The 114,235-nt window shown below is 43.1% G+C and overlaps 4 protein-coding genes across 6 annotated transcripts; 1 reads left to right on the top strand and 3 right to left on the bottom strand.

Moving 5' to 3' along the window:
• Nucleotides 1-2,294: 2,294 nt before the first annotated feature.
• usp38 (ubiquitin specific peptidase 38) lies at nt 2,295-11,890 on the bottom strand. Its single transcript, XM_061086450.1, has 11 exons — nt 11,756-11,890; nt 8,562-9,252; nt 7,328-7,463; nt 7,001-7,130; nt 6,795-6,896; nt 6,238-6,396; nt 5,884-6,077; nt 5,704-5,797; nt 5,488-5,594; nt 4,012-5,353; nt 2,295-3,456 (listed from the first exon to the last, which is right to left on the bottom strand). The coding sequence occupies exons 2-11, from the start codon at nt 9,241-9,243 to the stop codon at nt 3,286-3,288; spliced, it is 3,117 nt and encodes a 1,038-aa protein (XP_060942433.1). The 5' UTR covers nt 9,244-9,252; nt 11,756-11,890; the 3' UTR covers nt 2,295-3,285.
• A 961-nt stretch (nt 11,891-12,851) lies between these two features.
• On the top strand, nt 12,852-21,987 carry smarca5 (SWI/SNF related, matrix associated, actin dependent regulator of chromatin, subfamily a, member 5). Of its 3 annotated transcripts, none has more exons than XM_061084257.1 (24): nt 12,852-13,099; nt 14,188-14,298; nt 14,401-14,567; nt 14,657-14,757; nt 15,248-15,348; nt 15,459-15,638; nt 15,986-16,141; nt 16,248-16,379; nt 16,510-16,578; nt 16,699-16,808; nt 16,916-17,142; nt 17,355-17,476; nt 17,605-17,757; nt 17,850-17,982; nt 18,849-18,997; nt 19,095-19,217; nt 19,317-19,424; nt 19,553-19,666; nt 19,755-19,877; nt 19,981-20,113; nt 20,243-20,361; nt 20,522-20,734; nt 20,827-20,937; nt 21,524-21,987. In XM_061084257.1, the coding sequence occupies exons 1-24, from the start codon at nt 13,028-13,030 to the stop codon at nt 21,587-21,589; spliced, it is 3,093 nt and encodes a 1,030-aa protein (XP_060940240.1). In that variant the 5' UTR covers nt 12,852-13,027; the 3' UTR covers nt 21,590-21,987. The 3 variants fall into 3 exon arrangements, with proteins under 3 accessions (XP_060940240.1, XP_060940233.1, XP_060940225.1); XM_061084250.1 differs by having other exon boundaries at nt 14,639-14,757; XM_061084242.1 differs by having other exon boundaries at nt 19,095-19,424.
• A 988-nt stretch (nt 21,988-22,975) lies between these two features.
• Nucleotides 22,976-53,738, bottom strand: frem3 (Fras1 related extracellular matrix 3). The gene is made up of 24 exons (XM_061093613.1): nt 48,710-53,738; nt 48,150-48,239; nt 36,501-36,647; nt 34,751-34,981; nt 34,525-34,650; nt 34,085-34,336; nt 30,649-30,798; nt 30,344-30,553; nt 29,647-29,844; nt 29,403-29,567; nt 29,059-29,241; nt 28,824-28,954; nt 27,419-27,577; nt 27,018-27,321; nt 26,801-26,932; nt 26,389-26,720; nt 25,621-25,813; nt 25,430-25,534; nt 24,953-25,080; nt 24,727-24,861; nt 24,146-24,272; nt 23,849-24,036; nt 23,611-23,757; nt 22,976-23,527 (listed from the first exon to the last, which is right to left on the bottom strand). Exons 1-24 carry the CDS (start codon nt 53,736-53,738, stop codon nt 22,976-22,978), a joined length of 9,414 nt encoding a protein of 3,137 aa, XP_060949596.1.
• Nucleotides 53,739-59,419: 5,681 nt separating this feature from the next.
• On the bottom strand, nt 59,420-100,559 carry si:dkey-27h10.2 (uncharacterized). Its single transcript, XM_061083494.1, has 16 exons — nt 100,464-100,559; nt 98,560-98,644; nt 97,691-97,752; nt 97,561-97,641; nt 75,444-75,535; nt 75,147-75,308; nt 73,883-74,013; nt 72,502-72,807; nt 72,267-72,341; nt 71,672-71,710; nt 71,477-71,556; nt 70,973-71,069; nt 70,766-70,861; nt 67,372-67,617; nt 66,616-66,712; nt 59,420-59,586 (listed from the first exon to the last, which is right to left on the bottom strand). The coding sequence occupies exons 1-15, from the start codon at nt 100,557-100,559 to the stop codon at nt 66,660-66,662; spliced, it is 1,701 nt and encodes a 566-aa protein (XP_060939477.1). The 3' UTR covers nt 59,420-59,586; nt 66,616-66,659.
• Nucleotides 100,560-114,235: the final 13,676 nt, after the last annotated feature.

Below are 114,235 nucleotides of genomic sequence, written 5' to 3'. Positions count from 1 at the left end.
CAACAAATCATGACATGGCTGAACTACAGAATCCACAATGACACATGTATTCTGGAGGAAACTCCCCCCACATAGCGTGTACAGTTTGAATGATGACACTGGACCAACTGACCTACACACAAGTGTATTTTATGAAATGTATCTTTGTTGTTGTTGTTGTTGTTGTTGTTTATCAATAATGATAAACCATTACAAACTGTTTTACAAGTCAAAAAAATAACAATTTAAGGCCAAAAATATAGGAAACAACCACAGAAGCAAACAATACAAACCAAAAGCCATTCAGGGATCACACAGCGGTGGAGCACAGATAAAAGAGTAATGATGTTACGGATGAGAAAAGCGTGACAGTAAAATAAAATAAAACATTAGGAAAACAACAAAACAGTCTGTTAAAATTGAATAAATAAATAAATATAAGCAATTTAAGGTGAATTCAGACCTCAAGTCCTGAGAAAGCACATGTATAAAATGTGTCTTTACAAAAGATTTAAAAGACAGATTTTACGAATACAGTGTGTTTTGGCCTATTTATCAACATGACCACATAACTACAAACACCATATTCCTAACATAACTTGTTGTATTATTATTATTATTATTATTAATGCGGTTTTCATTTGAACTGTATCCTAAGAGAAAACATCTGATTTACCAGTGCTGGTTTAATTGTCCAACACCACACTGGTTAGAGGAAAGGAAAAGGTTACACTTGAAATCCTGGCATCGATCTGGCTTCCAAAACCTGATCGATCTCCCAGGCTCAACAGAGCATCTATAACTGGTCTCATCCACTGAGACGTGTTTCTCCTGGACTCAGATTGGTATCCGAGGAATCTTATTGGAATGCTATTGTAATGGTAAACACTTCCCCCAAAGGATGTTCCCTGTTATTCTATGATTAATGACTTTTCCATTGCACAGGCCCACAGCCTCCCTCAACAGCATCGCTACTGATGAAGAAACAGGGAGCAATTAAAGGCTAAGGACGCAATACACCAATTCCACTTAATTATCTATTTAGCTCTAATCTGCAATGTTACAACTTCACATGCACACAAGATCCTGCCATGTTCTCGCTGCACCAGAGTTTTACATTGCTACCTCTGTGACACTGTGTGTTTGTGTGAAGCTGTTTCTTTGTTTCACGTTGTCTCCTCTTGTTGTGTTTCACTGGTGTAGAAATCTTTTCTATACGTGGGCCAAACAGCATTCTTGTGGTCAGCTGATGATATCTGAGTTTTAGTGCATTGCTCATTTGGGCCAGCACCAGATGAAAACATTTGTAAACATTACTGAATCCTAAAGTGACATAAAATTTAAAGAGACAATGTAATAAGTTATTCCCGGGAGGGAAGATTTTCAACAAAAATCTAATGGTTCAGTTGATTAATAATTGAGAGTCATTGATTTTTTTTTCAAATGCCCTTTGAAAGCTTTGGTGCTACTGCTGGGATTCTTTCTCCTGTAAAATTGTAATTGATTAAAAACAGCGTTGTTTCAAATAACTTGTTGTTGCCACAGTTGGACTTTAATTTGCCGATGACTGTAGCAGCAGCCAGCTGTGATTTCCCAGTTCCCCTTTCTGTCACTGCTTTGCCTATTCCATATATGCACTTGTGCAAAAATATTTTGCAATCAAAACCACAAATGGAAGGATAAGTATGCAAGTCATGATTCACTAAGCAGAAACATATATAAAAAAATACATATCTCTCAATTATACATGTATTTTCCATATTTATTTAACATATTCATCATTTCACCTTATAACACTATGTGCAATGATTTCATATTTATCATAGCACCTGAATATATTGTGATACATTCATATTAATTTACTTATCAGTCACTTATTGTGTAAACAGTTGTATTCTTAGATATTTATTTGGGTTATCTTTATACTTTTACAATAAAGTTTATTTTTACTGCGGAGCATGTAAAGTGGTTCAGATTAAGTGGGGACTCCAAGTGGTCAATAAAGTTTCTGCAGTAGAAATGCTGAAAATATGGAAAGTAGGTGATAGGGTAATGGTAAAGCTGGGCTTGACTACAGGAGCTTTACTGTTTGGTTCATTACCACAGGGATGAATTTCCGGAAACCACTTGCTGCCTTCCACGGCTCAGTTGAACATTTGTATACCGTCTTCCATTTTTTATTTTACCATTTGTCCTGCCATGTATTTAATATCACATCAATAGTTCAGTCCTCACCATCTACCCACTGATACAACTTTAAATAACTGGGAGGTTGCTTTTTTGTATAGAGACAAAGACAATACGACAAACACTGATTTGTTTTCCTTGTTTTTTGAGTTTTTTACTGGAAGGAAAGGTGAAGCCATTATGAATATTAACACAGTACAGCTGATGTTGTAAATTCAGATCACTTCTTCAAAAGTCTGCATTAAATATCAAAAGGCACATAAAAATCAGCATGAACACAAGTCTCCCTGAATGATCAAATCAGAGGAATTACATTACAATGTTGTCAGACAGTAACCTGTTGTAACAAGGACTTAATCCTCTGTAAATCCCACTAGCTGAAACATGGAAACAGCTTTAAATATTCTTACTGAAAATGCCTTAACTTGGAAAATTTTCCCAGTTTTCACTTTTCTTATATATTTTTTTATTTCATGAATATTCAGAAATGATAGTTAGGTTGTATTTACATTTATTGCATGGCATATCAAACCTATAAAACACAAACAAAAAACACACTGGAAAAAAAATATTTAAGTAAAACTCCACAGTATTTATAGCTCCCTGCAAATCAGAAAAGTAAACAAAGCTTATTCAGGAATCTGACCGATCAGAAAAACTATCTTACAATTGGATGTGTTTTTCTTTGTCATAAATACAAGCCAGAGAACAAGAGCATGTTCTCAATTTTCACATTCCTATCAATGTACTTCTATAGTTTAACTGTATATAGTGGCAAATTTCTATAAATTAAGGGAGAAAACACACTTCAATCAATGGGTGTTTTTCTACCAATTTTTGTATTTCATTTGAATGATCAATGGAAGACTACAATGATGAAATCACCAAAACCTAACCTGAATAAATACAAAATAAAATATTAAATGCTGACCATGGTACAGTGGTGTAAAAACTATTCAAGTCAAAACAAATCTATGATCAGAACCAGCACAGGTACTCAATGCTTGATTTAGTTTGTTCTTAGATCATTTTAGTGCTCTCTGTTCGAGGTTATGTGCACAAGAGTCCAGGGCTCCCCTAGTGTCAGTTCATGTGGGTCTCCTTATGCATTTATTTTGTTCAGAACACCAGTCTGCTTATGGTATTGAAACCCCCTCCTCCTCCTCCTCCTCCTCCACCAGATGGGCCGCAGCTCCCCGGTGGGTTATTGTCATCTGAACCGTTGGGCCTGAATGAACAGGACGATGAAGCGGCCTGCAGAGCCTGGGTCCGAGCAGTGAGCTCCTGTTCCTGTTGACATCATGAAGGAAAGAGACATTTTTACACATCTGCCTATTTCTTAACTGTTAAAATTATGCATACAAGCCAAATGTATCTATGCAGCTCTATGAGACGGACATTTACATTGTAACAGCACCCTCTAGAGGTCATTCACTTTGGTCACTTATGCAAGCGTGGTGGAATGTCAACCAAAAGTGGCACAGTTCAGTGACTCGTGAAATTACACTTCACATCTTACAACGGGACAGTTCAGAATTGGCTTCAAGTGCAGTAAAAAAAAAAAAAAGATATTAAGGGTCTAAGCTATCTGTAAGAGAACGTTCTGTTTGCTCTCAGCCATTTTCCACCTGAGAGAATCTTGTACAATGCTTGACTTCCATAATAACCACACACTTAGGAGGTTAGCAGTAATAATGTTTTAAGTCAAATGCATGACATGCGTTAAAAATAGGTCTGAATTTCCATTGGTAGTCCTAGCAGGTATGATTTATTGGCACTGATAGTTTAAACGTGAACCACAATGCTGAGGGAGCGGTATGGTTTCGTTTGTTCACCTTCACCTACCTGTAAATACAGCTTGTTGTCCTTGATAATAGCATCCAGAAGTTCTTTCTGCAGCGGAGGCTCAGCACTCAATCTCATTCCATTTGCTGCGAGTTCCCCATTTATGTTCTGCCCTTGTAGCTCCTGTTTTCTGTACATAAGCACATAAGCTGTGTCCTTGGGGAAGCGATTAGTAATGTTTTGCACTGATTGGAAGGAGGTGAATGTCACTCTGCTGTCATTGAACAGCAGCCAATCCTTCGCTTCCTGGACACTCGTAGGGACTGCTTCTCCTTGTTGGGTCGGAACTGAGAGAGCTGAGCAAGTGGAGAGGTCACACTCGGCCTGGCCGTTCCCCAAATTATCATGGAGGGCAAAGTGATTGGCTGGGTGCTGCGTTCCATCTGTTCCGCTGAGGTTACGGCCATAAGAGTAGTAGTGGCCACTCTCAGATGATATACCAGAATGCATCACCACTGAGCTGAGGACATAGGGCACAGACCAAACTGGCATTTCTCCCTCTCCATTTATCCGCTCTAGTCCATCTATCCTCTCCTTCTCCTCTTCCTCCTCCTCTCTTTGAGATGGTTTGAGTTTCTTTGCCAGATTCTCACTGCTCTCAGGAGAATCCACTTGCAGAGAAGAGGAGGTAGAAGAGGTACAGGGTAGTGTCATTGAAGGGGCATGTACTGGAAGTCTCATGAGCGATGGGATGGTGACGTTTTCCAGAATCTTCCTCCGGACGTGGCATTTAGCATCGTAAGAGAATCGCAGCAGAGTGAGGACCAAGTACTCGGGTGCTGACACCACTTTCAAGGTCTTCTCTGCCCGCTGGAGGGAGCTACACTTCTCACAGAAATAGGCATTGTCTTCATCTAGGGTCTCTGGGGCCAAAAAATAGTTCACCAGGTCCGGCACAGAGAGGGGAGGTCCATTTGTCACTGGCGTAAAATGGACATTGCTAGCCGGGGCTTTGCCTGGTTCAAGAATCTCACTGCCACCATTAACAGATCCCTGACAGAGAACCTTGGGCTCCTCCGGGGGCCCAAAAGGCTGAGGGCCGTCCAGAGAGGTGGCGGAGGGACAAAAGGCCAATGGGAGGTCACTGAAAGGCTCCTCTTTCTCGGAGATGCAGTTGCATTGTGTACAGCGAATGCCTGTGATCAGCTTCCCACCAAACATCCTCTCTATCAAAGTCTTCCCATCATTCTCAGGTTTGGTGTCTGCAGGAGTCGAAGGCAGCTCTTCGCCCTCCTCTGGAGAAGTCAGACCTGTTGGGTCTTTGCTGCTTGTGTCGACAGGGGAGGCAACCTTTGGCTTAGCTGATTCCAGGACCTGAATTGTTCTCTCCTCTTCATGTAACCTTGAGAGCAGGAGACAGGGACCAATCATTGTCAGGCCAATCTTTCTCAAAGAGTCATATAATTCGTTTTTATCTAAACTGATGCATACACTTCACACAGTCTAACTGGCATTGATTAGTCCAGGCTACAGTACCTGTCTAGAAGGAACCTGAGGTACTCAGAACAGTCCTGCTGAGAACCCATGTTGAACCAGGGAGGCCGAGACACTTCCAAGAAGTTTTTGGGAGCATATGCTGCCCTCTACAGGAAACACGCACACAAACACACAGAGAGTCTCATCATCAACCACCATTACAGTCCACAAGTAACAATATTTGGTGAAAATCTGTTACGCAGAGGCAACACTAACCTGTGTGTGCGCAAGGAAAGCAAAGAGCAACTGAAGCTTTTTCATCACTGTGTTGGAACCGTTCAGACGTAACGATAAAACGTGCCTCCTGAAACTGAGAAAAAAAATCATATTCAATCCTGTGTTACATAAAAAGGGTGTGTACATGTGCATGGTGTGTGTGTGTGTGTGTACACTCACTCTGTGGCCATGAAGAGGGTCTGGATGATGCTGTTCATGAAACAGGTGTTCCCCAGGTTGACCAGGCCTGTCTTGCCCGTCTCAGACTTCCCAGCTTGCCTCAGTAGACCAGACACAAATGAGTTGGACTGAGACGTCCAGGCACTTTGATTCAACACCAGCTTAATCTTCTCCTCGCCGGGTATTGGGAGATCCTGACGGAACAAATTTAAATAATTTATAAGACACAGAACACAAGGGGTACCCTGGAAATTCCCTGGTAGAAATTGTAGGTTTGGATTATTTAATCAATGAAGAACACAAATCAATACATTTAAGAAATATTGCTGCATGAGGTGTTCGGCACTCTTTTACCTTGATGGCCTCTAGTATGTGGTCATAGAGGTCTGGGAAGCCGGAGTACTGGTACATCATGCAGTGTATGAGCTCTGTGAACTGCACCAGGAAAGCTTTACTGGTGGGGAGACCATCTGTCCTTAAGGATTGGACTAGATGCACCACATGTGGAACAACCTAAGAAAGTGAGGGATGAAGGGGAGAGAAAAATAAGGACACTTTGGTGTTGAAAACCGTGGAAGCTACTACTTATATTAATCACACAAATCTGCAGTGCTGTCAGCCAGAGGGCAGCTGCACATAAGGAGCCCCACAGAGAGTTCAGTCTCATTTTCTGATTATTTTTACTATATTCATGTTTTTGGATTCTAAAAGGCCAACTCAAGGCATTGCTCGTCATTTTAGTGCATCACACTTCCTTAATGGTGGAGCAAAGCCAGGCCTGGGGTTCTGGGATAAATCTGTGCAGTTTTGAAGTAATTTAAACCAGGAGGAGGAAAAAAAATGAGAAAACCAATACAGTGGCCGGCCATTTGAGAGGGAAATGGGCTGTGAGGAGACAGGTGATCCCTTACCAAATGGAAGGCCTCAGGAGAGTGCTGGAAGCTCAGCAGCATATGAGAGAGAACGGCTAGCGCCCCCTGCCGCACTATAGGGTACCACAGACGACTGAATACCTGTGGATTAAGAATAAATCTTCTTGTCATTAAAAGATTTAAACAATCAATACACTTTGTCCTTCCTGAGGGCAACAATACATTAAAACAAGGACTTTACGAACCAGTTCAATCTTGAGCAGAGTGACATCAATAAGGATAGTGAACTTCTGAACTGCAGCGAGTCCTTTCAACAGAGCGATAATCCAAGTGTCAACGTGATGGGCCAGAGGCCAAGAGAGCCAGTCAATCATCCTAGACAGACAGAAAAAGAGGGTGTTGAGTGTAGATACTGAGCAAATTGGAGACATTAAATACATGTGTATATTTGCTATACTTGAGTGACAATGTGAAAGGAAATTTTGTGCTGCAACCTGAAACAAAAAAAACACTGCAAACCGCCAGCTGAAATAAGTGTGTTTTAATTTGTCAAAGTCAATGTGTGAGCTAACCTGCAGAGGGCTTTAGTCATGCTCGCGTCTTTGACATTCTGGTCTGTGGTGAGGCTCTTGATGAGCACCGTGATCATCTGGACAGGGATGTGCTGGACCAGGCTGGCGAGGGCGATGGCCGGCTCAAAGGAAGGGTCTGCGGGATTTAAGCCACAATCACAGTGAAACACAATCACACAACTGTACATTTTCTTTTTGATTCAGTGGACAGTAAGTGCCGTACAAACATGACCATTTTTGATTTGTACTATGCAGTACAACACCACCACAAACTAGGGCCTCAACTTAACTGTTGATTATTTAAGCTTCACAGTGTTTGTATTCACAGCAGGGCTGGTTATGTTGTATTTTAAGTAGTTATTGTTGCTTTATCCATCGTTTCTGTTGGGGCATCTTGATTTATTCCCTAACCCTGATCCAAGGTCTGTGCTGAGTATCTCACAATATAGATTGAGAATACATGTTTATTTCTTCTCACATACTAGAGCTGCACTTCAACGAAATATGATTATTGAGATACTTTAAATGTCTCCACTTTAAAAAACACTTTACAAATGCATCAATGTCACTGAGATGGAGCGAGAATGACCCTTTGACCCGCACAGGCTCTGCCCCCCTCCTGCTCACTGTCACATGCTGTCAGTGTGACTCTTTCATTGTAACTGAAGCCCGCTGTTTGTTTATCTCATGCTGCTTCACAGTTCAGTCACTCAACAACAACACTGCACAGTACACTCAGGCCACTATCACTAAAATGTACCATCAATAAAAGGGTTGCAGCTGTATTTCAGCTTTCAACTGAAATAGTCTGAACTTAACTACATCTTTGTAAAATTAAGCCTCAAGTCGCCACATTAAAATAACCCGGGTGTCAATAATACTAACTGAAAATTGTTGTATTTACATCCAACCTACACGCAAATTAATCAATGTCAGCTTTTGGCATGACCCCCCCAAAAAAATGAATGAAAAAAGATAACTGTCTGCAAGTGCTCAATCTTGCGTTTTTTTTGGTTCTAACACCATAATTTGTCTTGACATGGGTCAATGCTGCCAAATGCAAATTCTCTTTCTCCATTACTATCTGGCTCACATCAATGATGACAGTTTGAATAAAATCCAAATTTGTTCAAATAAATTCTTTGCGCTATTAAAAGTTGTAGAATGAAATAAGAGGCATGTTTCTGTTCCATTAAACTGAATCCCCATGTATTATAGACAGAATGAGTCTCACCTGTGGAGGAGATAATGGAAAAGACTTCCTGCAGTGAGGGAAGCAGTGTGGCGGGGTCAGCCTTCCAGATGTTCTGCAGCAGCGTGCTGACCTTAGTCACCTGACCCACATACTCTCTCAGCTCTCGCTCTTGGCTGGAGAAGCAGTGGAAGTAACTGATGGTCCTGACCAGCTGCTGGCAAAACAGAAGGCCTGACTTATCCCTCGGGATGCACTGCACAAAGTCCGACAGCATGGTGCTCAGGCGGGCACAAACAGTTGGCTCCGGACGCTCACACACCATCCGTAAGACCTCCACCTGGATCATGCTGAAGATCTCCAGCACCGACGGGCAGCTGATGAGCAGCCGCAGGCAGCAGTGGATGTGTTCTATTATGATTGGGTCTCTGTTGCTCAGCTGGCCATAGCCCTGCTGGAGAAGGCCGAGGACAAAGTCTTTACTGAAGAAACGCTCAAACTCTGGGCGGTGGTAACGCGCATAGGCTTCCAAAACCTGGGAGCCAATCTGCTTCTGAAAGGCATCTTCACCAAGCAAGATGAGGCGGGTGGTGAGAGTAAACAGCGCTCGACACTGCTCCTCGGTCACCTCTTTCTCTGCTGCTTCCACTACTTTCTTCACAATGGCCCTCTTCACTTGAACAGAGTGATCGGAGCTCACAAGGCCCTCCAAAATCTTGTCCATTATGACGGTCTGTAGAGGAGAATACAGGAAATCATTTGTTGACACTTTGTTATCACAGTCTGGCATCATACTTTACTGTCACTTTGGGGATATCACAAATTGTTTATGTAGTTAAAATCACAGTGACCACAAGAGAGAGTTTGGTCTCATTGGTGTTCCGAGCTCTTTCCACTCCAGCTGTCAGAGCGCATCAATTGTCTGCATTCACTGAGTGAACATTGTCAGCGTACAAACACAGAACATGTTTACTCAGCTGAATGGGCAGCGACATACACTATAGACTGAGCCTCATTAAGGCTTAGTAAACTAGCCTAACTACATTATATTGATTAGAATTCCTGCAGGGTTCATTAAGTATAATCTCAGATTTTAAAGGCGATTATATGATATCATTTACAATATGATGCTTGTTATAACTGTTATTCTGGTCAAAGTTTAAATGAATGAATTATCAGTCAAAGCTTGATATTAATTCTAAGAACTAGGGCTGCTAGCTGGTCCGAAAACGTGCGATCTCGGGACCTGATGCGGCCGCGGGGGGGGGCTAACAGGTACCAGGCGAAACGGCTCCGTGTTGCTTACGTTTTGTGCATCGCGGGAAGTGTAAACACGTCACTTCCTGCGTCCACTAATCACACATTACGGTCCAAGCCATTGGGTGTAGACCACACTGTGAAAATCTAATTAAAGTTAAAACGAGGCATACCTCACTTTGGCACTAGGTGGCGCTATCACTTTCACTACATACAAACTAAATTATCTGTTCAGGTCAAAACCCCTCTTGTTTCTCTTCCAATGGTATAATCTTCACCTTCTCGTCAAAGACATCACAGGAGTCTGTGAATATTAAAGGACTGAAGCAAACGGACATCAAACAGAATGTACTGTTAGGGAGATTGAAGAAAGTAAACTGAAGTTAAAGCAGTTCTGTGTGTCACTTTGACACATTGAAATTTCACGCCACGCCACTAGCGTTTTGACAAAAACTCATTGTTTCCATACGATTTCATCATCATTGTCTTGAGGCCCCTCTGACAATTTTTGACATGGCAATGGGAGATGGACAACGAGGAGTACATCGAAGAGTAAGACACGCAAAAAACAAGACATTGTCTGTTACCACCAACGGGCGCTGTGATTTTAAGTCCTGATTTCATGAGATGTCATCGGGACTCATACATGCATACATTTCCAGTTTAGAGTCAATTGGATCATGTATAACCGAGATTCAATTGCCTCGGGTTTTGATGGTGATTCATCAATATTTGACGACACGGTCACACCGTGTGATGAAAACTCACAATTTGAGTTGGTTTTAATCTCCATCTTGTTAGGATGATACTCACTGACTTTGAAGGTGATCTGTTGAAACCTCTAGGAAGAGTTTGTTAAAATACACAACGTGTAAAACTGCAACTTCCTGTTGCGTTTATCAATTTTCATTTTTTTTCGTTCGGTCATGATACGTGCGTGTACCGAATTTCGGGAAGATCGATTAAACCAGACTGAATTGCTGCGTTTTAGGGGGCTCAGTTGAGCCATTTGCCTTTAATGTACCTCAAATGGGGTAAGCCTATGTTCCCACAGCCCTATGTCCGCACAGACCTATGTTCCCAGATTTATTTTGAAAAATTAGTCCCGATGTTCCCACAGCCCTATGTTCGCACATTTCTAGGGATTTTTTTTTCACTGACAATTTTGAAAATTAGGCCCACATTTCAAGATTTTTCTGAAAATTAGGGTTAGGGTTATAAATGTGGGAACTGTAGGAACATAGGGCCTAATTTTGTAATGAATATTAGAAATGTGGGAACATTGGGCTGTGGGAACATAGGCACGCTCCCCCTCAAATTGCAAAGTAGTTTGTGTACAATAGCTGTGGGCCTATTTTTGGCTGATCCGGATATTTTTCTTTTTTTACTTCATTTTCTAAATCTAGTTACTGTATATAATTTGGCTTAAAATGATTGTTTGTTACCTCCATCATGGTTTCATCATGTGATTTCTGTGAAGGTGCTGCTACAAAACTACGATTTCCCTTCAGGATAATGAAAGCACTTTATCTTTACACTGTTTATCTGTCTATGCAGATCAACCAACAAATTCAACAAACTCAAAACGAGGCGAACGCAAATATAATGACGTTACACTTTTTCAACAATGTTTTAAACCGTTTTCTCCCGGTTGTTTTTGTCGTTGAGGAAAACATCGAGCCTGTGTGGAAACAGGCGGCTAGCATGCTAACGCTAGCTGTAACGTTAGCGTTAACGGACGCTTCTCAGGCAGTTTAGAAACATGGCTAGGATGTTACATGCAGCCACAAACATCTGACGCCAGCTCTCCTGCTTCCGCCATGACAGCTGCTGTTAAAATCACAGATCTATATGAAAAACAACAAAGCCGCCAGACAGGCCTTGACATTAGCTGGGTAACGTCAGGAGCCACTGACTTAGCACAAATGCCGCTAACGTGTAAATGAACGTGAGAAAGGGGGTTTATAACGCGCACTTACCAAAATAGAGCATGTCAACAGTGTCCAACCTGAATATCATCAACTGTCGCTCGAAGAAAAACGACTTTTAACAGATAAAAACGTCTTATTTTGGTTCCATTTGTTCGCTCAGCTGATCAACCGTCCGCTGACGTCATCCCGTGGACAGAGACGCTGGAAGGACCCCAGCTCGAGAAGCGATGTGCGTCGCGTACTGTGCCTGTTCCCGGGGTGGAATTGTTTAGCATCAACACCGGAAGTGTCATGTGCAGAGTCCTGATTGATAACAATATTTAAATGTAGTAAAGCCGTAGTTGAGATATTTGTGAACTTATATACACTACACAAAAGGGGTCCGCGGAGGTACTGCAGGGGGGTCGCGACATTTTTGGGTGATTAGAAAGATGTTCATTTTTTTTTCTTTTACATTATAACATTTTTATATATTTTTTTTACATTATTTGTAATCCCCCCCTGCTTAAGTCTTTAAATAGATATTAACATGAATCCACTATATTGTAGCGAACGGATACATGGCGGCAGAGGACTATATCTTTCTGTGTATTATTTGAATAGCTTAGTATTGAATTCATAACACTTTTTTTTTAATATATTTTACTTTCTTTAAAAACAAAGTGAACTGCGCGCTTCCTTTTAATTTAATTTAATTTAATTTAATTTAATTTAATTTAATCTTATTTAATTTAATTTAATTTAATTTAATTTAATTTAATTTAATTTAATTTAATTTAATTTAATTTAATTTATTTTATTTTATTTTATTTTATTTTGTTTTATATATAATTTGTTGTTGTTTTTTTATTTTTTATTTTACCTCCTGCGTTTTGTGTTTTTAAGCATTTATTTTTTTTCCCTTATAACAGATTTTTTATTTGTTTAATGCACATTTGTACGTTTTTTTTATCATTATCATGCATAAATATAGTTAACATTAACAACTCTGGAAGGAATGGCATCAAAAACATGGAAGAACTCTTTCACGGTTGATAGAAAAGTTTCCCACGGTCGTGAAGGCAGCATCCCATAGTATCGCGAGAGCGCGCACGCACCGGTTAACATTAGTGGGCTGAGAGCGCGCGGCTGCCCGACAGAAATCCTTGCTAGCGCGGCTGCGGCTCCTGAGACGCTCCGGAGTCTTTCATCAGAAACAACCGGATTCTCCTCGTTTACCGAGACTCAGTCCGGAGAATCTCCAGCGGCTTCCACACCGGACGACCCCGGGCAGCTGATCACGGACCGTAGACCCGGACCGAGGGGGAAACTCGATAGAAAATGTCCGAAACCGAAAACTGCGCGCTGCCGCGGGAAGAGCTCCCTGAAGTTGAAGAAGCCGGAGCCGCCGAGGTAAAGACGGTGAAACCCCGGAGAGTCCCCTCTCATCACCGGGGACATTTCTCACCACACCCCCGGCAGGAGTCTAAAGTTTGACCCTCCTCTGTCTGTTGGATTCGGCTTCGTGAAAAACTTTCCCTGTTGTCGACGTCAATGCGGGCTGTGTTAGCTAGTCAGTCGGTTAGCTAGCGCTGTTAGCATTAGCTCTCTCCGGTGCTGAAGCTAACGTCACAGCGGTGAGGCCGGGCTCACGCTGCTAGCTTAGCCCCGTTAGCTTCACGATGATGGTCGCGGCGTGTGTTTTTGTTTACCACCGGGCCAGAGTCACTCGAAGGTCGGATCGTAGTGACCGTGATGCTGCGGTTCTCTTTTGGGGAAGCATTAGAACCGATGAGACCCGCAGCTGCAGCAGCAGCAGCCCGGGGCTCAGCTCGGTCCCATCGGGGTCTTTGTTTTCAGATGCTGCCTCACAGCTTCCCGGTCTGTCACTGGACTTCCGCTGCTGTTGTTGTGAAGAGGATCAACAAACTAACAGCAACAGAAACAGCTCTCACCTGTACACGTCGATATCTTAGATAAGATCAATATAAATTATTCAACACAGCACATGTTAATAAATTAACTCTTTAAAAACAACTCCATGAGATTAGATTACTACTCCACAGCACGTGCTGTATTACTCTTTCATTAACATGTCTTATATATTTTGTTATTTAATCAATACATTATCTCTATTCCAATTTTGGTCTAGTGATTTTATTTTATTATGTAACTAGGTAATAGTCTCTTTCTTATCATTTTATACCTCGTACTTTTATTTTATTATTCTTTGTTATACCTTTTTAGATTTTTACTTTGAGATTTATAAAGGTATGTCTTATCTTATGAAGAGTTAAGATATTATCCTCTGTACAAATATAACACGTCTCACATCGTCAAACTAAACTAAAGGAAGTCAATGCTGTTAGTCTCTGAGTGACTAGTATTAATTAAGTGTATTGACTATTGACCATATTCCTTTCTGCTGTTGTGTGGGGGCGAACATAAATTTAAAGAATATCCAAATAATAAAACGGTCTTCTGGTGTTCTTCCTGCTCAGGAGAAGTCTGACTCTTCAGATGCTGGAAAAGAGTCCTCCTCAGATGCCGGTCCAGATGGAGCAGAGGCACCATCTTCCTCAGCTGTTGCTCCCGGTTACGAGGAGAAAGTGGTAAGGGGGCCGGGCCCTGTAGCTCACATCGCACTCCACAACTCCCTGTTCTTAGATAAATACGTTAAAGACAATTTTTCCCCTGTGTGTGTGTGTGTATAGCAAACGGACCGGACCAACAGATTTGAGTACCTGTTGAAGCAAACAGAGCTGTTTGCTCATTTCATCCAACCAGCTGCACAGAAGACCCCTACCTCTCCACTGAAGATGAAACCAGGACGTCCTCGCGTAAAGAAAGATGAAAAGCAAAGCCTGCTGACTGCTGGAGAGTGAGTATATAACCCCCTTACTGTAGAAGTTTCACTCCTAAATAAAGTTCGCTCTTTTATGATTGGAAAAGGTTATCTGTGATTGACAGCAATCGCCACCGGCGGACGGAGCAGGAGGAGGATGAGGAGCTTCTGAGCGAAAGCACCAAGACGACCAATGTCTGCGCTCGTTTTGACGATTCTCCCTCTTGTAAGCAATTACCTGTTTTTATCTGAGAATAAGAGGAAGGAACTTTGTGAAATAGTTGTGGGAAGTCTTTTATTTACCATCAGATGGTAACTGTATCTATTAGAAGTCTGAGAAGGAGCCTTGTGTTCGAAATATCACTATTGCATATAAATCCATTAATGGGAGCTTAATGTTCAATGGAGTTTTGTTAATCTAGCACTCATTCAAAATACCCTAACTGGATGTGCGTGCTGCTCCCATGTTTTGGGGAATTATGATCTGGAGTCTGATTGGAGTCTTAAATCCTGACTGACAAAGTTTACAGATAACCTGCTTTGAGAAATAATTGTCTGTGCACAACACTCGCATTAACACTCCGTTAAATGTAACATTTCCTACGTTTAAAATGCATAGTGGATTGTTGACATCTTAAAGATCTCGATATAAAACTGTCAGTTGGCCCACCCTAATGCAAAAGTGATCATTATTTGTGTTTTTGTCCCACATCTAGATGTCAAAGCTGGGAAAATGAGGGACTATCAGGTCCGTGGCTTGAACTGGCTCATCTCTTTGTATGAAAATGGCATCAATGGCATCCTCGCTGATGAAATGGTGAGTGGCTCTCTTGCGTTCAAAAGCATCACTTTTACATTATGTGTGTATATTCAGTTTTTCCATGTATTGTCCCGCCTGACACCCTCTCTCGCTCTGCCGTTTCTTAGGGTTTGGGTAAAACTCTACAGACTATCGCCCTGCTGGGTTACATGAAGCACTACAGAAACATCCCGGGTCCCCACATGGTGCTGGTGCCCAAGTCCACCTTGTACAACTGGATGAACGAGTTCAAACGATGGGTGCCTTCTCTTCGTGCAGTCTGCCTGATTGGAGACAGAGACCAGAGGGTAGGCTGCGTCTGAATGTTGTGATTATCTGGAAGGTGACATTCAACTGAAAATATGATTTTTAATTTTTTTTATATTTTGTTTTTCAGTCTGTAATGCTTCATATTAGATGGATTGCAGTCGGTCAAGCCACGTTGTAGCATAGTAGCTTCAGTTTGTACAGAATAACCATTTTCAGCATCTCAATTTTGGTGTCTGGTTTGGGGGTATTGTTACTATCATCGCTGATAATCCGAAAATTGTGCTCAAGATGGCCAAGGACGATATGCTGAATTAGCATTGTAAATTCTAGGTTACTGTCACAGGTCAAGAAAATAAAATGCTGAACACGTTGGCCTTGTTCTCAGAGTGCTTTGATCCGAGATGTGCTGCTGCCTGGAGAGTGGGATGTGTGCGTCACATCCTACGAGATGCTCATCATTGAAAAGACTGTGTTCAAGAAGTTCAACTGGAGGTACCTCGTGATCGACGAAGCCCACAGGATCAAGAATGAGAAATCAAAGGTCCGACAATAAAACGGATATTCACATGTTTCACAACCACTTTTCTTTTACATTTAATGTAGCAGGGTAGTCCAGTAAAGCTTAAGCTTTGTTTGTTTTCCCACAGCTATCAGAAATTGTACGAGAATTCAAGACCACCAATCGTTTACTGCTGACTGGAACACCTCTTCAAAACAACCTCCACGAGCTGTGGGCTCTGCTCAACTTCCTGCTGCCTGACGTCTTTAACTCGTCAGAGGTGAGAACTGATAAGAATCAAGGGGGAATTTACTGAAAACATAACCTCCTCACTTCAAGTCTGTTAAGTAGAACAGTGTTTTCCCCAGTGGAACTAAACTTTCAAATTTTAATTTCTCCTCCCCCTTAAGGACTTTGACTCCTGGTTCGACACAAACAACTGCTTGGGTGACACGAAGTTGGTTGAACGTCTTCACACTGTATGTATTGAATTTCCTCCATGACAACTTTTAGCTGAGCTGTTCTTTCAAATTCATTCTAAATATATAATTCTTGCGTGGATTGTAGCTTTTTAAAGCCACTGTTTTTCTTTTGTGTAGGTTCTACGTCCTTTCTTGCTCCGTCGTATTAAAGCGGACGTGGAGAAAAGTTTGCTCCCAAAAAAAGAGATCAAGATGTACGTGGGCCTGAGCAAGATGCAGCGAGAGTGGTAAGCAGTTGATCTTTACATGTTCAAAATGTAGCCCCAAGCACCCCTCCTCCTCCTCCATCTTTAACGTAGGTAATGTAATATGGACCTGTTTTGCAACACCTCAGGTACACAAAGATTCTGATGAAGGACATTGACATTCTGAACTCGATGGGTAAGACAGACAAGATGCGCCTGCTGAACGTTCTCATGCAGCTCAGGAAATGTTGCAACCACCCGTACCTGTTCGACGGAGCTGAGCCAGGTCCTCCGTACACAACTGACCTGCATCTGGCCGTGAACAGCGGGAAGATGGTGGTGCTGGAAAAGCTGCTACCCAAGATGAAGCAGCAGGGTATGTGGATCATCACTGGAATGTCCTCTTCTTTTTCAATCAGCATTTCATTAAAAAACTGTTCATATATTGTGAACAAAGATGTGCAGAATGTGCATAGCAGTCATAATATATCGAAGTGAATATTCTTGGCATAGTCAATATTAAAACATACCCAGAGGTAATTAAACTCTTCTGTACATTTAACTTACAACCATTATCCATTTTCCCAGGTTCCCGTGTGCTCATCTTCAGTCAGATGACCAGGGTGCTGGACATCTTGGAGGACTACTGCATGTGGAGGAACTATAACTACTGTCGCTTGGATGGTCAGACGCCGCATGAGGAAAGACAGGTAAGACCCTCACTTTCTCCAATTATGTTACAAGTCAGGGTCTACGAGATTAGATTTACATTAAGTGAGTGTGTGTATTGAGTGTAATATGAGACACTCAAGCTTCTAGTATCTTTGCTTATTTTCAGATCTCTATCAACGCATTCAATGAGCCCGGCAGCCCTAAGTTCATCTTCATGTTGAGCACCAGGGCCGGTGGGTTGGGCATCAACCTGGCAACAGCCGACGTCGTCATCCTATACGACTCGGACTGGAACCCTCAAGTCGACCTGCAGGCCATGGTTCGTACTTTGAAGTAGTTTAGGGATAGATAACGGAACACTGTTGGTTTCTGACACGGAATAACGTAATTAGTTTGATCTTCTCATTTCAGGACCGAGCTCACAGGATTGGTCAGCAGAAGCAGGTACGCGTCTTTCGTTTCATCACCGAAAACACAGTGGAGGAGAGGATCGTAGAGAGGGCCGAGATGAAACTGCGGCTGGACTCCATTGTCATCCAGCAAGGTAAATCCTCATCAGCTGAGCTATGATTTCAAGTGAACGTGGCCATAAAAGCAAGTTTTAACATCCTCATGTGCTATGAGAGAGAGAGCAGATTGAACCTGTCATACTTAAACAGATTTGATCGAAATTCTGAAATAATATTCAAGAATTAGCATTTATCAGTACAGAATTTTCTAGATCAGAGGTCTTCAACAGGGGGTCTGCGGAGGTACTGCAGGGGGGTCGCGAAATCTTTGGTTGATCAGACAATTTTTATTTTTTATTTTCAAACCAATCCTTTTTCAACAAATTTAAATGTCTTTAAATACACTAACATGCATCAAACATATTGTGAGGCTGATATGACCCTCTGCCTGACAACCTCCATCTGTCCAAGATTAGATAAATTGTGTGCCACCCATCAGGGTCCGACATCTCACTAATGTTGGAGTATGTGTGCCATCCACAGATAGCTTGAGGATTCACTGTCTCTTCTACATGTTTAAAATAAAATCATGAATATGTGAATTACTTTAATAGCTCAGTGTTGTATGCAAGATGTATGTTTATAAATGGCAGTGGCATGGCCCCCCTGTACCCTGCACATGTTTAAATTAAAAACATGAATATATGAACCTGTGTAATATTTTAATTGCTTAGTATTGAATGCACAATAACAGGGTAGCTATGTTTATATATGGCACTAGGCCAAGTGTAATATAAAACACAATTTTATACAATATATATAGTAGGGGATCCCTGCTCCATCTCTCCACCCGTTTGGGGGTCCTTGGCCTGAAAAACATTGAAGAAACCTGTTCTAGATTGTAAATAAAATAAGATGGGAGGTGGGAAGTGATCGTTTATGGGGTTTCTTTGTTTTACAGGAAGACTCGTGGATCCGAACGCAAACAAGCTGGGCAAGGATGAGATGCTGTCCATCATCCGTCACGGTGCCACACACGTGTTCGCTTCCAAAGATAGTGAGATCACAGATGATGACATTGATGAAATCCTCGAGAGAGGTGAAAGAAAGGTGAGCAAAAGAGTCAATCTCTTGATCAGCATTTCCTAATGAAAGCATTTCCTTGCATGAAATTTAAACAGAAAACTCTGATCTTGTCATATGCTAGACCATGGAGATGAAAGAGAAGATGTCGAATCTGGGTGAGAGTACCCTGAGAAACTTCACCATGGACACAGAGAACAGCAGCGTGTACAAATTTGAAGGAGAGGACTATAGAGAGAAGAAAAAGGTAAAGAAACCAACAACATCAGTAATCTGTCTTTTTACTCAATCCAGCGACAGAAACCCTCGAGACATTACCATATTTCCTTCATTTGTCTTCATTCAGGTCATTAACAACTGGATCGAGCCGCCCAAGCGAGAGAGGAAAGCCAATTACGCTGTGGATGCCTACTTTAGAGAAGCCCTGCGTGTCAGTGAACCCAAAGCACCCAAGGTATGGACTGATCATTGTCCCGAGGGAAAAAAATATAAGAAAGAATGTGTAATGTCAGCGTCCTTATGATGGATGGTTTGTGATCCGGTTTGTGAAGCAACATTTGTCTATTTGACTCGATTTCCCAGGCTCCTCGTCCTCCCAAGCAGCCAAATGTCCAGGACTTCCAGTTCTTCCCCCCTCGTCTCTTTGAGCTTCTTGAAAAGGAAATTCTCTTCTATAGGAAGACCATAGGCTACAAGGTACAAATACATATTCCAGACAAGACTGGGTTTGCTTTTAATGTCTTTAGAAATATCTCTAAGTCGTTCTGTGGCCTTGTCTTCTCAGGTTCCCCGTAACCCGGAAATGCAGAACTCTGCTACGGCGCAGAAGGAGGAGCAGGCTAAGATTGACGAGGCCGAGGCTCTCACAGAGGAGGAACTGGAGGAGAAGGAGAACCTGCTGCAACAGGTACTGAATCTTCTCAATCAATGGTCTTAATTTTTGACTGGTTTACTGCAAATCCAGAACCTTGTTTGTGTGCACACTGTGATTATTTGTACCGTCTCTGCAGGGATTTACTATTTGGAACAAACGTGACTTCAACCAGTTCATCAAAGCCAATGAGAAGTGGGGAAGAGATGATATCGAGAACATCGCCAGAGAAGTGGAGGGGAAAACCCCTGAAGAAGTCATGGAATATTCTGGTAAAACATCTAGCTGTCCTCTTCTGCCTGGAAAGCAAAACCAAATCTATGACTCTGGCTATGACTGTTTTACAGCAAAATTAGGCGGTAGATGCATGATTTTGATTTAATATTGTCTTGTTCCTCCAGCTGTTTTCTGGGAGCGCTGCAATGAGCTGCAGGACATCGAGAAGATCATGTCCCAGATCGAGAGAGGAGAGGCCAGGATTCAGAGAAGGATTAGCATCAAGAAAGCACTTGACTCAAAGGTAGCCAACTGTTCACTTGTGGTTTAAACAAATTACTTTGATCCGGTTAAAGTCTTCGACTCTAAATCTCTCTCTGATCCCGTAACTGTCTCTTAATCACATTATCCTCAGTTCCTGGTTAATTAATGGTCCCTCAACGTGTTCCCATCTCCTCGCTTAGATTGGTCGCTACAAGGCTCCCTTCCATCAGCTCCGTATTTCCTACGGCACCAACAAAGGCAAGAACTACACGGAGGAAGAGGACCGCTTCCTCATCTGTATGCTCCACAAGCTGGGCTTCGACAAGGAGAGCGTGTACGATGAGCTGCGCCAGTGCATCCGTAACTCGCCCCAGTTCCGCTTCGACTGGTTCCTCAAGTCCAGGACCGCCATGGTGAATTTTGGCTTCTTTTCACCATTCGTGCTGTATTTATATATTTATCTGCTTAATGATTAAAGTGGTGTTTTTGTGAATTTGTTGTACAGGAGCTTCAGAGACGATGCAACACCCTAATTACGCTGATAGAGAGAGAGAACATGGAGCTGGAGGAGAGGGAGAAGGCGGAGAAGAAGAAACGAGGACCAAAGGGTGCATCAGTAAGTCATGAATCCAAAGTCATTCAACAGAAGGGAAACAACTGGTTTGTCCTTGCTGCTAAAGTAGTTAAAATTCTAAACAATATTAATCTGGTGCTAGGTGATGTTTTGACAGCTGGGTCTTGGTACAATACCAAAGGGATTTTGTAAACATATTTTTAATACCTTGCTTTGAGTCAAATGTTTTCTTAACACACATGTACAAGAACTTTGCTGTTCAAAATAAAAAGAAGTTGATGTTTTAATTGGAAACAAACAAAAATAGAAACTCCAGTCCAGAAATAGAACAGGATTATGGCGGATGTTTACGATTTTTTTCTCTTTCCGCTCCTTCTGGTTAATTGAATGTGTAAAAGTATATTTTTTTGTAGAAGTATTTTTGGATTACACTGAAATTAGCTAGACAAACCAAATTCTGAAAGTCCTGTGTGTTTGATACATTAATCCACCATGATCTGCTTTATATGCCGACTGTCACTCTTTATAGTAACTCTCCTTACTTCCTCCAAACTTCTCACACCACTACTTTTGCTCGAAACTCAATTCCTGCCCATTTATCTTTCGTCCTCTTTGTCTCTTCTTCCAGGCTCAGAAACGGAAGTCAGAGGGAACCCCCGACGGTCGCGGACGCAGGAAGAAGCTCAAGTTGTGAAGCTGTTGACGAGCAGCAGTATCTGAATTTGAGAGCGCATCCAGCAGTACTGTTAGTTCTAGTGTCTGTGTTTGTTTAGCAGGTTCTGTGTTAAACACCCGACGGACTGATCTGGTCGTTTTTTAGGTTTTTAGGAAGTGCTCCTCTATAAGCCGGCCTCGTCGTCACTGGCCCTGAACACTGCAGCTGTGCTGGTTTAGTTATTGTTTCCTAGTCCTTTTTTTACTAGTACTTCATTGAAATAAATGTATTTATGCCTGTTGGTTGTACTACATTCCATTGCTTGAGACGATATGTACCTTCTTTTTTTTTTTTAAGAAAAACATTTGTTCTTTTATCTTCCTATGTGAAGTAGAAAATGTCTTTTGAAACATCACCAATAAACCACCCCCCTTTTTTAAAAATGTGTGTGCACTATATTAAATAAAACACAGATTCAAAAAAAGGACATTTATATTTGGCAGTTGAAGTGTACAAACATCCAAACACTATAAACTGACACAAAATTAAAAAGCCATAAAATTCAACTAACAATTGGCACATTCAAATATACTGTAGAGGAATATTCATAATGTTTGATACTGCACTTGTTTTTTCTCCGAACTTGACTGACAAACTAGAAATAAGTATAGTTCATGATTCTTCAAGTTTCACCAGGTTGTAATACATTTTAGTCCTGCTGTGAAATGTACACAGATTGTTTTTGCATCGACTTCAGCCACATTAACCTGAATTTTTTTTTATAAAATCTGCATTCTCAAGACAAGAGACGACATTTAAAAATCCCTTTCGGTGACACCATGGTGATATTGTTAAGTCAGCGGTGGGCTGGTATGCTGAAGGCTTCTGGAAGCACAACAGACAAAATAGCAATATTAACAATCATTTATCACATTATCATTCTTTAAGGTCAACTAACATTCAATCTGCTTTTGCTCTAGACAAAACAAATAAATGAAAACAGTGAATCACAGTAATAAAAAAAAAACTTGATAAACTAATTATTTTTAAAGGAGGAACATAGAAAATGTTTCACTTAATGGTTGCCTTTTACTTGGTAAATAATCGCATTCAGTAAATTAGGATTTTCATGCACTTTGCAACCGGTAAAGCTGGGGAATATTTTAAAGGCCTCTACATACATCCATGATTCAGAATAGGCAATAACCTATAATACATTACAGCGAGAACTAACCACCCTCAGAGATCAGTGAGAACACTGGTGCTTCCTCTGTGCGTGGGCCACACACACGTTCTGTGCCGTCCACCTGGTTGTTCTTGGCTCCTCAGTGCTACGAGAGTTGGGCATTGAAGGCACATTGGTGAGGGAGACTACAATAGTCTTTTATTTTTAAATAGCAGGCGGGTGCTTGAGGTGGTCCACATCTAGACCTCAGAGCTGTCTGAGCTGCTCCACATGCCTGCTGGGCCCTGGCTGTGACCCCCGTACGCAGAAGAGGTTGAGGTGGCGTACGGCGGGAACTGGCTGCTCTTTTCCCGCCTCTTGCGTCGCAGCAGCAGGATAACAACGGTGGCGATGAGGCAGATGAGCAGGACCAGGCCGATGAGCCCCACCAACATGGGCACGGTGGAGGTGTCGGCCGGCTCCCTACCAGAGCTCTCCAGCTGGGGGCGCTCCGGGAGACCGTCGCGGTTTGGGGACCAGGGCTGGCGCTGGCTGACCACCATGCGGTCCGCCCGGTCCAGAGAGATGTGCTGGATGTTGGTGCCGCGGTTGTTGTCGACACCGATGTCCTGGGCCACATCGGGGTTAGAGAGAGCCGGGGCGGCGCGGCGGTGGCGAGCGTGGGGCTGCACAGCCGAGGAAACGCTGTGATGGAGGTACTCCACACTGCGCTTGCCAATGTTGCGGTTGGCGTTTTCCTTGGAGCGGACGGTGTAGATAGTGTGGATGAACCATTCTCGACCGGCAGCCACCTGGGGAGAGAGATAGTTCAGCTTGATCCTTCTGTGTCTACGTGTTAATATGCAACTCATGAATATCGTAAGTATTCAAAGACCTGGAAAAGTGGAGATGACGACAGCGTGAATCCGTCTGACCCCGGCTGTTTGACCAAAGACAGAGCTCCAGCTGTGTCCTGGGCCAGTGTGGCCTTAAAAGCAACATCGCCAAACGCTGAAGCTTGAGTGTCTGGCTGGGCCTTGTCCTGCAGAGCAACACACACAGAAATCAGGAATGAGATTCAGCTCATTCAGCTTCAACAACACAACCCAAAGTCTAGTCCTTTCGGTTCTTACCAGAATCTTGAATCTGTAAAGCAGAGTTGAAGCGTCGGCCAGGCAGCCGTACTCCTTGTTGGTTGGGTTGTATTTGGGAACGTAGCCGTCTGCTCCTGTGCAGAGGAAAACCTTCTCGATGCTGCAGGAGAACGAGTCGCCCAGATTCTGGACCGGGTCCACCATCACACGGCCGTAGATCATGGAGCCTGAAGCAAAAGAACAGGTGGAATGGTAAGAGGGACTACAATATGGGATTCTCTCAGGGTCATGAGCTGTAATTTGACTTAAGGCCCCTGGGTGGCAGTGTTGTCGTACCGTCTGAGAAAGCAGCATCAGACCCCTCTCCGAAGCCCAGGGAGCCATCGGACAACCACAAGTCCTTCTTGGACAACAGGAACATCTGAGTGTTGAGGCTGAACTCTGCTGCAACCGGGTCGCTCACCTGGAACAAACGACATGGGTGATCATACCCAGACCAGATCAGTGTTTAGGAATAAACAGCAATAAGCAATGGGTTTAAAAACCTTGGTAGAGAGATGGGTTAGGGTTAGGGATTTTTCTTTTCACTTTCTTTAACTTTCTTAGCATTTCATAATGAGATGAGCCCTTTCCCATGTGCCCTTCTAGATGTATTTGTTCATTCTAAAAACCATTGGGAGCTAGATAATGTAACCATTGTTTTCTGAACTATATTCCAATTAGTTTTGAGGTATATTGATATTTCCGACTTGCCGACTAACCCGAGAAACAATAAAACCATATTCAACCTATTTGAAAGTCTAAATGATTGTTTAGTTGGCATTTTGCCGTGTCCTCATTAAAAATCTGTGCTGTCACTGATGTAAAATAAATATATAATGAGGGGGGGGGATTTATGTCAGGGTGTCCAGACGAACCTGCTGGAAGCGAATGTCCATGTCAAAGGTCAGCGGCTCTCTTGGGTGGCAGACAGGCGGGATGCTGAACTCTCCGTTGGGGGAGGCGATGCAGGGGGTCATCTTCACCGTGTAGGTTCCAGAGTAATCTCGCACCTACGTCACACGGGAACGATGTTAGCGCTTGGGGTTAAGTGTGTGAGGTCTGCTTTACAGTGGGATTTTTCTTTTCTCAGCGACGACTCACAGCAAAGTCTGAGACGAAGCTCCACTGCTGCATGGGCTGGTTGTAGGTGGGCTCGGTCCTGACGAGGCCGAGGGTGAACGTCAGCCCGGGGTGGTCGGCGCACATCACCATGGAGGACACGCTGGTCCCTGAAAACAAGCGTAAACACCGTCATAAGTCTTCAACGTTGTGTTAAAGTTGTGTTCATCTTTTATTGTATTTATAGAGTGACCCTTTTTGTATTGTTTGTGCCACTTGCTTCCTAACTGTAAACGCCTGCAGGGTGATTTTGACATTTGCTGAAATGACCTCTGGCACTTAAACACAGGAAGGACCCCCAATGTGGAACTCCAGGAATAGATGAAGAGGGGACGTGGGCCACAGGGTAATCCAATATGTGGCTGCTTGTATAGAATGACCCCACAGAATAGGTTTAGGGTGTGGTTGGGTGGGTATGTGTGTCTTGGTGTGTGTGTGTGCATGTCAGCAGCTCTCTACCTGGATGAGACATCACAAACTGTCCCCTGAAGCGAGCCTCAGTCTTGAAGTGGACAACCAGACGGCCCTCCTCATTTATCCGCATGCTGGTGGGGTACATGGCTCCTATGAGAACAGAGAGTAGAGTTTTACAAATGTCAGTTTCCTGTCCAACCAACCGGGAGCTGCATGGTTCCTGGGGGAGGCCGTACCTTGCAGCTCAGACTCAGGAGGGCTGCCGATGCCGTCCTGCCACAGAATAGCCGTATCGTACACGAAGGTGAGTTTGAGCTCGGACTGCAGGTCGAAATGCTGCCACCCCCCCACAGCCACGGGAGAGTGGAAGACGTAGGACACGAAGAGTGGGACACGCAAGGTGACGTAGGACTGGACGAGGTTCAGCACCTGAACAAGACGGAAGAAAAGAGACAATTTGGAGAAAGCTGTGTTTTTAACATAGACACATAGACATGGGCATTTTTCTTAACAAGTTTGGTTTAAATTAGTTATTTGATGCTATAAAAAGCAGGGTGAAACATCATGATTGACAGCTGAGACTGACTCACAATTGGTACAGTGTGTATTTGGGCAGGGCCGCGATACCTGCTCCAAATGACTTCAAAAGCACAAGATGGTGCCGCCCTTATCCGAGATATTTTAGCTTAATTTTGTACAGAAATCTTTATATACAGTCTATGGATTGTGTCCTCTGCTGTGTTTAATCAATCAATGTCTCAAACTTTATTTATACAGCACCTTTCAAACCAATCAAATGCAATTCTAAGTCAGATTTCAGATTTGGAGAATAATGAAGCAATTGGTAGTAGAAAAAACAACAATAGAATAAAGTCAAGATAATAAAATCCATATAAGAAACTACCAAAAATGTAGGTAATAACTTCAGTGTTCTATATGCATGGAAAAATTTACATGGATTTAATTTGACCTTTCAAGCTGTTTTTCCTCGGTGTATTACCTACCTGTCCATCTGTACCGATGGAGCCTCCGCAGTCATTCAGGAGCTCGGACATGTCGTAGTAGCTGGTGAACTCCCACAGGCAGGCCTCCAGGTTGAGGTTCCTGTAGAAGCGCAGAGAGTTGGCCGAACGCATGACGTTGCTGTACTGGTATGGTGAAGTCTCCCCGATGATCTCCGGGTTCTTTGTGGCGTCGGTGATGAAGCCGTGGCCCGTTTGGATCTCATTGAAGTCCAGGAGGTTGGAGCAGCGGTGGTTTCCCACCCGTGTGCCGTCCGGGCTCAGGGTGAGCTCGAAGTTGGACATAGGGCGCGTGGAGATCACCGGCAACATGCCTGTCGAGAGCAGGAAGCTTGTTGTTATTCGGATTTACTTCAGATTAATGACTAATAATGAGCGTATGTTGAAAGCTTACCATCCATGTGAGGCATGTTGACGGTCAGTTTGATGAGGTTGGGGAAGTCTGGGTCGTCTGGGCCGGTGTAACGGATCTTAGCAGAAAAAGGTTCGGCTCCGACAGTCCCCTGGATGCGAGGCTGACACATACCTGCCAAGAGTTAAAGTCAGCTAAAGCAATTATCTCCATATCAGCACAACACTCTTCACCCGAGTCTCCTCTGCGTTCCGCTCACCCTCCTCCTTGCTGATCACAGCTATGGGACTGGACAGCTCCAGGCCTGCGTCTCCGTTGGCGTTGAAGGCTCTCGCCGCACACTGGACCCTAGAGCCGGCTTGGAAGTAGATTGAATCCAAGGTGATGGACTTGGTGTTGGTGAAGAAAGTGTTGGTGTCCACCTCCCTCATGGGGCTGGTCACGCCATCGGACCCGGTGGGAGCGCTGACCAGCCAGCGGTACTGGGTGAGGGTGTCGTTGATGTTCTCCGAAGAGCAGATGGAGCCAGTTTTGTCAAAGTCGTTGTACTTAGGGTTGCAGGCCTGATAGAGAAGAACAGATGGTTAATGAACATATAGTCTTTTAACAACCATTCAAGTTCTGTATTTTCAGAAAGTGAAGCAGCAGCATCCCACTCACCGTCACACAGACAACAGGGTATCCGTTTTGTGGCTGGGGCTTGTCTTTGGTTTTCACGGTGTCATCGTACATGAGCAGGGAGACCACCTGGGGCACTGCAGGGAAGGTGACGTCTGCTACACTGTCCATCTCCTCAATGTAGACGATGGCTTTGTTCATCTGGAGAGGACAAGAAAGTTAGCAGTTTGTCAACTTTAGAAACTGGCTAAAGATGTTACAGTTTCGTTCTGATCCATGGACAAAGGAAGAGCTAAATAAATTATTATGCTGATACTGCGACTGTGTAGTCATTTTTTAGTTTGACTTTCCAGATCCAAAATCTCATTCTTTCTTGAGACACTACTTTGAACCCCTTTGAATATCACACAGATGTTACCAATAGCAACAACCGATAACCTGCTCTCCTCCTAGTCTGTGTGGGTCTTTCTCCAGAATACAGTTTCTCTCCAGATCTTTTCAAAGTCCTGATACTTGACAATGTGATGCTGATGAGCCAAAAGATAAAGTATTGGGTTATTCATGAAACTTATTCTAAAATATAACTTAACAAGTCATTTTACCAAAGGCTGGTCTTGATAGTCCCCCTCTAACAAATCACGACGTATTTTTCACAAAATTATGTAGTTTGTTTGATTACTCACACTACCATTTTCCTTAAGATTGGCAGCCAGTATATTAAAGCCATTACCTTTCAGTACATTGTGCATTTTACAGGCCATTAACATGCAATCCTAACTCTGAGCTATTCCACACAATTTGATGGCATTTCACACATACAGTGTACGTGGTGCTGCGGCTGCATGATCGTCTTACAGGGTCGTAACACATGGGTCATGGGTCTGATAAACTTTAAATTTAGATTCCTCCTGCACAAAGCCCTTATAGTCTGTGTGTTGATTGAGATATGACCCAAAATATCACCACGATTATCTACAAGTCTCTTCTGGTTCAGATTAAGATGAAAAATACTTGATTATGAGGACTGCTTTGGATGCAAATTAGCCATTTTTTTGTCATCTACCATAAAAGCTCAAGACAATTTAGCCAGAGACAAAGCTATTTCTGTCACGTGAACAGTACCTGCCTGATGTGGAGTACAGGGTTAGAATATCACGGTTCTGTTTATAGGTTCGTCTACTGTTTGGCTCGGCTGGGACATTCCCCTCAGCATCTCATTCCAAACCGGACAAGCTTTTTATATAACTCTGTGGTTCAGGCTTGCTGACAGCAATGCCAGCTGCTGCCTGGCTATTTAAACATGGGGCTGACATGACCGGGCGCACGCTCACGTGTGTAGATGTACAGCACTGTACATGTGCACACGCAGGATTTGAGGATTTACATCTGATTGTGTGTGTGGGTCTGATTGTGTGTGTGTCTGATTGTGTGTGTGCCATTGTCTCACCTGTACTTCAGCCACCATGTTGTCGTCAGGCTTCATTTGCACGATGAAGGCCTCTCTCATCTCTCTCTGACCGTCGTAGAGGATCTCGATCTCCACAAAGTGTTCCTTCTCACCCTCCTTGAACTCAACATCTTAGAAACCCAGACAAAGGAGTGAGGAACAAGCCAAACGATCAAATCTCCGACATAAAATTGCGACAGGAGGCCTTGAGTCGGCCACTAAACCGGGTTCTTACCCTCTGACAGCGGGTTGTAGTCCTCCCCAGAGGTCGCAGAGCCGTCTTTGGTGTGCACTCTCACTACTGAGACCTTGGATGTGTCTCCGATACGCAGGATAGGAATCTTCACTATCGCCATTTCTCCTTTGACCTGGGGTTCACGAATACTGTACTTGATCTCAGAGAAACGAATGATGGGCTCTGGACGAGGAAACAGAAGGAACTTGTGAGCAAAAAAACACCATCGATATCATGTTAATCACAAAACCTTTCACTGATATGAACTGAAAATATCAAGAAACAGAAAAACAACAAGAGTGGTGTGCTTGTTTCTGGGAATCTTAAATCTGTAAACCACTCACTGTCTTTCTCATCTGTGACTGTGACCAGCGCCTCCTTCTGCTCCCCGACAGAGGCTCCGTACGGAGACTTGCTCTTCGGAGATCCCAGGACCAGGCGGAACTCCTCGTCCTCCTCGTGGACGGAGTCATCCATCAGGCTGACCACACACGGCTTCTCTGTCTCACCTGGAGGACGATTGTCAACACAGTCAGTGAAGTGCTGCAATGGAACAGACTTGAAAGGTGGAGAGGAGGCGAGTCTCACCTGCTTGGAAGGTGATGATGGATGCATCGGTGTTGGGCCTCTCACTGTAGTCCATCATGACCTGAGCAGAGCCCTGGCGGGTGTAGCAGCGCACCGTGGACACGAGGCTGATGTCTCCACTGCGGTACACGATGGCTTTGACCTCACCGTCAGACTCATCCACCTTGTAGCTGCCCTCTTTAAACTGAGCCTTCGGCACTGTAAGGACAATAATCAGCTTCTTACAAGAGCATCTATAGTGATGGAATTTTGCACAAATGAGTTACTATATATTATATATTACTCTCTAAGTACACACAGCATTATTGTAGGCAGATATAAGGACATTTCAAAGTGTTTGATTGATCAGTTGTCAACAAATAAAACGGATTTTACTATTTGTAAAGACACTAGTTAATGAATGTATAAATATAGAAACTTTTTATAAATATTTCATAACAGATATTTAAATAATTATAGGTCAATATGTATATGTCTTGTAGTTTGTTATTTTTAAAGGTATAAGAGAAAACTCGAGACCAATGAATAATTACTTAATAAAAACAAATGTATAACACATTTATAACAATGTACTTGTGTGTACTATTAGCTATACGTGTGGTATACTGAGCATTTATTTACTGCTTAAATAATGCTGCTAAATAGTGGGATAAAATACACTATTACCAACTTGCGGATTTTTGTATTTGACACTTACAGTCAGTGACGCTGTCATTGATGGTGATGGTGGTCTTGCTTGGTTCTCCTAGCACAGCATTCATGGGCATCCGTAACACCAGGTCAAAGGTCTCGGGCCCCTCCAGCTCCGGCTGACCCAGATCGTCCAGGATAGTCACTCTGAACGTCTGCATCGTCACTCCGGGAGCGAAGTCCAGGTTACGACTAATGCCGACGTAGTCGAGTCCGGCTGTGGGACGGAGATAGAGAGGAAGGTCGTTGATTAACGAGGCAATATACACAACTGAGTGAGTGTTGTGTTTGTCAAAGTGCGGCTGACTTCACCTTCTGCAGAGACGGGTTCACTCTTTCTGGAGCGCACGGTGACAGTAGCCGTCTTGGACAGATCAGTCCCTGTCCTCCAAACCTTCACCTCCACGTAGCCTGAACTCTCGTCCACAATATACTCTGGTTCCCCAAAGTACAGCGAGGGCTCTGTGGGATATGAATAAAACATGAGACATAGATGGGCAGAGCTTCAAAAACTGTTTATCAACTTGCTACTTGGTTGGTTTCTCAGTAGATCAACCTATTTTGTGGCTTTGTGATCGGGCTCAGACTCACTGAGCCGAGCAACCTTCATCTCTGAGTCAGCACAGGAAGAGAGCTGTCATCCCTTCTATCCTGTCCTCCTTCACCCTTCCTCTCCCATCACCCCATCTCATCTGAGTCCAGACCGCTCCGTCTCAACTCAACGCCACAGGGCTGAATTGAACCTGAACATTAAGGTGTATGCTTGTGTGTGTGTGTGTGTGTGTGTGTGTGTGCACTCAGGATGATGCATGAGCCACAGGAAGTTCTACAGATAGAGCAGCAGATAAGCACTATGGAGAAAGAGGAGTGGGGGTTGGCAGAGACGGAGACAGAGGCAGGGGCAACCTTCCACTTTGCAAAGGGAGAGGGCAAGAATTCGGACCCCTGGAACTCACTGTCAATTCATCTCTCTTCACTAAGGAATAAAGTTTGTTTTCATCACACTCTTTCCAGCCAGTGGTCTTAAAGATCGAGCTGATAGAGCTGCAGATTTGGGCCCAGGCTGTAAACGGTGAGGGGGGGCAAAGGGCAAAAAAGAAAGAGACAGAGGAATCTGTAGGGTAATCTTTGGTTCCAAAGTTGTTATTTATTGCCTGCAAATTGTTGAATAATGCTTTATAGATCAGCTGCAAAACATCATTAAGTTAAAGATTATTGTGAGAAAAATACATATTTACTTAATATCTTACATTTTGGGAATGATGCAGAATTACATGTACATCTATAAGTATCCCCAATAGTGGGTGTTTGTAGTAATTTACCTTGATGAATCTCACAATGAGTTAGAAGAGAAAGGCGTCAGAATGTTTCAAAAGTTGGCATCCCTGAAGTTTGTCAACTTTAATGACTTTTAACTAATTGTCAAAGCATAAGGATAAATAATTCATAAACCACTAATAAAACGGTTAGTTGCAATACTGAAACCCAGTATAAATTATGTCTTAGTAGTAAATGATTTCTTAATAACTTGCTGGAGAAGGTGAAAACTCAACTTTGAAACCATTGAACCATTGAAATATTGTTAATTGCTATTGTAGCAATATAAGCTAATATTTGAAAACTTTAGATGGATATTGCCGTTTAACTGACTTTACTGTGTCCCTGTTATCGACTTTATCACTCCTTTGGTGTTGTTACGTTATATTTAATCTTTAGTACTCTCGGTATTAGTGCTTGAGAGGCAGTGGAGGATCTTTAGTGGATTTATTTAGAAGATGACTGACAGGGCGACAGACAACTGATGAGGGAAGGATTTCTGGCAAACGTTCAATGTCTTTCACCCTCCAAGACAGCTACTTAGTACCAGAGGGGTTGTGTGGGGGGGAAACTAGAGCCAACATGGCAACCTTAAAGATCAGCGGGAGGAAGAGGAGGACAAATACAGTAACAAAAGAGGCCCGATGTTGGCGAGACTCCAAACCCTAAGTTTACTCAGACAGGCAGATGGTTGTACACACACACACACACACACACACACACACACACACACACACACACACACACACACACACACACACACACACACACACATACACACACACACACACACACACACACACACACACACACACACACACACACACACACACACACACACACACAAACATACACACAGAACCCGATTTATGGCGGGGGTGTTACTTCAGGACCCACCAAGAAGTAGCATCACAATAGAGGTTTACACTGAGGATTCTTCTCTTGTCTCTTCACATGTCTGGGAATGCACGCTGATTATTTATACATAAAATGTCAATTGTGCTTCTGCTCCAAATTGCATGGGAGGGATGCTTGTTCTGCGGGAGGGCCTGTCATTACAAGAGGCAAGTGCGGGAAATTAGCTTCGGTGAAAAGTTGGAGGAAGTGTGAGGAAAACAAAATAAAACTGGCAAAAGAAAGAAAGACGAGAAGGACCTTAAGGATTGTCAGAATTTGAGGGGCTACAGTTTGTCAATATTGTTAAGACAAGAGGAAAAAAACACAGCATTCCTTCGCAGGTTGAAAATGGAAATGCAGGTAGTTGTATATCTTTAGCAGCCTTGTGGTGAATACCATCAAACAGAGGAAGAGCGCAAAAACATGCCAGTCATTTGGATTCCCTGCACAATAGTCCCTCTTTCTCCACCACCTGCCTTTTGGACCCGGCAGACAAAGGGATGCCCTGTGTTTCCCCCTGAGCTCCTCTGAATGCCAATTAGGACGGAGGTCGCTGCAGGAACACGGCGAGGTTCAAAGCCCTTTTATCTGTCAGACGTGCAGATGTGGCACAACGTTCGCAGAGGCCGCCGTTCTCCATCTCAATACCTGCCTATTGTCATCGTGTTTCTAACACTCAGCCACACAGACAGACTGACGCAGACAGAGTGTGGTGGATGAATGAGGCAGAGTGTGTAAACAGAGGAGTTATCGTCTGAGCCATTGGCAAAGTTAATGGAGCTGAAAATACAGTCAAGCCTTTGACATAAGTCCAGTGTCCAGGAGGGCTTTTGTTTTTTGGGAGCTGTGGTTACGGTGCTGATTCTATTAATAATGTGCAGATACCAAAATGACAATGTGAGCAAAGAGCGTAACAACAGCACATGACTCCATGTGTCCCAGACCTCATAATTCCATAAGTACCTGAATCCAAAACAAAGACCAACAACCGATATAACTTTAAAACTATATCTGCCACTCCGTCTGTCCATTTATCATCCTTCCATCCATCCATCTGTCTGCTGTAAATAACTATCTATCTATCTATCTATCTATCTATCTATCTATCTATCTATCTATCTATCTATCTATCTATCTATCTATCTATCTATCTATCTATCTATCTATCTATCTATCTATCTATCTATCTATCTATCTATCTATCTATCTATCTATCTATCTATCTATCTATCTATCTATCTATCTATCTATCTATCTATCTATCTATCTATCTATCTATCTATCTATCTATCTATCTATCTATCTATCTATCTATCTATCTATCTATCTATCTATCTATCTATCTATCTATCTATCTATCTATCTATCTATCTATCTATCTATCTATCTATCTATCTATCTATCTATCTATCTATCTATCTATCTATCTATCTATCTATCTATCTATCTATCTATCTATCTATCTATCTATCTATCTATCTATCTTTCTATCTATCTATCTATCTATCTATTTATCTATTGCGCCTCTACTCACCATCATCGCTGTCTGCCAAGATGGTGACCCTGGCGGATGGGAAGCTGGCGCCCACCTGGCCGCCCATGGGCATGCTCAGGCTGATGTTGAAGCTCTCCTCCTCCTCATACAGCGAGTCGTCGATGATGATGATGCGACAGGATTTCTCACGCTCGTCTTTGTCGAACCGCAGCACGCTGGTGTGGTCCTCGGGCCGCGTGATGTAATCGGAGTAGGACAAGACAGTGCTGGGCATGGTGCCGGTGGCCGTGGCTGAGGAAATATGGGAATAGAGATGATACTGGGTCATTAAACAGAAAGACATTGATAACAGTAGCTATCAAAAATGGAGAACATCATGAAGTCATTATCCTTAATGCAGGTTTTTACAATTTGATCTTAGAATATCTGGCATGTGATGTGATTTTGGGCCCTTATCTCTTCCTTCAGGTTCATCTCACCTTGCTGAGTGAAACAAACAACCATGAGTTCCTGGCTGGCGTCTCCCGAGCGTCTCACCGGTACCAGCAGCTCCCCAATATCCTCCTCAATCTTGTACTCTGCTTGAGGAATAAACACCGTCGACTCTGTTTTGGACGACAAACAGATAAAAAGTGTTAAGATCTACTCAAGGTCATTTTTTATAGTAAAAAGTCTTTTGAAACAACTCAAAGATCAGATTCTCACCATCTCCAGGATCCACAATCTCCACTGTGGCAATGTCTGGAAACTCCAGCACCGCCATGACCGGGTCGGACAGCTGTATCTCGAAGGTCTCCGAGATCTCGAACTCCTGGTCGGTGATGATCTTCACCCTCCAGGTCGCTGTGGTCTGACCAGGGTTGAACTGAACCTGTTTCTGAGCTTTACCACGGAAGTCCTTATCCTTCTTGGCGGTGCCATCCTTCGTGGCAATACCTGAGGGAGAGGGAGGAAGATAAGTTTGAGACGAAGAAGAAAAGAAGATTCAGGTTCTGACTTAAGTGGCTGTGGGATTTCTAAGAGCACTGTTCACACATTCATGTCCAAATAGTCAAATAATGGAAATAGTGATTTATTTCACTGGAAATTGCTCACCTTAATGTGAATTTGGAATTAACTCAATATTTAATTAAATTAGAAATCTGACAAAATAATAGCTTCAACTAACTTTATTAAGTTTTTAGTATAAAGTTGACCTCAATACTTAACTTAAGGAGACATAGCACACGTTGGAATTTTGTTATTTTTGAAAAAAATTGGGTCAACAGAACAAACTATCTTTCTTGTTCTCTTTGAGTGAAGTATGATTTACTAAAGTGAGTCTTAAGGATTATTCGTTGGGACTTGTTGACCTTATCAGGAAATCTCTATATGGTAGCAATTTAATTCAGTCTGCCTAATGTGTGAATGGGTGAATGTGTCAGGGAGGAAACCCAGTAACTGGATGTGAGTAAAACAAATGCTTCAAGTTGATTCTGCTGTTATCGTATTGAATTCTTAATATGTTGAACTAATGAATTATTATGAAATTTACGGAACAAAAGAAAATTAGTTGGCACAACTCTTCTGAAAAACGTTAGAGTTTGGGTTGTCTACAAAATTAGAAAAACTAGTGCAGTAAATTATCTTTTCTAATTGTATAGGTGAGAGGAACAGCTTATAGATTTTACCTGTTGTCTGAAACCACACATCACACTGACTATACCTGTATCTTCTAGAACAGAAGAGATTTAAAGTTTCAAATCTGTGTTTGTTTTGTCTCGCCTTATTTGTTCCTTTGCATCTTCAAAGACAGAAGCGAACATGGCGACAGACCGCGTGTGGTCATAAATCTGTTGCCTGCGAGTGTCAGCCACCAACATGGCGACATTTCCATGTGACCTTTCCTGGGAACGACATGTGTTCTCGATCACAGCTCAGTTGCACAGACGAGAGGAAACAAAGCTCCAGTTAAACAAGGAAACAAAAGATTTTTTAGTTTTCTTCTGTTTAACCATGGAGGTGAGGTGGGGACATCCTGCAGCCTTTAGGGAATCTGCACAGATTTATTAATTGAGTGGCTTGACACGGTCGTTTTACAGCAAGTGTGGCCTTTAAAATGACACATAAATTACACAATATAGTCGAAAGGAACAGTTTTAGGGGCAACAATTCTTTGTAAAACTGTCAGTTTAATAAGGGCATGTTGTAAAGTGCCATTATCCTTCGTATAAATTAAGCAGTGACACAAATGCTACAGAAATCCCAGCTGCCTTAGAAAATAAGGAAAAGTTATGATGAAAAAAGTTTTATATAATCATATTTCTGTAACTTCCCCTGAAATAATGACAGGTAATCCAAACATTAATTACAAATATAGTCATTTAATTCCATTTATTTCTAAAAATTCAAGTTAATAATGATAACGATGATTAAAAAAGTAGATTTATTCAGTTCTAAATGTCTCCACACTTACTGACGAAGGAGGTTTCCCCCAGGTATCCTCTGCGCTTCAGTGTCACCTCCAGGAATTTGGCGTCCTCGTCGACCAGGTAGTATTCCTGCTCCAGAGAGATCCAGGCCCAGTTGAGCCGGAAAGGCTGAGGCTTGAGTTTGTTTCCACCTGAAGAGAGAAAGGAAGCTTAATATCTGAGCATCTCATCTGAAAGACCTGCTCAGCTGCAGAAGGAAATCAACCTGTTCAGTTCTTATTAGGAGTCAGTGAGGCGTGTAAAGTGCAATCTGCTTCAGGATGAAAGCAATCAAAAGGGTGTTTTAATTCTGGAAGGGAAACATGATAACTTAATACCAGGGCTTCCCTAGAATTCCCTTCACAGGGATTCAAGAGGAGTTACTTTGCTTCCTGTTTCCTCTGATTCTCCACCGAACACCGAACTCTGTGCACCGTCGGCTTATGGAAAAAGTCCGTCAGAGTTTATTCTCCTTCATTAATGAGCGGCCCCTCTTGTGACTCAGCCTCATCTTGTCCACGCTCTGTTGCTATCCCACTCCAACACGGTAAAGTGTGAGCTGCTGTCTGCTCTGATAGTGACCTCAAAAGGCGACTGTAGAGACAGACTGGTTTTTGCCAGATTATTTCCCTCCTTCAAACTAATGTAACCACATAGCTTTTATTTCCCAAAACACTGGAATATGGTAATTTTATAAGGGGAGCTCCAACACTATCATCTTTTAAAAATAAACTTTTAGCTGCACCTTTCAATAGCCTGGTTAGCTTGTTTACATATATGCTATTTTACAAATATATTTTATGAATAAATATTGTATTTTTGTATTTTCAATCTATTTTATATTATTTATTATATTTTCCCCTTTTTTTTGGTTTTATGTATCTTATTATTTTGTTTAATCAAACTTAATCCTCACTTTTTAATTTGTGTGATTCTTTTAATCTGTGTCTAATGTTTATCTATGAAATTTGTCGGAAGGATGGGACAAAGAAAGAACCCAATACATTTTGGAATGGATCTTGACAAAGGTACTGATGTGATCGGTGCTGCTTAATGGAATTTAAGCAGATGGTTAGAAGGTATGCACTCTACTCAGGTGCCCTCTAGGTTGCAGGAACCCTTCATGTAGTCTCTCTTCAATATCTGTGAGAGAGGCCTCGCTTGTAAAACACACATCTGAACCAAACACTCCACATGAATCATCCGCAGCTCAGCATCACCCGTCACTGAACCACATCTTTCGTCCCAGTCCTGTCCTTAATCCACACTATCTCATGACTCCTGTAATCCCTCAGACTGTCAGCTCCGTTCTGGTCACTGACTCGATACTGACTGCTTCAGAGATATTTAAGATTATGGATTCTGCTGGATAACATATATATTTTTTGAACCACAGCGGTTTAAACGTCTTATCCTCCGGTGAGACCAGCCTGGTGACCTGTGACAGGGGAGATGTGAAATGGGTCAGGCTCAGAGGGTTCTTTGAATCAGGTTAGAGAGGGTAGTCTCTCTTTAGTCCTGCACGGCTGCTCACACTCACACCCCGTTGACCTAACTCTGTTCAAGACACTTGTCGGGAAGAGGGACCTTCCCCGGTTCAGAAACATGAGTTTAGCAATCACATGCTCCAGGCATTGGATCCTTATATTCAAAACTAATAATTTGCTACGTGCTGAGATGCAGATCATGTCACAGAAATTAAAAACCTGAATGGTGAACTTGGCATCATTTGTCAAAGGCACATGAAGAACAGCGTAGAGAGGAGCTTCTACCCGTCCACACAATACACCGGCATTGAGCTCAGTTTTGCCTCAGTGAGGAAGAATGAAGCTGCGCCCTTTATGCTACGTGAGTGGGGAGAATGAAAACACTGGGGGGTTGAGTGTGGGTATTCACGATGGGAAAGGGGCCACTTCTTCAGGCCCACATGTCAAAACTGAAGCCGAGCACAACATGGACGAACAACATGTCACCAAAAAGCAAAAGCACGATCAGGAGGATCTGATAAGGATGAGAGTTTTTATTTTGGGAAGCACCTGGAAAATGTGAGGATGGGGCAGAAAACAGGAAGACCCGGTTCCATTTCTTCTCACAAAAAGACAATTATGAGTTAAAATATTCAGAAATCATCTCTGTTATGACCCTGAGGTAGTATGAAATGTTCTATACCTCAATGTATGTGCTTTAATCTACTATGTCGTGGGTCTCTCTCTGCTATGGTGATTGTGTGTGATGTGCTGCAGGTGACTGAGTGGATGATTGACTGTGAGTGTGTATGTTTGTTTCCATGGAGCTGATTGGTTCCAGCCTCCAAACATGCAGGATAAGGCTCATGTGGTCTCTTCCCATGCCACTTCCAGCCAGACTGCCAGCTAGAATTATAACTTGTGAAATGTGTTCAGATCTGTTGCTTGATGTATCAGCCTGGGTTGGGGTGGTTTTAAATTAGGAGTTAGGTTAGTAACTTGTCTTTTAGTTCCTTTAATTTGTGTAGGTAAGTTAAGGTTGTTCGCCTTAAGGTTGTTTTTGTTTGTTGTCTTTAAATGAGCTGTAATACTTTGTTGCTGCTGGTTCTTGGGAGCTGAGAACAGGAGAGACTCATTCATCATGTTGCGACTGGGTTTTCGCCTCATTTCTGTGCATCTCCAGACAGACAGACAGACAGACATATGAATGTAAGAGGAGGAGACAGGGAGCAGCAGACTCCAGCGGGCACACCCACCCTCGACCATGCTCAGGTTTCCAACAGTCACGGCTAAAAATATGGGAAATGTATCATGTCTGCTTTTTGCTCGCCCCAAATTCCTCAAGTGTTGATACGGGACATGCAAGAATTGAGTTTGGAAAACGGGTGCCTGTCGTTTTGAAACTATAGAGTCGCTATTCTCTCTTCAATTAAGAAGGTTCTGACTGATGAGACTTGAACTGCACTCGAGGAGGAATCCAGTTCTCGTCTCTACATTTCAACCTGATGCACGAGCTCCGATAATGAGATTGTTTCTGTGCAGGAGAACGTGTGTCCTGGCGCTCGGCCATGTTCTGAGCTGATACGAGGAGAAGTTTAATCAGCAGAGATTACAGAGGATTATCAAAAGAACACGGGCGAGACAAAAAGCTTCCTCTGTTTAAGGTTTCTGCACTGAAGTAAAACAATGGAGCTTTTAAGAAATTAGACCTGAACAACACAAGTACTCCATCGTTCCTGAGGCACAAATTGAGCACTGTAACTATATAGCAAGAAATTTTCTTTTAATTGATAAGAAGGGAAGTAAAGAGTCACTTTCCTTCTTCCCAACAGTTGTTGGATTTTGAGATATGGTTCAAACAGACAAGTGGAGCATTGACTGATTGTAAAACAGAGCTGATGAAGTGTGTGTGTCACATTGAAAACTGATATGTGTGAACTGGAGGCACAGGTGTGATGGGACTTATGTGAAATGACATAAGGGGGTTTGTACGTCTTCCACCATGGCCGTCAAATGAAAACATGTTCGGGGACTTTTCAGTGGCTTGTGATTTAAGAAAGAAAGTCAAATTGTATCTATGTGTCATTTCAAAAAAACTTACATTTAAGTTTAAATTAAAAATCCACTAGTTCCAGAAGTTAATTTGTATTGCATCAAATTGCTCACATTCACAAATATCAATGCCCTACAAATGCCAGATTTTTTTCAACAAGATCCATGACTTAATCTTGCAATGTTAATGTTAAAAAATCCTGGATCCATCCCTTACTTCAGATAGACACCAAAATTGAAAACATTTGTCGTTGCCTTACATCCCATCCTCTTTCACCAGGTTTCCTCGAAATCTGTTCAGTAGTTTTTGTGTAATGCTGCTGAAAAACTGACATATAAACTAACCAACAAACAGACAATAGGGGTGAAAACACAAGGTAGTAACCACTGTAGTCAAAGGACTGAGGAGATGGGAATAAATGACATCGGCCATTTTCTTGGACCTGCTCAGTGGATTTAACACTGTGTGGACAACAGGTGCTTTTCTTTTTCTGTACAAGCATCACAGCAAATAACTTATGTCCATCATCTCTTGTCCTGATTCAATGTGCTGGTTTCAGAATTCACTCTCATCCCCTATAAAGTGATATAAAGTCACATCACACATAAGTATCGTCCAACACAACTATGGAGAAAGGACTGGGCTCGATGTCATCAAAGGAAAGCTCTTTCTTTGTCTTTGTCCGTCTGTCTCCGTCCCTGTCTGTGTCTCTGTCTCTCTCCCACCAGTCTCCCATAGAGTGACAGCTGTACACCCCCCACAGCCATCTCCAAGTTCCCCTTGCTCCCTGTGTCGGCTTTGTTCTCTCAGGGGTTGAACAACCGAGAGGGACAGCAGGCCACAGTGTGGGTGGGCCAGGTCTATACCACCATGGTATGCCCCCCACTCACCCCTAGCCCGCCTCTGCATTGTTCACGCCAGTGTAAGAGAGGAGGGAATCTCCCTTTCACCGACTCCTATTGAACACGGCGTCAGACACCGAGGCTGAGGTTGGCATGAGTCTCAACAAATCAGAAAATAAACAAGATGCCTGACTTCACAGAGGGAGATTCTCCAGAGAAACACTGACAACGTTTTGAACTTCAAGACCCCGGTCGAAGAAACATAGCCGCACACGTAGAAATCCATACATCTGCTCTAACGTGAAAATAAACATGATTAATGGTCTGATTTATTACAATATTTATGACACACATACTATATTGGACTGGTCATTAAATCCAATACACTGTCGCTGCCTGCCTCAGCTCACATTTCCAGTAGCTTTTCAAACTGACAATCATCGTGATTTTCTGCTTGGATGAAAAGTTTGATGGGCAGTACATATTTCTAAATGTCCCTGTTAGCAGCTATTTCATCAATTAGCCCCCTTGTGATTGATGGTAACAAATGAGGTGGGCGGGGAAGGAATATTAAGGAAGTAAGATTTTGTTTTGGAACATTAGTGAAACCAACAGATCCAAACCCCTACACACAAAGCAGTTTCCTACAAAGTGGCTCTTATTTGCTCTTTTGATTCAGAACTTCCTCAGTGTAAAAATGTGACACAACCTGGATGAAGGAGCATCGCGGCTCGGAATGACTCAGCTGTGCTTCACATAATTTCAAGTATCCTTCATCCTGCGTCATCAAACCAAACATCAACACAAGTATCCATGACATTACAGCCTCAGGTTCTGTGCAGCGGCGTCAGCGGACTGCAGAATCTTCATCAGCTCATATATTTACACAGCAGTGCTGCCTGCACCATATATAGATGCAGGGGGGGGGGCAGTGGGTCAGGAGATATCACTGGAAAGGGAGGTCGACATGAGGCTTTGACGTCCACCAACATGATGCAAGGAGGAGCAACCTTCTAAGAATACCTCCATCAAGTGACAAGCGTTGCCATTATTGCATTTCCTCATTAATCATCCTGTTGATATATAAATACAGGGGAGATTCCAGGTAGCTATGTTTGGTATTTGAATATGAGAGTATTTTCAAGTATGTTAAGTATTTATTAGACGTCAAAAGTCTATGTTTATTTTGAAAAAGTAAAAAAAGAAATAGTAAGAACTTGGCGCAGCGTCCTCTCTTCCTTTGGAGCAATTCATGTTATAAATTCTGGACGACCGGATGTATTAATAACTGTGAGTCCTCTTCCTGGACAGTGGCAACTTGCGCTGTCAATCAACACATTACAGAGGAGAGCGGCTGCTTCGGTTCAGGATAGTAAAGATCTCAGGAGGATGTTGCAAATCAGGATTTGACACGACCTCTTTGACCTTTGCTTTTGCATGGTGACACAGACATTTGCAACAGTAGAGCAATCTAATCAAAGTGTTTTACTGAGATTCATCGTCTTTCACCTCGATAATATGTACATGAATAAAGGAGAGAGGAAAGAAGATACGAAAAGAGAGGCTAGGGATATATACCAACAATGTCCATTCATGTACCATGCTATAGCCCAAACATGTCAAGTCATGTAGCCTGCTCAAGATTTATCTTCATGTACCGACCGCACTCCACCTGCTGTCTGCCATGCCCCATTAAAATCGACATCAACCTAACAGGCGAATAATTTTCTTTCCTTCCTTCCTTGATGCCGACTTGATGGATCCAGGATTCTCTTTCACTTTCTTTAACACTGGAAGATTGTGAGAGCTGTTTCTTTATTTTATTTTTGCATTTTTACATATTTTCCATTTTACAGCTATAGTTTTGGATTCACTCCCCCGTTAAACCCACAAATTACATCCTCATGGTCACTGAAGCCATTAGGATACATACCCTGGGATCCATGAGTGTCTTCACTATCACAAATGGTAATCCATTCAAAAGTGGTCAAAATATTACAGTCTACAGCAAACTGCTCGTTCGGCTAAAAGCAAAAGGATAAAAGCGAGAGTAAGAGTAACTCAATGAGAGCCTGGCTAGAGGCGGCAACAGCTTTGCCATATGAGAGCAGATAAGAATAACCTCTGTAGCCATACATCATAACTCCAAACCTCAGCTGCCTTTAAAACCACATAAATATAAAGAAAGAGGACATAACACAGAGAACGAGTGTTCATTGAAAAGGATCGGAGAGAAACCTGGGCGGATGGAAAAGAGAAGGAAATTGAGACAAGGTCAAAGAGATGAACACGGCATAGGAAAAGAATAGCGATACCCAAAGGGGTCTTAGAGCTGGGGCAGGAGGGGGGGGGGGGGGTGAGAACAGAGCGTGTGGTGTGGTGGAGGGCGTCCGAGAAGCCTCAGCTTCTCCAGGTCAGAGGGGACACAGCGAGTGTGGCACCAGGAGCCAGTAAATCTCCTGCTGACTGTTGACACGGGTGACATGCAAGATCCCACAGTTAGGAAGTGGGGGTGTAACATGGCTCTGTCAATCAACACACACTTGTACTGTGCAGCAGGAGACTCACACTGTACTGAAGAACATATTCACAGTTTCTCTTGCTGTTTTTAAATCATCGGTATCATCGCAGCCTGTTCTCCCAGAGCAGGTAGCTCCGCGGTGGAAGTCTGCGGGTTATCAGGCTATCTGAGAGTGGCTTGGGTTTCTGCAGAGCTCGGAGTGGGGTGACGGAAGACTTTGAAAGGGGATCCCCCCCCCGAGCCTTCCCTCTCACGTACACACCTGTCTGCCCGGGATACCACTGCACTTCCAGGCCCGGCTCTGTCTGTGGCCCTGGAGTCTGGAGTCTCCAAGGAAGTGCATTCCTCTCCCGGCTCTGTACGATCACATAACACTCAACCCACTGGGGTCTATGATCCCTCCGGAGCTGGGAGACTATATTGTTGCGATTGGGGGGGGGGAAAGCACAGAGGCTGATTCAACTTATTTGAATGCAGAGGCTCTGCTCGGTTTTATTCCTTATCTATTGATCACAAGAGTTTGATTCGTGTTGCAATGAAAACTAAGACTATCTTGCACTTGAGATTGGCAAGATTTCTGAAGACATATACATCTGACGTAGTGCACTGGTTTTGAGTCTTAGAGACCTACAGGTGTCCTAACACGTCTGAAAGTACGTTTGGGTTTCCTCTCTTAGCCTGTGGCTCACTGGCCCATGTCAGATGAACGAGGATTTATGTAAGCTGTGTACCCACTTGTAAAAGCAAATATATTGCCTGAGTATCCCATACTTTGAAGGGCCCTTGGGGGTTTCTGACCTGTTCACTTGCACACAGGTTAATGCTTTTGCCATAGAAATTCCCAGCAGACAGCGAGAATGACCCGAGTCAGTGGAACAACTGTTTGTGTTTGAGGTCACCGCCAGATCATTCCTGCACGGTAAAGTTTGTTATTCTAAGTATTTTACAAGAATACACAAGTACAGTACTTTAAATCATAAATAAGAGGCCAAAACTAAAAGAATATTGGATACATTAATTTCGATATAATTACTACTTTATTGGCCTTTTTTCATCATGGTTATCAAACCAAGAAAATAACAATGAACATAATTAAAATAACAATTCAGGATAGAATACTTCAAACTCCTTCACCTACTTCACCAGCTTTCCCACTTTCTAAAATAAGGGTCTCTTGGGTCATGAGGAGTCATATTTTCAGTATTAGCTTCTTAAGTAAATGAAAAATTCTGCTGCTTGTCTCACCTGCTTAGGAAGTAGCATTGTAAGTGCTAAAATCAGCATGTAGGATCGATTTATTCTGTTCAGATAGATGTTAATTGATAACATCTAAATCTGTAATTTGTAACTTTTAGCAGCTCACCGTATACATGGATGCATGCATTGCACACTGATTACCCGGGTAGATTGATTTAGTTATTCTTAAAATAAAAAATCAGCTGGTGAGTATCTGACGAGTCAGTTGTTGAAATTTCAACTGTGAATGATTTATGCGGCTCTGACACGTTTGTGCACAGAGGTGAGAGGCTGAGGCGACCTGCTGATGTGTTCTGACTCGATAGGAGCAGACTTTCTCCTCAAGAGTTTGGCATTCCACCGCTGACCAGCAGGTTCCTTCCACACCAAGACGTCCCACAGCTGAACGTCCACTCCTGACCTTTTTTACTGAGACACACGCTTGTTCCACACCTCAGCTGTTCCTGGCCACACACACACGCTGTTCCTACTTCACACATGGCTCCTCCAAGTCTCTGATTAAGATCTTTATGTCCTTTACATACATGCTGCCAACATTTGAGCCTGTAAGAATCCAAGCCAACATGTGCCATTAGGATATGTTAATCACTGTGTGTATGTGTGTGTGTGTGTGTGTGTGTGTGTGTGTGTGTGTGTGTGTGTGTATGTTATTCACCCACTAAAGAAGCATCAGTGCAATACAAGTTCCAGCAGGTACCTTTCAAAGACCCTCAAGCAGCTGCCCATAACACTCAAGCAATGTTTGACATGACGACTTATTTAGCTAAATTGTTTTACAACACTATGACTTGGAAACCCAGTGATTAAACTTAATTCCAGGTAAAAACAAATCGTTAACAACGGAGGTTAACAGCCCGTTACGTCATTGTGATTGGTTCTCATTGAGGAAGGATTCTCCCTGTTTTGGATATTTGCAGTTGAATTTCTGTTTCTGTCTTTCTGTCAGGAAGATTTACTCGGCCAATGAGGTGAGCTTTTCACCTGCGTTTGTCTGTCAGTTAGCTGGATTATGCAAAAACTACTGGATTGATTACTGCAGAACTACTTGGAAGGTTGGAGTATGGCTCAAGGAAGAACTCATGCAATTTTGGTGTGGATACGGATCAGGGGGCGGATCCAGGATTTTATCCGATCACTTTATTTATTACTGCAAGATATATAGATTGCTTTCCCACATTTCTATTGATTTCTCAGGGTGTAATTCATGGATCTTTACATCAGACATGTTTAGGGGACTGATATTTATGACTGTGTTCAATTTGGTGCAGATCCAAATAAAAATGTGGATCTAGAGAATTTAGGTGTGGTTTAATTAAAGGAACTGTTGGGTCTTGGTGGAGGTATGCGTTTAAAAAAAAAAAAAATACTAAGAGAGACCTGACCAAAGACTTAGCCACTATTTATTGTCATTCCAAACTTCAAAGTTGTGAATCATGTTTTCATTCTCTGGAGTCAAATTATAAAGCCCATGAAAAGCTTTGCTAACAGAGGCCAGTTTAAGTGGGAAGTCTTTGCTGCAAATCTCTCCTGACACAGAGTTTTCCTTCCGTCACAAACCGCTCACCTACTTTGATTTATCACCAGATAGGCTGACCATCCGAATGCTCTCCAGCTACATGCCCCTACACGTCCTGGATAATACCCCCCAGACCAACCCCTCCTCCGGCAGTCACCTCTTCAACACTTCACATCAGTGATTCACCGGTCGGCTCATCTCCTTTATCTCCTATTTGATCTCTTTACCAGATGTTTGTGTGAATACCGATGGATACGTGGTGTGCTGAGGGTTCACCCCCCATTATGTGCAATGACATGTGTGTACGCTATTAATTACATACATATACAGTGGTGTGAGGTCCTGTCTGTGCCCTCTACATGTGAACTGTGCTCATGCAGAAACATGGGTTTTGTTCCATGTCCCGGCCTGCACCACTGCACCTGGTTCAGCTGAGTTGGATGGAAGCTTAGACAAAGTGGGAAAGCAAACAAAAAAGCAGCGCTGAGCTAATTGAAGCCCTTGTTCCCTTCCTGTGGTTAAACCTCCACTTACAGACAGACGTGCCAACCACATTCGCTTCAGGCAGATTTATGGGCAACATTTCTTAATAAGGAACGATACACTGAAAAGAAATATCATTAACAACATTTGTGAAGAGTATAGATGCTAATAATGGCTATGTTGTCTAGTTCAAGCAAGGTTAGAGCTGCTGAGGCTTATTAGAATTATCACCTCCCTCAGTAACAGTCTGGGGAAAGAGTTAATTAGTAGGTGTTCAGTCGAGGCTAATATGAGGCTTCACTTTGCCGACAAAAAGACGGTAATTTGGCAAAAGGTCACGTAATCGTTGTCCAGCCTTCTCAATGGGACTGAACACGACCCTCAACGCAGCATAATTACAGACTAAACTTTCCCTCCTCCACCGGCTGCAGTTACAAATTTTGCATTTTGGAACTGACGCTGACATAGCAGAAGGCACCCGCTGCATTTTCTTGCTTTGCATTTGTTTTATTTGTAATACTGCTTGAGTGAATCCATGTAATAGGTGGTAAACAGTCTGAAGAGCTCATACATTGAACTGTAACCCATCACCGTGTCTGTACCACGCACGTCTGCTTTATTTAAGAGAATTCTAAAGATAAATGGAACGGCTAAGATTTTTACAACCACCAGATTCTCATGTAATACCAAAGATACAATTTTATAAGTGTTGCTCAAATGACATATGGCCATAAAGATACACTATCTTCTGTAAAATCTCAGAGTAACTGAAAACCAGAGAGTATCAATGGAGCATTCAAGTAAGCTGAGAAAGAGGGATGGATCTAATTCAAAATGTGGATCACCATGTTAGATGTTTTAAAACAGACTGAAAATCTGAATCTCTTCCTTAAAATGCCTTTTTAAAAATTGATACTTTAAGGATAAGGTTTGATTCACAAAATATTGTTCGTTTTTACTTTTTGCACAAGTACTGATATGTACGTAGCTAAACCAAAAGGTGTATTTAGTTTTTCTGAGACTGATTCCAAGAAGACATTTCTACTAAATATCCGATCATGCATTCCTCTACCAATTTCACAGTGTCACTTCAAACAGATGATGAAAGAGCTCATTTGAAAGCTCTGTGAAGCACCCTGAGGGAATGGCCCCTATTGTTCATTGACAATAAAGTTTGGAGAATGAGGTATAGTCCCACCTCTTTCACTTTTACCTACCAACACTCAGTGTTTGGCTTAAGTCTCCGTTGACCCCTGTCCTTTAAACCTGCTAGCCTTTCCAATGGGGCGAAAAGAGATGGCGGCTCTGTACTGGGTGTCAGTCATGGCCAACTGCCTTAAGTCTTTGTGATGCAAACACTCAGGAGGTTGACAGAGAGCAGGAAGTTTCAATTTTAAGAAGCCATTAAAATAGACGGAAAAAGTCCGGGGACAGCCTTGAGGCAAATGGATCCTATGTAATGGGCCCCGGTTTGGTGTCAGTGTTCACTAGTATGACATTTTTAAAGGGTTCCTACCGTTGTCTTCAACCGAGAAGTAGAAGATATCACTTGTGGCGTTGCTCTTATCCAGCAGCACGTAACAGATCTTCATGTCATTGATATCAGCTGTTGGCATGACAGAAAGAGAGAATATGGAGTGGCAGCTGGAAACATTATGGTGAGATAACTGTGACGACTAAGACACTTTAACAAGGTTTTAGTTACAACCCGCAGGCTGCAAAGTAATATATAGGCCACAGAGGACGTGTGATACAAAACATTCAGAATGAGGAAAGTCAAAAACATCTTTTACAGGAATATTATCTATAGTTAATATTATGATTAATAGTATCAATTATGCAATGATAATGAGAAATGTATCATATATATCAGTACATCAGTATTATATTGAATTATTATTGTATACACACATATGTATATATATACTAAAATGGTAAGATGCTCTGTAGATGTGAGGGGGAACTGCAATAATGAGCTAATAAATGAGAAAACCGTATATTAAACACAATTCAATCTAGGGTTAATCAAATGATGAAAACTCTGTTGAAAGATTTAATTGTTTTGTGTTGACTTACCTTGTGTGAAGGTCTTGATGCTGTCATTGCCCTGGGCAGTGTTCATGATGAAGCCGTGCAGAGGCGCCTCAGACACACTGTACTTCAGGACCCTGTTGGCGCTGTCGCGGTCCTCTGATCGAAGGGCCTTGCTGGTTATCACAAAGCCCACATGGCCAGTTTGCATGACCTTCAGTGAGGCCGCAGCCTTATTAACCACAATCTGGGGCACACCATTGTCCACTGTGTTGATGTAAATGGTCATCATCTGGGGTTTGCGTGTTTCGTACACGGTGTCAGGAAAGACGTAGAAATCTGTGTGTGTTCCGTCTGTGACCGTGAAGGAGAAGCTGTCTTCGTTGGTCTCAGTGCTGTCGTGCTTATAGCTGATCAGGTTCTCATTCAGGTCCTGCTTTGTAAAGGTTGTGATTGGTTGCGTTTTGTTGAAAAGCAGCTGCCCGTGCACTGGCAACTGGGTGACTATGAAGCGTAACTGGTTGTCGGGTGTGTCCCGATCCTCGGCCGTCAACTCAAATGGCGTGACGAGTTTGGTTTCTCCCTCCTCCACAACCAGCCTGTTTATAGTCAGGACAGGTTTCTTGTTATCTACATCAGTGATGGACACTCTGAAGGTTCGGAAGACAGGATTGTAACCGTCTGTTACCTCAAACTCAAAGCTGTCCATTTTCATCTCATCATCAGAGGTGTGGATGTAGTAGATCTTGTTGCCTGCAAGCTGCAGTTGGGTGAAGGTGGAAATGGGAACACCCGGTTGGTCGGTGCACTCTAAGTGGCCTCTGCTTGGCGCTCTTGTGATGCTAAAGCTGAGAAATTCATCAGGACTGTTGAGGTCAGTGGTGCTGAGAAGGTCAGTGGTGAGAGTGACTCTCCCCCCTTCCTTGAGAGTCACGCCTTTGTTGATTACATCTGGGAAGACCATGTCAATGCTTCCAATGTTGATGTAAAAGTAACGATCGATAAGGGGGTTGATTCCATCTGTGACGTCAAATTTCAACAGGTCTCTGATTCCCTCCTGGCCGGTGTGTACATATTGAATGAGCTGTTTGTCGAGTTCATTCTGTGTGAAATTCATCCCCAGTGTGATGTTACCTAAAACATCACCAAACTTGCTGATTCGTTGGAGGTAGCCTTGTCCAGGGCCGTACCGCACAATAAACATGAGGTCTTTGTCCTCAGAGTCGAGATCTGTGGCCTTTAAAACCCTGTTGCTGATGACTTTTGTCTCTCCGATCTCCACTTCAAGGCCGTCGTTTATAGCCATCCTGGGCGTCTCATCGTCAACAGGAATAACCATGATAAGAACTGTTTTTTCCACTGTGTGTGTCCCATCTGAGAGTCTGATTTTGAAGCTGTCCTCTTTGGTCTCAGAGTCATCATGTTCGTAGACAATGTTGGATGCCTCTTTGATTTGTTCCAAGTTGAATGTATCTACAGGGATGGTGCCAGTGCTGAGCTGCTGAACTATTGTACCATGTTGTGGGTTTTTGATGATCTCAAAGGACAGTTCATCACCAGGGATGTCAGCATCGGCCGCATTCAGAATTGGTGTATCAATTACGAGGCTCATGCCCTCCATTACCACAAACTCTCGAATGAAAATTTCAGGCTTCTCATCATTGGCTGGAATAATGACTATGGGGAAGAAATGGCGTTCAGAGAAATTAATACCATCTGAACAACGAAAGGTGAAACGATCTTCTACTGGTTCAACACCTTTGTGGATGCTTTGGACATAGTGGATATGACCTTGGGCGACATCTTTAATGCTGAATGCTGTGATAGCTGTCCCTGCTCTGGTTTTCTCTGAGCCTGCAGCTGGGGCGATGTTTTCCACGTAACCAGATGTTGGTTGGACGATGATGGTGCACAGGATATCGTCGTTGTCTGTGTCCATATCTTCAGCTTGGATGTGGTCCAGAGTGATGACATTTTTCTCTCCCTCAACAACAACAAACTGCTCTATGACACTAACAATAGGTGGAATGCTGTCAACAGGAAGGATGGTGACGTATACTGTCACACCTTGGACGTTGTTGCCGCCAACGACCCACTGATCGGACATATCAGATAGAGTGAGGTTGAAGGAGTCGTACTCTCTGACCGGACCGATTTCACCGGATGTGTGAGCATACACCACCACACCATTAATGATGTCCCCCTGGGTGAATCTCTCAGCTGGTGCACCGTTGACCAGGATTTCACCCAGCCTGGGAGGTTCCTCAACAATAAAAGTAAGCATGAAGTCATCTGTGTCTTCGTCACGGCCCTGAATCACGTTACTTGTAATTTCTGTTGCTCCATTCTCCAGCACATCGATGGAGGCACCGAGCAGGCCAGCTGGGAGCATAAGCGTGGGGGACTCGTCATCCACAGGCTCGATGGTGATCTTAATGATGATGGGTACCTCATGGAAACCATCACTTACATCCAGCTTGATAAGATCACTCACAGATTCTTCTCCCCCATGGATATAAGCTAGACGGCTATTTGCAATATCTGCAAGAACAAATGTTTCACCGTTTGACATGTCGATCCCAAAATACTGCAGCTGCCCGTACAGAGGAATCTGGGTCACGGTAAAAACGATATTTTCATCATCTGTATCTGTGTCGGTGGCATGCAGCTCCTTCCTAGTGATGAGGTATGTACTTCTTTCCATAACAGTAAACCCTGTGTTGGTGATAAGTGGTGGTTTGTTGTCAACAGGCTGCAAGAAAATGGTAAATAGTCCATCTACTATGTTACCTGCTGTGTCTTCCACAATGAATGTGAACTGAGCCACTTTTGGAGTGATGCCCAGCTCCTGGTCGGGAGGCCTGTAAGCTACTTTATGATGATTTACCTGGGCCTGTGTGAACTCTGTAATTAAAGTGTCAGGACTATCAGTCAGTACGATCTCGCCCAAGGGGGCCGGGTTGTTCTCATCTGTGTCAGTTGGGGGCTTGACGATAGTATACTTCAGGTCCCTGTCATCTGAATCCAAATCAGTGTAGCACAAGAATTTCTTATTGAAGTGTGTCAGCTCATACTCCTGAACTGTAATGTGAAGGGTGGTGCCTGGGAAAAGCTCTGGAGGGAGGTCATCAACGGGGTGGATTTTGATGGTGAACATGTGCTCTCCTGACTGATTAGGAGGGTCATTATCATCTTGGACCCTGAACACAAACTGATCGATCACAGTGGTGGTGCTGTGGGGTCCGATGTGACGATAGAACAGCTTTCCGTCAAGAATATCCTGCTGAAACCACTCAGTTACCACCTGCTCAAACATCTCATCTGTTTCACTGAACTTCCAGGTAGATGGATCAGATGGAGGCTCGACTTGTCTCAGCAGCAGCTCTCCGACAGTGGAGTAAGGAGCCTCCAAGACAAACTTAATGGTGGAGTCTTCGGAATCGATATCTGATGCGCTCAGAATGAACGGGGAGATCTGCATGACTTCATTCTTGAAAAGCACCACACCGGTGTTAGCATTGATAATCGGGGGCTCATCATCAGTGGGAGCGATAGTGATAGGGAACAAAAACTCCACTTCATTAGTGCCATCAGTCATTCTAAAAATAATGTTGTCGCTGTAGGTGTCGCTCCCGTCGTGCTGGTACACCACGATGCCGGCGTTTAGGTCGGCGGGTGTGAAGAATTTCCTGCGACTACCAAGCACGGTCAGCTCTCCGTGCTTTAAGCCATCAACAACAGTTATTTTCACATCTTCTAGGTTGTCCTCATCACTGATCTCTAAATTCTGGGAGCTGGAGAGCGCCCGGGACTGCCCTTCAAACAATAGCTGCCCTGTATTTTTGGTTGCTACAGGAGCCAGTGTATTCATAGGCTTCACCACAATCATAAAAGCAAATGTATCAGACACGGTACCATCAGTGTCAACAATTTCAAACTCAAGCTGGAAAATCCTTTCCACCTCCGAGTCCTCCGAGGGGGGCTTGTAGGCTATTTTAAGATCTTTGATGTCTCTCTGATAGAAGGAGGTGATAGGAAGGTTCTGGTCATCTGTGCTGATGATGTAACCCTGCTCAGGGCTCAGATATGAAGTAATATTGAAGATTAAATCATCAGGGTCAGATTCGACATCTTCAGCAGCCAGCATGTCGCTTGTAATAGCTGTCATCACAAACTGATCAACCTCCATCATCATCATGGCTACAAAGCTGGGTTTAGGAGCGCTGTTCTCTGCACCCTCTCTGATTCTAACCATCATTTGGAAATGTTCTTGCATTATAGTGTTGCCATCATTATCCTGCAGCTCCACCATCATTGGAATATAGTCTCTGTTTGGTGACTTTGTTTTAGCTGTGTGCTTGTAGCGAAGGCCCTGTTTCACAAACTCATCACAGTCAATCAATTGGCCGTTGTTGGGGTTATTCAAAAGAGTGCCATACCTGGGGAGACCTCCAGCGCCGACCAGAGCGGCCATCTTACACTGCGTGACACCGTCCTCAAAGGAAAACTCCAGACCCTTTTTGTCAATGGGGTTGCTGTCACCGTTGAACTTTTCGACATTAATAGGCATATTCCTGGTGAGGATCTCAAGCTGCTGGAAAACCACCTCCACTTCCAGCATGAACGGGATGATCACTGTGTCCGTCTGCGAGTCATAACGCAGCTGCAGCTTCACTCTGTCCTTGCTGGGGCTCCGAGATCCAAAATGCGTGTACTTCACCTCATCTGGTCCAAATGAGCAGGGGAACTTTTTGGGGGTCAGCATCCCAGGTTGCTGGGCCAGTGGGTCATTGTCCAAAACTGTGATGTGGCAGCGGTCGCCGGGCTGCACTTCTGTTACCAGGTCACTCACAGGGTCTAGATATACAGACCTCCCAAAAGGCACCCTGATCCCGTTGTTAGCGATGATGATGGTGTCTTCATTAGGTCCTGATCTGTGGCGATATAGGTGAGCAGGATCAAAAGGTTCAGCCTTTGCTGCGGCAAAATAGAAGCTAAAAGAAAATGTCACAAGCAGGCATCTCAAAAATGCCCACTTTTTACAAAGTTGGGAACTTTGCAGACAACCAGCCATGTCCACTGCTAGTTGCCTTCAATTTTTCCACAAGTCAGCAGCTTCTGTCTAATAATTTGGGCCTTGGAGTGTGTCCCCTCTGTCTCTCTCTCTCTCTGCTTCTGTGTGTGTGGCCACACAGAGACACAAGTGTGGTGAAGGCTGCAGGGCTGTGCAGGTAATAATGAAACAGTAGACAGTGACAGGCACAGACTCCTCCCTCTGTCAGCACAGGGAGGGGGCGTCCTGCCCCCATGGCTAATTTAAGAAAGATCATTGGATAAGACTGTGAAAGTGCTCCCCCCAGCCAGCACTCGCCCTGCTCCCCTTGTCTCAGGGAGAAAAAACTGTCAGTGATAAAAAAAATAGTCAGAGCAGAAACCAATATAACCTTATTCAGTTGAATCAGCTCAGTCAGAAACACTCTCTCTCTCCAAGGTAGAGCAAATTTGGCAAGTTTTATTAATGTGATATAGATTTGGTAATTATGTGGTCTTTTCATTTTATTTATAAAGTAATAGAAACTATTACAACTGATTATTTTTTAGCTTTTAAAAGGAAATTACTGTGCACATAATCATTTTACTGTAAGCTAACTGAGTGTGTTTTTGCTTTATTCCACCCATTGCATTTAAATTGAAGAAATCAAGTGAAGAAATGAGGTTCATCTTGATAAATTGTATTGGTTTAAAAGTCTCTTTGTCAGCTCTACACTCTTGTGAGTTCACACACTGATGCAATTGCATAATTTAGTCTCTTACAGCTCTCAGTCAAAAGGTGAAATGTAGAAATGTAATTACTAATGTCAAAAACGTCTTTTATTCATTGTTACAAAGATGGTCAAGAAAGAATGTAGATTAAATATATATATGTATATTTTACAACATTCTTACTTGGCTCTTACTAATACCTAAAATACCAGTCGTTACAATTCACAAAATATGCAAACTCTGTCAACAACAAAATGAGAGATACACAAGAACTGTGTGAAATGATCATCCAGTAGCTTTGGTTTTCAGTCCAGGGGTCAGAGTGGCTGTGAGGTGGCGTCAGAGGGACGCCCCGGCACCGGAGGGACCAGTGGTCCTGCAGTGAGGGACAATGACCTGGCATCAGCTGGCAGGACAGGTGTGTGGACACTGTTTGGTCCCTCACACACACACATAGAGAAAATACAACACAGCCAAAATACTGCTCAGGTGCTTAGTGTTGTCAAATTAAGGCTATTTAAGATGTGGCTGGTTTATCTACATGAGTTACTGCACAGCTGTGATTGAGTCATGGAGCTTCCGATGGGAACCCCACTTTTATTAATACTGGAAGTGAATGACTTAAGATTTTTGACGTGTAATGTTGTGAAACCATCTAACAACCCTATAAGTGTCGCTGGTGGAGGTGAAATGTCTATAAATAATACTCATGTTGTGGTTTCTCGGCGGCGAAACAGTCAAAGCACGGCACGGAGACGTCGGTCCGTCACACTGGCCGCGGTGAGAATGTGAGAATGTGTACTCAGAGTGGTGCACAAGGTCAAGTTAAGATAAAAATACCTAGTAGCCTTTTATGGATCATCTTTTGAGTCGGGCCTGACACTCGATGAAGTGATCTGTGTGCATTGCTCAAACATTTTTACACAGTTCCCCTCTCTCTCTTGCGGCGCTTGGAATTTATGACGTTTTAACATTTTACAATCAATTATGTGACGATGGAACATCCCTGATAAGGACTGATCTTTTACTCAGCTACATTTTTTAAATAGACAAATACATCTGTAGGTTTATCATGACAAGCACTCAGAAAAGACCAATAAATCTCTTTGATTCACGACAATGCAAGGTTTTAAATCTGTAATGACACCTTTAAGCTACTGATAAATTAAGCTTATGTTAAAGGGTAACTATGACTATTCAAGTTATCCTTGCTGAAAACGTTCCTCTCTTTACTGGACACGATAATTTGTTTCGGACAACACTGTGAACCGCTCGGTAACCTTCCCCTATAAGTGTGGGCCAAATAGCAGACATGCCATTTGCATCCAGGCATTCTGTATCACACTTTTCATTGCATCCTCTAAATAAATCTTGCCCTCCTCACTTGACCAGCCAAGAATAAAAAGGGGACACACCACCACCAGCAGCGCGGGGTGTCACTATAGAAACAAACACTGCACTCTTTTTATACTCTGTTATTCTTGGATTTCACTCACATTGCTCTCACGGTGCGTCCTGCAAAAATATCAAGATGCAAGGATTCACAAAAGATAAGTTCTGATATTGCTTCTTTGGTGATGAAACATGAGAAATGAAACGTCCTCCTCAGCAGTCAGACTGTAGAGGTTTGGCATTGAGCTGCCAGATGACATTCAAAAAGACATTAACTTGCCTTTGTCCAATTTAGAAATGGAAGACACAACATGCCTTTAGCGAGCGCCTAAGGTAAACCGAGAGAGACGCTGGGTGGAGGCCAGTGCTGCTGCCTGTGATCGACTCCTCATCCGGGGGGGGGGGCTGTCACGATGACAGCAGCCGCTAATGACCTCATGATAGATGGAAAACAAAGCCGGCCCAGATACCATCCCTGTATCCTCAGCAGGGAGGACGGAATTTGCTCTCTTTCCTCTCGGTGCAGTTGTTCCGTCCGTCAAGATGAAAGCGTGTTCAGATCTCCATCACTCTCCAACACTGTTAAGCTCTTCAGAAACTTGTTTTCTTTAAATAACACAGACAGGAAAGATCTGAAGCAAACACCTGTGCTTTCCTTTTCTTTTTAATCACACGTTTGTCATATTGTGTCATGTTTTCATCACGTCAGTGTTGTGTCATTTCAACCATGCTCCAGGGACTTAATGGGAATGTAGAGATTCTTATTCTTGATGGTGCAGCAACTTTGAAATGTAGGAGGAAGCCATTGTTCAAAGTCCATTATTAAAGCCACAACAGTTTTTTCAAGATCATGAAAGTACTTTATAATACTGTTATAATACAATAAGTGGCAATAAGTGATACCCCAATTCTGAAAACATCCTACAAACTGAACAAAAATTAAGATTTGGCTGTAGAGCCAAGAGAAGAAAATAGCATATAAAGATAGATTACAAACTAGAATGGCCTCAGTGTAACTCATTCCTCTGTCAAGGCCAAACAATTAAATAAAAGCCACACCAAATTACACAGATACATAGATATCAGTTCCCTAAATATGCCAAATTATTCCCTGGGAAAAATGAAACTGTCTCGAAATGTTAAAGAATGTGATATGAAAATTCCTGGATGTGCCCCTTTGTCCAGTTTTGCACCAAAAAAAAACATCTTGGGTCATTACCCTTCATTCCACCAAGTTCCGGGGAAATCTGTTGAGTCGTTATTTTTTGTAATCCTGTTGACAAAATGGAAAAATGCAAAGGGAATTTTCTGCTGTAATCGGGTTATTGGGTTGAGTTGGTGTCACAAACAGGTCAGGAAATCTGTCTTAATAAACTTAAATCATTACAACATTCCCAAGTGCAAGTCTGGTGATCATTCTTCTCATTCCGAGCACGTCCTTAACGTTATCACTCCAGAACATCTCAACCATTTACACAGCTGACAAATGTCTGTCCAGCTGTGCTGAGCACTTGTACGTGTGCAGACAATACAGATGGTCAAGAGTTAAAGAGTTGGCCACAGTGTTTTTATCATGGGTTTGTTGCACATTAATTATCTGTAGTTATTTGTAATTATATAAGATCAGCTCATTTTGTTTTATTTTAGGTTGCATTGTTAAATCTGGCTATAGGGACAACTATGAAAAACCTTGGGTCATAATTAGTTTGTATATTAATGAGCACTGCACCTATCAAATGAAGAAACAAATAAAGTTCAAAGCTGTCTTGCGATACAGATGTAAATCTGACTAAGATTACCTGATTAAATAAAGGTTGCGAAGAAAAAAAAATTAAAGGATCAACGGGTGAATGTGTGAAGTGGCTCAGGAAAGCAGCTCCGATAGATTCTTTGAAATCGAGCTTTGACATCAGAGAGGTCGCTCACCCCCCATAAACTCCTTGTCTCCTTAGAATAGCCAAAGAAGATTGGGCCTACATTTTCTTATGCACGCGCGCTACTCGCTAGCATCCTAATCATCCGGCCTGTTGTAAATATACACAGTGTATAAATAGAGGATCTTGAGACCTGAGACATTTGGATCCAGTTCCGGGGAGGAAGAGGTTTGTGTTCTGCTGCACTGGGTGGTTTGGTGCAGGGTGTCCATGACTGCGGTCAGGTTTGCCCGGGGACGAGCACAAATTTTAGAACCGCTCCTGCCGTCACTGCTGCACCGCAGGCTCAGTGCAACATTTCATCTGCTTAATGGTGGATTAAAGCATCCTGCGGGCAGATTGATATAGGCCCGACGCTCTCACTCGTCTTTAAAGGAGAGCAGAAGCCCATGGAAACAGGATGGATATACATAGCAGCTGGAGCAGCCCCAAACACTGGGCAACACACCACTGTAGATGGAAATAATACAAATATTAGGTGGCTCAGGAAATAAATAAGAATCTTAAGTCATATAATAAGCCAGTTTATTTAGTGATGAGCTTGAACCCCACACAAATATATTCAGCTTTATTGTCTATTAAATAGCAAATTCATATTATATCATTCTCACACTGACATATTTAATATACAGCATGATACAAACATTGTACTTCCTCCATCCAAGTCTCTATTTATGGTTTAATTAGCACAGATATGATGCAAATGCCCATTTACACCTTGACCACGCTGGTTCTAAAAAGAGAAACCCGGCTACTGACCCAGGAATGTGTGCAGCACAATGTGTGGGGGGGATTCCTGTCTTTTAACAGCGTCACTTTGAACTTGATGTGTTTGCACCTGGAGCTCGTGTTTGCTCTTATACAGTTAAACATGTGTGGGGCGATGTGAAGAGGAGTTTGTAAAAGTCGTCAGGGAGCAGCAGAGACGCAGTGTGTTAAAGTTAACAGATGCTAATAGAGCTAATAAAACGACAAAGAGAGGAGAAATATCTGGTCTTATGTTTACCACAGGTTGTTCAGTTAAACTATGAAAGACAAAAAACAAGTATAAAGAAATAATAAGTTTGTGAAATTATATATCTGTCTGTATTTATATATTTAATTATATATGTCACCATTTTGCCCTTCATATATAACAGCCTCCTAATTAAAATGTATAAATCAGGCCACAAACATGCGGCACAAAGTTATATTTAATACAGTCAAATGACATTCACATTATAGCAATTTTGGGAAATAATACAAACTTCACTACTGCTGAATGGTAATATTATGGAAAAGCAGAATGTAACATGTTCAAAAAAAGAAGATAACACTGATTTAAATCTGACCTTTCTTTTAGGTTTACATGTTGAAATACTTTTTGATGAAAAAAAATCTGTAAAGATAAAAAGTTTTAGGTTGTCAAGCTGCAAACCCACTTTTATGCATATCTTAGGCGAAGTGGCAGTGCAATTGCCTACAAATTTTTCTATTTACACATCAATATAAGAAAATGAACTTATTTACATTATAAATTAGCCTTCACTGAGTCATTAATAATGATTTTAAAGCCTTTTGTATCTTCATCTTACAGCAAAATGTAACCAGAAATATTAACATTGAGTCTAATATGCAAGTAAATCTGATTTCAACACAATTTTCAATACATGCAAATCCTCTTGAATATAGAATCTATAAAATGTTGAGCTGAGGCGACATTTACTCTGATAAAAAGCTGTTCTGTGACAATAAATGAAATTCTAACCGGAGGCCACCAGCCAATTGAGTTTCTCACAGCGTATGAGAAGACGTGTCCTTTGGTCGTTTGAGTTTACGACTCCTTTCTTCCATCTGAGAGAGAGAGAGAGAGAGAGAGAGAGAGAAAGAGAACAGATGAGTGAAGAAGACAACATATTTCGTCCCACAGTCATGTGTCCTGCAATCACCTGCTTTTTCCACTTGCAACTTCTGCTTTGGCCAAGTTTATGTGGCCTTTGCCACGACCTTTGACCTCTGCCGAGGAAACATCTGTTTGAGGGAAAGGATTGCTGACATAATCCCACTCCAGATCTATTGATGTGATTTATGCACAGCCATTAAGCTGCTGCAAAAACACACTGTTGTGCCCGAAAGGTGAAGTGACAACAGCACTGGGATGTTTAGACTTATCCAAATATTTGTCTAAAGCTGTTATCTATTTCTGTCAATTGTCTCTTTACAGCAAGTACTTAAAGACAGCGCTTGATTCTTTCAACAGTGGTTTGGAGCTCACACGTTGACTATCACTCAAACCCGTTGCATCCGTCAAAGAAGTGTTTTGTTCTGACAAACTCACAATCTCAAATTTGACCTGAGTTAATCTGAACTGAATCCCGTATAAAGACTGTGGTTTTAGAGCAGTAACGTGACCAGCAGGGCTCAGGTTGCAGGTGAGACTTCACATTGATCTGAGTCTCTCCGGCCGAGCTGAGCTGAGCCACAGGGACAGATAGGGATCTGTGGAGACCAGTCGGCCACCGCAGTGAAACCTGGCTGCTGAAAGACTGGGCATTCCAAGGGGGATTTAGGAGTGTAGGAGAGAATTCTCTACTGAATCCCTTGTGCATGTGCATCCCTTTCAGTCAGTCCCAAGAGCAAACAACCTGCAGTGGTTTGTCCTGTGTGGATGAAACAATGGCAGTCGTGGAAGCCGTTATTGAGGATATATGCATATGAAGCCTTTTGTTGAGAGAAGGTTTATCACCCAATAAAAATCTGCACTGCTGATAGTGTGACAGGACATTAACGCCCACCTACAACATTACATCATGTCTCCCTGTTGTTACACACACACAAAAATCTAAGAATCCTTCAAGTAATGCAAAAATACATGAAAATGCACTTTTATATTAATAAAGCATTTAGAGATCAAAATGTGATGCAGTCGGTGAATTGGGACAATAAAAAGTGGAGGAAGGTCAGAGATGCTGCGAGTGACTATCATTCAAAACTGGTCAACATGTCACCAGTTAGCCCGCCAGCTACAGTTAAAACCTGGGGTTCAAGGAGAAGTGGTGATAAAGTAACCAGACTTTCGCGGTTAGAGAGTTCACTGAAGCTTGTTTCAGACATGCACTGAACTCCGGAGATTCTCTGCTATACCTCCAGAGAAGTTGGAGCCTCCATATTATCTGTGGACACTTCAATACAATTCTTTTGTTGTTTCATGTTTCAACATTCAACACGTTCATTGCATCAAAACACAGCCTAACAGCGGAAGCATCACGTTTAACACTTGTTGATGAGTCAGCATCATCTGAGGTTTTACCCTGTGTGTGAATAACAGAGATATAATAAAGCCACAATGTGACGCTGACAGTTTGACACTGCCCGAGGAATGTGGAGCCGATGCCAGAGTGTGATACCAGCAGGTGAATGAAGGCCTGTCTGTGAGAAGGCCTCAACAGGCCTGATCGCAGCAACTGCACAAAGTCAGAGCAGGAATGTGTCCACCAGCCTGGGGAGGTCAGCAGCAGAGGGACGGCCAGAGCCTTTTCACAGCAGCCATATGGACATGAAATAGTGCGTAAACACAGGTTCTGTTTGGTGACTGAGCCTCAATTAATGTGGTAACACCTGTGTTCATCTTGGTGTCAAAAAGGCTGCTGTGAAAATTGTTTATAATCATTGGACAATCATTTGTTTGATCCACTACTTTGGTCCAGACTTATGGGATGGAAAGTAAATTCCCCAGGGAACATAAACCAAAGTCCTGTGGACCATCTTGACAAATTTCTGAGCTGCAGTGAGTTGTCATTACTTCAACATAAACTGGACACCTGTTTCCTCATCGCAGAAGGTGAATTACCAAAGAGAACAAAGCCTCAGTGACCGTTAGTAACCAGGCAGAGCAGAGGCAGCTCAGTCAGTGGATCACGAAATGTCAAAAGTGTGACTGTTAACACCTGAAGCCACAGTGAGTCCACATTATAGGACTGGAGTGCTAACTCTCCTTCTGTGATCTCTACAAATTATTATCGCTGTGTTACGCCCCCGCCTCGTTGCCTTTGTTGAGAGCCCGGTGAGAAGAAACGTGCACCTCTAAACTGAGCCCTATAAATATTTTTCTTGCCACCAGCCAACGTATTGACCGAAAAACAAAGGAAGAATCTAGAATATCTTTTTACGGTGTAAACAGTCAAGCTGAAGGCCAGGCATACTCAGCCATGTCTTAAAATAGAAGCATGAGGAAAAGTAGAAGTGAGAAATCCATTAAGAGACCATTGTCTTTTTTATATCTTGCTTCAGTTCCACTGTCTAATAAACCTCCTGTTGTAAATGGGTTATGAAGTTATTATTACCTAGTGCTGTTGTATAAAAACCTTTGATAAGTATAAACTATTAATAAGAAAAAATGTGGCCTTTAGGATATTTTTTTTTATCAGGAAGCATTTTTAGAGCTTCAGTGCAAAACTAATTTTACATTCAGCTCAGCCTCCTGTAGATACAAAGCTTAGTATTGAAATGATACACTAATGTGTCCTTATTAACAATGTATTAACATTTATAACTGTAGTCTACATAATGTTTCTCTAATTAATGGCTCATTAATGACCTGAAAAGTAAATGATGTATCAATCATAAATAAAGTAATAAGTGATTGGCTACAGAATATGAAACAAGATGAAATTGAATATTTAATAAATTAGATCAGTGAGGGATGAACGAGGCTCTGTTCTAAGGTGACATCAACACCAGCCAGGAAACAGCTTTTCATGTCTCTGTCTGTTTTTCTCACCTACAAATTTTTTTTCCTATGTATGTCAGGTTGTGTCATGTAATGTGGTCTTCTTGAAATACATTGTGGTTTGAACCTCACATCACAGCAGCCGCTACACATCCAATTCTGCAGGGACTTGCTCAATGACAGCCAAAGAATGTGAGCCATGTTGACTCTGACCTTGAGGACACATTATTCACTGTGGACCCTTTAATTAGGACGGTCTGAGCTCTGACCCACGGAGAGGACATAGCCCGCACCTCTTCAGGTCAAGGAACAGAAGGAGGAAAAGGCCAAGACCCCGTGGTTCTGACTTATAGGCATAAGACAGGAAACCAGCATTTTGAGGTTAATACATGTTGTGCACACAAACAAAAAGGAAGGAATCCATCCACATGCGTCTTGACAGCAACCAGAAACATTTTGTCTCCTAAACCCGACCTCATGATGGACTCAGGATGCAAACACTGATTTCCAAAGTTGGTGCATCCACCATCCACTCCAATATGAAGCACTTCATACTTTATAAGTTATAATCTAAGCAGCATCTATGTTTTGTCAACGTTCTTAATGTAATTGCGTAAAACGTACTACATAATCATTCCTCTTCTGAGACAGACAAGTGTAGGGCAGATATGGAAGATGAAGTCTTGACCTTGATACCCGAAGTCTACATTGGAACCCCAAAAATATTGGCTGTTGCCCCCAGAGGCTAATTAGTCTGATCGAGACTGAAAGAAGTAAAATAAAGCAATAACTTGTTTATCTTCCACTTAATTATTTGTCATTCCACATGTTGCTGACCCTTGCAGGGGACAGCAGGTAACACAACAGCTGTGCAACAGCTGCTGGTGAGCTGTCAAACATGCTATAGATAAGGCTGGACGTAAAGATGCCCCAGGTTTGGACTCTAAGATGAAAGATGTTTCTCAGTAAACGACCCGAAAATATCTTCACATGTATCTTTGTCATCATCCTTCCTGGACCTGAAATACACAGAGTTGCATTGAAGCCCCATCTTCTGGTCCATTTAGTATGGAAGAGATTTTTAAACTTCTTGTTAAAGATAATGCATTTATAGACAAATTAATCCTTTCACACTGCGATAAACTGTTCTGTGCATTTCAGGAAAACTGCCGAGGAAAGAAAAGCTCTTGACTCACTCCCACCTGGGTCGGGAAGTGATGACCGCGCTGGAAACTGAGGTCGAGGAGCTGTTTGCGAATACTGCGCCGCTGGATAATGGATATGAAGTGACAGCTCATAAACTAAACCAGCATAATTAGACCTGGGACTTCACTGTGTTATTTTCCAGTCAGAGCTCAGCTTTCATGTTTTGATGGAGGAAAATGTCTGTGCACCGCTTGGGCCGAATAATTCACAGCGAGGAGGAGGGAAGGAAAAGAGAGTGACAGACTGAGATTTAACCGTGTGAGACAAACGAGGCTTGTAGTCGGCCGGACGCAGCTTGTTTTATTATTTTCTTCATTACTGGAAGGAGCTGCTGCTGCCGGTTCAGAGGCAGGTCACAAAGACGAGGTGGGTTAAGGTTCTGAGGCTGAAGAGGGTTGTTTATCTCAGGGGCCTTTTGTGTGTGTGTTTCATCAGGAGAATAAAATGTGTGAAGAAGCATGAAATATAAACTTTTCTGGATTTTTGCCACTTTCTTCCTTTCCTTTCTCATCTTAAATCAGATTTTCTTGGGCAGGTGTAAACACAGATTTATGGTGGCCAGGATTATAATGGCGTATATATGCAGTGATTGCATTTTTTCTATCTCAGTAATAACAGTGAGGTGAGGCTTCCTGCTCGTGGGTTTTGATGTGGTTGGGACTGGCAAGTAGAGCATTACACCTGGGCAGCTTTACAGGAGGGAGGGACTGTCGGAAAGACGCAGACTGACACTCCCTTCACACTACAAGAGGAAAAACAGCTGCATTGCGGAGGACGGTTCGGCCCCTTCCTCCCAGCACTTCCTACCACAAACCATCAAGTTTTGGTCAAAGAAAATTAAAACTCAACACAATTGCAGAGCAGTGAACGTAGCAATTAGACCTGCGTCATCAAAGGGCTACACCGGCAGGATGTGCTGTACATGCAGTTTTGAGGCTGACGATGGCGGAAACATTCATTTACCACTTGGTCTACTCTTTATAATCTTTCTTCTTTCTTCTCCAACAGCTACTTTTTTAGGCTTGATGGAGTTTTATTGTGTTTTTTAAAGTTAAACTTAAAGCAGGAGAGGATTGCTTTCACTATAAAACTCGCAAGGGTTCTCTTAATAAAAATAAATAACAAAATACTTAGTTTGAGGATGTTGTGAAGCTGCATGGGATCATGGGAGTTGTGGTCTTCACCAGCAGTGCTGATGAAAATCTACCTGATACGTCTCAGGTGCAGATCATGATCACCGATGTGTTAATATCTTAAAGTTTTATACACATTGAGCAGTAAAGGGCACTGAATGATCCATTACACGTGACCAATACAAACAGTTCAGTTGAAAAACAGCAGAATGTTCAGGTCTGTGTTTCAAACGTTTTTTACACAAAAGGTGATTGATTCCGTTACCTTTAAAATAAATTGGGTATTTCACTGGATTTGATTGTTGGAAACATTTTGGATAATACTTCTAATTATCGTGTAAGTTCACAGGTCGAGAAATGTATAATATAGGTCTAGTCATTTTTTGAGATGTTATGATGAATTGTTACGTATTACATCTGTAAAGGTCTAATGTTTGGGTGAAAAAAAACGTCCAGGAATATAAATGACCGTTCTGTCACAAAATACAATGATACTAAATCTGTCAGTGGAGTTCTGAGGAAGCCAGTCTCTTAAGGCCCCCCACCCCCCATCAGCACATCAGGAACCGTGCACCAAACAAATGGGAGCGAGTGGACGAGCTGATTGTTTCCCAAACAGTTTAGTGGAGTTTGTTTTGAAACTGAGCCCCTGATGAGGTCACGCTGCGCTTCTGCTGAAAGAGGTTAGACACTGACAAATTAGGTCAACCTGCTGGTCTTTGAGGTTAAGGTAAGATGGTGGTTTAAAGTAGGTAAACGTCAAAACACATTATGATGTTTACCTGGTTTAAGTCCTCAAGTAATGTGGATTTTACCGGCAGGAAAAGCAGATTGGAATTTAGAGCTGAGGGTTGAGATATCAAAAAAGGTTTAGCATTAAACTGACCTAAACAATAGATAAAAAGGTTAAAGCCCATTCACCTGAAGATTACACTTAGCTAACTGTCAGTGAAATTGATCTTTTTTTCTGTTTAATGTTCGAAGGTTTTCCTCTTGCTATGTGAACAGGTAGAGAACCAGAGCTGATCCCTGCTCGGATCGAGATGCCTGAGATTTCTGAAGCTTGTGTTTTTGTGAGAACGGAGATGATCCGTGACTGCTAACACTGAGCTCCTGAGCGGTTAGCGTCTAAGATGTGAGCTTATCATCAGCTGTTAAGAGCAGTGTGAATTCCTCGAGGCCTCGGGCTTCAACCCTGGGTGTCGGTGAGCGGATGGGAAGAGAGAGGAGGGCACAGGTGCAGATGTGGGCCTTCACATCCTGAAGCACATGATGATTAGACTGTCTGCATGAGTGACTTGAGTTTGCTCAGTTGTCATCACCTGTCGCACAAAGTGTGGATCATTGTTCACGTGATGATAATGACGGAAACTGAGAGATGCAGCTGATAGCACCGGAAAAACCAAGTGAGTTTGAGTCAAAGTGATCAGCAGACAGTTTGAAATAATAAAAAAACTATATGTTGTATACAATGAGGTTCAATAGTGGATGCAGCTTCCGTATTGTGCTTTTATAACCTGCTGGACAATAGGTTTTCAATGAGATTTAGAATACTGGGGACAAGATCATTTTAGAATAAATGATTATGACATCTATTACCAATCCCCCAGCAAATTCAAAATATGAAAAAGGCACCACTTCACTACCTGATAACGTAAATGTTATAGTTCATGAGGAAATAAATAAATAATAAATGATCACTATATCCTCAAGTGATGTATGGTTGTGGATATTTAGGCTGGCGTTTATTTCTGTATTAACACATGAACTGGCTGAACTGGATCAGAGGAACTGATCCATACACTCTGGTCTTACCACGATTGTGAGTGATGGCATTCATGGACAGCGATGCACTGGTGTCACACTGGAGAGTCGAGGGGGACGTCCTTGAAAATGTTGCTTGAATCCACTTCTGCTCAAAAGACAAAGAAGTGAATCGTGATGTTAAACTCGAAAACCAATAGTTTGTTGGGGAAAAGTTGGAGGATCTAAAGTAAACATCAAATAATCTATGACTGAACATTTTGCAATTCATTTAAAGTCATTACAAAAAATCTTTTGTCCCTCCATGTGTACTTACTGTAAAATTGTAATACATATCACAACTATTAATAGGAACTGAATGTCACCTTGTCTGTCCTAAGGTGACATTCACTTTCCCCCTTAAGGAATAATAAAGTATCTCGTTTTTATCCTAACGCTTCTGATCTTATATCTTAAGAAATTGTAGTATAAAGTACTTTGTATGTCAGCTATATATTACTGTACTTGAAAAAAACCTGAGCCAATCTTTACAAGTTGCACAAGAAAGGAAGTTGGACTTTCTCAGTTTTGTCACCCAGTAGGTGGTAAATGAGTGGAAATGGCACGTTGCAGTCAACTGGAACTGAGACATGAACCAGTAAAGGAGCTGTCACTCTCACTATTCTGTCAAAATAACCCCCAAGCAGGGCTGCATCAAACACAATGTACAGTGCACACTAATCACTGTGTGTGCTGTAAACTGTCTATGAAAGGTTTGCAATGTTGTCGTACATTTCTATTAGGTGGCCAAAGCCTTTAAATACCAACCTGTCGTCTGTGTGAAGTCAGCACTGTTGCTGTTGTTCTCATTTCTCTCACTCAGCGATTCCACTGAGGTCTTGTTGGAGTCGACGCCTTCGTCGTCGGTTTTCTCCTCCGCGCTCGGCTGCACAGGTGCAGGACTCGGACTCGGCTCGGCCACTTCTTCCTTGGGTTTGTCCTCAGAGACGTGGGGAGAAGGGGCCGCCGCTGCAGACTCGGCACCGGGGTCGACCACAGGTTTGTCGGCCTCGGCTGCAAAAGACAAACCCGACAAACAACAAAGCAAACCACATAGATTTCAGTCAGTGCCTCTCATGGAGCAGTGCGGCGTCTGTATCAGTTTAGCATGATAAATAAATGAAAGCAACATGAGCTGAGTCATATTGACACATATTGATAACACATAACAGTCCTGTATTGCGTTTTCTTATGGTGTGTTAAACTGTTGCAACAAATCAATTGTGTAACGTTGTTGAGACATCTCTCTCTGTCATTTTAACCTCCTGTGACTCAGCAGTTTGCCTGTTTAGGGTCAGTGTGTTCTGTGTTTAGCTGCCACATAATAACAGTATTTTCACTCACGTAGCCTGAAGTGGTTTTGCTCTCTCTGACAGTCTGGATGGGGGGGGGGGGTTGGGGGACTTTTCTTGGGCAAAGGCTTTTGAAAGGGAGGGGAGGGGGTGCACCATGTTGGTAATGAGGCGGCTGATTACTGACCAGTTGCTAATGAGCTACAACCATGCAGCTGTTGGAGACTGTGGGAAAGTAGGGCGGCCCCATCATTATCTGACCCGGGGTTAGGTGGAGGGAAAGCGGAGATGGAGGGGAGAGGAAGGTGACCGCGGCCCGAGACATAATGCTACGGCTAACATGGCTCCTCAGGCGACATTCCAACCTGCACAAAATCATCAGGTCTGTCTGCTTTATGGCGGCTGACTAACGCTCGGTTACAGGTGGACTGTTGCCTCCGATTCCCAGCTTTCTCACGTCATACATTCGGACTGGGAATGGAAATACCTGGATGTGCCTCTTAATGGTTGTCTGCTTTGTTCCTCAGGGTAACAGTTCCCTTTGATTGTGGACTGAACCTAATGTAACACCAGTATGCCTCCTTCTCACCGGGGGCCGTTGCAACAGGTAAAAATCGCTTGGGGCCGAGAGCTGCCGCCCACTGAGGGCTGTGCTGGTAAAGTGGGAGTGATGTAGAGTAAATGCTGCACTTACATGCACTTTATGAATGTGTGAATGGGTTTGAATGGTCGTCATTTTTATAAATAATGGTACGTTTTTGGCCTGTTTTTTTAACTGGGCTCATCATGTGAATGATACAATAATACAAATCTAATTTTTGTTGTCATAAAAGAGGTTTTAATTGCAATAAATGTTCCTTTAAGTAAAATTAAGTACTTGCAATGAACTAACAGAAGGTGGCTAATCCGTCTCTGATTATGTTTTGTCTCTTTAATCACTTCAGTACCATTTGGTCAAAAAACTGTTTTGTTGTAGTGGCTTGCAAACATCAATTTACAAGCTTTCTGGGCACTAATACACTAATTATCTTTACTTTATACCAGTTACCCAGCGTTGTTTCGCATATCAGTTTGTGTGGTTTCTGAAAATGTTTATTTTAATGTCATCTCATCACTGAGGTTGGACTGAGAGTAAAGTGTCTCCATAAGTTCAAGGGTGTGGCTGTGTGTCAGCAGAGTTATTTTCTGTCTTGTCCTCTAGAAGAAACACTTTTATTTATCCCACAAACATGCACAAACATGCAAAGACACACTCATGCAATGGGGAAATTAGTCCTCTGCTTTTGACCCATCTGGTGCAGGACACACTGCAGAGCAGAGCAGTGGGCAGCCGAGTACGGCGCCCGGGGAGCAGATGTTGGGGGAGTAAGGTGCGTTGCTCAGGGGCACTAGACAGGGTAGGGAGAATAGTCTTTTGATCTTTGGACAGGTCCAGGTTCGTCTTTTTATGTTGTTATACCATCCAGGTAAGTTGAAACTCCGAGGAGACGAACCATGGAGTCGAACCAGCATCGAACCAGAGACCCCTTCTCTGCCACTAGTCCAAGTTTCTGCCACTAGTCCACCGCCTCTCCAACACATGAACATTTCAAGTAAGTGCTATAAACGATAAGCTTTCAAGAAGAATTTGTAGTTTTTTTTAACTTATGGCTGGTTTCTTCTTTTCTCCACCAGTGACAGAAACCCTTGAGATATAAAACAAGTGAGTCTGAGAGCTGCTAGACAAGCAGTTTTCATCAGATAAATCTATTTGCATTCAAAACAGCAGCAAATCCAAGTGCATGGTTTGGTCTGGTTCTCCACCTAATGTGAATGCTGCAGAAGTTGTATTATTTCTTTCCCATTAAAAAGAAAGCTGCTCTTTTCAAAGTGGCCATCAACTCTGTCCATTCAAACAATGTGGCTCAAGGCAAAGATGCAGGCCCGGACATGACTGCACCTCATACCTTTCAATGTAGGGTAGACTTCCGAGGAAACAAAAACTTTTCTCAGAAAAATGAAAAGTTCAAAATAAGAAGACCATAGGCAAATATGTGTTTTTTTGGATTGGATGCATTGTATAGTAAGACACCTCATAAAGTAGTTTAGAATATACCACGCACAGAAGAAGCAATCTTCATATTCACAAATCCTTAACACTAAAGACTTACTTTCTGATTTGCTGCTAATGAAATCAAATGTTATCAGACTGGGATTCATACAGAATAACTCCCATTCTTACATTATAGCTAAATGTCAGGATAGATTGGTATCAGCTGCAGGTCTGACAAACTGCATTGGCTGGTAGTTTATTAACTTGGCTTCCATTTCCATCCAGTGGTTGACTGAAGTACTGCAGGCCACATTTAAAAGATGTTCTCCCTCCAAACTAAGGAAACTATGAGTTCACTGATGAACATTTCACCATTTTCAGTAGAGGCTCTTAACTGATCTAACCTTTACACAACCTATTTTTAAAAAGCTCTGTGTGAGTCAGGTCGCTTGCATAATGTCCAATTTCCTTCCTATAAAAGTCACACCAACCACAATGGTGTGAAACTTATTGTGGTGTATATTTGAAATTTATTTAAAATAACGTGGTGCATTTAAAAAATAAATTGTATTAGTATTATGTTGTTGAATCAATGCGTGTAGAGAAAAATACTATTTTTGTTTAAGTCAAAATGTTTTGTCGGAATCTGGACATTCATACGCCCTTACAGCATGTTGTAAAATAGTGTCACGTACAGATTGTACTTCCTTTTTACTCAAATTAACTGACCTTGAGAAAGAGGAAAGAAAGTAGCTAGCAACTCGTTTACAAGACACTTTTACAGTCAGACCTAAAGCAAGTGACTTTCTTTATATATCACAATAAAAATCATGCTGACCGGCCACAGACTTGCTCTCAAGTTTCTGTTCCTCTTGTCCCTCAGGTCCTTGGGGCTCTTTTGCCTTCGTTTCTGTACTTTCAAAGGTTTGCAGACCTGAAAGGTGTTCAGAGATTCATCAGGGTTTGTTTTTGTGCAAAACAACAAAACAAGGACAGATACTATCAGTAATATTTCTGTTACTATAAGTGGGTGTGTTAGACGGACCACTCTGAGAGACGGTATCAACAGGAAGCTCAGGGTCCAGAATGCTGAGAGGGATGTTGGCTTCATCTTGTCTGGACATGAAGTCGACAGAGTAGCGCTTTAGGAACACACACACAATGAACACACAAACACACACACACACACACACACAAATAAACACACGTAAACACACATCAGGGGGACAAGATTTGTTGCCACGTTTGTTCGATCTAAATTTCAAATAAGCGTTGATAATATGTAGCTACAGCCAGCAGCCAATTAACCCTGCCTAGTTTACTAGTTTATAGACTGAACGTACACACAATATCTTGCTGGATTAATCAACATAAAAACAGAAGTTTAAAGAGTAATGCAAGTTAAGTTGCACATATGATTACAAAACATAACTTGTTATGATTTCATTTTGACTCTAGGCTTAGCTAACTGACAGCTGTTACTTTTAACAAATAACTATAACTAATCCCATCTTGTGGTGGAGGTGAGCAGCCATCGCTCCATACTCACTCTTTCTCTTTTCCGCACAATGTAGCAAGCAACTCCAAATCCAAGAGCCACGAGGATGATCACAACGAGGATGGCAATACCTGAAAAGGAAACAGACGAAGAAGAAGGCGCCTCTCGCAGAACAACAACAGTCTCAAAACTACATTAGAATTTGAGATGTACTGGATGACGGGGCCATATTTAAATGTAACTCACCAATGGTGTCTCCTGTGGGATTTTGTCTGGGAGCGGGCGCTGTAAGAAATAAAGAAATGTTTCATTTTGACACTTTACATGATAAAGTTAACACAAAGCAAAGGGGTATAAAGCTGCAACATGAAACTTCACCACTAGATGTAACTTAATTCTACACACTGAACCTTTAAAGCTGCAAGGCTGATGTCTTTATGGCCGCTTGGGGGCGGCAGAGGGAGCTGAATACACAATTGTGACATACAACTAAACATAGGTTGTGTATGATTATAATAAAAGCAGCTACCTAAAGAGGCTTGAAGACAAATGGTTGTCAATACAAGCAACATCTTTAATGTTGCACACAGTCTGTTTCGTTAACAAAGTGATCAAAATCAATTATTGATTAGAACAAACATTTTATTCAACAAGCAAAAAAAAGCAGGTCTCTATATTTAGCTCGCTCATATTTAAATATCTTTTTAGAAATAGGCTACTATCCATCCATTTCACTGTGTTTGTACATAGAGTACATGATGTAGAAAATGACAACATGCCGACCTAACCAGGGAACACAGATTTGTAGAGTTTGCTTTATTCATCAGCACCGTCAACTCACTATTTTTCTTATTATCAGGTGTAATTTTAGATGGACCAATGGGATGGATTATGCCGCCTTTAGTAGTTTCACCACCTGAATCAGAGAAGAGTGTTATGACACAAGAAAAGAAACATGCACAATCAAAGAAAGGCGTGGTCATGAAGAGATCGGCTTTGACGTCCAACATCTCGGACCGAACATCGTTTGGCGTAGACAACATTCACGGGAGAACTGTTCAGATAATATCTCTCACCTTTCTGGTCTGTTTTTGAGGATGCAGTTGTTGATGGTGCCGTGGTTGATGGTGCTGTGGTTGAGGGTGCTGTGGTGATGTTGGGGCTGGTGTTGTTGGGGCTGGTGATGTTGGGGCTGGTGATGTTGGGGCTGGTGATGTTCATATCACTGGTGATATTGGAGATACTGGTGTTGTGCATGGTGGTGTTGGTGATGGGCATTTCAGTGGTAAGGTCATTCTGGCTGTAGTTCGGTCCCTGTGCAGCTGTGATGAACCCTGTGGTTGTGGCTTTGTCGTTTTCTATGGCTGAAGCTACAATCAAACCTGCAGGAAAGAATACAGCCTTTTCAACAATGTCTCTTAAATGTCGCCTTAAAAACAAAAAACAAGATTCAACTACTAAGTCTTCCAACCTGAACAGCCATAGTTTGTTTGTCCCTAAGTCATATACAACCATTTCTTGAATGGCAAATTCAAATTGCCATGGTTACAATAGGTATAGATTAACCTACCTAAGTTTAGGAAAAGCTTTGTGATTGTGATTTGGTTTAAATTAAAATATTTTATGTCTGGACGACCTTTGTTGTCATGGATATAATAATAAAGTTGCTGTTAAAGCTGAGGAATGCTCACGGTTAAAAGAAGACATCTATTGGTTTCACACAGGAAATGAAAAAGAGTCCATGTCAGAGTCCATGTCAAAGTAATGTGTTCTGTTGACCCATCTATCAGACTCAACCTCCTGGGAGCAGCTGTTGGGTGAAGTTTGCCCTCAGGAAGTTTCATTTTTTTGTTGCAGTTTGATAAAGTTTAAGAAAAGATCATGATTTCTTTAAAAAAAAACAAAAAAACCCTTTAACAACATTAACCATGTGCAAAGGCTTTGTGGCTGAAAACCTTGAGGGCAAACGTCTCCCATGTACCTCCTGACATGCACTTTGTCACTCTGTATACCCTGTGGACAATAAACAGTATTTACGGGTCGCAATAAGCTTCTGGCACAGATGACCTACGGGGTTGTGTTTTTTTTTACAAGAGGACAGTTTCCTGTTAAACTGTGAATTAGCTCATTTGTCAAACCCTCCCAGTGGCATTCTCAACCCAAAACGCTAAAGGGAACCAGGCCATGTAAGTAAGGTGTGGCCCTGTTTCCTCAATAGTGTTTAACTCATACAATATACAGCAGATGGATTGATATTGTATACATCATTTAAAAGTACATTCTTTGTTTGTATTGGATTTTTTCAAATCAATTAATACAGTTTACTGACCCCAGACAGAACACTTAAGTGCAGGGATTTCTTAGTGATAACAAAATGTAATACTTGGCTCGTTATTAGATACATTACTTATGCAGGGTTATCAGGTGCATTAGTTATAATAAACAAAAAAGCCTTACCCAGGATAAAGAAGGAAGGCCCAATCAACGGCATTTTCAGTTTGTTCTGTGGCAGCAGCTGGTGTCTAGATAAATGTTCTATCAAAGCTCTCTGACTGTAGGTGACGTAGTCCTGTAGCTCGTCTTCCTCACTGCTTCACAACATCACTTGTATTTCAGAGAAGCAAAAAAGGGATCAACGCCGGTGACCACAGCAGGAAGTACAATGTGTTGCTTAAATGGTGTGAGAGGAAACACACTATCTGTTCTTATACTTCACAAATCTCCTCTCACCACAGAGCGATATGAGGCAGCAGATATTCGTTACTAAAGAAAAACTTTGAGTATCACGTTAAGTCATTAAGTGAAGACTATGGAACATTGGCACCAACTTTAACATGTGAAAGCAAACATGCATCTAAGAAATGTCTCGTAGCCTTTTTTTATTTTTATTTGTTTCCTCGAAATAAAAATATTGCAACGTTAATATTACAGATTTTGTGTTGGGTTTTCTTAAGAAACTGATAAATTTCACAAATATTTCCAATTCTGTCAGTACTATTTTCTGCTCACTAGATGTCGCTGTGACTATGGGGAATATGCCAGTCGCTCTTCTCTTCTTGCTGAAGGTATGTGTGACTGACTTGAACTAAATTTATTTCCTGTCTGATGTACTGTCAAATAAAAGAGGTAAAACATAAAAAGAAACACTTAATATAGGAATAGTGGTGATGAATCTCCCTATGAGGAAATAAAGAGCACATCATAGCCTGTTCTTGTGTCATTCTGACCGAGGAAAGTGGAATATGAGGTGGAATGAGGAGATCAGTTGATTATTTCACAAGTAAATAATTCATAGTGACATTTGTATATAACTATTTTGAATAGTGACAAATAATTGCAATGATTTATGAAAGAAAGAAAGCCAAACTATCACTGGTTGCGGTCTCACAAACTCAATTATTTTTCTTTCCTTTTTGGTTTTTGGCAAATAACAAAAGAACTGAAAACTACGTTAGTATTTGTCACTATTTTCTTAAATTTAATAGACCAAACAATGAAATGATCTATTGGGAAAGTTATGGGCGGATCATTGAAAAGCAATCTGTTTAAACATTAACAATCTGTACAACCTTTTCTGGATGTGCGTGTCCGTGTGTATCACTGTACAATGTGTGGTAGGGGTTGTGAGGGTGTGTGTGTGCTCAGCCTCGTAGCTTCATTTATTACTGTTTATTTCCCCATGCCAGTGGTAATCAGCAGCAGGATTAGTGTTAACTGCCACCCAGTCACTGGCAGGCTCCACGTGGGCCACCGCAGGCCCCTTCTGCCGAGGGGCCGGACCGGGTCTGTGCGGGACCCGCTCGCAGTGACGAGGTACTGGGAGTCTACTGGGAGTCTGCTAATCCCGAAGAAAGACCCCCGTCTGGCTTCCTCTCCGGGCCACCTATCACCATATCACAGAACCTGGGCCAGTGGATGAGCTAATGAGCAGTGAGAGGAGAGGAGAGGAGAGTGTGTTTCTCTGTGTATGTGTGTGAGAGAGACTCAGGGAGAGGGGAGAGAGAGCCGGACCACCCACCCGGAGGATTCAGAGGCACAGGATTCACAGCCCATTCTGTTGACCTGCCACACCGCCCCAGCTCTGGGCAAGGCCCTCCCCAATTGTTCCGCCTGCTAACATGGGGAGGGGGGTTAGACAAGGGGGGAATGGGGGTGGACGAGCAGTAAACAGTGGGCTGAGCTTCTCTCCTTCAGCGCACAAAGGGCCTGAATTGTGTCGGGACTGGAGCACTTTTTAGAGTGGCCCTGCCATGGGGCCTGAATGAAACATCTGTGGAGGCTGAGCCCGAGGGAGAAAATGCTATTTTGCTGTTCAACCACACTGACAACCTGTTTTCTCTTTCTTCAGCCACCCCCCCACCCCCAACCCAACACGACACACACACACTCACACACACACACACACACACACACACCCTCACTGTTGTTTCTCCCTTGGCCTTGTAAAACTATTCATACTGTATATTCACATTTGCCAAGCAAGTCAAAGAGGAGCAACAGCAAATGCAGGAGAAAGTTGAGAGGTGACTTCAAAGTTTCTCGAAGGATACACGTAACCTTTTTCAATTCAATTTAATTAATTCCAAGTATCAATGTGTCTTTTCAGGGTGTCCTTGGTTCATTACATAAAATGTCTTGAAAGTCTGTTGATCATGTACTGGCAAGATTTAAGTGTATATTCAAAAGCCTTTATGGATTCTAATTTGGTCCATTATTGTTGACATAATGTTAAAAAACGTCAATGACAACTGAAAGGACATTATTGTTTAAATTGTGAATAAGAAAGAAGACGTGCAGGGAAGTGTGAAATTATCATACAAACAAATTCAAGATTTTGAATCCTACAAAGACATCACCAGTTTCAACTGGAATTTGACCACCGCCAAGAAGGAAATGTTTTTCTACAAGACTTGTTCGACGGTGTTGTGTGGATCAATACATTTTGGTGCAGCTTGTGAGAAAAATGTTTGGGTTGATCATTTTCACAAATTTTCCTTTTTCCTGAATAAATAATTCAGAGATGATTACAAAAAACAGGCATTTTTGGGGAACTGATATATCTACGAGTGCGTGAACTGGATTTAAGGGAACTGTTGGGCCTTTTTGGAAGTGTGTGCTCTACTGAGTGCTATTCTAATTTTAGTAGTTTAAAAAAAAAGTTTGAACCATCATCTCTCTCAGCTATGATGACACTGCTGAGATCTCACCACGGTGATTCAAACCACTTTATTTGAAGGCAAAGCTTAGAGACAGTGCACCTGAGATTGTCAAGTATGGAACGGACAGTAGGTCAATGTACATCCATGGAGTCAGTGTGTAAACTCAGGTGGATGTTTGCCTCCATACCTCCGGCCAACTTTAGCTGACCTGAGGGTTCATGTTCGCCGGACTGCTAACATTAAGTTTGGAAGTGTTTTGTGGACTCAGACACTCCATCGGCATAGATGTGAGTTGATTTTCATTTTTCGGCGAACTAGCCCTTTACTTCCTCAAGTGTGCAGTCTGCAGGTAGCTGACTTGACAGACAGTGTGTATACAGTTGCGTCTAGAGGCTATCACGAGTGTCAGCCTCCACAGAGAGTGCTGGGAGTGCATCCATCCATCAACATCACCTCCGTAGACCCCCCCACCCCTCCAGCCTTCCTCGAGCAAACCCCCCACCCCCCCAGGCCTCTCTCCCTCGCAGCCCGGTGCTTCTCGACCATGTGCAGCTCAAAGAGAGGGACCGCTGAGACATTTCAGTTTAATTGAAGGGGAAACAAAGATCCCTGCTTACTTCCTGGTCACCCATTTTCTTTAATCAATTTCCTCCCTTTGGTCCTGTGTCATCTGTAATTACTTTCCCTTTCCCGCCCCATGTGGGTTCCTCCTGGAGCAAAGGTCCTCACACACACACACGCACACACACACACACACACACACACACACACACACACACACACACACACACACACACACACACACTTATTGCTCACCCCCTACCGTAAGCAGGCAATACCTTCGGCATCAGTACTCTTTGGCCCCCTTTGGCTCTTCCAGCCTGAACAATGAAGTAGACCCACTGGCTTCAGAACCCCACCAGGCCACCTCTGACCCGGCCCACCTACGCTACTAAACCCCTGAACACACACACACACACACACACACACACACACACACACACACCCACGCAGGTTCATATGCCATGTACTCCTTGCACATCGGAGACACTGTCACACAAGCACCCAACCAACACAAGCCTGCTGTGAATGGGGGAGGGAGACGAGGGAGGGGAGGTGAGGAAGGGGGGGGGGGGCACTTTAAATACCAGCTCAGCTTATAATCGCTGAAGTTTGAACTCAGAAGACTTCTTATGCTCTGATGTCAAGAAGCCAGAACACTCATTCGCTCTCCTCTTTCTTCCCCGCTGCTGCCCTGTGTCAGTCACTCCTCCCGATGGATCCCTCTGACCCGTCCACTGGTTACGTACAGTGACACCAGCAGCAGACACTGGGCCAACGCTTGTATCCAGAGGAAATCCTCCAGCAAAACAATGAGTGTGTTGTCTGACCAGTCAACGTCCACGCAAGTCAGACAAATTCATTGCTGCACTCCGGCAACACACAGTGGATCTTTAGCTAAATGACATTTTCTCAAAGATCTGCTTCATTGTGAACAGTTCCCAAGGGACATCATTAAATGTAACTTTCCTGCCAAAGCGGATTATAAAGACAATGCTTGTAAATATATAACATCTAGCTGTTGAACCCAGTGTCGAACATCTGGATGAAAACACTCTCCAAATTATACACCTTTATTGGACTTCACATTTCCCAAATATGACCACCCAGAGAACACAGACCAAACCACCCACACACACACACACTGTCGAGTGGATTTATCTCCCAGCTGATGCTGGCGCTCGATGAATGGAAGCAGCTTATTGGCATTGTTGCCTTATTTGATGGGGAAGTGAAACACCAGAACCTCTTATATAAATAGGTACACGCCATAGCAGAGGAGAGGTGTTACCTGCAGGCAACAGTTGCAATGTAAATGCCAAGAAAAGTGCTCAAGCAATAATATTAAACATAAAAGGCTTAGACAGAATTATTTGTGTGTGGTTAAGACACACAGAGTCTAAAACTGGCTTCCAGTTAGTCAGCAGTGTGGTGGGAGGTGAACAGAGGGATCAGCCACAGGACACAGACACTGCTGCAGCTCGTGATTATTTGCATTTGCATTAAGATTAATTATGCAACGATTTTGTCCAAAACTCGCAGATGAATGTGAAAAGGGCATCTCACAATTTCCAGGACCTCAAGGAGACTCTTCTCCGATCTTTTCTCTAAACTGTCAAAAACTAAAACATGTTCAAATACATCGATTTAAAAAAAGAGAAAAGCGACAAATTCTGAAGATTTGAAAAGTTGAAACCAGTCCTCCATCTTTCCTTGATAGATCCATCATTTAAATCAATCGTTAATTAATTTTCTGCAGATCTCGTGGTCGACCAATTGGCTAGTTCTTATGTTGCAGGGTGACACTGCCAAACACAGAGTCTTTGTCGGTGGAGGCCTGTTGTTTCAGGTAGTGATCAATACGTTCATAATTTAACGACATGTTATAGACTAAAAAATGACAAACTTATCAATAATTATCAATAATGAAAAATCTCTGTGAGCTACAACCCTCCAGCTGCTTTTAGATATGGACAGAACTAAAGCACTTTCAGAATTTCATCATCTCTACTGTGCCACCGAGGCAGTTAAAACGAATTGGTATCTATATACACACACACACACACACACGCACACACACACACACACACACACACACACACACACACACACACACACACACACACACACACACACACACACACACACACACACACACACACACACGCACACACACACACACGTGCACTACAGACCAGTGCTGTGGGTCTTCTTGTGTGGGATTGGAGAAAGAAGACAGCAGGAGGAGGAAGAAGAAGAAGAGAAGGACGAGACGGCCCCAGACTTTCTGGACTATGTTCAAGAGTCTAATGTGCAAATGATAATGGTTCATCCAAACCGTGTGTGTGGTCAGGTGGTGACACACATGCAGGCATGTTAACACACAGCCTTGCCCACACACATACTGCTAGAACACACACGCGCTCGCACATTCAACGGCAGTGATTTGAGCCTTTGGTCTTCATCAGGTCAATCAGTGGAACCGTGAGGCCTGGAGGCTGCTAGGCTGGATGTCCTTCTGGCCCGTTCCAGTAAGTCCTGAGCAAATACAGACCATCAGCGAAAGTGTGTATGTGTGTGTGTGTGTGTGTGTGTGTCTGTCTGTGTGTGTTTGTGTGTGTGTGTGTGTGAGGGAGGGAGAAAGGTTTCGAGAGAGGGGAAGGGAGTAGCAGCAGCATCGGTAGTAGAGTCTGGGAACCAGCTCTGTGTGGGGTAGACATTGGAAATTAGAGGTGACCTCACTGTCATTTACTGTAACACACATCGCACATTATCCATCCAGGTCATTAACCCAGCCATCAGCTCGGAGGCACCCACAATCCTCGGGGTCTGCTCGGACATCACGTACAGGATGTGTAGCACGACGCTCGGTAGTTATGCTCAGTGTATTCATTAAAGACTGGGAGACGTTTGTTGTTGCGATCACACTAGGGGAACACCTGCAACTGTTTGTGAGCACGTACACACACACCCACACACACACACACACACACACACACACACACACATGCACGCAGTAAAAGCCCACAACAGGGAGAGCCCACCACAGAAGGTGCACAGATGTGCCGCTGGCTAAAGGCAGAGGTAGGTCTTGCGTTCAGAAGTGATAGCTCTCATATGGCATATGGCAGTAATAGTGAAATCTGACATCATTTCTGTTCTGAAATATGCAGCCAGAGAAGGAAGGCAGATCGTAACGCTATTTAGTGTCAAAGGAATATTCATGACCTTTGCGAGAGACAGAAAAAATAAAGTTACGGGGTTTACAAATGGACACTGATAAGAACGAGCGTATAATCATGGAGTCACACTTCACTGGTGGTTTGTGTGACAGAAGGTGATTGATTTTGTTTGTGTTGAGAATTTTCCTTTAAAAACAATATATATGTTTAGCCGGAATTCGAAGCCACATTAGTCGAAAGACCACATGAAGATTAACACATTTCTCTCCTCCTCACACACACGAGGAGCTTAATGTCTTTACAGTATGTTCTTAAAAATACACACATGCAAACACTCTTAATGAACAGTATCTGCTCAGTGAGTCACTGTATAAATACAAAGTAAACAGATGAAAACAAACAGAAAATATATATTTTTAACTCTAGTGGTATCTATTCATATAAGGCTTTTGAAAATGTGGCCTGTGCCGCTTTTAGACCTGATAAATTGAATTTAAACATGAATCTATGGTAAGCTGCTCCAGGTCAATCCTCTAGCCTACCTATAGGGTGCTTGGCCTTATTCTGTAATTATATAAAAATCCTTGAACTAATTGGTATAACTATTTCATGGAGCTAGAATAGGTAACGAGTCAAGGAATCACCAACGTTATTATCCTGACACATCATGCTAAGAGGGACGTTGATACCAAATGACATGGAATAACTCAAAAGTTCTCAATTTTACAGATTTAACGATTCAATTTAGCGGTAGCACCAAACAGTTGGAAGATCACCAGAAGATAATTCATCATCAGGGAATCATTGATGTACAAACGCTGTGGTAGCTGTAGTGATATTTCACAGGATACTTGAAATCACTGACCTACTGGTGGCGCTAGATGGAGTCAGATGGTCGTCAGTCATTCTGTTTTTCAGGGACAATGGAAAACATGCTGCTAAACATTAAAACAACGCCCTGTCAAACTGTTCAACTGGATAATTCACAAAAAACACTGGTCACCATTTTCTTTTGAAATTTGTCTACACACTAGTAAGAAAGATGGAAACATTTTTCTTTCTCACACAGGAAGTTAGGGTGGTGGTGTAAATCTCAACGCACAATATCTAAACTACATGGTTGATGTAATACCACTGGACTTCTTCTACACACTGTTCTTTGTATTTAACCAACAACGAAGATTTAAAAAATGTTGACAAATGCCAAAATTGTCCCGTTTTTGAAGAACGAACCACAGCAGATGAAATCTTGTCCACATCAACGAATACCAACTCGTATCATCTGCCGTATGAAGCCTCTAATCCATCATTAGCAACAAGTTGGTCCTGATGAAGCCACAAGCTTTTCTCTTCGCTGGATGCTACCACACAATCTCCTCTGACTTGCTGCCACCAGGTTTAATACTGAAACACATGCATACACACACACACAATGGAAATTTCTCATTTCCCGACAACAGCATGCCCCTCTCTCCACCTCGTAAAACTTGTTTATCTCATTTTAAAGGCCTTTCAATAAAAATAATTTTTACAGAAAGCCTCCCTGCTTGTTTGTTCCCAACAACTTTCTTTTGATCCGATCCCGACAACAAGTGCGGCTCGGCGTCGGCCTTACTGTTAATCACGGGGCCGAGTTTTTTCCCCCGGCACCGTGACACACAGCGCAACAGTTAATGATGGCGGGAGGGGGGGGGGGTGAAGTGGGAGCAGAGCAGGGGTGTCCGGCAATGCGTCACCGATCCCCTGAGTGCTTTCATCTCCTCTGATAAGTGCCATACCTAATCAGGTTAAAGCAGCGCATGCCACGGAAGGAGAGGAAATTCCGGCCAAAATGGTAACGTATCTGTTCCGCTCTCATGCGTCGCATTCCTCCGGCTAATTAGGAGTAAATATCTGACCCCGGACAGAAAACGTCCACATTAGTCCAACCAGTCAGTCGGTGTGGTCCATCTGCACTCTTTCTTTTCGCCCCCCCTCCTCCCACCCCCCTCCCAGCCCTAATTTGGCACACAGATGACAAGAAACATAGGGGAGTTCTCGGTAGGTTTCTTTCTTTTCTTCCGTGGCTCCCCTCCTTTTTTTCTCCTCCAGCATTAGGCCCCATCATTACTGACAGGCTATCAGTTGTTCTCATACCAGATTATCTACTGCCACTGACCTCCGGGGTCGTGGCACCGTGCTCTCTGCCACTTTCTCTCTTTGCTTTTGCCTTTGTCACGCCACAGATTCACTTCAATGAGTTTTCAGGCTTTGCTGACTCCAAATCAAAGATATTATCGATAACAGCAGCATTTTAAAGTTGGGCAGTTTCAAATAAAAAGAGAAGATTAACAGCATGGCGTGTTATTTTTCTTAAAAACACCTCCGTCTTAAGTGGTGCAATAAGATTGGTTTAGGTAGATATATTCACTGACAAAAAGTTAGTTATTTTATTTTTAATTTTCATCTGCCTTTAAAAATGGTAAACAGATCCCTCTTACACTGCAGATTTCTCTTTCACCCATTCAATCAATTGTGATGGAGCGACCATGCAACACAATGGCCTTTCCATCGGGAGCAACTTGAGTTTCAGTATCACTTGGGCATGTGGACAGGGGGAGACACCCCCCCACACAGAGATTAGTGGATGACCTGCAAACACCCGGCCTGAAGTGGGTGCAAACGTACTTTTCGACACTGGCAGGAGGTTGTTTCCCATCCAACATGGAGTTCTGATGGAGGAACTTTACAGGTGCCTGGTTTTGTCTCCATTTTACAGTTTGCCAACCATCACATACAAATAATTATTACAACACATATCAAGATTAACCTAGATGCTGGAATTCGTGTGAATATTTCACCCTCTCTCTTTTGTGTGAAATTCGAACTTGGTGTGGAAATACCTGTAGGGGGCGCCCTTCACCACTCCCAAGTAATACAAGTTCAAATATCTTTTAGGGGTATAAAAGTCATCCCCGCATGTTGCAAGGACCGGCGGTATCTATAGTAAAGACAAAAAAAAGAAAATAAACTGGTACTCACAAATACAAAATACCTTTGTTAGAGAGGCTAATGCAAAGCGAATGCTATAAGTGAAGGAAGAACAAGACAGGGCTAACAAGATAGTTCTGGGAGATATCAGGAAGTGACATCGTAGCTTGATATCATAACAAACAGGGCAGGGGACTCAAATTAGAGGAAAGTAGCCTCAACTAGACTGCGATAAAAACAGAATGAAAGATCCAGCACAAATATTTATATATATATACAGTATATACACAGATATTACAGATACAAGAACTCATTAACCCATCCTCCCAAATCAAGTTATAGGAGAATAACATATTTCTTCATTAAGAGCAGGATATACCATGGCCCTTATTTGGAAAATAACAAAAGTTTCTTGTTAAATTAGTTGATTGAGACAAAACTGAAAAACAAAAAGAAAACAAATATCTCAATCTAAAAAAGAGGTTGGTTACACTCAGAAAATGTCAACTTAGAAAGACAGTGACATTTGAGAGCGTTTGGCGATACGGGCTGACACTGGTGTTGTAGATAAAAACATGTTATCACCGTGGATTTCATAAGTTAAATCCGGCTCTGCCTGCTGGCCACCCCTCGCCTGAATGCCACAAAGATTTCTGTGTTGATTTGAACACGTCTGACCAGAGAACTGTGCGGAGGATCACAGAAGTTTGGGTCTGAAAACGGCTTAAAGGTTCAGTGTGTAAGATTTAATGACATCTAGTGGTGAAGTTGCATGTTGCATCTGAATACCCCTCACCTCACCATCCCCTTCCAAATATGAAAGAAAACCTGCTGCAACTTTCATTCGTCTTAAAAACCCAAAAGGTGTTTAGTTTGTCCAGTTTAGGCTCCTGTAAAAAACATGTCGGCCTCCGTAGAGAGGACCCGCTCCTGATGTAAATATAAAGTATTTAAATTTAAAGGACTCATTCTAGAGGAAAGAAAACTAACAATTCTACAATTCAGATGGTGCACCAAAAGATCCCTTTCACCTAAATCTTACACACTGAACCTTTAAGAAGATTGAAGATGATCTGGAGACTTGTGGTGACTCAACACAATCGAAGACATTTCACATCGGGTTTAAATATGCTGACCGTCACAGGTCAAAACAACACAGAATTGTTCTTCTCTTCAGTCGGTTACCTTGGCGTGTGGTGGAAACAAAATATGCAAAACATCACCATTATGTCATTAAGGCTTTCATTCTTTAGATATTTAGAGGAAACAATCAAGAATGTAATTCACTCAAGCCTGAAGTCCGTTTACAACACCAGCTCTTTCCTGTCAGAGCTTTTGTGCTTTGTTGATTACATCCTCCTGCAGAGAAAACATATTGCAACACACGTTGACTCCTGGCGTTCATGCTCCAATAATCCAGAACATTTCCAAAAAAATGATTTTAGTGTCATTGTCAGCTTCAGGTCACGATCAATTTGTGCAAAAAGTTTCCACACCGCACTCCGACAGCTAAATCAAAACAGTCCTTGGTCATTTGGCTGCTTCCATTCACGGTCGGTGTATTTACAACTGCGCAAACAGACTCACTTTATGTCTCATCAGCTGACGTCCGCAGCATGCCACACACACAGCAGCAGGAAGCCGCCCTGTGTAATACACTTGGAGCTGTTTACACGACATTTCAGAGAGAGAGAGAGTGGAAGGTGCTCGCGAGGCTCATCATCATCCCGACCTACGATCCTGACCTGGGACCAACGTCCTCATGCTCCACACTGGACGGTCTCAAGAGCCATTTTTCCCAGAGGTTTGGCAGGAAACTTTCAGGATTGTGATTGAACGACAGACTATGTAAATAAGTCCAGACTGTGCAGACAGTGTGAGTGTGTCTGCAGCACCATGGTTCATTCAACCACCACAACAACCTGTCAGACCCTCGCTGCACCTCCTCTATGTCTGCACGTCGTGGAGCGTGAAGTTAGGCGCCGCTCACGAAGATGTTGACATCATCGGGGAACGTGAGACTGAGAAGCAGGTGGGAGTGACAAATGTTTCCGAAGGCCAGCGACAGACCTGTGGATGTACAGGAGCTGATACGACTGTGAAGCACCAAAAAAGGCTGCATCAGCACCAGGCGCTTGTCTACAGGGAGGGGAGGACTGAGCAGCGAGGATATTGCTGGGTTATGTAGCTGCAGCAGCAACACACACACACACACACACACACAGACACACACTCTTTAAATTTTAAAGCGCCTCAAGACCACATCTAGCATTTTACACCCGGGTGGCTCACAGTGTTTTTTTAACCTCTTTATTCTTTTTTACAAATTCACATTTCCTCAGTGGAAGGTATTTAGCGAGCTGATCAGAAACCATATTCATTCCCCTGTGGTCAGCCACAGCACTCGCTCCACTTTGAAGTGTTTGCTGAGCAAAAACAACAACATCTAAATGCTTCCAGATATTAAGAGAAGAACTATTCTCGGCACGCTGTTACTTTATTTAATCTTACATGTTGCTTTTAACGGGTGGAAATTACAGCGGACTGAAATAAAGTAATTCATGTGTACACATGTGCTATATAAGGAATACAATATGGACAGATAACATCTCTGTGGTGTTCCACTCCATTCAGTTTTCTATACTACTCTTAATTACCACCAATTGTGGCCATGGCTGCTCATTATTTTAGACGTTACTCAGCGGAGAAACATTTTAAATATTATGATTGAGTTGAGAGTAGACGATGCATGTCCCCACCTAATAAATTACACATGAGGTATTTTTAAAGTGAAACTATAATACAGTGCAGTACTGTTATTTTTTTTATTTTTAAACCATATTTTTTGCAGCAGAAGTAGCTGCTTATTCACACATCTAGCAGTTTGGAGGGTAATATTATCGTTCATCCTCTTCATCCAATTCTAAAGCGACTCCTGGAGGAAACATCTCAGCTGTGTCTGTGTGGTGCTGAGCAGGTGAGTTGTGCTTCAACTGAAACTCAGTTTAAGGCTTTATGCTGCAGATTCAGGCCATGATTGTCGTTAGGTTCATATAAACACTTTTTACATTGTTGTTATAAAAATATTCCTCATAGCTGCTGCAAAAAGAAAATGGCTTCTAACTCGTCAAGCCTGGCTCTCCACAATCCTCTATCATACTCACTCTCCCAGTTTGGTGGTCTGTTTAAGCTGCGGTCATTTCCCATCTCTCCCTTTGCTTGTCAATACCTCTGCTGGTCTGCTCCAACAGGCGGGTTAAAGACATTGTAGTCATCACTCCTCATTATATCGATATAATAATCATATCTGGGGAAGTGATGAAGTCAAAGTTTGGACACCAAACTCCAAGTTTTGCTGCAGCAGTAAACATCTCAAACGTGAGTGGTCTGACTGAAATACATGAAGACAAGGGAAGAGCTTGAGAAAACTGAAAAAAAGGATGGGACTGTAGATTTCCGTTGCAGTTTTACCTGAAGGTCCATACTGTTCTGGAGCTTTCAATCACAGCACATGATCTTCATCAGCAATGTGAGTTTGCCCATGAATCATGAAATAATATGTGTTCTCTTCTGATTATTTGAAGGACCCCTTGTCTATGCTCGCTTACAAAGTTAACAAAAATGTTTGTCTTTGACCTTGGAAACATCTGTTTGCAAATAAAAGGTCCATTTGATAGTCGTTCTGTCGCTTCTGTCGCTCAAGGTCATATCATACAATCTTCATCAGCAGAGTTTGAGTAAAAAAATCCACTTTGAACATCAGTACTGTTAACGTAAATGCGTTTCATATACTCCTATAGAAATGTATTCTTTCACCCACTCAGTCAATTGAGCACAGACCATAAAACGCACAGTGACGTCAGTCCACAAGTAAAAATCTGCAGATTTCTGGGAAAAACGAAAAAGATGACAGCTAATCCACATACGTCTGCATGTTCCTGTTTGGTCAGCAGTCTGGGGCTGGAGCCTTGTTGTCGCCAGACCACATGATGAAGTGTGTGAGACCAGGAGAGAAAGGAAAGTGCTTCCTGGGCAGTGATGTGTGACAGGAGATATCAGAGATCTGGTGCTGGGTCAACCGTCACTGACAGACACAGCACCTCTTGACACCCACCCGAGACCCAGGGAGTTGTGCTCAGCAGACACGGGTCAGTGGAGGCTGGAGATGTGTGGGTTCATCACCTCAGTGTGTGTGCCTGTGTGTGTGTGTGTGTGTGCGATCATCATTTATTGTTTGTGTGTGTGAACTCGGCTTTATGTGTCTCTCTGTCCCTCCTCTGATTCCTTTGCGGAGCAGCGGCGGCTACCCAGGTGGTCCCGAGAAGAGGAGTGGGTGTGTTCAGGCAGCGAGCAGGTAACCTAAACCTTCACACCCCCTGCCTGCAGCTGCCCCATCTCCTCCCTCAGGGAACCCGGGCTTCTTTTACATGCTCTGCGCTTTGTTCCCCACCCTGCAGAACATTAGCACCACAATGACCTCCAAGGAGAAACCTGAGTCCATTAAGAACCTAAAGGAGTGGGATGAGGGAAAAAAAAAAAGGGGTAGCTGATCAAAAAAGGATGGAAAAAGTTTAGATTCAGTTCTTTAAAAAAAGGTGTTAACAGCGCTAAATTGGACCTATTTCATTTTTTTATATATATGTAGTGAGTGCGGTTTTTGATACAGACCCGAGCATTTTTCAAAAGTATCCCCCCCATCAGTGGTGAGGCAGGGGGAGAGAGGAGGGGACAGCCACGGCATGTAATAATGGCCTGTCATTTTTCATCAACATTCCCGACAATGCATGACCCAGACTGGAGCCAGAACACACACTTGCACAGAAATACATCACTTGGGTCAGAGGGTCGACCAGCTTCATGATTACTGGGACCAGGAGAGAGATGTGTGTGTGTGTGTCTGTGTGTGTGTGTGTGTGTGTGTGTGTAGAGTGAGGTGTGTATCCCTCAACATCATGGCTGAGAGTTTCAGGATCCCTCTGTAGTTTGCAGGAAAAAGACCAGAGCACAGAGAGGATGTTGGTCTAATATCCATCTCAATTTCTGCTTGTTCTTCATCTCCCCTTGTTTGTTCCATCAGGATGTATTTCTTCAGAGAAAGTCAAGCACACAGGCCCTGGAGCTGAGAGCCCTCTGGGAGACGATGGCTGCGCCACACGGACCCCCCACACCCCGAAAAACCCACTCTTAGCCCCCTTCTCAAATTAGATCCCAGGTCTAATCAGAGACAGCTTGGCGTTGTGGGTGGAAACTAGCCACAAACCTCATCTTCAAATGAGTGCTGGTTGCTTGTGAGAGGCCCCCCTGTTCTGTTGACTGGGCAGGATGGAGCACTGTACTGGGCGCGCTCAATTCTCTTGACCACACAATGGAAAATGGGAGAGAGAGACCACACAACAATGAGTGATTTCCAACACAGCGGCCGACCCAAACCAAGTTTCAAAGTGAAAGCTCACTGTAATAATACCCTGACAGGAACAATATCCAATGCTCCGCTGACTAATATCTCTCTTTCTCTTGGACGGCAGGTCAGGACGTCAAACAGCAAGGTAGGAGAAAAAACTTAAGTCAACGTAGAAATGGATACAAGTGGTTGAGTGATGACAAAGATGACCTTGAAAGTCTCAAAAACCAGCATTTGCATAAGGTAAAAACCATAGACTGTATATAAGGATAAGCAGTGGTGTAGGTTATTAATCCCACCTCCTCCGTGTAGAATGGGAACAAACTAAAAAGTAAAATTAAATATTGAATAAAGATGGTCAATCTGATGTTTGTGTAAGAGTAGATTTTTCTACCAAGTTTGGTTTGGAGTAGTTACTTGATGCTGTGAAACTGGAGTGACACGTCATGATCACGTCATCCATCCTTTGATAAGGACTGTGCAGATTACTGCGACCTGCACATTTTCCCTACATCTTGTTATTTGCAAAACAGTTTCACCTGAAGAGCCAAGCGGTCCTGGAGCTTTCGATCATAGCACAGGAGCCCTATAAGCAAACTGAGTTTGCCCGGAGGACATGAAATCATAGGTGTTTATGTGGATGGTGGTCTGACATCCTCTTAAAGTTAATATTTCCTTTGACCTTGGAAACAGCAGTGGGAAAAAACAAGGTCATTTTGTTGTCCGGGATATTTTGGCTTCTGTTCTTGATTTTAACAGTCTATGTAAAAAACATACAATACAAACACATATGAAGAATAAGGACCTTGAGGAGCTACCATGTTACAGGGAGAAGTTCAACCACCCAACTTACTCCTCAACGTGAAAAGAGAACAGACAAAACACACACGAGAGGCAAAACCCAAGATGCATGAATAAATGAAACCATTAGAAAACACTTTCCTGAATCATCTTACATGAAAAACTGCAAATATAGTAGCAGCATTTTTTGACCTTGGACGACTCCGCAGTCGTTCACGTCATCGCTCAATTAGTCAGCAATCTGCCCATGATGAGCCCTTCTTATCCACTGGGATGAAGAAAAACAAAACAAAACGGCACACTAGTGGATTTCTGGCAGCATCTCTTTTGGCAAGCCGTCATGATTATTACTTTGTGTGGGGAAGCATTCATTTTGCTCTCAATTGCAAGACGGGAAAAAAAAGTCAGCGCCCCTTATTACACTGGTAATGATAGATTGCTCTGGCGGAGAGCACCAGTCCAGCCGGCCAACCCTGCTGCTCTGCTACCTACACCACCGATGCCAGAGCAAATGGCTCCTTATTTAAATCTTCTCAAGGGTAAAATTGGGGCTCTAGCTAGTCATTACAAAGTGGCACATAAAGTCTAATTTGGGTCATGCTGTGGTGGCTTAAAAGCAGTGTGAGTCGTTTTTTACGGCTGCTCCCTATGTGTCTTTGTGCAAATGAAACAAATGTGCTTGTTTCCATTAGTGACAAATGGAAATTTGTAATGGCAAGCACTCGCTCCCTGAGGATGTTTTTCTATTCTCCGACCAATAAACACGAGGAAGCGGAGAACTCCCACCAGTCGGACGACTCCTGATGGAGGTGGATATTTTTCATCCGATATAGATAAGACATTAACATTCGGCCGAGGAACCTGTAGATCGTCCGTTAAGGTCACATCCTCCTCGGGGTCAATCCGGGTGTTAAACGTCATCTAAACCACAAAGAATAAGTCGCAGTGTTGTCTGAGCAAATATCACCATCTCAATTCTTTTTTCCATTAATGAAGTCTCCATCTATAGCCAAACTCTCTCTCTCTCTCCATGGTGGAGTTATTAATGTTGAGTGCTCATTACAGCTGTTCAAACACTGGATGGCCAAACGACCCGTGCTCTACGCAAACACTGCGATCCACTCTGGCAGCATGTGCTAGAATAATGTGAAAGGGAGCATAATAACGTTTGTCATAACTCATAGGACACGGAGGAGCGGCCGGGAGAGGCCTTCAAACCCAAACACACAGTGTGGATGAGATGTTTGTGTGTCTGACACAAACCAAAACAGGCCGCTGTTCACACCAGGTCGACAAACAGAGCGGCGGGTCGGCGACTGAGGCCCTCCGCGGAGCGCTCGTTTCATCTGTTGAGGAGGTCCAGAGATCTGAGGGGGCGCTGGGTGGGGGGGCAGGCGCCGAGGGGGGAGAAGTCTCCTATGGGGCCGATGTCAGGGGCCAAAAATAGCGGAGAAGGCCTCCCAGCTGTGACTCTCTCCCTCGGTGACTCATCGGTGTACGGTAATTAGCGAGAGGCGGTTCGCCACCATCGTCGCTGGAAACCGCACGGCGCATTGGTGGTGACAAGGCCCAAAACAAGCGCTCCTTTAAGAGGGACGGGGTGGCAGAGTGGGGAGGTGAGCAGGAGGGTGAGGGTATGTCACAACTTGGAACTGATTGATATTACCAAACTATTCCAAAGGGGCAGGAGGAAGCGAGTAGGTGGGAGAGGGAGGCAGAACGACAAGGTGTGACAGAGAGAGAGAGTCCATCCCTTCACTCACACACACACACCAGGTGAACAGGTGAAAAGCTCTGTGTGCAGCAGCTTCAGACTCCAATAGCTGCTCTTTACTTGTAGTGGCTGGATTACTGCAGGTCACTTTTTAAATTTACAGAAGCTGCAACCAGCAGGGCCAGGCAAACATCCCATTCCTCAATCAATCAATCAATCAAATTTTATTTGTATAGCCCATATTCACAAATCACAATTCGTCTTAACAGGGTATGACATCCTCTGTCCTAAACCCTCAACAAGAGTAAGGAAAAACTACAAAAAAATCCTGTTAACAGGGTAAAAATACATAGAAACCTCAGAGAGAGAGAGAGAGAGAGAGACACATGTGAGGATCCCTCTCCCAGGACGGACAGAAGTGCAATAGATGCAGTGTTGGGAAGGATACTTTCAAAATGTATTTCGTTACAGAATACAGAATACATGCCCAAAAATGTAATCTGTAACGTATTCCATTACATTAACTAATCTGAGTAACGTATTCTGAATACTTGGAATACTTCCGGTTTGTATTGCATTTTTTTAAGTGTATGATTGCGGCGTTGTTATAGTCAGTGGAGCAGCAGCAGTTTAAACTCTCTCTCCGCCGATGCGGCGGGCCAGCTGGATGTCCGGCTCCCATCCACTCCCACCTCTGTGCCGGTCCCAACGGAGGCTGAAGTGCAGCGCCACAGCAAGGCTGCCTCGCGTCGTGCAGCGATCGTTTCGGCGTCGAGTCTATTTTTGTTTGCGCTTGACGCGACCGTATCGCTCCAGGAAACACACTGAAAAATGATTTTAAACGATATTGATGACATATTTTATATGATATAAATGATAAAGTATGGATCCCATAGTTTAAATTCCCCTTCTGTTGTCCTGGAGTTTTAATTTTACCAATATTACCAATCACATTATTACATGCCCCCCTCTGCCCATCCATACAGACACACAAGCAGTCATAAAGATAAAAAGAGAGGGGGGGGCCTCCCCATTGGCTTGAGTGGAGAATACGTAATTTACCCTCGACACCCGACATTGAACGGAACAAACAGCGGAGAAGTTCTTGAAGATGGATGACATTAAATTGGGACGCTGTTGCAGTTAATGTTGGAGCAACAAGTGAACATATGCTTTTATACTACTGGGTCAACGGGTGATATTATAAGCGCTGCCCGGCGCTTCAGCGTCCGGTGTGAACCCGGCGTGCCTCGCTGGTCTCCTGCTGAGCCATGACAGCGGAGCTCTGGGAGCGCAGGTCGGTCTTCTCTCACCAGGCGCTGGAAGGGCAGCTTGCGGATCAGCAGCTCCGTAGATTTCTGGTAGCGACGGAACTCTCTCAGAGCCTCGGTCCCGGGCCTGAAACGGTCCCGAGCCGGTCGCGGTGAGGCTTCTTCACGCCGCCGGGGGCCGGGCGCTCTTACGGCAGCCCTGGTCTCCAGCTGCTTCCTGGGGGCTTTGCCTCCGGTGGATTTACGAGAGAGTGAATAAACTCGTGAAAGAGAGAAGTACCGTCATGTAATCCACTGATTTCAACAATGTAACTGTATTCTGAATACCATCTATTTAATTTGTAACTGTAACGGAATACAGTTACTCATAATTTGTATTCTAAATACGTAACGCCGTTACATGTATTCCGTTACTCCCCAACACTGAATAGATGTCAAGTGTAGGAAATTATCATCAAGATTAAAGTTTTTTAGCAGCATTGATAGGGTAAACATTTTGAAGGATAACTTCAATACGGTATGTCAAGCAGTCCTGCTGCAATCATAGTCCATTCCTAACAGGCCTGTTCACAATGGGTACTGCACTGAAATTAGTAGAAAGGTGGATTTCCCTCTTTGTCTCTTGACCCTTTCCACATGTTCTCCTCATGCACCGCAGTAATGGCGGTCCGTTCAGGAGCTAAACCAGGGAACCTATAGCACCAGTAAATCCCCAGTCGGTTCTAATGGACTCAGCAGACCCCTGGACATTGAATTACAGCTGCTTGCACATCAATTAATTCACCTCCAGTTTCTGTGCAAACTAAATGGTCCATTCACATCTCATCGCAGACGACGCTGAGCAAACAGATGCCTTCATCCTCTCTGTATGTTTTGGGTCAATGTTTTCTTTGCATTTTGAGTCATATTGATTTATGTCTGGACCTGGAAGCATGAGTGTGTGTGTGTGAAAGAAAGAAAAAAAAGAGATACTGAAAGCAGACAGAGATGTGTGTGTGTGTGTGTGTGTGTGTGTCTGTCTGTACATCTGTGTGTTTACTGAAGACCCTTTGAGATGCTACTGGAAATAAGCCATTAAAGCTGACATAGCTCACCATGTAAAAATCACATAATATGTTTTGTGGGAGGGATTGTTGGGGATCAGAGACAGAGCAGCAGATATGAGTTTCTGTTCCTGGCTAGTCGAAGAGGGGGTGGGGGGGCGGCTTGTCATACCAGACACGGTGAGCACATACATTTCCTCGGGCCCTGGGCGTGTGCTGAGGTTCTGCTGGGTGGACTCATTACTCAGTGTGTGAGCTCTGAGCCTGGGGATGACGGAGAAGCCGGTGTCACACCCACTCTGCTGCACTGACCGTTGTGTAATCCCTCCTGGGGTTGTGGAATGAGCTTGTAATGATGACTGGTTTGATATGGCTTCACCCTCTGACACACACACAGAGCTGCTCAGGAGGCGTTCATGCAAAATGAGACTGGAACCCGCTGCGCCGCAAGTAACACTATCCTCGCAGAGCTTCTGTCCATAACAGGAAGCACTTTAAAGTGTTTTTAAAAACTGAAAGGCAGTGTCTGGCTAAATCTGTTGTTTTTAATGTAAAGTTGATCAGTTAATTAAATCTGTGTGAATCTTTTATGGCTGGTTCATCTTGAATGAATCTTTGACCAAACGACTCTATCTATACACAATTCTTTGAGAGACGGAGAGTCCAAAATGGAGGAAGCTATTGTAGCCTATTGGTTGTTTGTTTAACAACTGATGTGTATTTAACAGACTGATAGACGGTACAAAATGTCCAATATACGCAAAAAAAAGAACACAAATGTCTGACTCAATTGCTGAAGACATTCTACGTAGCTTTCCTGTCGGTCGTCAAGTAAAATATCAAAATGAGCCCATGTGACAATACAGCAGGAGAACGTCCCAGTCAGCATGTGGTTGATGACGTTTCTGACTCGCGACGGACGTGAACCTAGATGAATGCAAATATAACAAGATGAACAAGAGGAGCCATACACACGTAGAGGATGCAGACAAATATGTTATTTGGAAAGACAAGATTCAAGAACTTTTGGCGATAGGGACCCTTTTTGGCCAATAGGGCAATAGGGCCACCTACTCCGGCCACCACTAGAATCCATTGAGCCAATATGCCATTAATCTGAAGAAGTAAAATTGAATTGCGCCGTTATATGTGTGGAATTATATCGTTTACACATTTACTCTGTTTACTGTAAGATATACAAAATATATTCATCATTCCTGCATGCATAATCTTTTAAGAATGTAACAAAACATTATTTTCAAACACCAAGATGGACCTGGAGAAGAACAAGGATCCGTATAGATCCCTGGCCTGTTCACACTCGTGCAGCATTCATCGGGCTCTGCCTCGTGATTTTGTCTCTTTATCAAGAATGTTCACAAATCCCTGTGAATGACATCATCTTGTTCTGTGGAACTGCAGCCAAACACACACACACACACACACACACACACACACACACACACACACACACACACACGCTCAGAGAGAGAGAGAGAGAGAGGGAGAGGCAGCACCGAGCGTAGCATCCAGATCCAAGCCCTCAGCAGTCACTCTCCTCAGCCAGCAGACCTGGACACCGACAGAGAAAAATATGCCAAATACTTCCCCCCCCCTGAAATGCCACCCCACCCCAACATTGCCCCCCCACCACCACCCACCCCTCCTATTATTTCTGCCCCCTCTCCCTGTTCTCGAGAGCTCGGTTACATCATCCTCAGTGTCCACATTTCAATAATGGCTCTGAAATCTCCCACTGGCTGCGAGACTCAGAGGGGGGGGCTGGGACGGAGAAAGACAAACAGCAGAATGTGTGTTAAAGAATAATAGCCGGCGTACAGCAATCGCCGAGCGTTCGCTGACAGACGTGAGCTTCAAACATTTGGAACATGCCAATCGGATGTAGCTCGAACTGTCTGTCTTCTCCCTCCCTCGTAATCCCTCCCAGTAGATGTGTAGCGGTAGGTGTCTGAATTGACTCAGGGCCGGTCAGCCGCGCTGTCTTTTCAACCCCTGCCTCCCCACCGTTCAGCCAGTGGGGGGGGGGGGGGGGGGGGGCTCGGAGCTCCGCGCGGGCCCAGCCATAGCAGACATTTTTGCGGTGAAATCATTAAACCCACGTGCAGCTCTCTCTCTGTGGTCACTGGGGGTCGTGCTCCTCTGCCTTTAGCTGAATAAATCATAAAGTTTGCCGGGGGACCACACAAGAAGAAGCCAGGCCCAGTGCAGCCAGCCCATCCAGCCCTCTGCAGCCAGCGCAAAAACACATGCACACGCACAAGCCCCAGACCTTGTTATTTTTCAGAAAAACACCAGAAGGGAGACAGAGACAGAGGGAGCAAGACCCAGAGAGGCGAGGAGGCAAAGCTGCAAAAGGCACAAAGATACAACAGAAAGAACATTGCATGGAACAGAAAGGTTACAGTAAAAATGCAATTGTAAAATGTCGAAAACAAACGTGGAATTCTCTTGTTCTCAGGCAGAAAATAAAGATGTGCAGCGACAGCAAGGTGTAAATAAACAGACAGATTGAAACACAGGACGGTAAACGCAAGCAACCGAGGCTGAAAAACACACAGGACGGAATCTGAAAAAGATGTCAACAACATTCGCTGCTGGTAACATCAGATCAGACAGAGCTGGGGGAAAAAAACACTACATTTTTTCCAAGCATTCTCAGGAGCATCATAAAGACGAGAGAGATCCTCTCTCCCGCTCCGTCTGGATGACCTCGCCAGACTGATCCTTCAAACAAGACCTGACGACTGGAGGAGGAAGCACTGTCCTGTCTGAGGATCACATACTGTCTGGGGAACACTTAAACACAGCCGGCTGAGAATGTGCATGTTTGTGTGTGTGTGTGTGTGTGTGTGTGTGTGTGTGTGTGAGTTTGTGTCTGTGTCCATATTTTGCGGGTTGCACCAATTGATACCATAAATTATTGCAACAGATCGCTACTTAAAGTGCCTGTGTGATTTCAGAGAGGGAAGCGCTTCTGTTTGTGGACACTTCACACTCTTCACACTTCACACTCATGTTTTCATGATAATTTATGCAGTGCACGGTCGCTGGGTGTTGTGGTGAAAGAGGCATAAAGATCTTCACTCAAAGCTGCTTTTTTTTTTATAAAACATTTTAACAAAACTGAAGTGGAGTGAACCCAAGGTATAGTTTCCAAGTAAGTCTACAGTTTCCTTCAGCTTAATTGGACTTGTTTCCTTTAGTTTGTTGGCCGGCAACTTTTTACTGTTCGCTCTCATCGCTTGTAGCTTTGCGGCAAAGGCAGGTGGCTGTTTCAACCCATAAAACCCCTCTGACAAACCCACTGTAGTGTATCTGTACAGCACCAAATTATAGGCAAACCCCAGTTAGCAACTTGCTCATTAAAAGAGTGGAGTATTTATCATCAAAATAGCTGGTGGAGACCAAAACAAAGCTGGAAGGACTTACAACGCAGGAGGTCAAAAACATGACCACACATGAACGATACTTCTGTTTGCTAGGTTCGTCAACATCTCACGTGAACAACTTCGTAAAGAGGTGTTTGCCAGTGATGTGCATTATACATGAAAACCGCTTTTATTGATGCCTCCGAGTGGCCAAAGTCAACTATGCAGGTGATAATATACGCAATAACACGAAAAGATGAAGTTCATTGAACTTCATTACAATTTAAAATCAAGTTAAGTGCATAAGCATAAAGGTACATACTTAGATCTCAAGTGATAGTACCCATTAAGCAGCAGAATACATCTATAGCCAATATACCGTAGATTTATATACTGTATATGTTTTCTTAATTTTCAAAGTAACAGCCAGCTATAGATTTTCAGTTATAGCTAGTGGGTATTAATTCCTCTGAAATAGTGTTATGTTGCTCCACTTCAAACAGAACAATATTTGAGTGATTGCAATGAAATTCTACCACCTCCCTAATCTCTACTGACTTCTTTCATCTTAACCTCCAAACCACTCCGCTCCACTGTGTTTTTTGACACCCCGCTGCCCGCGCTGTTGTCTGCTCTTTCTTCACCTCCATCAAGCCGCTGTCACCTGACTTAAAGGTGGGGGTCGTCACACGTGTCACGGTGAGAAATGTTAGTGGCACAGCAGCCTGGAGAAAGAGGAGAGGGTAAGGGTGGAGGTTGAAACTCTAGCCTCACCGTTAACGGAGGCCATAGCACCTCTCGACCCCAGGCCACACATTTCTGGGTGAACTTTGGCCCTGTGACCACACCAGTGGGGCGGTCACACGCACACACACACACAAACACACACACACACACACACACACACGCATGCACACACAGTATATCCTCAGACACCCTCTGGCTTGCAGGCAGGCAGCCATTACCTGGAGATTGTATCAGTGTCAGTTTGTGGGGGGATTCTTGCTCCCTGGGGTAAACGCACAGAGGGCAGGCGCCTGATCTCTCTGTGAAATGTTAATGTGGAACAAAACAGGCTGAACTCTGAGTGTAGCAATATGCGGAGCCCTGCTCATTGGGTAAGAAACTCTATCCCCTTTAGCATCAACTGGCATGTGACCAGGCCCGAAAAACAAATCAAACAGCTTTGAGTGCTTTGCAAAGCGTTTTAAGCGCACAATGGCTCCACAGTTGGATCAGTGGAGCATGCTTTACAGTATATCTACAGCGCTCTGCCCTCATTAAACCGAGACAAAAATCTCCCCATTCAAGCCGCAGTCTTCATCAGTATTGGTACTTCAATTTTGAAGACAGTAAATTGACCAAGGAATGCAGCCCGCGCCTTATCAAAGTCTAGAAGCCGGGGATCTGGAAATGCCTTGCTTTGTTGAGCGTTTAGTTTATCTGTCCCATAATTGCACATTGTAAAACTGTCTCTCTGGGCTTCTTGCAGTCCCCCAGTGGCCAATGTAACCATCTGGCCCTCGCAAAGATCTGAGCAGGAAGTTATGTGGGACGTCAGAGGATAGGAACTCTGATAACGGATATTTAGCCTCACATAAAGTTGGCTGACTCGTTGACATTCCCGCCATTGTCTGCAGTACCTGTCACTGCGTGTTTGGCAACCTCGCCACAGTCGTCAATCTCAACGCTGATGCTCAACAAAAAGTCTTCTGGGTGCAATGCTCTCTGCAGGTGGAAAGCACGAAGACACCATGTTACTCGACCTTTTATAAATGGTTCATTGAATCAGAAGTTCTGGCGTCTCTTTACCAAAGTGCAGGTGGATGGAGTGCACAGCCGAGTCTTTGTGCCCACCAGCATTTCAGTTTCACTATGGGTGCACCTGCTGTCTTCCTGCACAAATATGTCTCTATTAAGAGTTCTTGTGTCAACCGCATGACATGATGAGAATCAGTTTTTTTCAATATTCCACCTTTATATCGCTGTTATCCTGTAATTTCAGGGCTTGTAAGGTTATCAAGACACGTGTTCTTTGTCTGCCGTCATGACTGAGGGCCCGGCCATAAACAATAAATCATTCTGTTAACACATATGAGCAGGTGGCTGGCAGCTTCTTACCAACTGAGTCACACAGTCCAATTGTAAAGGACAAGAGTATGTGTGTGTGTGTGTGTGTGTGTGTGTGTGTGTGTGTGTGTGTGTGTGTGTGTGTGTGTGTGTGTGTGTGTGTGTGTGTGTGTGTGTGTGTGTGTGTGTGTGTGATTAAATCCTGCATCCATACCTTCCCCGAGGCTTGTCAGAGAGCTGGAGACAGACCTGCTGATATTAGGACAAGGAGGTCTGAGGAGAGTCACCCCTTGCAGGGCACCCCCTCTGCACAGATCCCTCTTTATGCTCCTGTTTATTATGGTCCCAAGTAATCCATGCCTTGTGCACTACACCAGAGCCGCCATATATCAACATCTTGCTGGTGGTTTGCTGGGTTCCAAATAACAGATAGGGTGCACTGAACCTACCATGTAAACTTTATAAAACACATTCAGCAGAACTATAATTATTTACAAAACCAGAGCATGGGAATATTTTTTGCAGGGGAGGGGGGGTCGGGGATTTCTTGCTTTTTTTCTGACTTTGTTGCCCACAGAATTTGTGTTAAAAACTTTATTAGGGATTATTTTTTTATGAGCGCCTTGTTATCGCGGCGCTTTCAAAGCAATCGAATAGGGAAAACAAATCAGAGCCGCTCCGATTGGCTGGAACGGCGGAGAAAGCCGTATTGTACTGTACATGTGTTTAAATTTGCTCAGCTTGTCCCACACAGGTTTGTGTAAGTCAACATTTCACCTCCAGTGTTTAGTGCCTCAACGGTCTAATGGAGGGTTCTGGAGAAATTTAGTCTACCTTTCTTTAGAGCAGGCGTGGCAGGAAAAAAAAAAGAAAAAGAAGAGAAACGGATGGGGGAGAGGGGTTGATGGTGAGGAGGAGAGGGGGGTTATTTTTGTGAGCACCCCTACAATGCTCCACCTGTGCCTCAGCCATACCCCAGAGGACCACCCACTTAGGGAGAGAGAGGGCAGTCGAGAATCCCTATAACCTCTTTGGGTGGGCAATAAGGCCCTGCGCTGAAGTAGAGTGTTTCAGACAACTGAAAGACTCAGGAGGAACGACTCTCGGCGAATACTATCACACCACCAGCGAAGAATAGCAAGTGCTGGTGTGAATTAAAGAGGTGCTACATCAGGGCAGCCTCTGTGTGTGTGTGTGTGTGTGTGTGTATGTGTGTGTGTAGGGGGGGGTAGTAGAAAATGTAAATGCATATATATACGTGTCATTTAATCAAGAACAAGCGAGTGGTCTCAGCTCTCCTCTAATGAATTAAAAGCTTATGTGCATTTCATCGTGACACACAATACCACGAATAGCAGAAAATTCACGAATCCTTCAACTCCCCCCCACACACACTCATCTCATCCCTCTCACCACCGCCGTCAGTGCTGATTTCATGCAGATAACCATAAACATTAATAACTGTCAGTTGCGATACCGGCATGAAACAGCGAACGCCAGATGAGTAGCAGGCCTCCGCAGAAGACACGGCGAGGTCTCGGAGGTCAAAGACACACTTCACCACCGCTGACATGTGTAATGCTGAGCAGGTTTGGTGCAAAGGGGAAAAACAAAACCCACCAGGGACGGAGATGCAAATAAGCCCAGATTGTTAGCATTTCATCCCTGGAGTCTGAGATGTTGTATTTTATAAAAACAGCTAGTATTTAGCATTTACACGTGTGTTGTAATGATGAAGAGACTCTTTAAGGTCGCAGGAAAATATGCATTTTATGTTAAGAGATAAATCGTGTTCATCAAGCTTCCTTGAGATTTCTCTCTTTTCTAAGCAAATAGGCCTCCCAACGTGAAGGGAGTGGACTGATATGAGGGATATTATCTCCCTTATCTGCAAACATAAAGCTGGAGGTCAGTCATTATAAAGGCCTTGTTTGACCGTGGGAATCAAAGATGTCAGTATCAAAGTGGCTGACAGCAGCACAGGCTATAAATCCTGCATCCTCCATGTTAGTGGATGGGACAGGGACCGACCTAAAAAGTCAAGGAAAGACCTCAAAAAGAAATTTTGCCTTAGAGAAAACCGTATCAAAATTTGCTTCATTTTTCCAACTCTAACGATTATTGCATCTCGCCGCCTTAAAACTTGTCTGGATGTCACTTTACACGAGCTAGTTCATCTTGGGCACACGCCGGAATTTAGGACTCATTTCTGTCCTCTTTAACAAAACATTTTAAATAAATTACTCAGGGTCATTTTAGAATAACGCTTCAATCAGTGCTCTGAAACTACAGACCCAGCATTAATAACATACAGCATGGTGTAGACTCCATCTTTTCCGTGGAGGTCATTCTGTTTGAGAGGAGATGTAAACGATACATAAGGGGTGAGGTGCAAAGATGAGCGTCTGGTGGTGTTTGCTTGTATATATCTTTGCTTATGTGTACGTGAGTGATTGATGCCTGAGGAAGAGAAGTGAAGGCCTCCTCCCCGGTGGTCTGGCTGGGCTCTTAGCCACTGTGCAATGACCGCTGCTGCTGCTATCCCTGACCCACATCACCACATCATTGACACTAAACCGACCGCCAATCTTCCGCTGGCCCGTTGCCTTTGGCTCCGTCTGCCGTGGAGCTGTTTGGATTATCACCCTGCGCCGTAATGAAGACCGAACAATAATGAAGAGGAACACTGTATCCACAAGCTACAAGATAAAGTTTATTTGTGTAACATTATTATCGGGCTGACTAATATTTTCCTCTGCTCTTTAAAAAAAAAAAAAAAAAAGTGTGGTGCAACGCGACGCGCAGGCCAACGCTGCGGTGCACGTGTTAAGTGGCAAACACAAGGAGGATAAAACAGCTCAGGAACACTATCCCATGTTCAAATAAACAGAGGTGTGTGGGGTCTGAAGAACAAACACACATTCATTAGGTGTCTCGGTGCCTCCAGACCCGTCGTGTTTAAGCAATGATGCACACACACACACACACACACAGACACACAAACACACACGGTTTCCCTTACTCTCTCTTTTTTATCTCTCATTCCCTCTTTTTCTCAGACACACACACAAACACACACACTCATGCAGGGTCCAACCCCCAATTAGACAATCAAACCACTGACCCTTAGCTTCTTCTGGGATTTGGAGTTTACACCCTGACATGGGCCGCCCATTCCTGTTTACCCGAGGAACCTGACTGATGGATTGTATTGTTTGGCCTTTCGCGGCTATAATTGGCTCCGTTGTATAGGTTAAAGCTTGGGATATATTCCGCAGACCCCAAACATGCCACGAATGGCCTCTGGGTCAATAACACTCATATCAGTCCATGGCCCCCTAAATGGTAAAAGGGTCAGGAGCGAGCGTCACTGGTCTCGCTAACAACATCGTTCGGTGGCCATGACTTCACCATCTTGAACCCCCCCCCACAACCCGCACCCCACCCCTCTTTGCTCCTGAACCAGAGACACAAGCTCGGTCCAAGTATGCCCCCCCACTAAACAGCAGTAAATATTTAGCCAGGACTCCACACTGTGATACACAGCAAGTCCAAACAACCTGCTAAACAATTATCATTGGCATAATCTGTATACTGCTCTGCCTCCTTTATGTACAGTACGTGTGGTATTTTTGAAATGTTGATGTGTACTGCCTGCGCACCGACTCTCACTCTGACACCACAGAACAGGACATATACATTTCAGGGTGTAAAGTCCACTGAATGAATAATGTCCAGGGGCTGGTGCAATCTGGTTCTGCTCTCACTGTACACTCAGTGCCACCAACACAAATATTCTGCAGTTATATACACGGGCAGTATCAAAAATCAATAACCCGGCCAGAAATATGGATGAGATGACCGCAGACAGAGAGCGCACACCTCTGCCAAGGACCAACAGTCCCCGTATGAAACCACATTTAAATCAACTAAATCTGGATTTTTATTTGGATCTGCTCCAAATTGCACACAGTCATCAACATCCATGAAATATGCTTTGATAAATAAACGAAAATGTTGAGAGAAAGTGGAAAACAAATCCTGAACGCTCACCGAAAGTTTTGGCGCAATCCTGCACGCTAACAGACAAACAAACACAGATGAAGACATAACCTCCTTGGCAGAGTAATAAACTGTCAGAATAGTTGTTAGATATTCAGGACCACTGGGCAAAACAATGGAGAAGCATCACAACAATTAAAGTGTTTTGAATACTTTTAGAAATAACCTACTGCAGCTGCGGCATAACAGCATTTGTAAAAAATATGATTTAAAGCACGTTTTAGCCAATATTGTACTACAAAATATGACATAGGCTGGTTCATGAAGGGTTTTTCACAAAAATAAAGTTTTGGAGTCCTTCAGCAGTTCAAAGTGTGAAGTGTATTCTTCCGATGGTTTGAAGGTTTTGATGGAAAATAACTAAGTTGTGTAAAGAGTCATAAATGACCACACCGCTGGTTACCAAGCATTCAACAAGGAAGGTTGCAGACACATGACACCTCTGTGTTTGGCCACTGGAGAAGTTGTCACACTTGGCCGTGCAAACATTTGCTAAAATACAGCTTCCTCTCCTCCGCTGCTCGCTAATGAGGCTGCAGCCGCCGTGATTTAGGATCGTCCACAACGTTGCAGTTGATCTTGGAGACCACGTTTTTTCCAGTAAATTTAATGATATTTCTCTGTTTCTTTGTTTTTTTGTTCATTCGAGTTTGTGTTACACTCTCACATATCCGTCTGCAGCAGGAGATCTACAGCAGAGATGAATCAACACAATATGCTGTGACTGTGGCTAAATATAGTGCTGCGAAATAATATTTTGGTCAGCTGATACTGCTGCACTGTTTGTAGTAGTAATCCAAACACAACCTCAACACAAAACTTTGTAAGAACAAGGTCTGAAGGGAAATGAAGGGAGAAAAAACTGTAGTTGAACATCTTCAATTAAATCAGATCAGAGACTCAAGAGTAAAAAACACCTTCCAACACCTACCAATGTAACCACTGAGTCACTGGTATTGATCTAGAAACTCATCACAACTTCCATAAGCTGCTTTCAGACATACAATGAAGTCTGGATATATTCCTGAAATTTTCTGGAGCATTTCTGGACATTTTATGTAACTTTCGCCACCAGCCCCAAATGGAGCGGGCGTGTTGTTAACATTTTAAAAACGTAATGGATGTGAAACTGGGTGACTACAAATAAATTGGGATGGAAAAGAGGTGCAATACACAAAGAAGACGCCAATGAAGATGTCGTCTTGGAAAGACAATGAGTTTCAAGAGCTTTTGGTCTTAACACAAGGCCATAAACAGGCCATGCAGAGGAATTTATACGTCATTTCCTGCTTCCTGCTTCCTGCAGGCTCTACCCAGGCTCCACCCATCACCTGAAATCTCTGGACGTTTTCCTAATGTTGTGAACGTCTTTGACCCGAAAGATCTCTTGCTTCAAATGTAAAAAGGAAAAGTTCGGAAAAGATCTAAGCCCAATTTTCCAAGACATTTTCTCTAGTAGAGGTCTGAAAAACAGCTCTGGATATACAGAGTTACTGTCTATATGATGTAATAAAACTCATATTTATTGCACAGTCAAATGCTGCAATGTGAAACAAATGTTCATATTTTAGAAGAGGAGGACAGAAAGACGTCCTCATCTGAAGAGCTGCCACATTCTATTCACCGAACATCAAAATAAATGCACAACACTCAAACAGCACAGTGTAAAACATGAAATGGGTTCAGGAGTGTTTGAACGATACTGATGGGATCCGACCGCAACAGCACTGACCAGTTGACCACACAAATATTTGGAGTACGCAGTGATACTTGGCAGTCTGCTTCTTCCCCTTGAAACAGCATGCAAGCCACATGTTGTGAAAGACTGGTCGGGGAGGAGAAAAATTCACTTTCCCAAGGAAAAGACAAGTGTTGAAATGCATCAGAATGTTGTACTGTGGTGCGCAAATGATTTATGGACGATCTATCCTCTAATTTTCTCGCTGGTTTATCTCACAAGCGTTGTAGAGTTCAGTCAACTCTCCCTTGGATATTAGAATTCACAGAGCGCTTTTGGTGGGCCGAGCACACGCACCGCAAGAACATAAAGGCTCAGTTCATTGAGCATCTTAATAAAAAACATGCCATATGGCTTCTATGTCTTGGCCTGTAAAATCATAACAACCTTAGTAATCAAAGGCATTGTGTCTGAGGAACACTGACTCGAGCTGTGGCCTGATGTTGGGTCTTTATATCCCTCTGGCAAAGTCTGAATAAAAAATTCTACATTTTTCAGCAGACAACCTCAAGCTGTGTGTCCGCGAGTGTCGACGGCAAACACCTGCTCACACAGGCCACCATTCATCTCACGATCCTGCTGTTCACAATTATGATGTATAGCATGTATGGGCTTGGTTAAAGCAGCAGGTCCCTAAACTAAAGCATATTTCTTTATAAATGACTAAACAAACAAAAAACACATTTTTTTACATCTGCGGTATCCATGCAGAGAGTTCTAGACTACGAGTTTAGCATATTAACGTGTGGACATTTTTCAATTGCGGCAGATGGGAATGTCATTTCTTTTTAGGTATGTGGTCATTTGAGCTTGAACAAATACAATTTTTTGAATAATAGACAGGGAATCACCAAAGTTATTACATTTCATACATTACTGTATGTACCAAACAATCCATTAAATAGCTGTGGAGCTTTTTCACGCTAAAAAATATGTCAACGTCATGGTGGCATTAAAAGAAATATCGTGGAATCACTAAAACTGCAGTTCATCCTCTGGGGACCATGAATATCTCATCCTGTAGTATTTGAGATATTTACCTTGGCTAGGAAGGTTATGTTTTCACCCCTGCTCTGCTGAGAGCTTTCCGGTTTGTTCATTCGTTTTTTTGGTTTGTTTGTAGCAGAATTATGCAAAAACTACTGACCGGGTTTCCAAGAAATTTGGTGGAAGGATGAGAATCTGGTCAAGAGAGAACCCATCAAATTTTGGACCGAATCTGGACAAAGGGGCAGATCCACGATACTTGTTTTCATCCCCTTCTTTAACATTTCGTTCTTTGACAATTTCACAGGGAATAATTGATGGATCTTAATCGAAATAATCACTCACATTAAGGGGACTATTATCTACGAGTGTGTGGAATTTGGTGTAGCTTGATTGAATTTGACGGGACTTTTGGGCCTTGGCAGAATAGAGTTCACCTCTAGGTAAAACAAGGTTGAGGACTGCCTTACCTCACAACAGACCAACATCGCTATCCCTGGAGCTGTTACTGGTATTAATAAATAATGTAATTCATCATTGGGACGAAGTGGAGTCCCAGTGCCTCTGAAAACTGTTGACAGTGTGTTCTGTCAAATAGAGAAATGATACCATAACTTTTATTTTCAAAATTCGATAAGTGTCTTTGCTTATAGACTTGGATAAAAGACGCCGCCTCACATCTCTCTGACAAGGAGAGGATGGATAAGCAGTAGAGGGAAACATTTTTATCAGAGTCTTTGTGCGTCTCGGGTCATATAAGTATACTTAAAACCCTCGGTGGTCCAACGCTGCTATCAGTGTCTGGAATGCAGTGGGGACTGAACCCAGAGAAACAGTTCTGCTCTGTATCTTTGCAATTAGCGGAAGATAAACTTGAGGTTTTACACTGTCCTGATTTATTCTTTGTTTCTTCAATTATTTACAAAATGATCTTTCCCACAAGAAAGTACAAACATGCAGCCTGTGTTTATGGTCACTGACTTTTGTTAATTTGTTGTCTGCTTTGGCTGTGAGGGGAGGATGAAGATAATGAGCTTGTGTTTATGTTTTGGGTGCTCAGTGGTAATAGGCCTACGTCTGTTTGCGTGTCTTATGTTGTTGTACAGAGCGGTCGCAGCATATGTGCGGGTTTCAGACCGGATGAGAGTGTATCAATGTGACGGAGGGCTTGAGGAACAGGAAGGGGGGACAGGACAAACAGTGGCAGACAGGGCAGTGACCCCATTCGTCCACGATGAATCCTGCTGAGAGAAGCCTGAGGCCTGGGAAGCAACTGCTCACTCTGTTGATCAATAGTTTTTGAGGGATTTCTGGTTTTCCCTGGTGCAGTGTTTAAAACCATAACAAAGCTAAACTCCTGCTGAAATATACACATTTTAAATTGGAATTCTACAGGTCCATCTTTTGAGTCTATAAGGCCTTGTCCTAATTCCTCTCCAGCCAACCAACATTATTACAGCAACAAAACAATATCAACTGACGGTGGTACATCTTACAACTGCAGGACAGGCAGGACAGATGGATCTATTGATCAATACACAGACAGTCAGTGTGTTTACATCGGTTATTTCAATGTCCATAGAAACTTTTCCCAATCAAACTGAACCTTGGTTTCGGTTTGTTTGAAGTGTGAAAACACGTTTGTGGATAGAAACAGAAGCACAAGCGGCTCACAGGAGTCTTTCAGTCTTTATCTCTGATGATATGCTTGAATGACAAGCATATTACACTGGCAACAGATTTAATGAAGTGAGCCAGTTCATTCATTTTCTCCATTCGAACGGAAAGACACATTTTTTAAAATGCACTTTATTCCAAAATGATAGTGAATAAAACAGATGAATTGACATCAGAATCACGCCCGTCTATAAACCAATCAATGTCACGATAGGTAGACACAACCAACATAGGTTGATGATAGGATGCACGTCCTGTATGTCATACCAAAGTCTTTCTTCTGTACACAGAATTACAATGTGAAACCAACACAAACCAGATCAAATGTAAACAATATAACACACACCTAACCTTGATTCAGACCATGGCCTGAACAGTCACATACCAAATAAAAATGTTGTGCTTTTCACCTCAGACACTGTTTTCCTACCATATTATAAATACAAATGACATAACAAAATCAAAGAAAACCTCATAATATACTTGACTGTTAACAAGTAAAACATATCTGTCTTCTATCCTATACACTGGAGTATAGAATCCTTATCGATGAACATGCATGTGACATGTACAGATTGACATGAAACAGGTTATTGCTGTTTTTATAAAACCATTCTGTAATTTCGACCCAGATTCTTCTCACTAACCTGCTTTGTTGGGTGTATGAAAATGTCATGGCTGACTCAAATGTGCCGTCACCGGGGCCAACACAAGACCACCATCTGACACAACAACACTCATTCTGCTGCTAATGAAAACCTTAAGGCCACGAGGAGGAAAAACACATCTGATGAACATGCAGTTGCGCCGACTCAGACACTTTGTAGCTATTTACGTGTTAGGTGATACATGAAGAATCAAAGCAGCGGCAAGCTTGAAATGCAGCTGGACACAAACAATGAAACATTTTGATGTCACACTGGGTATAAAGGGATAGGGGGTCGAACAAAAGCGGTAGCAAATCTGGCACCCTGCCGTTTTCAAGCTGGTGCATCAAAGTCTAACACCGAATACCTTCCGTGGCTAGTATGATCCCAGAACACAAAAGAGACCACAGTTTGAGATGACATTCAGGGAGGCAATATGAAAATGTATACTGTAATAACTGGGCAGTGTTTTCTAGCTTGGAATAACTGAAAGGGATTAGAACAAAAACATCCTGACAGGAGAGGCTGGCATATTATAAAAATGACTCATGCTTGGTAATCAGATCCCGGACAAAGGGGAAGTTTTTACTTCGGCTTTTTGATATAGAAGAATAACGGCCAGACGAGGAAATATTACTCTCAAACGAAACCTCAGAACAATTCCCCGGGACAATAAAACACAGTGGGCTCCCAAACAGTGACCTTTGAAAGGGACATGAAAGGGGGAAAAAAGCTCAAACTGATTCCACACCTTATTGCCTCATGGAGCGTCTGTTCCACTGGTCTCTTTCCTTTTCTGTTGTAAAACGATTCCATTGCAAAGAGTGGGGTTGGGATTTCACAAGTGACCACAAGCCCTGAAGCAAACCACAGTGTCCACTTTTGAGAGGACATTATATAGTTGCATAGAGCTGCTTTATGAAACCAACCATCCCTCCGAAGGCACGCTGAGGACCACCTTGAGCGCTACTTTTCCAAATATTGGAAGTAAAAATACTTTCCATTTGCTTCCTCTAAATAAGGGTGGGATTGATTAATCAAGCCACTGTGTCTGCACCCTCTTTTGTTTTAATGATAAAAGTTCAATATACAGTGTGTGTGGCGGTAAAGCTACACTAGAGGCAAGCTTCTTTAAATGAATAGTGAACGTTTAGAGTGAGACTTGAAGCTTTCCATATCCCCAGAGTAAGCAAGAGTATAAACTTACTGGCATGGTTCTTAAAAAAAAGGCAGGAGGCAGAGTGGCACTGCTTGTCAAAATAATCTCTTGATGAGCAAATCTGCAACTTGATACCACCTGCTCTTTTAAGAGGTCTGTATTTGAAAGAATAATACGAGTACAACATGGGCTTGTGGTATTTCTTTCTGATAAATATTTTCACCAGAGTCAAGCTGCTCAGAGAAACGTTGATAGCCAGCTGAGGACATTGGAGGACCCTCATTTATCAAACGTTTTATACAGTACATTTTAAAAAGCTGTCTTGCAGGTGCATGCTCACACACACACACACACACACACACACACATACACTCCGCTGCCTGGCCTGTTCAGATGCCACGAGATGAGAGGAGCGCTCAGCAGCTCAGAACTACCTGATGGTAAATGATGGAGAGCCCGAGAGGCCGGGCAGGAACAGATGGGCTGAGGACGGCGGGATGCTGGGAATGAGGGAGTAAAGGGAGGGGATGAAGGGAGAGCGAGCATCGACAGTCAGGGACCACCATCATTGCTGCCCACACCAGACCAAACTCACCGCCGCCCTCGCGCCCTCAACCCCATCCCACCTAATTCATTTGCAGCACAGTGTAATGAATCTGCAATTTGCACACATATGTACGGTGCCTAACCTGGTACTGCTCTTGGATCTGTTTAACCCTGATGGAAACATTTACAAACAAGTGACCACAAAGAGTCATCAATCTGCCCATTAACCTCTCATATGCCCTTAGGGGATTATGCTATTCTCTATTAGAGGGTTCAGAAAGGACCAAAGAAACTGCAGCGGGGAGGAAGTGGGAATAGACCCTTTTCAAAGCCCTTCTACAGAGGCAATTAGCCAAGTACTAAGAGGACAGAGCTATGGTCACTTCAAACCTGGTCTTCTTGCTGCTTTGAGAGCAGAAACAGACTTGATCAAAGTGAAGTGAGAGATTTGAGACCCTTGAGAGACGGAACGACCACTTCTAAGTCGGGATTTAAAGAGTTGCTGTGCCGAAAAACATCTGGAAGGGCATCTCGGTCCAGAGCGAGCAACCGATCACGTTCATGCCTCTCCAGTCGGGAGCGGTACGAGCCAGCGCTGCTCTATTTATCTCCCTGGAGCTGTGTCATTGTATTGTGTGTATTTGTATGCATCGGGCATTGAGTATGGCGTAAACAGTTACGGGACACTTTGTCTTCTCGACTTGTGCAACCCGGTACATGTCTCGTGCCACTACGCCAGGGAGCCCTGGGTGGCTTCAGTTACTCATGCCATGTGTATACTTTAGCCAAACAAGGCCTAAGGACACTCCGGGGTGGTACAGGGGGAGGGAGGGGCGAGGAAGCGAAAGGCGAGGTAGTGTGGTCCCATGGTTGAAGCCAGTGATTTAAAGGCTGTTGATACCGGGCAGACAGCCCAGGCTCAGTCACTGACTCACTGTAGATGACGCTGCATAAGTCACTACACTTAAAATGTCCTCATGTGTTTATATCTCCTCAAGTGGAAATCAGGCACACTCGTACAGCTGGAAATCGCTACTGGATCTGATTTGCTGGTTCCTCTCCGGCTTTTCCCCGAAGCTTTCATAAACAGATGGCAGAGGCTCATTAAGCTGTTGTCAGGACTATTAATGACATTGTGAACACTTTCCGAGCCCTGTATGCCTTTGGGCGCACAATTGCCAAAGCTGGGCCATTAAAGAAGGTGTGAGAGCAACACAATGCTGCTGTGTGCTGCAAGGTGAGGGATGGATGCCATGAAAGAAAAGTACACACATGGTTGAGCGGCTGTTAGCAGAGGGCTGACGCTAATGATTTCATGTTAGCGATGGATTGGAGAGGAATGGTGTAATGTATGTGATTTCAGCACCGGAGAGCTAAAGTGTTAGATGAGTTTGGAGGCTTTAGCCCGACAATCATTCACTGAAGTATTCGTACCACCTGCCTTGTACTGTAGGGACTCCAACTCTTTGTGTTACACAACAGTTGTATTTTCAGATAAGCCTTTTCCATGCAAGTTTGTCAAAGGTTTTTGATTTCAAACCCCTAATTGAAACTTTAGGCCCCTTCATGCACTGACTATGTTGTGGATGACAGCGGTACACTTCTATAAATCTGTGTAGATCACCATCGATCTGTATCACAAGTAAACTGATGCTTTTGTTTTTAGATTTTGAATTTGATCATTTGTTATCTTTGATATTTAGTTTTCTTGTGTTTTTTTGTCCTCTTTGTTTAACAGCTGTTTTGAAATGTGCTACATCGGAAATGGGTTTTGCAGTTTTCGAGTATTCCTGCATTCAGACAGACATATGAGCAGAATGAAAAAATGTGTAGGTAATAAAAGAATGTGAACACGGGTGTTGTGGGAATAGTAAAGCACTAAAAGGCCTGATGACACATGCGTCTGGTGTTGGGGGGGGGGTGATATCATCGTGAAATCAGACGCTCAATAATTAATCAAAAGCACACCAGTAACCCCCCTTGTATCGTGTTTAAATCCAGCTGCATTGGGTTTGCAGGTATTTAGTCATAAACCAAAGTTAAATTCTGTCCTGATGGTTTCAGAGAAGCCTTGTGTTACAACACAACCTGAGAGGACCTGTAGGTGCAAATGTCAATTCAGTCCATCCAATAGTTATACATCAGTCAAAAGCTACAACTGTGAGCCTCATGGTGGCGCTACAGTAAAGTCATGAGGCTTATACTATTCTGCATAGATGGCTACACTGTTTATGGATTATTACAAACAATAATTCAAAATCATTTTTTGCAGCTACACAGATCATTCCTGGGAGATGCACAGACCATGTCCACCTCAAAAAAAATAACACCATCAGCTCTGAGGTGTGAGGTCGTGGTTTTGCCTGCCTGTAATGGAAAAATTGAAAAAGCACAAATGGGGTTGTGTCATCACTCTTGTTGTGTATGCTCGTGATTACGATGCCGAGTTACGGAGCAAACAATGCAGAAACAGAATGGTTGGAGAGCACAGAGTAAACTTTTTCCTCCAACTGGGAAACAGAGGAGGCGGCAATGAGGGCCCGCAGACCTCCAGACTCATGTTGTTGATCCTTATGTGGTCGCACAAAAACCTAACCATCATCCTCTGGGATATCCTCTCCGAGGGTCAGAGGCTGAACGCAGAGAAATTCCCCCACTGACCCTGCGGAAAGGAAGAGGGCAGAGCAGATGGTTTCTTTTCTGGGAATCACAATGCGAATCTCTTGTTTAGATCAATATGGAGTTGCGGGCATGGTCGTAAAAGGAGAATAATGAAAGCTTCAGAATTCACCCGTCACACCTGAAATGCAAAATAAAACCGTAAATACAGAGCACTTATGTGAAGAGTGAGTATTGCAAGAGAAGCCTTTTTATATGGATGTGTACTTATTTCTTTATGTGTGTGTCTGTGTGTCTGTGTGTTTGTGTGTGTGTGTGTGTGTGTGTGTGTGTGTGTGTGTGTGTGTGTGTGTGTGTGTGTGTGTGTTTGTGTGCTCTGAGCCTCAACAGGACTATGTCAGCTTAGGTCTGTCGAACTGTGATTCCCTCTAATGGTCTATCTCTCCCAGCAGATGTGCTCCCCTCCGATCCACAGCTGCATCCCACATGTTTTCACGCTGTTCGCAGTTCATAGTCCTTCTCTCCGCTCGGAGCTCATGTTGGTGGTGGTGGTGGTGGTGCTGGTGGTGGTGGTGGTATTGGTGGTGGTGGCAGATTACTTCTGCTCCACATGGTCCTGCTCCTTCCCTCCCGTTATGTTGTGAATACAGCAGCAGGACTTTGGCTATACTTGGTCCTGAAATGTCTCCAGTTGGGTAACGTAAAGAATGCAGAGGGTGGGGGGTCAGATCTGGCAGGGTCTGCCATGGCTTCATAGCACACACACAGTCATTTCCATAATTGCCCACAATCAAACCAACCCCTCCTGGATTCCACCCGCTCCAGATTCCTGTAGATAAGCTGAGCTGGGGGCTCCGCTGCAGCGCTGGAGACCCCCAAGTAAGAACAGGTGCCGCTAATGTAACCGATTTTAGATTCTCCAAAAAGAAGGAAGGGGGGGGGGGGGGGGGGCTGTTGTTTTCTAACAGTAATTGCCATGCTCGGACATTCCCCCTTTGGATCGTTATCATGTGACTTTTCCGAAGAGAGGAAAGACAGATCATCCGTCCCATGTTTGGTTTATTCAAATCAAGATGCCTCACGGTGTTGTACAGCTGTGGGGCAACAAATGAATGGGCATCACTTCATGGTTCCACTTTAACATGACTCATCGTTCTGACCATAGATACCAGATTTAACATTTTAGGTACAGCGTAACCCGGGGTGCAGTTATTACACAACATCCCCCCATGGTGTTACATATCCATTGCTTCTTCCAATATGACATAACAGAGACAAATGCATGGATCATTCTCTCCGCCAAGGAAGTTTTATGTTTTCACCCCCGTCCGTTTGTTTGTTTGTAAGCAAAATAACGCAAAAACTACTTTTGACATTTTCACAGATTTTCCCAGGGAATAATTCACTGATCTTGATGAAAGAAATCAGGCATATTAGGGGACTGATACCTATCAGCGTGGGAAATTTGGTTCAACTTGAATCTAAGTTGGGACTGTTGGCAGTGGTATCAAGCTCTACTGAGTGCCGGTCTAGTTTTCATTTGATTTTCAATCATTCAATCCAGTTTTATTTCCATAGCCCATATTCACAAATCACAACATGTCTCAAGGGCGTAAGAAGGTGTGACATCCTCTGTTCTTTACCCTCAACAAGAGAAAGAAAAACAAAACGTAGAAACCTCGTGTGTGAGAGACACATGTGAGGATCTGTCTCCCAGGATGGATAGAAGTGCAACAACAATAACAATATTTACAACATTGAGATAAAGAATCAGTTTGTAACATAATGGAGAAGTGTGTCCGTGATTAAAGTAT

Source organism: Limanda limanda, chromosome 2 (assembly GCF_963576545.1).
Source record: "Limanda limanda chromosome 2, fLimLim1.1, whole genome shotgun sequence".
Taxonomy (NCBI): Eukaryota; Metazoa; Chordata; class Actinopteri; order Pleuronectiformes; family Pleuronectidae; genus Limanda; species Limanda limanda.
The sequence above is the reverse complement of the archived record's forward strand: the minus strand, read 5'-3'. Positions and strand labels throughout refer to the sequence as shown.

Coding starts and splice junctions, on each gene's coding strand:
- usp38 (XM_061086450.1), bottom strand. CDS start 9,243: ATGGACAAGATTTTGGAGGGCCTTGTGAGCTCCGATCACTCTGTTCAA. Junction 5,354..5,487: donor CTCAGGTTCCTTCTAGACAG/GTACTGTAGCCT, acceptor CCTGCTCTCAAG/GTTACATGAAGAGGAGAGAA. Junction 3,457..4,011: donor ACAACAAGCTGTATTTACAG/GTAGGTGAAGGT, acceptor TGATGTCAACAG/GAACAGGAGCTCACTGCTCG.
- smarca5 (XM_061084242.1), top strand. CDS start 13,028: ATGTCCGAAACCGAAAACTGCGCGCTGCCGCGGGAAGAGCTCCCTGAA. Junction 17,143..17,354: donor ACCCAAGATGAAGCAGCAGG/GTATGTGGATCA, acceptor CCATTTTCCCAG/GTTCCCGTGTGCTCATCTTC. Junction 20,114..20,242: donor AGAAGTCATGGAATATTCTG/GTAAAACATCTA, acceptor TTGTTCCTCCAG/CTGTTTTCTGGGAGCGCTGC.
- frem3 (XM_061093613.1), bottom strand. CDS start 53,738: ATGGCTGGTTGTCTGCAAAGTTCCCAACTTTGTAAAAAGTGGGCATTT. Junction 29,568..29,646: donor CATCATCACCTTCCAAGCAG/GTGAGACTCGCC, acceptor ATCGTCCTCCAG/GTGAGACAGAGAAGCCGTGT. Junction 23,758..23,848: donor TTTACAGATTCAAGATTCTG/GTAAGAACCGAA, acceptor GTTGCTCTGCAG/GACAAGGCCCAGCCAGACAC.
- si:dkey-27h10.2 (XM_061083494.1), bottom strand. CDS start 100,559: ATGTCAGCGGTGGTGAAGTGTGTCTTTGACCTCCGAGACCTCGCCGTG. Junction 75,309..75,443: donor TGTGCCTCTGAATCCTCCGG/GTGGGTGGTCCG, acceptor ATATGGTGATAG/GTGGCCCGGAGAGGAAGCCA. Junction 71,711..72,266: donor ACCTGATAATAAGAAAAATA/GTGAGTTGACGG, acceptor TATTTCTTACAG/CGCCCGCTCCCAGACAAAAT.